Below are 144,179 nucleotides of genomic sequence, written 5' to 3' on the forward strand. Positions count from 1 at the left end.
ATTACCCAGTGGGGTCAGAAGCCAAGGCCGGCTTCCATATCCTGAATCGCCTATAAGAGAGTTAAATCACATGAATGTTAATATATGTAACAATATTCCAAACATTGCCTATTGTCATTTCCTAGTACATGAGAGTGAATAATATACAACACATGACCTAACAATAAAATCCTCCTTGTCTAAGATGACGCTGCATGACATGGATTAGATATACACCTTCACAAATGTTAAGTATTTGTGGTTACTTACAATATTAGCAACACATAATGAAACATTAAACTGTACATTAAATGTACTTGTAAGTGCAGTTTCTGTAACATTGACTGACCCAATAGCCAACCGTCCTCGAATTCCCCCGCTTCAAATTTACGGAAGACGAATGAGTTCTTCAGAATATGGGAATGGTGGCAGGCACCTGGGAATTGGGCTACCACACTCAGAATTTTCATCTATGCGTCACATACGACCTGCACATTGAGCAAGTGGTAATGTTTCCTGTTCCGGAAATCCCTCTCCTCTTCACGTAGCGGGGTCACCGCAACATGTGTGCAATCTATAGCACCCATCACATTTGGTAGCCCAGCTACATTTTAAAATGCAGTCTTCAGTGCCTGCCACTCTATCTGCTCGCTTGGAAAATGTATATAATCACTAGCGCGTCGAGTCAGTGCACATAGAAACTGGCTAAAGGCCCACGAGAATGCCGACTCCGAGACCCCACCTACTATGCCCACAGTTGTCTGAAATGACCCAGAAGCAAGAAAATGTAATGAGCTCAGCATTTTAACAAGGCCAGGCACTGCATGACTCCTGTCTGTTGTTGACTTTAAATCTTCTCTTAACACTTCATGCAGTTCCAAGATAGCTGCTGAGCTCAATCGGTTGCGGCTGATAATCTCTGCCTCACTCAAGCCCTCTAGGGAGCTTCTTTCCCTAAAATTGCGGGGGGGCTATGTGCCTCACAACATGGATCTCCCTCTCTCTCCACTCTCTCTCCACTCTCTCTCCACTCTCTCTCCACTCTCTCTCCTCTCTCTCCTCTCTCTCCTCTCTCTCCTCTCTCTCCTCTCTCTCCACTGCAACATAATCTCCCTCCTTGCAAAAAGCAGCACAAAAGCATAATCTGTTGCTGCATCCATTTCACCCTGGAAGGTAAGTGGCTCCTTATATCGTTTAAATAGACAGACTAATAAGTCACATGATTGTAAATGATGACACGTGTGTTGGATAGTATTGTGAGCAAATGATTTGTAGTCAGTCAAAAATTCATTTTACTTTAATTCAAATGTGTTATACACATAATTATATGTGATGTAATCATCAATTAGACACCATTCGTGAATCCACAGTGAAACCGATGCTGCGGCCCAATATGATTAATTGCGAGAAAATAATAACTCAATCATGACATTTGTATATAACATGTTGAGTCATGAAGGTGTTACATCACAAGAATTAATGATTTGTTTATATAAAGGTGTGTCAGAAGGTTGAATTATTGTCACGATGGTTGTTTTCTGATCACGAGAGTATTGCCTTTACATTAACCCCCTGCTAATGTTTGCTGGTACACTATCAAGTTAGGAAGATACAGTAAATGTAATTCAATTGATATTCAATTAAAATCAATCATGTGTTCAGCTTTAATGTCAATTATTGATTATCAGCTCCGGGGGACACAGATATATTCACGCCAACATCCGTGGACCCCCAGACAGCTTCGAGGACCACCCCTGGACGCCTCTGAGTGCTAAATAAATGTACTATCTGTATACAGCTTAATTTATGTTAAAAGATGAAATGCAGTATTATCATATATGCAGAATATAAATGTTGCACAATACTGTACTGTATGTGTAATGGGATTGTATTAATTTGTAAGGATAGTTGTATTTGGGGGTGGCACACGATTGCTACCGCATGCATGCGGGGAAACCCGAACACCGACGGGACCCTGAACACCCACGGGACCCCCGAACACCCACGGGACTTCTGAACACCCACAGGACCCCCGAACACCCACGGGACCCCCGGCCACCCTCAGGGACTCCCGCTTGCTGAGCCGGGGACCCCCGGACCCCCGCGGGTTCAGCCGGGGAAACACGCGTGACCCTCAGCCTCCCTCGGGGACATCCGCCGGCCTGTTGTATGGGTTTTGCACACGCAAAAATGTAAACAATTTTTTTTTTCAAAGTCCAGCTTTTTTTTCACCTGCCTTGAGCTGGTGATCTTTTTTGAACGCAACTTTCGCGTACAATAACTTTGCGTAGCTTAGTGAATCCCGGAGAAGGGCAGAATTGAACGCAAACAGGTTATCGTACAAACAAAGTTGGACTTTGAAAAATTTCCAGGAAAAAGTCAGTTTAAGAACGCAAAGTCTATAGAATGAGGGGAATGAACCCCATAATGTCCGGTGCTCTACAAGGTATAAAGATGGGTATATGCGGGTATGTATGCAACCTCAAACGCATGTAGAAAAAATGAAACGTTCCCACTGCTATTGAGGTGTATAAATATGCATGGAGGTGTATAAGCGAAGGAGCGTGGAGACAGACTGACAGCCTAGGAGGGGGCCCGTTGTGCAGGAAATAGTATAGAGACAAGGAGTGAAGCCGTGATAGACTCCCGTCCTGTACTCACAGAATGACCAAAACCTGCTGCCCTTACCCGCCTGGCGTCTGTGCTGCTCCTTCGATAGCGTCCCGGTCTTAGCTCCACAGTGGCTGCGCTCCGGAATGACGTCACCGCTGTTGCCGACCTGCTTGCTCCGGGATGAACTTCCAAGGATATGTCACGGATGCCGGTGATCCTTACGGCTGCAGAGGGAGGCGGCTCCGTGGCTTGGGTCTTCTAAAGCAGGGGATCGTTGGCGTGCTCCAGCCAAAAGGTAAGATAGCAGTAAAAGGTAAGTTTGTAGGCGGTCACTGCATAAATAGGATCTCAGCCAGAGATGAAGGTTAAAATTAGCTTTATTTGAACATGGTGCTGGACATCACAGAGACTCTCTGACGCGTTTCGTCCCTTGTAGGAACTTTATCAAAAAGTACATGGAGTCTCTCCAAACAGATCTTAAATAGGCAGGTCTCCCTCCACCATTGGCTGAAAAATTTGTTAACACAGTTGAAATCCCTTATTCAATTACTGATTGAAATTAAAGCCTCATGTGTGGAAGAACCTTACCTCTTTATAAGATGTGTTGTAAATACACAAAAAGACACGTAATGACATTAGACAATCTACAAAAACTTTTAAAAAAAAATATATTAAAAACAACTTCGTGTGATGTGCAGCAACCTGAATATAAAATTATATATTATAATCAATGGCACTGGATGATACATTATCATGAAAGGAGTAAGTGGAAAGAAACCTTATATATTAGAAGTCATAAGTACATCATATACATTCCATAACCGAAAGCATATATATTATTGAGATAAAAAAAATATATAATGCATAGACACAGATGATGGAAATATGAGTCTAAACAATAAAAATTATATCAAAACTCTAGATGATTATTGTATTTATATACTGATAAACGAATAAGCATATATATGCATATAGATGCATAGTCTCAGTGTCAGCTTTATTGCAAGACACAAAACATGAAATCATATAAAAATAATACAAATTATAATCTTCAAAGAAAATGTATTGAGATGCATGGATACACACTCCCAAGACTCCCCCAAACCTTAACCCTGAAGGAAGTGTTTAAGCTCCCAATCAAGGTTAATGCCACATGGATGGAGAGTGTTGAGAGTGTATATCCAATACATCTCTTGTTTGTTCAAAATGTTTTCCCTATTGCCACCCCTAGGATGGCACGGTATATGTTCTATTGCAGAGAAAGAAAAGTTATTGATGCCCCCCTTAGGACATTGAGCAAAGTGTCTTGGTACTGGATGGTTTAAATCTCTTTTTTTAATTAACCATACATGCTCAGCTATTCTCGTCCTGAGTGGTCTAGTAGTGCGACCTACATATTTTTTCCCGCACCCGCAAAAAAGAACATAGAAAACGAATGCAATGTTGCAATTAAGAAAATGCTTGATATGATATTTCCTCTGATTGTCACTATCTGTGACAATGCAATTCCTGCATTTTAAAAAACCCTTCTTTTTGGAGATAGACAGAAAGGTTTCATTGATGCTAGGGACAAAGTGGCTGTTCACCAATTTGTCTTTGAGATTAGGGGACTTACGACTAGTCATGATAATCTTATCACCTAATACTCTCTTAAAATCAGGGTCTGTCATAAGGATATTCCAGTGGCTCTGTAGTGTGTTACTGTACGTAATACTGGCCACTGTTTGTTGTGTGTTCCTATGAACCTTATCTTTTGTTCAGAGGCAGGTTTGATTTTGGGACATAGCAGAGAATCTCTGCCTCACTCAAGCCCTCTAGGGAGCTTCTTTCCCTAAAATTGCCGGGGGGGCTATGTGCCTCACAACATGGATCTCCCTCTCTCTCCTCTCTATCCTCTCTATCCTCTCTATCCACTCTCTCAACTCTCTCCACTCTCTCCACTCTCTCCACTCTCTCCTCTCTCTCCACTCTCTCCACTCTCTCCACTCTCTCCACTCTCTCCACTCTCTCCACTCTCTCCACTCTCTCCACTCTCTCCACTCTCTCCACTCTCTCCACTCTCTCCTCTCTCTCCACTCTCTCCACTGCAACATAATCTCCCTCCTCCTCCTCGCAAAAAGCAACACAAAAGCGTAATCTGTTGCTGCATCCATTTCACCCTGGAAGGTAAGTGGCTCCTTATATCGTTTAAATAGACAGACTAATAAGTCACATGATTGTAAATGATTACACGTGTGTTGGATAGTATTGTGAGCAAATGATTTGTAGTCAGTCAAAAATTCATTCTACTTTAATTCAAATGTGTTATACACATAATTATATGTGATGTAATCATCAATTAGACACCATTCGTGAATCCACAGTGAAACCGATGCTGCGACCGAATATGATTAATTGCGATAAAATAATAACTCAATCATGACGTGTATGTAACATGTTGGGTCATGAAGGTGTTACATCACAAGAATTAATGATTTGTTTGTATAAAGGTGTGTCAGAAGGTTGAATTATTGTCACGATGGTTGTTTTCTGATCACGAGAGTATTGCCTTTATATTAACCCCCTGCTAATGTTTGCTGGTACACTATCAAGTTAGGAAGATACAGTACATGTAATTCAATTGATATTCAATTAAAATCAATCATGTGTTCTCCTTTAATGTCAATTATTGATTATCAGCTCCGGGGGACACAGATATATTCACGCCAACATCCGTGGACCCCCAGACAGCTTCGAGGACCACCCCTGGACGCCTCTGAGTGCTAAATAAATGTACTATCTGTATACAGCTTAATTTATGTTAAAAGGTGAAATGCAGTATTATCATATATGCAGAATATAAATGTTGCACAATACTGTACTGTATGTGTTATGGGGTTGTATTAATTTGTAAGGATAGTTGTATTTGGGGGTGGCACACGATTGCTACCGCATGCATGCGGGGAAACCCGAACACCGACGGGACCCTGAACACCCACGGGACCCCATGGGACTTCTGAACTCCCACAGGACCCCCGAACACCCACGGAACCCCCGGCCACCTTGGGGACCCCCGCTTGCTGAGCCAGGGACCCCCGCGGGTTCAGCCGGGGACACACGCGTGACCCTCAGCCTCCCTCGGGGACCCCCGCGGGGCCAGCCGGGGACACCCGCTGGCCTGTTGTATGGGTTTTGCGCACGCAAAAATGAAAACAACATTTTTTGCACAGTCCAGCTTTTTTATCACCTGCCTTGAGCTGGCGATCTTTTTTGAACGCAACTTTCGCGTACGATAACTTTGCGTAGCTTAGTGAATCCCGGAGAAGGGCAGAAATGAACGCAAACAGGTTATCGTACGAGCAAAGTTGGACTTTGAAAAATTTCCAGGAAAAAGTAAGTTTAAGAACGCAAAGTGCCTACATGTAGAAGCACATATATAAGGCCAATTTTTTCACCAGCAGCATGCTCCCTACATGTAGAAGCGCAGTGAATATATATATATCTATATATATATATATAGATATAGATATATATATCTATATATATATATAGATATATATTTGTTTTACATTTTCTTTTGGGTCGCATCAAATCCCTAGCAGCACGCTCCTAGAGGGCACCACTATTAGGGTGTGAATAATGTATTTAGCCAATCCACCTGTAACTGCTTTTTGAGCAACTTGTGGGAGGTTTAGTCCTTCCCTTCAAGATATACAATCTCCCAGTAAGGTCCCTGTAAATTCACTTTCCACTTTACAAGTAGTGAGTGTCTTAAGACTTGCCTACATGTATTGTATCTTTACGGGTATATAACAGTTTTTAGCTGCACTAAGTCACATAAGCATATGAACATAAACTAAACAAGAAAAAGGAACATATTTTGGGCACTCAGCCGCCTCCCGGATGTTTAATCAATCATTTTAAAGAAGCTTTATTTAGCATCCAATTAAAATAATTGGTGTTCAAACAATAATGTGCCGCGTAGGTGATCCTAATGTATGAACATTATGGTTAATATTCTGGATCAGTAATAATCTACTAAAATAAGATATCATAAATGTATTAACTTTAAGTAGCATTAATGTGGGTCAAAATAACAACTGCCCTTAAATAAGAGCAAGAACTGTAGAGTTTAGCTAGATCACTGTTGTTGGAGTGGTACCATATGTGAGCACCCTCCCAGATCCTCGATTACTGTGCTAGCTAGTTATGATACGCTACCCTAGCTTGGTCTGCCTCATAGATCTAAGTTGCCATGTACCTGCCCTGATGCATAAATAGTTCAGAAACCTGTATTCTATAGCCATGTACCCTGTCTGCTTCTGTGTAGTAGCCACATGCATTCTTTGCATCCATGCTTTTTGATTTGTTTTTCTAATTTCTGTTTATTGCTGTTCAGGGTCTGAGTATTTTCTATCATTTTCTCCCCTGTGCCTCCCCCTTGGTTTAAGTAATTATTTTTTCTTATGTACTCTATTATGTATATACTGTAGGCTTATGCATAAATAGTTCAGAAAAAGGAGCACCACCATGTAATAGTAGGACACAGGTATGAGTGTGAAAAAAAGTATGTGATTCAGCGCTAGAAAATGCTTATAATAATGTAGCGTGTAGTAAACTCTACCGGTGTAATACCAAATGTGCCTAAAAATAATAGGAAGGCTGCATGGAACAATTAAATGGCTACAAATCAGTTACAAGAATGTCAAAATAAATAAATAATAATAATTAAAAAAAAAAAAAAACGGTGCCTACAAAGTCAATGTCCATCAACATTGTGCCTAAATGTGCCTAAAAATAATAGGAAGGCTGCATGGAACAATTAAATGGCTACAAATCAGTTACAAGAATATCAAAATAAATAAATAATAATAATTTAAAAAAAAAAAAAACCGGTGCCTACAAAGTCAATGTCCATCAACAACCTGACCATACAGCAAAGTCCAGTCCTGTTAAACTAGGAATCCTCTATTGGATCTTGATAGATGTTTCAAACCACGTGGAAAGAAAACCAGAGACCAATCATAGGGCATAACTATAGGATATTAGCAGAGCTATATGATCTATATGTCTTGTGAGTGCACGATACATCAATAATATAGAATACCACGCTTTAAGCTCTAACCTAGTCTGTGTTTCTGTTTCCAATATAAAAATAAATTACCGTAATGCAAAAATAATACAAATGAGAAAAAATTAAATAATAAAAGAGTAAAATTAAATTAAAACAATCACCATACTAAAAATAAAAACTAAACAACTGTACAACTATAAAAGTGTAACTTACGAAAGAAACTAATTTAACTTAAGAAATAACTAATTAATACTAGAACTATAACTGCCACACAGCTACAAGAAATAGAATTATAAGAGCTATAACTTAACTATCAAACCGATAGACTATCCTTTTGCGTATCTCTAGCAGATAAAAAGCAGGTTGCTGTGAATCCTCAGTTTATATTCCAAAGTTTCTAGGTGATATTTAAATAGCTCCATCCCCATGACCATCTTGATCCTCCTCCTCTGCCCTGATCAACTTATCTGCAATTAGGGCTGTCACACTCACTGTGATATCTGAACGTTAACCGATCCACACCTGCATAGTGAGCCAGAGGTAAGTGACTGCAACTAATATTCTACATGTCTATAAATATTTGGGTTGTGATCCCAGTAGGTTGGTACTAGGGGGTAGCACTACTATTTATTTCCCTTTATACATTTCAACAGATCGATGTTTCGGTTCTAGTGAGAACCTTTTTCAAGTCTTATACAGTATGTGCGTATATACAGTATACATACAGTATGCATACAGTATATACACATAGACCCTGTAAGCTCAAACCCATCCCATATTTTAGGTCAAAAGGAGTGCTACTCGGTATGTGACTATATGTGTGTGTATATATATAGGGTTAGGGTTATATATATATGTATTTATATATACACAAAAAACAGAGAACCTAAATATCTTTTGTGGGGTTTTTTTATATGTAAAACTTGAAGAAAATACCATAATGGTCTAATTATCTGCACTAGACAAAATTAATGCAAAACAGAAGGAGAGGGGGAGAGATGGAGAAAAGGAGAGAGGGAGAGAGGGAGAGAGGGAGAGAGGGAGAGAGGGAGAGAGGGAGAGAGGGAGAGAGGGAGAGAGGGAGAGAGGGAGAGAGGGAGAGAGGGAGAGAGGGAGAGAGGGAGAGAGGGAGAGAGGGAGAGAGACCCATAACACGAGAGAGAGATATTTTAGTTCATATATAAATATATTTTTATTTATATATTTGTTATTTATATTGTGTGCGTGATTAAAAAGAAAGGGTGGTCAGCATGCACAACTACTAATACTCTAAGCAATAAGTGCTAAAATACAGAAAATAACTAATACATAATTCTAATAATAAAGGTCAATTTGATAACAGATCAAATGCATAAAAAGTCGAAAAAATGTCCCCAATAAAGAGGGGAGTAATTACTGTGATAAACAATGATAAATCACCAATATCGATGTATAAATACAATTTGAAAGTGGGGTGCACAAATATTAAACAACTAGAACATGCATGAACAGGAAAACATTATATGTAAATCAAAAGGAGCAAAGTCAGGAAATGTTCCTTAAAAATAGGAAGAGTCTGTAGGAATAAAAAAATGACGTGTGTTCTGGAGTCAAGGGCTGCTTCTCTACAGAATGAACCACATCCATAAGTATGAGACGTGCACGCTCCAAGGTAAAAATAATAACAGAAAACTGCTCATGTATTCCATAAAATGCAAATGCTCACTGACAAAACAGAATAAAAAAACTCTCATAGTTATTGCAAGTAATAGTCACAGGTGCCAGGTATTAAGATGTTAACCACGGTGTCCAATTATCAAGCAAATCCTAGGAGGTCTTCAGCTACTGTACTTAGAGAACAATATACAAAGTAGAAGAAATGACCTGTTAGTAAATAGTCCCCACATGGAAAGTCCTCATGTATATATACTGTAACAGCTGATGGTAGTGCTTCAGCTGCTAAGGATTCAACCAGTGGCATAGTTAGTAATACACCACTACAGTGGAAATGGGATCCAATGATGCAAGCTTTTGTTGGTGCTCCATTCACAAAAAGGCAGCCCAATGAATTAGCTGAAACTCCTCGCTCAGAGGATATCGGGCAGTTCGCCAGCTGATAATTACCTGTTGGGAGTGGTACTATCAAGTGCTGGCAGGCAAAATATTAAATGAAAAACCTCCTTCACAGATCTTTTAGCCAGCTCACCAGCTGATCTATAACCACTGTCAGGGTTTTCGCAGGCCAGTCGTTAGTGGTGATACTGTGGCACTTCTGACTCTGAAACAAAGGGGTCCGCCTTAAACGTCCTGGCTGAATAAAGAGCTGATAGTTGATCCTGTAGCTCTTAGACTCTCCTTACAATGAAACAGTGACTCTCTCCATCTCTCCGTCAGTAACGTGATGACATCAACTGGTAACTCCAACAGGATTCTCCCTACGCGTTTCACAAAGGGTACCGAGTATCTAATATACCCTCTCAATTAAGAATATCGGCTTAACCCAATCAAACAATTAATCAAAGTTGAAAATGTAAAATGCACAAAGCAAGTATCAATATTGCCCATAGACACACAGACTAATATATATATTTCTCAAGGATCGAGAAAGTCACTGTTCGTGAGGAAACGCGTTGGCGTGTCACGTCAGCATGCGGTGACGCGCATACAGCAGGCAGAGCCAGGCCAGGCTTGACCTTTTCTTGTGTTGCTATTTGAAGGCTTTGCATGTTCACAGCTACCTCATATCTTATTCCTCTTGGTGCCGCCATTGCTGTGAAGCAACCTGATCCACAGCAGCTTTCCCATCTGGCTATTGCTATTGGGAGCCCAGCGTGGACAATCTTTTGTCACCACAGGAGGACACTGCACTACACACTCCACAAGCTGGTGGGAGTCACATTATGGTGCATTCATTACCATCATATTAAGAGGTATACTGTGGACTGTCCACCCCCACTGATTATCTACTTCAATCAATACCTGTTGGTTCTGGCTACCTGTCTGCTACATCCATCTGCGCTGACCCGATGCTGCCTTTAGTGTGTTTATGTTTTTAATGTTAGTGTGTCTTATTGCTCGTTATTAAAATCAATTCCTTTTCTACTTTGACTTTGTATCCAAGTCTTTTTTCTATATTTGATTAGTTATTTTGTGGTATATTTAGAGAGCTATTTTTGGGGATTGTCTTAGTCTTTTGTGTGTTTTATATCTATATCTACTGTATATAATTAAAAATCTTGTTTGTGAGTGTCTGGAGACCATTTGCTTGGTCCGTCGGCCGCCCGCCCTCCCATGGCTCTCATTGGCCGGTGTGTCTGCCCCCCCCCCTGTGTCCCGCCCCCCACGGCTCTCATTGGCCCCCCAGACCACGCTCTCTCCTGCTCTCCCCCTCCCACAGGCCGCTCCCTTCCCCGGCGCTCTCACCTCCCACAGGCTGCTCCCACCCTTCCACAGGCTGCTCCATTCCCCGGCGCTCTCACCCTCCCACAGGCCGCTCCCTTCCCCCGGCTCTCAACCTCACCCGGCGCTCTCAACCTCACCCGGCGCTCTCAACCTCACCCGGCGCTCTCAACCTCACCCGGCGCTCTCAACCTCACCCGGCGCTCTCAACCTCACCCAGCACTCTCCCTCACCCAGCGCTCTCCCTCACCCAGTGCTCTCAACCTCACCCGGTGCTCTCAACCTCACTCGGCGCTCTCAACATCACCTGGCGCTCTTCCTAACCCGGCGCTCTCACCTCCCCGGTGCTCTCCCTCACCCGGTGCTCTCACTCACCCGGCGCTCTCCCTCACCCGGCGCTCTCCCTTACCCGGCGCTCTCACCTCCCCGGCGCTCTCCCTCACCTGGCGCTCTCCCACTCGTCGCTCTCCCTCACCCGGCGCTCTCACCTCCCACACGCTCTCACCTCCTGCCGCTCCCTTCCCCGGTCCCTGGCGCTCTCACCTTCCCCGGTGCTCTCCCCCTTCCCCGGGGCTCTCCCCCTTCCCTGGCTCTCACCTCACACACACACCTCCCCCCCCACAGGCCGCTCACCCAGCTCCCCATCCCCGAGAGCGCTCCTCCAGCTCTCTCCGCCTCTCCCGTGAAGGGCGGGGCACAGCACCTCCTCACCGGAGCGTCTCAGCCTCACCGGGGGGCACGGACACCGCTGAGGAGCCCGAGGTGGAGGAGGAGGGCGGCCGGTACCCGGAGGAAGAGGAGTGCAGCCGGGTGCAAGGTGAGGAAACGCAGGGGAATGAGTTCTTTCACGCGTCCCTGACTCCCCCCTACCCTTTGCCCCCCCCTGCCCTTTGCCCCACTGCCCTTTGCCCACCCCCCCTGCTCTTTGCCCCCCCACACCCCCCTGCCCTTTGCCCCCCTGCCCTTTACCCCCCTGACCTTTGCCCTGCCCTTTGCCCCCTGCCCTTTGCCCCCTGCCCTTTGCCCCCCCTGCACTTTGCCCCCCCCCTGCCCTTTGCCCTCCCATGCCCTTTGCCCCCCCTGCCCTTTGCCCCCTGTCCATTGCCCCCCGCCCTGTCCTTTGCCCCCCTGTCCTTTGCCCCCCACCCTGCCCTTTGCTACCCTGCCCTTTGCCGCCCCTCCCTGCCCTTTTCCCCCTGCCCCTCCCTGCCCTTTGCCCCCCCGCCCCTCCCTGCCCTTTGCCCCACCCCTGCCCTTTTCTCCATCCTTCCCTGCCCTTTGCCCCACCCCTTCCCTTCCCTTTGCCCTCCCCTTCCCTGCCCTTTGCCCCCCTCTTCCCTCCCTCCCCACCCTTTGCCCTCCTCTTCCCTCCCTCCTCGCCCTTTGCCCTCCCTTCCATGCCCCCCCGCCCTTCCATGCCCCTTGCCCCCACCTGACCTTCCACTCCATGCTCCCTGCCCTCCCACGCCCAGGCAACGCCGGGTATATCAGCTAATATATATATATATATATATTATATATATAAAGGAAAAACAAACAGAAAACAGGCACATTCATAGTGTAGTAATGTTAACAATTTTATATGGGACTGGAATAAAATATGAACTGTGCACTCACAAACAGATGAATAAAAATTGCATGTATGAGATATTGTCTCAATCACCAACAACTGTAGCAGGAACTCAGCTGAATCTCCAAAGTAGGTACTGTCCCGTCACTGTGCAGGAGGGACCAGATGATCGAGGTAAACGCTCTGTGTATCGGAAACAGGATGCATACACCTCTCTGTTGTTCAAATGTTCCTCTCACCATAGAGAACTTCTCGGTCAGCTTCGTCACTCACACCACAGTGAGCGTTGTAATGCTAGTCAGTCCCAATTGCACAGGGACAGGCGCTCCCTTTGTAAGCAAATATTGCAAGTTCAATACAATGAATAAAATGAATAAATATACTCCAAATGATATGCCCTGGGACAAAATACTTAAATAATAATAATAAATACTTGGTTATTTAGTTAACCCTTTGGCCAAAGCGTCATAAGCCTGCATATCAACGCCAAGGTATAAACAAATTAATGCAGGTCCTACACTACACTGTGAACACTTCCTTTTACATCTGTAAGAGGTTAAGAACCATCATACAGTAGGTCCTGTTCCTGCAGCAAATGAAAGGACCTCCCAAGTTAAAAAGGTGAAGGAGGAGGAGTGAGCTCTGGGGGGAGGTGCCACCAGCCTCCAAACAACTGCTACCAGTCAGAAATTGATTAACACACATTCCCATATATATATATATATATATATATATGTGTATATATATATATATATATATATATAAAAATAAACAGATGGCACACACATATGTGGTAAAAAGGTGCTTGTCCCATACAGGTAATGTATAGATAGGTACCTTACCGAGTAGATCCAGGATCCCAAGATCACGAGGCAAGAAGGAGACAGCACACTCAAAGGTACAAAAAGCAGCGTGTATTCAGTAGAAAAACCAGCACATAAACCCGACGTTTCGGTCCTTGACACAGGACCGAAACGTCGGGTTATGTGCCGGTTTTTCTACTGAATACACGCTGCTTTTTGTACCTTTGAGTGTGCTGTCTCCTTCTTGCCTCGTGATCTTGGGATCCTGGATCTACTCGGTAAGGAACCTATATATATATATATATATATATATATATATATATATATATATATATATATATATATATATATATATATAGATAGGTTCCTTACCGAGTAGATCCAGGATCCCAAGATCACGAGGCATATATATATATATGTAAGGATGTGTTAGGAAACGTACGAATATATGTGTGGTTTCCGCGCTGTTATTGGTGCAGGGCGCCGCCATACTGTTTTGAAAGTAAGGTCACTGTGTCAAAAGCAAGGTTGCGCATGCGCGAGAGAAGCGCGCGAACGCAAACCAATAAGGAGGGACTTTGGGGTTGAACCTTAACCCTGTAAACCTTGGAGAAGTCAGCTGAGGCTGGGAACAAATGGGGTGTTCGTCTCAGGAGAGGAGAGAGACAGGAAGCGTGGGGGAGGACACACGCTGGAGAGAGGTGAAGGAGAAGGTGGCGGAACCTCGAGTGTGAGAGCGGAGGGTCAGTGACCTTTCCGCTTAGGACAGAGACATTCCCCAGCCCCGAGGAGTGTTCCCCGTCACCGTAGGGTGCTGCTTTTGTAGGGACGGCCGTAGTACTTAGGGAACGTCCCGTTAGTGCTGGTTCAGCGCCAGGAGTTAAAGACGCCATCTTGGTCTGGGAGCAGACTGTGGAGCAGCGTATCGGCGAAAGGTCTGGAACGACACTACGGACCCTTTTTGAAGAGGTGTGGTCACCGCAGTGACTGGGAGGTATTTGTTATTCGTCAAGTGCACCTACACCGGTCACCAGGCGCTGATCCCGCCTTGCATTAACTTAATGGGGCACTAGTGTGCTAGCAGACAGTTAACCGTAAATACTGGTAACAAGGACATACTCCCTTGGAGCGTGGCAGAGCCACCTGTGTACAGGACAATATCCCTTTTAAGGTGTGGCCGAGCCACTGTATGAGAAACTATGATTATAGAGTATAAGAGTCAAATGCATGCTGTGTATATTCTGCTTTATCTTATCAGTTAGAGAAATAGTAAAAGGTTGCTTGTTGCACAAATATGGTTTGGTATGTTTTCTTACTCAGGGTAGATCTTCTAAAATGGGGATCCTGGGTAAGTGGAGGTGCTGCATCACGTTAAGAGCAGGTAAGACCCCAGGCTCCCCACCAGCGAAGGCTTAGAGCTCCTGGAGCCACAGGTAATATACAGCATCAGTAGTTCCTTTAGTCAGGGGTTCAGAAAAAGGGCTACATTTGGAGGCGCTGCTGAGAGGACTTAGACCTGGGGTTCCCCAACAATTTTTTTCTCCATTTGTGCAACCAACCCACATCATGTCGGTGCCCTCGGCGCTCGAGGTGATCAAGTGGGCCCAGCGGCGCGGGATTCCCCTGAATCGTGTTTTCGCGCTGGGCCATGTTCCCGCCAAGATCTCGTTAGGTACTGTGACCGAACAGGTCTGGAAGCTTCCACTCCTGGACACTGCCCAGGTGCAAGACCATTTTTACGACCGCGACCAGGCCTGGCGCCGGGTCTTGTATGCCACTGAACAAGAAATATGCCCCGAGGCATTGCCCCGTATACTGCTGCTACCAGAGGCCCTGGGAATACGCTGTCCCCTAGTCCAAGTGGACACCACCGAACCGTTAGCCACTTCCACCCCACAGAGACAGTACACCCCCGTATTAGGCGCTACGGCCGGGGGCCCCGACCACTCCCCTGACTGTGGCCTGCAACCTCGCTGGCCGGCAGTCCTGAGCCTAGGCTCCTCGTCCACCCCGTCCGGCCTGCGGCCCGCACTAAACAGACTTAGCCTATCGAGACTGGACACCTATCCCTCGGTCGGGGATAGCTTACAGGGAGACACCTCTATCCCCGCGGTGGCAACCGCCATCCACCACTCCACACAGTCGCTTCAATATAGGAAGTTAAAGGCCTTCTCCAGTGAGAAACCCACGCCCCAAGGAGAAGTAGGGATAGAGGACTGGCTAGACCATACAGAACAGGTGCTACCCGAGTGGACCTGCACGGACGCGGTCCGAAGACAGCGCATCGTTGAGTGCTTACGACCCCCTGCGTCCCACATGGTGCACTATTACAGGGATGACAACCCGGATGCTGACGCGGCGGATCTCATCTACTGCTTAACGCAGGCGTATGGAGCCCCTATAGATACCTATGCGCTGATGGCCAAATTCCATGCGCTAGCCCAGAAGGAAGGGGAGATGGTGTCCGACTTTCTCCGACGATTACATCTGGACTTATGGACCATGGTGAGGAAGGGCGTGGTGCCGAGGGTGGAGGCCAATGGACTGCGCGCCACCCAGCTGTTGAGGGGGCTCCTACCCTTGCACCCTGTGTCGGTACGTGTCAGTGGCTGCCTCACGCCGGGACAAGCATTATCCTTCCATGACCTAATGGACAGGGTCCAAGCGCACGAGACGGTGTTGCTGGGGCGTGACCTAGCCCTGGGGAAGAAGGCCCGCCAGGAAGTAAGGAGGTCAAGAAAGGGGAAACCAAAACCGACGTACCCGAGCCTGGGGATCCCGACTCCGAGGACGGCGGAGTGCACGTGACTCCACGCTCCCGTCCCCCGACCGGGCGAAGCCCACCACCCGGCAGAAGCGAGAACCACCTCAGCCAAACCCAGTGCTATGCGTGTGGAAAGATGGGACATCTGCGAGCCCGTTGCCCCACTCTACGGAAAACGGCGTCCCGGCCGGCGCAGTCAATGCCGTGCAAGACCCAAGGAGGTGGGGAGGCGTCGCCGCCCCCCCCAAGCAACCGAATTGGCCCCGCCGCGATTGTTCGGGTAGTCATTGAGGGCATCTACGCAGCCGCATTACTGGACACGGGATCCCAGGTGACCATAGTGTATAGGCCCTTCTACGAGCAACACCTACATCGGTTACCGTTGCTATCTGCGGATGCCTTGCGACTAAGGGGGTTGAGCCATGACGATTACCCCATCGATGGAGTCGTGAAGGTGCAGTTAGACATTCCTCAACTGAGCACCGGCAAGCACCACCCCATGGAAGTGGAGGCCTTAGTCTGCCCCGAACCTCAGGATCACCCCAGCGCCCCAATCATCTTAGGGACCAATACTGACATTGTGCGCGCGGTGTTCCGCATGTATTTGCAAGAAGCGGGAGAAGCCCCGCTGCTGGCCCTGGCAGCATGTCCCGCCCTCCAAGAGGTCTGCGGTAAGATTGCGACTGAAGAGGAGCATGGAGTACTCTATAGTCAGGAATGGGGACTGACTCAAATTCCCCCGGGGGAAGGAAGAATGATGGTCGCTGCTTGCCACTACCCAAAACGACGGCCGGAGGATCAGCTCTTCTCCTTGGAGAGCGTGGCTCAAGACGAACAACGGTTGGGCTACGAAGTACTGGCCTCCGTCAATAAATGGCCCGGGAAGATTCCGAATCGCACCTGGGCATACGTGCAGAATATCTCCCCTTATCCCATGAGTATTGATCGGCGTCAGCTGCTGGGTAGGATATACCCCGTGACCCCCGAAGAGAAGGCCTCGATGAAACGACCCAATTACTCCCCTCCTATCCCTGATCCGCTGTTGGAATTCGACTTCGGAGATTCTCCGCTCCCGGACGAATGGAGGAAGAGACTGCAGGTCGAGCTACAAAACCGAAGAAGCGTGTTCTCCACTAGTGATATGGATGTGGGGTGCAGTCGCAGTGCCCGCCATACCATCCGAATGAACAACGCTACCCCCTTCCGGGAGCGCTCCCGTCGGCTCGCACCCCGGGACGTAGAAGAGGTGAGGAGATTACTCGCCGAGATGGAGGGGGCTGGAATCGTGCAAGGATCCCGTAGCCCTTACGCTTCACCCATTGTGGTAGTCCGCAAGAAGAATGGGACGCTCCGTCTCTGCGTGATTACAGAACCCTGAACAACCGCACCATCTCCGATCAGTATACATTGCCCCGGATCGAGGACCTCCTGAACGCTTTGACGGGGAGTAAATGGTTCAGTGTGCTTGACCTCAGGTCCGGGTATTATCAAGTACCAATGGGCCAGGAAGACCAAGAAAAGACGGCCTTCATCTGCCCATTAGGGTTTTATCAATTTACCCGCATGCCGCAAGGGATCTGCGGGGCCCCGGCCACCTTTCAGAGGTTAATGGAAAAGACTCTCGGAGACCTAAACCCGCAAGAATGCTTAGTGTACTTGGATGACATTATAGTGTTCGGGCGAACTCTAGAGGAACACTGCGAGAGGCTGATGAAGGTGCTGGATAGACTGCAGGAGGAGGGCCTCAAACTGTCTCTGGATAAATGCAAGTTCTGTCGGCCCTCCGTGACGTATGTGGGCCACATCGTGTCGGCTGAAGGGGTGTCCACCGATCCAGGGAAGATAGAGGCTGTGGTGAATTGGCCTAGGCCCAATAATGTCCAAGAGTTGCGGTCATTCTTGGGATTTTGTGGCTATTACCGGCGGTTCGTGGAGGCCTATTCCAGCAAAGCCAAGCTGTTGAACAATCTTTTAAAGATCTATCCGGGAGAGACAGAACCAAAAGGGGTCACGGCGCAAACACCCTTTGGGGAAAAATGGACCCCGGAATGTGAACAGGCGTTCCTGAACTTAAAGGCCAGCCTCACCCAGGCCCCAGTCTTGGCCTATGCAGATCCGGAACGTGAATACGTCCTGCATGTGGATGCCAGACTTAGCGGGCTAGGAGCTGTCCTGCATCAGAAGTATGAGACGGGACTTCGCCCCGTGGTGTACGCGAGCCGAAGCTTGACACCCAGTGAGCAGAACAACCCGGTTCATAAACTGGAATTCTTGGCCCTAAAATGGGCAGTGGTGGACAAGCTGCACGACTATTTGTATGGGGTACAGTTTGAAGTACACACGGACAATAACCCCATGACCTACATCAATACGTCCGCCAAATTGGACGCCACGGGACACCGTTGGTTAGCTGCCCTGGCCAACTATAGTTTCAATCTTAAGTACAAACCAGGACCCACCAACGTAGGGGCCGACGCCCTGTCCCGCCGACCGGGTCTCCAATCCACCCCTGATGAAGAAGTATGGGAAGAGATCCCGGGTCCGGGAATCCGTGCTCTATGCTCTGTAGCCGCAGTAGTCAATGATCAGGTGGTATTCTCGGAGCTACGGGTTGCTGATTCTCTGGGATGCCACTCGCGAGCCATTCCCCGGGCCTATCAGAGTCGAGAAGGAATGAACATTACGGAGGATAACATCATCTCTTGGAAGGATTTAGTGCATTACCAAACTCAAGACCCAGTAGTAGAGCTGGCCCGTCAAGCGGTACAACAAGAAAATCCCTCTATACTTAAGCAAGCCCCCAAAAACTTGGTGAAATTACTGTTGAATGAGTTCGGGAAGTTTGAAATGGACAATTGTTTATTATATCGGGTGATTCCATATCATAACCATCCCGACCGACGCCAGCTGTTCCTGCCGGAGCGCTTAAGGAGTATGGTTCTTCGGGCCCTTCACGATGACCATGGCCATCTGGGCATTGACAAGACATTTGGGCTACTACAGGATAGATTTTACTGGCCAAGGATGAGAGATTCCGTAGAACAGCATTGTCGAAGGTGTACCCGATGCTTACAAAGGAAAACACTGCCCACCAGGGCGGCGCCCATGGCTCATTTGAAAAGTTCGGGCCCTATGGATCTGGTGTGCATGGACTTTCTCTGTATTGAGCCCGACAGCCGGGGCATTAGCAACGTACTAGTGATTACCGACCACTACACTAGGTATGCCCAAGCGTTCCCTACGAAAGATCAGAAGGCAGTAACGGTGGCCAGAGTTCTGTGGGAAAAATATTTTATTCATTATGGATTACCAAATCGCCTCCACTCTGATCAGGGCCAGGACTTTGAGAGTACGGTCATCAAGGAATTACTAACACTACTGAACATTGCTAAGTCACGCACCACCCCGTACCACCCCGAAGGGGATGCTCTGCCCGAACGGTTCAACCGCACCTTGCTGGATATGTTAGGGTCCCTAACAGGCTCACAGAAAACTGAATGGAGCAAGCATGTGGAGACATTGGTACATGCTTATAATTGTACACGGCATGAGTCCACAGGGTACACCCCGTACTTTCTGATGTTCGGGAGAGAAGCCCGATTACCGGTGGATGTGCGGCTGCGGATATCTACCGATGGGGTATCCAACAGAACGCACTTCCGTTACGTACAGCGGTTACGGGATAGTCTGCAGCAGGCCTATAAATTGGCTGAAAGAACGACAGCACAATTGAATGCAGGAAACAAAAGGCGCTACGATCACAAAGTGCGTCACAAGGAAATTCGCCCAGGGGATGCTGTTCTTCTACGCAACTTAGGTGTCCCCGGGAAACATAAACTGGCTGACCGTTGGTGAGAAGGGGTGTACGAGGTGGAGTCACAGATGCCTGGCCTTCCCGTGTATCGGATCAAGGATTCAGAAGGCCGTGTAAAAGTGTGGCATAGGAATCACCTGCTTCCCATACCTCAAGTAGGGAACAACGAGTTGGAAGTACCCACTACATCAATAGATGGAGAAGTTGGAAACCCAGAGGATGGCCTAGAGACTGTAACACATGCCACCTCTGAGAATCCGATGGAAGGAACCTCTCAAAGGGGCCTTTCGGCCGCGGGGGCATCTCCCGAAGGAGCTACGGGTAAAGAGCCCCTTGGCCCAAAAACTGACAATCTGACTCCAATGAGTCGGTCATTAGATCCACAGAGCCCGTGTTTCACACCACAGAGAGACTTTGCAAATGCTGGAAACCCCTCAAGGGTAGAGATGGAAACACCAGTTGAGGCTGGATACTCTGCGGAGGAAGCCGAGGAGGATCAACCTCGGAGAAGTCAAAGAACCAGTCAGCCTCCCATGAGAATGGTTTACGATCAATTCGGGGCACCCATTATGAGGCTCAGCAGTGGGCTCGGCATAGAATGCATTCAGTGGTGGTACTGTTCAATGAAATGTGTAACCTAATTTAGGAGGAAGGGGCTGTGAACACATGTTCGATATATATATGTTAGGTAGTGTAGTCCAGCGGGGACGTTGGATTCTGGGGAGGGGAGAATGTAAGGATGTGTTAGGAAACGTACGAATATATGTGTGGTTTCCGCGCTGTTATTGGTGCAGGGCGCCGCCATACTGTTTTGAAAGTAAGGTCACTGTGTCAAAAGCAAGGTTGCGCATGCGCGAGAGAAGCGCGTGAACGCAAACCAATAAGGAGGGACTTTGGGGTTGAACCTTAACCCTGTAAACCTTGGAGAAGTCAGCTGAGGCTGGGAACCAATGGGGTGTTCGTCTGAGGAGAGGAGAGAGACAGGAAGCGTGGGGGAGGACACACGCTGGAGAGAGGTGAAGGAGAAGGTGGCGGAACCTCGAGTGTGAGAGCGGAGGGTCAGTGACCTTTCCGCTTAGGACATTGACATTCCCCAGCCCCGAGGAGTGTTCCCCGTCACCGTAGGGTGCTGCTTTTGTAGGGACGGCCGTAGTACTTAGGGAACGTCCCGTTAGTGCTGGTTCAGTGCCAGGAGTTAAAGACGCCATCTTGGTCTGGGAGCAGACTGTGGAGCAGCATATCGGCGAAAGGTCTGGAACGACACTACGGACCCTTTTTGAAGAGGTGTGGTCACCGCAGTGACCGGGAGGTATTTGTTATTCGTCAAGTGCACCTACACCGGTCACCAGGCGCTGATCCCGCCTTGCATTAACTTAATGGGGCACTAGTGTGCTAGCAGACAGTTAACCGTAAATACTGGTAACAAGGACATACTCCCTTGGAGCGTGGCAGAGCCACCTGTGTACAGGACAATATCCCTTTTAAGGTGTGGCCGAGCTACTGTATGAGAGACTATGATTATAGAGTATAAGAGTCAAATGCATGCTGTGTATATTCTGCTTTATCTTATCAGTTAGAGAAATAGTAAAAGGTTGCTTGTTGCACAAATATGGTTTGGTATGTTTTCTTACTCAGGGTAGATCTTCTAAAATGGGGATCCTGGGTAAGTGGAGGTGCTGCATCACGTTAAGAGCAGGTAAGACCCCAGGCTCCCCACCAGCGAAGGCTTAGAGCTCCTGGAGCCACAGGTAATATACAGCATCAGTAGTTCCTTTAGTCAGGGGTTCAGAAAAAGGGCTACATTTGGAGGCGCTGCTGAGAGGACTTAGACCTGGGGTTCCCCAACAATTTTTTTCTCCATTTGTGCAACCAACCCACATCATGTCGGTGCCCTCGGCGCTCGAGGTGATCAAGTGGGCCCAGCGGCGCGGGATTCCCCTGAATCGTGTTTTCGCGCTGGGCCATGTTCCCGCCAAGATCTCGTTAGGTACTGTGACCGAACAGGTCTGGAAGCTTCCACTCCTGGACACTGCCCAGGTGCAAGACCATTTTTACGACCGCGACCAGGCCTGGCGCCGGGTCTTGTATGCCACTGAACAAGAAATATGCCCCGAGGCATTGCCCCGTATACTGCTGCTACCAGAGGCCCTGGGAATACGCTGTCCCCTAGTCCAAGTGGACACCACCGAACCGTTAGCCACTTCCACCCCACAGAGAGAGTACACCCCCGTATTAGGCGCTGCGGCCGGGGGCCCCGACCACTCCCCTGACCGTGGCCTGCAACCTCGCTGGCCGGCAGTCCTGAGCCTAGGCTCCTCGTCCACCCCGTCCGGCCTGCGGCCCGCACTAAACAGACTTAGCCTATCGAGACTGGACACCTATCCCTCGGTCGGGGATAGCTTACAGGGAGACACCTCTATCCCCGCGGTAGCAACCGCCATCCACCACTCCACACAGTCGCTTCAATATAGGAAGTTAAAGGCCTTCTCCAGTGAGAAACCCACGCCCCAAGGAGAAGTAGGGATAGAGGACTGGCTAGACCATACAGAACAGGTGCTACCCGAGTGGACCTGCACGGACACGGTCCGAAGACAGCGCATCGTTGAGTGCTTACGACCCCCTGCGTCCCACATGGTGCACTATTACAGGGATGACAACCCGGATGCTGACGCGGCGGATCTCATCTACTGCTTAACGCAGGCGTATGGAGCCCCTATAGATACCTATGCGCTGATGGCCAAATTCCATGCGCTAGCCCAGAAGGAAGGGGAGATGGTGTCCGACTTTCTCCGACGATTACATCTGGACTTATGGACCATGGTGAGGAAGGGCGTGGTGCCGAGGGTGGAGGCCAATGGACTGCGCGCCACCCAGCTGTTGAGGGGGCTCCTACCCTTGCACCCTGTGTCGGTACGTGTCAGTGGCTGCCTCACGCCGGGACAAGCATTATCCTTCCATGACCTAATGGACAGGGTCCAAGCGCACGAGACGGTGTTGCTGGGGCGTGACCTAGCCCTGGGGAAGAAGGCCCGCCAGGAAGTAAGGAGGTCAAGAAAGGGGAAACCAAATCCGACGTACCCGAGCCTGGGGATCCCGACTCCGAGGACGGCGGAGTGCACGTGACTCCACGCTCCCGTCCCCCGACCGGGCGAAGCCCACCACCCGGCAGAAGCGAGAACCACCTCAGCCAAACCCAGTGCTATGCGTGTGGAAAGATGGGACATCTGCGAGCCCGTTGCCCCACTCTACGGAAACGGCGTCCCGGCCGGCGCAGTCAATGCCGTGCAAGACCCAAGGAGGTGGGGAGGCGTCGCCGCCCCCCCCAAGCAACCGAATTGGCCCTGCCGCGATTGTTCGGGTAGTCATTGAGGGCATCTACGCAGCCGCATTACTGGACACGGGATCCCAGGTGACCATAGTGTATAGGCCCTTCTACGAGCAACACCTACATCGGTTACCGTTGCTATCTGCGGATGCCTTGCGACTAAGGGGGTTGAGCCATGACGATTACCCCATCGATGGAGTCGTGAAGGTGCAGTTAGACATTCCTCAACTGAACACCGGCAAGCACCACCCCATGGAAGTGGAGGCCTTAGTCTGCCCCGAACCTCAGGATCACCCCAGCGCCCCAATCATCTTAGGGACCAATACTGACATTGTGCGCGCGGTGTTCCGCATGTATTTGCAAGAAGCGGGAGAAGCCCCGCTGCTGGCCCTGGCAGCATGTCCCGCCCTCCAAGAGGTCTGCGGTAAGATTGCGACTGAAGAGGAGCATGGAGTACTCTATAGTCAGGAATGGGGACTGACTCAAATTCCCCCGGGGGAAGGAAGAATGATGGTCGCTGCTTGCCACTACCCAAAACGACGGCCGGAGGATCAGCTCTTCTCCTTGGAGAGCGTGGCTCAAGACGAACAACGGTTGGGCTACGAAGTACTGGCCTCCGTCAATAAATGGCCCGGGAAGATTCCGAATCGCACCTGGGCATACGTGCAGAATATCTCCCCTTATCCCATGAGTATTGATCGGCGTCAGCTGCTGGGTAGGATATACCCCGTGACCCCCGAAGAGAAGGCCTCGATGAAACGACCCAATTACTCCCCTCCTATCCCTGATCCGCTGTTGGAATTCGACTTCGGAGATTCTCCGCTCCCGGACGAATGGAGGAAGAGACTGCAGGTCGAGCTACAAAACCGAAGAAGCGTGTTCTCCACTAGTGATATGGATGTGGGGTGCAGTCGCAGTGCCCGCCATACCATCCGAATGAACGACGCTACCCCCTTCCGGGAGCGCTCCCGTCAGCTCGCACCCCGGGACGTAGAAGAGGTGAGGAGATTACTCGCCGAGATGGAGGGGGCTGGAATCGTGCAAGGATCCCGTAGCCCTTACGCTTCACCCATCGTGGTAGTCCGCAAGAAGAATGGGACGCTCCGTCTCTGCGTGATTACAGAACCCTGAACAACCGCACCATCTCCGATCAGTATACATTGCCCCGGATCGAGGACCTCCTGAACGCTTTGACGGGGAGTAAATGGTTCAGTGTGCTTGACCTCAGGTCCGGGTATTATCAAGTACCAATGGGCCAGGAAGACCAAGAAAAGACGGCCTTCATCTGCCCATTAGGGTTTTATCAATTTACCCGCATGCCGCAAGGGATCTGCGGGGCCCCGGCCACCTTTCAGAGGTTAATGGAAAAGACTCTCGGAGACCTAAACCCGCAAGAATGCTTAGTGTACTTGGATGACATTATAGTGTTCGGGCGAACTCTAGAGGAACACTCCGAGAGGCTGATGAAGGTGCTGGATAGACTGCAGGAGGAGGGCCTCAAACTGTCTCTGGATAAATGCAAGTTCTGTCGGCCCTCCGTGACGTATGTGGGCCACATCGTGTCGGCTGAAGGGGTGTCCACCGATCCAGGGAAGATAGAGGCTGTGGTGAATTGGCCTAGGCCCAATAATGTCCAAGAGTTGCGGTCATTCTTGGGATTTTGTGGCTATTACCGGCGGTTCGTGGAGGCCTATTCCAGCAAAGCCAAGCTGTTGAACAATCTTTTAAAGATCTATCCGGGAGAGACAGAACCAAAAGGGGTCACGGCGCAAACACCCTTTGGGGAAAAATGGACCCCGGAATGTGAACAGGCGTTCCTGAACTTAAAGGCCAGCCTCACCCAGGCCCCAGTCTTGGCCTATGCAGATCCGGAACGTGAATACGTCCTGCATGTGGACGCCAGACTTAGCGGGCTAGGAGCTGTCCTGCATCAGAAGTATGAGACGGGACTTCGCCCCGTGGTGTACGCGAGCCGAAGCTTGACACCCAGTGAGCAGAACTACCCGGTTCATAAACTGGAATTCTTGGCCCTAAAATGGGCAGTGGTGGACAAGCTGCACGACTATTTGTATGGGGTACAGTTTGAAGTACACACGGACAATAACCCCATGACCTACATCAATACGTCCGCCAAATTGGACGCCACGGGACACCGTTGGTTAGCTGCCCTGGCCAACTATAGTTTCAAGTTTAAGTACAAACCAGGACCCACCAACGTAGGGGCCGACGCCCTGTCCCGCCGACCGGGTCTCCAATCCACCCCTGATGAAGAAGTATGGGAAGAGATCCCGGGTCCGGGAATCCGTGCTCTATGCTCTGTAGCCGCAGTAGTCAATGATCAGGTGGCATTCTCGGAGCTACGGGTTGCTGATTCTCTGGGATGCCACTCGCGAGCCATTCCCCGGGCCTATCAGAGTCGAGAAGGAATGAACATTACGGAGGATAACATCATCTCTTGGAAGGATTTAGTGCATTACCAAACTCAAGACCCAGTAGTAGAGCTGGCCCGTCAAGCGGTACAACAAGAAAATCCCTCTATACTTAAGCAAGCCCCCAAAAACTTGGTGAAATTACTGTTGAATGAGTTCAGGAAGTTTGAAATGGACAATTGTTTATTATATCGGGTGATTCCATATCATAACCATCCCGACCGACGCCAGCTGTTCCTGCCGGAGCGCTTAAGGAGTATGGTTCTTTGGGCCCTTCACGATGACCATGGCCATCTGGGCATTGACAAGACATTTGGGCTACTACAGGATAGATTTTACTGGCCAAGGATGAGAGATTCCGTAGAACAGCATTGTCGAAGGTGTACCCGATGCTTACAAAGGAAAACACTGCCCACCAGGGCGGCGCCCATGGCTCATTTGAAAAGTTCGGGCCCTATGGATCTGGTGTGCATGGACTTTCTCTGTATTGAGCCCGACAGCCGGGGCATTAGCAACGTACTAGTGATTACCGACCACTACACTAGGTATGCCCAAGCGTTCCCTACGAAAGATCAGAAGGCAGTAACGGTGGCCAGAGTTCTGTGGGAAAAATATTTTATTCATTATGGATTACCAAATCGCCTCCACTCTGATCAGGGCCAGGACTTTGAGAGTACGGTCATCAAGGAATTACTAACACTACTGAACATTGCTAAGTCACGCACCACCCCGTACCACCCCGAAGGGGATGCTCTGCCCGAACGGTTCAACCGCACCTTGCTGGATATGTTAGGGTCCCTAACAGGCTCACAGAAAACTGAATGGAGCAAGCATGTGGAGACATTGGTACATGCTTATAATTGTACACGGCATGAGTCCACAGGGTACACCCCGTACTTTCTGATGTTCGGGAGAGAAGCCCGATTACCGGTGGATGTGCGGCTGCGGATATCTACCGATGGGGTATCCAACAGAACGCACTTCCGTTACGTACAGCGGTTACGGGATAGTCTGCAGCAGGCCTATAAATTGGCTGAAAGAACGACAGCACAATTGAATGCAGGAAACAAAAGGCGCTACGATCACAAAGTGCGTCACAAGGAAATTCGCCCAGGGGATGCTGTTCTTCTACGCAACTTAGGTGTCCCCGGGAAACATAAACTGGCTGACCGTTGGTGAGAAGGGGTGTACGAGGTGGAGTCACAGATGCCTGGCCTTCCCGTGTATCGGATCAAGGATTCAGAAGGCCGTGTAAAAGTGTGGCATAGGAATCACCTGCTTCCCATACCTCAAGTATGGAACAACGAGTTGGAAGTACCCACTACATCAATAGATGGAGAAGTTGGAAACCCAGAGGATGGCCTAGAGACCGTAACACATGCCACCTCTGAGAATCCGATGGAAGGAACCTCTCAAAGGGGCCTTTCGGCCGCGGGGGCATCTCCCGAAGGAGCTACGGGTAAAGAGCCCCTTGGCCCAAAAACTGACAATCTGACTCCAATGAGTCGGTCATTAGATCCACAGAGCCCGTGTTTCACACCACAGAGAGACTTTGCAAATGCTGGAAACCCCTCAAGGGTAGAGATGGAAACACCAGTTGAGGCTGGATACTCTGCGGAGGAAGCCGAGGAGGATCAACCTCGGAGAAGTCAAAGAACCAGTCAGCCTCCCATGAGAATGGTTTACGATCAATTCGGGGCACCCCATTATGAGGCTCAGCAGTGGGCTCGGCATAGAATGCATTCAGTGGTGGTACTGTTCAATGAAATGTGTAACCTAATTTAGGAGGAAGGGGCTGTGAACACATGTTCGATATATATATGTTAGGTAGTGTAGTCCAGCGGGGACGTTGGATTCTGGGGAGGGGAGAATGTAAGGATGTGTTAGGAAACGTACGAATATATGTGTGGTTTCCGCGCTGTTATTGGTGCAGGGCGCTGCCATACTGTTTTGAAAGTAAGGTCTGTGTCAAAAGCAAGGTTGCGCATGCGCGAGAGAAGTGCGTGAACGCAAACCAATAAGGAGGGACTTTGGGGTTGAACCTTAACCCTGTAAACCTTGGAGAAGTCAGCTGAGGCTGGGAACCAATGGGGTGTTCGTCTGAGGAGAGGAGAGAGACAGGAAGCGTGGGGGAGGACACACGCTGGAGAGAGGTGAAGGAGAAGGTGGCGGAACCTCGAGTGTGAGAGCGGAGGGTCAGTGACCTTTCCGCTTAGGACAGAGACATTCCCCAGCCCTGAGGAGTGTTCCCCGTCACCGTAGGGTGCTGCTTTTGTAGGGACGGCCGTAGTACTTAGGGAACGTCCCGTTAGTGCTGGTTCAGCGCCAGGAGTTAAAGACGCCATCTTGGTCTGGGAGCAGACTGTGGAGCAGCATATCGGCGAAAGGTCTGGAACGACACTACGGACCCTTTTTGAAGAGGTGTGGTCACCGCAGTGACCGGGAGGTATTTGTTATTCGTCAAGTGCACCTACACCGGTCACCAGGCGCTGATCCCGCCTTGCATTAACTTAATGGGGCACTAGTGTGCTAGCAGACAGTTAACCGTAAATACTGGTAACAAGGACATACTCCCTTGGAGCGTGGCAGAGCCACCTGTGTACAGGACAATATCCCTTTTAAGGTGTGGCCGAGCTACTGTATGAGAGACTATGATTATAGAGTATAAGAGTCAAATGCATGCTGTGTATATTCTGCTTTATCTTATCAGTTAGAGAAATAGTAAAAGGTTGCTTGTTGCACAAATATGGTTTGGTATGTTTTCTTACTCAGGGTAGATCTTCTAAAATGGGGATCCTGGGTAAGTGGAGGTGCTGCATCACGTTAAGAGCAGGTAAGACCCCAGGCTCCCCACCAGCGAAGGCTTAGAGCTCCTGGAGCCACAGGTAATATACAGCATCAGTAGTTCCTTTAGTCAGGGGTTCAGAAAAAGGGCTACATATATATATATGCGCTCCAAAATTATATAGCGCTCAGGTGGAAATAAGTTATTATAAAAATTACTAATACAAATAATTAATTAATAATTAATATTAATCTAAACTATACATTACAACAAACCATAATGTGATCAGTGATTAAAGCATAAGTCCCAAAGAAGATCCAGGGAGGATATTTCAGCTTCAGATATAAGTGGTATAGCCAACCACTAGGAATCTAAGAAAAAAACACAAACAGAAGCGCAAGCTCCATAGCATGTAACTGTTTAAACAAATGAGTGAATTTATTATAATCTGTAGCCCATAGGAAATGCATTTACAGGATTATAAAAAGCAACCATATGTGGGAGAGAAATCTCTATATGAAGACATCAACAGGGGTGTTGGGCATTTTGTGGGAGGTGGTGGAGGTTTACACGAGTCGCAGTGCAATTTTATTCTCTTCCTTGTCGGGTTTATACTTGGTCGCAACTACTTTCTGTTCAGGGAGAGCTTCAATCTCCAGACCTGTGGTATGGCTATGAGCACCACGTTTGCCCCCAGCTATGCGAATCTCTTTATGGAGTATTGGGAATCCAGAATTATCTGGACCAATGCACGGCTGGGGGCGGGCTTGGTGTTCTATGGCCGGTACATTGATGACATCATGATCATATGGGATGGGGATGGGGGCGATTTCGAGCAGATATTAACTGACTTCAACTACAATGACATGGGCCTCAGATTCACCCACCAGTCAGCTCATCCAATATAGTTTTCTTGGATTTGGAATTGTCGATAGGTTTGAATTTGACCATCAACACACAGGTGCACTTCAAGGACGTGGCAGTTAACAGTTATTTGCATGCAAAGAGCAGCCACCATTCAAAGTGCAAAAAACAAAAACTACTCTTAGCTCCAAAAATAACAGAGGTTGGAACTCACAGGGCATAGCAAGGGGTCCCAAACAAAACATGTCCAAATATTATTATCGTAAAAAGTTTGAGTTGGACTATCCCTAGCTTGTAGCAGGTAGAGAAACTAATGAGAAATTGGTATCGCAGTAATGATCGAGAGAGGAAAACTGGAAGGGGAAGGACAGGCACTATGTGAGAACAGGTGGGGAGTGTGAGGCAGTCAGTGCATATCACCTCTATGTCCCCGATCCACATACAGTTCTCGTCCCACCTTTGCTGTTCCCCGAGTGTCCAGAGGTACTGAGTTGAGTACCTGGTATCCTGTAGCTGGAGCAATAGAGATCCCGAGTGCTGAGGCCAGTAGCGGTAGTTGCAGGCTTAAGTCCATCCAGGAAAACTCAGGTGGTATCTCCGATCACTCGATACACATGGAGGTGCCCGTCATCGATCAGCGTTCTCCCGTGATGCTTGGCGCCAGTCCAAGAACGGAACCTGCGCTACAGATGTGCGTCACTCCAATCAGCCAGACAAAATGAATTAAAAAAAATTGGTAGAACAGCGAAGTCCGGTGAAAAGCACCATTCAACTCACCAAGTGGTATGAAAAATAAAAAAAGTTTATTAATTTACATATTAAAAACAAAAAAAACACTAAGGACAGAACAGGACAATTCTTCCACGCGTTTCAGGCTATGCAGCCCTTTGTCAAGGAGTGTAATAGGGTCAGAGTGGTGGAAAACTTAAATAGCCCCTCCTCTGAACCCTAACACACCTGAAAACATACAGGTGATTGTAACATGTGGTGGTACCAATTAGATGTGCATGTATCTCCATGGTAATGGCAACTATAACATTTAATTGGACTTAGTGGATACTTTATATGTACCTATATGGGTGTTAATATTATACAACTGATACAGAACTGATACTTAAGTAATAATCCCTGAAGAACAGGGCATACTTGCCAATAATGCCCTGGCTGGAAGAGTTGAAGGCCCGAGGCGAAGCCGAGGGACTTTAACTAAGCCAGGCCATTATTGGCCAGTAATGCCCTGTTCTGAGGGGATTATTACTATTATAGGCTAAATGTAGGCTTATTTAATAAATAATAGACACTTTTGTATAGTTAACAATAGATTTTGTATTAAACTAAAATGGTAAATACATAAAACCAATTCTATATACTCTTACACTGCATATATCTATATCCACACTCTGCCACCCCCTCTGTGTACACACACACACACAGCACCTCTACAGACACACACAGCAGCTCAACACACACAAACTGCTGCTACACACACACAACAGCACACCACACACAACACAGCACTTCTACACACACAACAGCTCTACACACACACACACACACACACACACACACACACACACACACACACACACACACACACACACACACACACACACACACACACACACACACACACACACACACACACACACCACAGCACCTCCTCTACACTCACAACACAGCACCTCTACACACACAACACAGCACCTCTACACACACAACACAGCAGCTCTACACTAACACAACAGCTCTACACACACACAACACACAAACTCTGCTGCTACACACATGCTACACCCATAAACACTGCTGCTGACACTGACACACACACACACACTGGAGCTCTATACACACACACACGCACACACACACACACACACACACACACAGTAGCTCTATACACACACAAACTGCTGCTACACATACAACAGCACAACACACACACACACACTGCAGCCACAATAAAAAATGCAGCCACTTACTAAACTTTGCACTTTCCCCCCACCTCTACACACAACACAACACCTCTACACACACCCCCACCCCCCACACACACAACACTGTACCTCTATACATAACACAGCACCTCTACACACACAACATACAACATGCACCTCTTTACACAGAACCTCTACAAACAGCACAGCACCTCTACACACACACACACACACACACACACACACACACACACACACACACACACACACACACACACACACACACACACACACACACACACTGCTGCTATACACACATGCTACACCCATAAACACTGCTGCTGACACTGACACACAGCACCTCTACACAGATATACAACACAACAGCACAGCACACACACACACTGCTACTGACACACACACACAAACTGCAGCCACAAAGAAACTGCAGACAGCCACTTACTTCTTGGCAGACTCCCCCCCCCCCCCCCCCCCACCTTATAGGTGAGAGGACCAAATGCGATATATTTAGAGAAAATGTTTCAAATCCCATTGGGTGTTGAGTCCATTTGGGATTAGGGTATCTAAAGAAAAAATCCAAAAAGCTTCTCTCTTGTATAAAGCATTGGTCCTGTCACCCCCACGATAATGAATTGGAACATGCTCAATAGCAATGCATTTAAAATTAGCAAGAGAACCATTCTGACATTCATCAAAGTGTTTGGATACGGGATGCACATGATCACATTTGAGAATACAGTACGTCTCATGTGCTCCATTATCCGAATTTTAAACATGCGTGTTGTTAGACCGATATATCTCTTTTTGCAACCGCATATAAGCATGTAAATGACAAATTGTGTGTTGCAATTAATAAAAGTAGTGATATTGTGTGACCTGATACTGTCCATACTTGAAAAAGTTTTGGTCTTAAGTATGTATGGACATATTTTACAGTGACCACAGGGGTAGCAACCTGTTAGTTTTGGAAAAAACTCATTTTTGTTGAGAGTTTTATCATTCCTGTTTACACTGGGAGATATTATATTGCCCAAAGTTTGTGATTTTTTAAAAACAAACTTTGGCCTTGTTGCTGTAATATCTCTTAAAAGAGGGTCAATATTGAGAATAGACCAGTGCTTATTTATGATCTGTTTGATTGCATATGCCTGATTGCTGAAAGTTGTTATAAAGTATGGAGGGTCCAAGTTAGACTTGTATACATCTTGTTCAGCTCTCATCATTGTCCCGGGACCTCGCCCCCCATTAATCAACTCTTCTCTATTTTGATTAAGAGCATTTTGGTTAGCTTCAAGCAATATTTGTTTATTGTATCCTCTAGCAAGGAAACGATCAGTGAGCTCTGTAGCTCTGTGATGATAATCCTCTAGGTTGGAACAATTATGGCGTAAGCGTATGTATTGGCCATATGGTATTCCTCTGAATAAACTATGACTATGTGTACTGCTGGCGTGAAGAAGTGTATATATCCCTGATTGGCTACATTTAATTATCTCTTACGAATCATCTGACATCCTATTCAATTATACACCTAGAGAACATTAGTATCTCTATCCCCTTTTTGATTACTTCGTTTGATCACCTTAGATCTACACGGAACAACTCACTGATTTACCAGTATTGGTAATCAATGTCCAGTTTCATTTACCATTCTATATACTTTAACAACGAGTATCAGTTCCGTATCAGTTGTATAATATTAATACCCATATAGGTACATATAAAGTATCCACTAAGTCCAATTAAATGTTACAGTTGCCATTAACATGGAGATACATGCACATCTATTGGTACCACCACATGTTACAACAACCTGTATGTTTTTCAGGTGTGTTAGAGTTCAGAGGAGGGGCTATTTAAGTTTTCCACCACCCTGCCCATATTACACTCCTTGAGAAAGGGCTGCATAGCCTGAAACGCGTGGGAGAATTGTCCTGTTCTGTCCTTAGTGTTTTTTTGTTTTTAATATGTAATTAATAAACTTTTTTTTATTTTTCCTACCACTTGGTGAGTTGAATGGTGCTTTTCACCGGACTTCGCTGTTCTACCAATTTTTTTTATTCACCATTCAAAGTGGCTACGTAACATTCCCCTTAGTCAATTCAATAGGCTAAGGAGGAATTGCTCGTCTGACAAGGTCTTTGAGGTGCAATCCTGTCGTCTTATCGACAATTTCAAGCAGAAGGGTTACAATACAACCTTAGTGCAAGAGGCATTTGATAAAGTCAGGGCTGTGGAGCGTGTGGATCTTTTAGCTAAGTCTAAGCTTAATCAATCTGCTCAACTTATGGCTGTAGAAAGCAAAAATAAAAACACCCACGGTGTTAAATTCATTACTAAATTCAATAGCTATTCTAACAAAATTTAAACTATTATCAATCGCCATTGGAAAATTTTGCTTTCAGATCCACACCTCAAGGGTCATCTGTCTGCTACAGCACCATTGGTCTTCCATAGGGGTCTTAATATTAAGAACATCTTGGACAGAGTAAACTGAGTGTTAACACACTGGGTACTGGAGGACAACATTTAGTGCCTGGAATGTCAAATGTGGTAGATGTAGATGTACTATGTGTAAACATCTTCAGGTTTCGGATATCTTCTCTTCATCTACAGAAGTAATCACTCAGTCCATACACTCAAGAGTCCAATCAGCTGTCTTTCTACGTATATAGTTTATATACTACCATGTTCGTGCGATTTACAGTATGTGGGTCGCACGAAAAGAGCACTGTGCGTCAGATTTCTTGAGCATAGACGTGCGATTGTCAAGGGAGTCTTGTCGCAAAGTGTTCCCCGTCATTTTGCTCAAGTACATTCCAAAGACCCTGGTGGGCTTAGAATTATGGGTATTAAGAGTATCCCCATTACTAAATTAGGTGGGGATAGGTTTAAGTCATTATGTATGAGAGAATCTTTCTGGATCTATTCTCTTGATACACTCTCGCCCAAAGGTCTAAATGAGTGTTTGGACACAAGCACACTGGTTTAGTTCTGTTTCTTCTTTGCTGTTTTGCCTAACTGCTCAGGTTTCGACATTGATCTCTCCACTTATCTTAGAGTTTGAGAACCAAATAGGAAGGGTTCTGTTGTCTTTGGAGAGTTTTCCTTCAATATTTTAAATTCTCTATCTTTATCTCTCATACGGTAATGGGAGCTTATATGTTTGACTAGAGTTAATATCAGTTCCATTTTCATTGATTTTTATTATACTTTTTTATCTTAGATAAATATATATATATGTTTAATTGTATTAAAATTAATATTATTATTAAAAGTTTATAATTTTATTAGTAAATGTTTTTTTTATAAATATAATGGCCATTCCCTATACAGGATTTTTTATGAATTTAAATATTCCTTGATATGATTATGTTATTACGTTAAAATGATTTATTTACAGTGATTGTTGGTGTTATATTGTTCACAATAATTGTACAATTATCAGTTATAATTATTATTAGTTATAGGTTCTTTATATAATTGGTCTAACATCCGTATTTGATGAATGTAGGTTTGGGTTTAGTAGGATACTTTTTGTGCATTTCATCTACAGTATTTGAAGTTATTTTATTTAAAATGAAATAATTAGTTGTTGTATTCTCAGGGTTTAGTGTGAACAATTTTATTGATTATTGTGATTTATAGTAAGGTGGTATTGTTTATTAATGTCTTAATTACTGTACATTGCAAACTATCGAACTTTGTTGAATCAGCAACCAAGGAGTAATAATAGCTCTACATTAGTCAGCCTATTTCATTGGCTGCTACTGACCAATCAGACACCCCTGACGAAGTCACGCAAACGTGAAGAAACGCGTAGGGCCTGTGACATCATCACGTGTGGGTGCGTGCACGTGGAGTCCTGAGCGTTCTAGTGTTCCAGTCAGCCGAATCCAAGTGCTGGAATTTGATTCATACAGGAGCAGAGGACGCGGAGGCACTGAGGGTTACAGCGATCTGGCGCCAGCTTGTGACTGGTTGTGGCTACGCACTGATCAGGTGCACCCTCTGGACTCTGGACTCCCCCGCCCCTCTTGATGTCTTCACATAGAGATTTCTCTCCCACATATGGTTGCTTTTTATAATCCTGTAAGTGCATTTCCTATTGGCTACAGATTTTAATAAATACACACATTTGTTTAAAAAGTTACATGCTATGGAGCTTGCGCTTCTGTTTGTGTTTTATATATATATATATATATATATATTTCAAAAACCTTCAAAAGAGAAACTCAATCAACCATCATGTGCACACTTGCTGCTGCTGATCTGGAAGCACACACCCTGACTGCCCTGTGAGAGACTGCAGAGAGAACTGCGGTCTGCCTGCAGGTACAGGGTCCTTAGTGGGGAAAGATATAAGTTCTCCCACTGTTAGTAAGTGACTCAGGCTAAGGCCCCGCTCCCAGAGTCAGCGCACCCACGCTGCATACAGGCGGTGCGCTGACATACACAGACCGCAATATGCGGTCTGTAGGGAGCGGGAGCCGGAGCGGGAGGTGGGCGGGAGTGGGAGGTTTGACAGGGAGGGGGGGCGTAGCTTGAACGGAGGGACCCGCTACTCTCCCCCCCCCCTCCCTCCCTCCCTCCACGGACTCGGGCTGGAGCTGGAGCTGCTGATGGTAAGTATTAAACACACACACGCAGGCACTCATACACACACACACGCAGGCACACACACACACACACACAGGCAGGCACTCACGCACTCATACACACACACGCGCGCACACACAGGCAGGCACTCACGCACTCATACACACACACATACACAGACAGGCACTAACGCTTTCACTCCACACTCCTCCCCGCTCCCCGAAGCCTCTCCTCCTCCCGAAGCCTCCCCTCCCCATTGGCTCACAGCCACACCATGTGACGCGTCAACGCTAGGAAACACCATTCTCTTGTGTCTCCTAGCGGCTGACGCGCCACAGCGTGTAGTGCATTGTGCCGCCAGGGGGGACCGGGACCAGCTCGGTGGGGATTCCCCTGCTGGTGGGGAACTCGCGACATGGCCGCCCGCGCCAACGAGCGCAGCGGGACCGAGGCCTCAGATGTATTAGTCAGAACTCCAAAGTGGAGTTAGGTCCTTTGTCTGTTTTGTGTGCTGATTTGACACTGTAAATAAACCCTGTTCAACGAACTCTAAAGTTTCCTGCCTTTAATATGAGACAAAAGACCCTGCAGCGTGACTGAGACATCACAGTATGTAGATAAGAAACCATACAGAGAAGTAATTGGTTACATACAAAGAGAAAAGGAAACATAATAACACCAGCAGATGTGCAACAATTACACAATAAAGAACTAAATGTCAATGTGCAACTCTAAAAATGATACTGGTGTATATGTTATTCCTCCAATCCAGGCTCATTATGCACTGCGACGCATCAGCCAGCAGGGGATGCAAGATGATTGTGATCCCGAGCGGTGATGCGTCATGTGGTGCGCTGGTGAGCCTATCAGCGCCGGGGGCTGTACCTTCCTGGAGCTGTCACAGCTTCCCCCACCTCCAAAAGGTAGGGTGGGGGGAAGTGTGGGTATGAATGTGTGTATATATATATATATATATATATATATATATATATATATATTTTGTGAGAGAAAGAAATGACCCCGCATCCGTATGACAAATAAAGGCAACTACAAAACCGACAAGAAAATAAAGATGTAATCATCATCGGTGGTGCTAAAAGGGCGTATAATATTGTAAAAAGAACAAAAGAGCCCCCCAAAAAAGCACTCAAGTATGCCTCACATTACAAAACCACATTGTTTATTTGGAAAATGTCACAGAACATAAAGTAAAATTAAAAGCACAGAAAATAAAATACGGCATGGATCCCCTGAAACGTGCAAACTTGATAGAAACCTCTAATCAGGGAGTAACCCTGAAAAACAATTCAGAAGTCTAATAGACGGATAGATACTGACAAAGTACCTGACAAGGTATATACCACGTAGCTTTTAACAGACACAACTCAATAGTTAAGTAAGGTGGCTGATACTGTGGGTAACAGAATAATGCTATCTCCCTGGTTCTGGGGACAAGTGTGTAGCATAGCAATGTCAGCAAGTTAACAATGAGCAGGTCCAGTAGGCAGGATCCCCTGTTTTGTCCCCCCCTTGGGACATCCTCATGTGCTTTGAGCTTGGCTCCTTGATTCCTCTATACACTCTGCTGAGTGCCTGACATAAGGTGAAGTATCTTTTTATTGCTGTAACAGACTAAGGTGTGCTTTTCTGTGAGTATCTATGTGTTTTCATTGTTAACTTGCTGCCATTGCTATGCTACACACTTGTCCCCAGAACCAGGGAGATAGCATTATTCTGTTACCCACAGTATCAGCCACCTTACTTAACTATTGAGTTGTGTCTGTTAAAAGCTACGTGGTATATACCTTGTCAGGTACTTTGTCAGTATCTATCCGTCTATTAGACTTCTGAATTGTTTTTCAGGGTTACTCCCTGATTAGAGGTTTCTATCAAGTTTGCACCTTTCAGGGGATCCATGCCGTATTTTATTTTCTGTGCTTTTAATTTTACTTTATGTTCTGTGACATTTTCCAAATAAACAATGTGGTTTTGTAATGTGAGGCATACTTGAGTGCTTTTTTTGGGGGCTCTTTTGTTCTTTTTACAATATATATATATATTTTTATATATATATATATATATATATATATATATATATATATATATATATATATGTATATATATGTGTGTTGTGTGTGTGTTTCGCACAGCTCCGGTGTATCTTCCCCTCCTCTCTCACACTTGTATCACCTCCCCCCCCCCCCTTCCTCTTCTCCCGGACCAACAACCTCCTCCACCACTCTCCCCGGGCTCAATGGCCGCGCCTCACGACCCATTTTGGCCACACCCCCCACGGATTGCAGATAGCGGTGAAGTGCCGCTCCACGCGCCGCCTGTATGCAGTGCGAGCACGCTGTCTGATGCAGCGGTCCTCCACCTAAGATGTAAATATAAAATGAAGGAGACACTTTGTATTAAACTACGTTACCAGTGTCAATATTCTCATTGAGATCATTAGGGAAAAGACTTCAATTTAAAAATCCATTAGGTTTCTTGTTGCCAAAGAGTGCAGAGCCTATCACCCCTTAGGACCGATGGGGGTATATGCTCAACTCCCATTATTTTCATACCATTCTGACAAATGGCAAAATGCTTGGGTAAATTATGGGATATAACTCAATTTTTAATGTTACGCCTGTGCTCTTAAAATCTAATGCATAGCGGACGAGTTGTCCTCCCAATATACTGATGTCCTGTAAACTACAAATATGTTCAAACAATTAATGAAACCTTTGACCCTAAACAAATCTTCATGCGAAAAAGATTTAAAGTCCTTCTTAGTGTCCAAGAAATTGCAGGTGATGGATCTAGTTCTATTACACCTGAAATTTCCTGTAGGTTTCACTTGGAATAATGAAACAGGATCCTGTATTTTCTTCAACCAAGTAGGAGACAAAATGTTCTTGACACTACTGGCTTTCCTATATACAACAGTGACTGCACCCACAATATGTTTGCCCAAGATCGGATCAGTTTCCAGCAATGTCCAATGTCTACCTAAAATGATTGCGATCTTTTTAGCTGACTAATTGAATTTTGTAACAAAGATGGTACGATCATTAGTATATGTAAACCTATGTTTGATCAGATCCTCTCTATTTATTTTAGATTTTTATAAGACAGTATACCAAACAAGGCATGCTTTCTGATAACACTTATCAATCAGACCAGACTCATACCCTACAGAAGGGGGAACCCCGCTCAGCCTCCTCGTATCAGTAATATAGGGGGATGCAGGGTGCACTCGGGGAAATATAGTAGCAAATGTAGAGAACAGCTCTAGAACCACCAAGAGAGGGGTGGGCCAGGGAGTGAGCCCCCTGGTCACATGCACTCAAACTGCAGCTAAATATAAGATAGTAAATGGCATGTAGTATAAGGGTAAATTACCCAAGGCAATTAGCCTAAATGTAGTGGTAAGAACGTCCCTGACAATGAGTGATAATACCTGTGGTAAATGTATTGTAATTAAAACAAGTGTATTAAGTCTGTGAACTAATCTAAAAATGATGGGACACATGCAAAAGACACAAAGAATACAAAAAATATTGGCAGTGATAGAATATACCCAACTATATAAAGGGAAATCCCAGGTAAGTGAATTACCTGTCCGTAATTACAGCTATAGTGAATAGCTTTCCCAATGGAACAATCACTGTACTAGGTTGAAAGTCAACTTAATGTCCTTGGTAAAAGCCGAGTAATACTGTAGGTAATGTGCAGCGATGGTACAGTGAACAACACGGTATTGTTGCATTCAGCATGTAACCTGAGTGAACTCTAATATTGGTAGTTGCAGGGCCGCCAACAGAAATCATGGAGCCCAGGTCAAATGAAAGGAGCAGGGTCCCCCGCCCCCCAACCCATAGCGCACCTACCACAGAATTTAATTTTTTTAGCACACAACTTTTACTTAACTGTTTTCTTATTGTAATACGGAAAAAAAAACATTACAATGCAAACTTTTTATTACACCCCCAAACCCCAATACATATAAAAATACACCCCCACCCCCAATACATATAAAAACACACCCCCAATACATATAAAAATACACCACACCCACCACAATACATATAAAAATACCCCCACTCCCTCCCCAATACATATAAAAATACACCACCACCACCCCACCCCCCATACATATAAAAATACACCCACCCCCAATACATAGAAAAATACACCCCACCCCCAATACATATAAAATACACCACCACCCCCCCATACATATAAAAATACACCCCACCCCAATACATATAAAAATACACCCCACACCCAATACATATAAAAATACACCCCACACCCAATACATATAAAAATACACCCCACCCCCAATACATATAAAAATACACCCCACCCCCAATACATATAAAAATACACCCCACCCCCAATACATATAAAAATACACCCCACACATAAAAATACACCCCACCCCAATACATATAAAAATACACCCCACAGATATAAAAATACACCCCACCCCCCAATACATAGACAAATACACCTCACCCCCCCAATACACAGACATATACATCCCCATCCCCCAAATACATAGAAAAATACACCCCCATCCCCAAATACATAGAAAAATACACCCCCACCCCCCAAATACTGTACATAGAAAAATACAACCCCACCCCCAATACATATAAAAATACACCACACCCACCACAATACATATAAAAATACCCCCACTCCCTCCCCAATACATATAAAAATACACCACCACCCCCCCACTCCCCCATACATAGAAAAATACACCCCACCCCCAATACATAGAAAAATACACCCCACACATAAAAATATACCCCACCCCCAATACATAGAAAAATACACCCGCCCCCAATACATAGAAAAATACACCCCACCCCCAATACATATAAAAATACATCCCACCCCCAATACATATAAAAATACACACCACACATATAAAAATACACCCCACCCCCAAAACATAGAAAAATACACCTCACCCCCTCAATACACAGAAATATACACCCCCATCCCCCCAATACATATAAAAATACACCACCACCACCCCGCCAATACATACAAAAATACACTCCTATCCCCAATACATAGAAAAATACACTCCCACCCTCCAATACATAGAAAAATACACCCCACACATATAAAAATACACTCCACCCCCAATACATAGAAAAATACACCCCCACACCCCACAATACATAGAAAAATACACCCCACCCCCAAAACATAGAAAAATACACCTCACCCCCCAATACATAGAAAAATACACCCCCACCCCCATACATATTAAAATACACCCCACCGCCAATACATAGATAAATACACCCCCACACCCCACAATACTTAGAAAAATACACCCCCACACCCCACAATACATAGAAAAATACACCCGACCCCCAAAACATAGAAAAAAATACACCTCACCCCCCCAATACATTGAAAAATACACCTCACCCCCCAATACATAGAAAAATACACCCCCACCCCCATACATATAAAAATACACCCCACCACCAATACATAGAAAAATACACCCCCACACCCCACAATACATAGAAAAATACACCCCACACCCCACAATACATAGAAAAATACACCCGACCCCCAAAACATAGAAAAAAAACCACCTCACCCACCCAATACATTGAAAAATACACCCCCATCCCCCAAAACATAGAAAAATACACCCCAGCCCCCCAATACATATAAAAATACACCCCAACCCCACCAATACATAGAAAAATATACCCCCAACCCCCCAATAAATATAAAAATACACCCCCACCCCCAATACATAAAAAAATATACCCCCCCAATACATATAAAAATACACCCCACCCACCCCCCCAACCATAGAAAAAGACACCCTCACCCCCCCCCCAATACATATAAAAATATACCCCCAGCCCCCAAAACATATAAAAATACACCCCCCAATACATATAAAAATACACCCCCATCCCCCAATACATATAAAAATACACCCCAACCCCCCAATACATATAAAAATATACCCCCAACCCCACAATACATATAAAAATACACCCCCAATACAAATAAAAATCAGACTTACTTTGTGGATGGTCTCAGGTCAGGCCCGGTGGCTGCGGGATGGGGGTTGGAGGGTGTGGCCAGGAGATGGTGAACGGCGGGCTCGGAGGATGGTGCTGTTCTGTTGCATTGGGGAGAGGGGAAGGTGGATACCAGGCCCGGAAGGATGTCATTATGGGAGGGGGGAAAGTGTATGCCGGTAGGTGTGGGGGAGATGTGGATGCCGATTGAGGGTGGGGGAGGGGAGAGGTGGATGCTGGCAGGGGGTCGGCGGGGAGAGGTGGATGCCAGTATGGGGTGGGGGGAGGGGAAAGGTGGATGCCAGTATGGGGTGGGGGGAGGGGAAAGTTGGATGCTGGCATGGGGTGAGTGGGGAGGGGAGAAGTGAATGCTAGTATAGGGTGGGTGGAGGGGGCAGTGGGATGGATTGGGGCCCGAGAAGATGCCACGTGTGCGGAGGAGGGATGCCGGTAGGAGGGACTCAGGAGGGGCGAAAGATGACAGCGGGATGGATTGGGGCCTTAGGAGATGCAGAGTGCGCAGAGGATGGATGTCGGTCTGGTAGGGGAGACTCAGGAGGGGAAGGTGGATGCCGTTGGGGGGTGGGGGAGAGGGAAAAGGTGGATGCTGGTATGGGGGGTGGGGGAGGGGAAAGCGGGCTGGATTGGGTCCCGAGGAGATGCCGCACAACTGGCCTTCTGCTGGTGTGGGTCTCATGGGGGGGTCTGAACAGGAGCCGTCTGGGCCCTGGCTGGGAGTTTAAGGCCGAGGATGGATGCTGGCAGGGGGGGGGGGGGGAGAGGAAGTTAGGACGCGACGGACAGTCAGACGGACACATGAGTGACACAATACTACACAAACTACACAAACTTAGACAAAAAACAGACTAGAGTATAGAGTACACAGACACACACACACACAACAGTGAGGGTCAGACAATCACAGTACAGATAACAGCATGTACTTACCATGTGTATTTGAATAAGCAGCTGCACAGCCTGGAACATTCAAACACGCTTCTCCTGCCTGTGCAGTTGCTTTGATTAGCTACTAGTCCGTCTCACTCCCCGCCCATGAGTAAGGCCCTGATTGGATCCCCTCTCAATTTTTTTTTGTTTTTGTTTTTGTTTTGACATGGGCTTATTTATTTATTTTTTTCAGACACTTTTTCTTTCTGACACACGGCCCGGAGGCGGCCGGCCCCCTGACTCACCAGGCCCGGGTCGCCAACTCCGGCAGACCCCCCCCTGTTGGTGGCACTGGATAGTTGACTCCCCATAGTGGTGGAGAGATCCTACACAGGCGACACGTTTAATTTGAGTAGGGCTAGTACCGCAAGCCGGGACATGTCCCGGCTTGCTAGCCCCACACCCTCGGCGTGCCGCGTGTCACCGACGCGCGGTCACGCGTCATCGGGAGCCTGCGCCCCCTGCACGCGCGTCCAGGGCTCCCCGAGGGAGCACTGGTGTCCCGCGATGTGGGGGACGGCGGCAGGGGGTTCCGGGGGACCCGGCGGACCCGGCGAGCGGAGGGAGAAAGCCCCGATCGGAGGGCGCTCCTCCGCGGCTTCGGCGCGCGCCCGGCATCCTCCGGTGCGCCAGGTTACTGCTGCGGCCGAGACCGGGCAAATGCTCGAATAAACTCGGCCGCAGCAGTAGAGTCATTTGTACAGCATGAAACAAGCTGATAGTAACAGCAATATACTATTAGACTGACTACATTGAAGCCAAAGCTGCAAACAAATGAGTGAACAATGGGGGCAAGGAACACAACAATAATAGCAATGCTGTGTACCAAAATGGGAATAAATAAAAAGAGTTTTCTTGCAGACTCGTCTCAGGAAAATGTTACAACTGTGTACAAAAAGAAAAAGTGTGGTGGAGCACTGCTGAAAAAAGTAAAGGGCTGGAGGCTGATAGCAAGTAAAAATGCTTTAATTTAATGCATGAGTAGACCGGGCTACAAACAAAGAAGGTATCTCTAACGTGTTTCGCGCTGTCAAAGCGCTTAGTCAAAGAGCTCTTTGACTAAGCGCTTTGACAGCGCGAAACGCGTTAGAGATACCTTCTTTGCTTGTAGCCCGGTCTACTCATGCATTAAATTAAGGAATTTTTACTTGCTATCAGCCTCCAGCCCTTTACTTTTTTCAGCAATGCTCCACCACTCTTTTTCTACTTGGACTTCACTATACCGGAAGGAGGCACGCTGCATCTATCCAGGACTTGATGATTCGTGAGTTTATTCAATATATTTTTATTGCAGTTATATTGTATATGGCTATACATTGACTCATGCCTAGGGATTGAGGTGTGCTGTCCCATTAGTGGGTGTGGGGTGTGCTCTCTTCAGTGAGTGCACATTTCACACACCCACTGTGGTGCCTTCATACCATTATACATATATCCCACACTATGGCTATCAAGTGAGCATCTAAGCCTTTTACTGCATATTACTGTAAGTTAACTCTTTCCTGGATTTCAATGCTATACTGCACAATATCACTAAGACACTAGTAGCACCTATTGGGGATTCATCTCCCATATCCACACAACTGTGTACAAAAGACTGACCCGTCATAAAAATAAAAGATGGGAAATGCGTGTGGACCCTATAACATAAACAACAGAGCACACACCTAAATACAACCCGATTATAAGGCTATACTGTGATAGGACAGGCAGGTAGGTTGAAATCCCTGCAAAATCTGTGAGGCCGAGTTGTGATTGCCTCCAGTCACCCTAATCACCATACTCATAGGGATAATCAGTGTAACAACAGGTAGGTGGGTGGGTATCCCTATGCAATCTCTACCAATAATGGAGTATGCGCTGTATACTGTCTAAACACAGGTGTTAAAACCTAACAATATAGGTCATAAAATGGTGAATCATCCTATGGTAAGGTACCCCAATGAAATAAGTTTAAGCGCTAAAGAGGAAATGTATACTTAGCTTCCTTGTTCGTGGTGTCACGGTATGGACTCGGCACTGACGGCGGTGAGCGCGTACCCAATGTACATTTCACTTAGGCGGTGGAGTCGCTTTCTCAAGGGTAAGTTCCTCCTTCCTGCAATGTGAATAAAACAGATAATGCGCTCATTAGTGGTAAATATAGGTTAAGTGATATTGTGAACAGATTAATATACAACCTTAATAGGGAGGTTTTATGCTGCAGTTTCTGGGGGATGGCTCAGCTGTCCAACTAATACAGAAAAAAGAGAAAAACAGCGCAAAAAAACCTCATGGTGTAGTATTTAAAGAATATTTATAGAATAAAAAAGGTGATTATTGCACGTACATCAGGATAAAGCATATAACAACAGGACATGTTTTGGACATGTTACCACTCTAGGAAACTGCTCCGTGTAGGCTCACTGTCTCTCTGGATGGTCCTCTTATCTTCAATAACCGTCCCAGCAAGGGGTGCGCACCTCATTAGGAATTCACCTCACAGTGTGAGTCTCTGGTCTCCAGCGGGTCACTCGGCGAGAAGTTCAAACCTCTGTGAGGGATCTCCCGTCAGCTGTGATTGCAAAAAGCGCTGTGTTCACACAGGCCGTTCCGGGTTGAGCCGCAGTCGTCCTGACGTCATCAGACGGCGTCCTGGTATCACTCCCGCCTGCTCGCGGATGGTGTAAGCGATGTAAGCGGTGAAAGTCCAAAAGCATGTGCAGGAAATATGCTCTATGTATAAACCTCAGTGGGTATTGATAGGAATAAAGATGGAACGCGCCCTCTCCTACGCGTTTCGTAATCGATACTTCTTCATATCGATTATGAAACGCGTAGGAGAGGGCGCGTTCCATCTTTATTCCTATCAATACCCACTGAGGTTTATACATAGAGCATATTTCCTGCACATGCTTTTGGACTTTCACCGCTTACATCGCTTACACCATCCGCGAGCAGGCGGGAGTGATACCAGGACGCCGTCTGATGACGTCAGGACGACTGCGGCTCAACCCGGAACGGCCTGTGTGAACACAGCGCTTGTTGCAATCACAGCTGACGGGAGATCCCTCACAGAGGTTTGAACTTCCCGCCGAATGACCCGTTGGAGACCAGAGACTCACACTGTGAGGTGAATTCCTAATGAGGTGCGCACCCCTTGCTGGGACGGTTATTGAAGATAAGAGGACCATCCAGAGAGACAGTGAGCCTACACGGAGCAGTTTCCTAGAGTGGTAACATGTCCAAAACATGTCCTGTTGTTATATGCTTTATCCTGATGTACGTGCAATAATCACCTTTTTTATTCTATAAATATTCTTTAAATACTACACCATGAGGTTTTTTTGCGCTGTTTTTCTCTTTTTTCCTTCCTGCAATGATTGGTTTAAATAGCTGCACAGGTAGGGAAAGGTCCAATAGGAATTACCTGTGTATTCAGCACATTCACTCAAGAGCGGCTGTGTAAATTACATACTGTAGGAGCGCCCTGTGGCTACAGTGAAAAACACTGTGTGTTGTCATAGCATATGTGAGCAGGAAATGCTTCAAAATTAAAACCTGGAGGATGTACTCATAAAAAAATAGATTACTATGTCATTAGTTGGGCTATTACTGTGTGAACATTGAGAAATGCGAGTCACCAATGAAAGATAGTAAGCAACCAAATAGAGGTATAGAAAATACAATATGCAGACACGTGATTGAAATCACTAGATGTTAATTGTAAATGGTAATAAAGTCAAGACAGTGACTAATACAAGTGAGGAATATAGAAAGCCCTCATTGACACCAGAGGGTTGTAGGGTATGTAAATCATATATCCACCTGCACTCGCGTTGTAATAATTGTCTGTCCTAGTCCCCCTTCCACTGACCAATGATGATGCAATCAGTGCCTTGACACCTCCGATCTCTCCTGTCACCATTGTGTGCCAGGGTGACATTTTTCGCTAGCGGTTTTGCTAGCGGTGTGTCCCACATGTTCAAGAACCCGGTGTCTGAGTTGGCGCAGAGTTTTGCCCACATATTTAATCCCACAGCCACAGGTGACCAAATAAATGACCCCCCGGGTCAAGCAGTTTATAAAATGCTGGATATCCTATTCCTTGGTGTTATTCCAGTTGCTGAATTTTTTCGTGGGGTGCATATAGTTGCCGGCTTTGCAGCGACCACACCTGTAACTACCCAGGGGTTTGGGGGAAAGCCAGGTTTGCAGTTTCATACCCTTTAAGAATAAATGTATTGTTTAAAAGTGTTGCTTGTGTGTGAAAATCAATATCAGAAGAACAATTCCGCCTTCGGCGATTGAACTGGTCATGACAGGTTGAGAAGGCTTTATACATTTTGTCCACCAGATTTTATGATTACTGTGTGCATGTAGATACTGAACCGACACACTTTATTCGAGCAAATACCCGGTATGTACCTGGCAGATACCTGGAATGCGCCGCTCCTCACCTCTGACAAGCCCCGTTGCATTTGCCTTCCCAGCCTGGGTTCATGCCTGGCTGATGGGCGGCTGATCTGTTAAATGATAATGATTAGGATTTAATAGGCTGCAATGCTTCGCGTGTCTACCAGATGGCATAAATTCATGAATTGTAATGCAGTATATATATATATACTGTGCAGTATTGCAGCCAGCGGGAATAAAATGCTTCAATCCCTGCTTGGAAAATAACTCAATGCACTCGGGCAGAAAACAGTCACAAACCTCAATACACCCGGGTATACCCGAATTCGTGGGACTAGCCCCGCTCGAATAAAGTGTGTCGCCAGTGTAACAGTTTGTAGCAACAGATTTAATATGAGCATTGGTGGTACAATTACATACATTTATATCAATTAAAACAAAGCTAGTGAAGGTTTTAAACATTTTTTCTAACAATTGCAATTAACCAATGATCAGAAGTTCTGCCATATAAAGTGCTGGCAGAAGCACGGTATCACTTAGGCCGCACATATAGCGCCGTCGCCGGCAATCCCGACATCACGCTGCGGTCGCTGGAAAAATCAAATTGGAGTGACTTCCAGCGATTGCGACCAAGCTATCGCATCGCGCCTACTATAAGGGCACGCGAAGGCGTCAATACATTTGTTTTGATGCGACGTTGCGTCGCGTTCGCTGGCACTATAAGCGCGGCCTTACCCTTGATTAAGTAGATATCGCCACGAAACACGTAGGAGTGTTGCTGTGCTGCGTTTCTCCCAACCGTGAGACGTGCTGGATGGGACTCTCGAGTCCGCCCAATAACTTTGTGTAAATCCATCACTTCAACTTCTGCCACCGTGACGACAGCTACCGGGTGATCTGCAGATGTGGAGGCTGCATGAGCACAGGGCATGAGTGACAATGACAGAGACAGTTTGGAGAACATGGAGACTGATCCTATCCGCAGTTCCCGATAAGCTCTTTTTTATATTCCCTAGGTAAGGGTACATCTGTTGTTTTTAGTGACCATAAACAATTTATATATCTCACAATTATTAAGGTTATGGTGGGTAAAAAAAAGTGACAAAAACCCTCCACAGTAAAGCATATAGCAACTGTAAATATTACTGTATGCTCATTTACATGTCATAGACAGGTCTGCAACCCTGTCTTTCCCCATTATCGCCCAGCACACAGCGTTTTCACTGCAGCAAGGGATTCTGCTAAATGACATGCAAATGAGCACACAGTGCCACCTTTTGTCTCAAGCTCATATTACACAAGCAAATCCTCAAGCCAATGCATGCTGGTTTAAACACAGCTTTTAGACAGAGGCTGGGATGAGATGCAAAGCCAGTAAACCCATTCACAGACATGTTTCAACCTTGATGGGTATCATCAGTGAGAGGTTAGTTGTGCAGGCTAAGCTGGTTTGAGACTAGACTAGGTATTCACCACAATTATTAAGGTTCTGGTGGGTAAAAAAAAAAGTGACAAAAACCCTCCACAGTAAAGCATATAGCAACTGTAAATATTACTGTATGCTCATTTACATGTCTTACACAGGTCTGCAACCCTGTCTTTCCCCATTATCGCCCAGCACACAGCGTTTTCACTGCAGCAAGGGATTCTTGGAAACGATATGCAAATGAGCACACAGTATATATATATATATATATTATATGTATGAATAGTAGGAAAAAAGAGCGCAGAATCCCTTTAGCCTAAGTGATACACATTTTAATAACAATCAGACATATATAGACCATAATCAATAGTAGCAAACTCAATAGATATGAGTATAAATAAAAAAATTAAAAGGGTAGGTGGATGCTGTAGCCAATAGAAATGAGGAATGTCCCTAGAGGGTTAATACAGTCTGTTCATCAAATGTTTATATCCTTAGAGGTCCTCCTGGGGTGGCAATAATATGCAGTAAACGATCAGTAGCTGACCCACACACAGAATGAATCCTGATAAAAATTATGTATAAAGCTCCTCACAGGACTTGCTTTACATTTGCTGACTAAGGGAAACGCTATAGCGGTAGCTGACAGGACTGGCTGGACACGGGGGTGTGATGCGGGGGGCCCCACCGGCAGGTTACAGCAGTTGCCGCCGGCCCTGTCCCGCTGCAGGCACCTGTTTGGCTCACATGAGCGCCGGTCCTCCCTTTCACGCCAGCGCGCCGGAAACTTAGCCCAGCTGACTTCCGGTGCTGCTGTCAGAAAGACCGGCACCGGGTGCAGCCACACTTTTTTTTTTAAACGGCCAAGCAGGGGCCCGTGTGGCCGGGCCCCCAGACCCATGGGGCCCGGGACACCAACACCAGCTGCCCCCCACCCCCCCGTTGGCGGTCCTGTTGAATGGTTTTACCAGTCACTATGTGTCAAAACACTTTCTCCAGTGCCATGACAAAAAGACTGAAGGTCTCAAAATGATGGGACTTGAAGTCATTCCATCATCCCCATCAGCAGGTGACAGGTTTAAAATTCTTTCACGTAGAGAAACCTACTGGATATTTAAGCTTCTTAGCTTAATTCCAGGGGGTCTCAATGAAATCCTGGATACCAGCACTATTGTTTAGAATTTTGTTTTTTTCATCAGTTTGGCCATTGTTCTTGTTAGTTTGTTTCACACGCCCGAGTGTGGTTTCTGCTTATATCCCCTAATACATTTTTTGTGTATATTTTTGGACATTTATAAATTGAATGTCCAAGATTTTTTATATATAAAATACATATAATTTATCTACACCTTTATTGGTGTTACATTTTAATTATTTTTGTCTTCATCTTTTCATCTTTTCTCAATTAACTCCATCACGCGTGTACTTATTTAGCACACATTATTATATGTATATACATGCACTTCACATAATTAGTTTCGATTTACATATCAAGTAAAAAATATATTATTAGTTCTTTAAATAATTAGGCACAAATGTATATATTTATCTGTGTATTTATTTAGTATGCACATATGTTAGTATATGCACTTTATGTACTGTAGGTTGTTCACTTATCACACAATAGGTTAATTATATATATGTATTATTTTTTGATTTTTAAAAACACATATGTTCACCAACTGTCTTTTTTTATTATATAAATTCATGTTTGCGCTTTTTGTTTTGTTTAGCAGAAGTGTAGCATATTTATGTATCATTGATTATGGCCCCTGCTCCCTGGCTTTTCCCCTGATGATGTTAGCGTACTAGCCAACGAAATGACGTTAGGAGTGTCATCGTGCTAATGGGTGGTGGACCAGCTGTGAGGAATCCCTGAGGAACAACACCAGGGCAGTGTCGGTACACAGAGACACTGCTTGCTGTTCACGTGGGAGAAAAGCTGAACGAGCTGTTGTGAAGTGTCCTCCACTTTTATTGCGGTAACTGGATCTGTTTCCATCTGCAGACTCTACACTTTCGCCATTGAAGTCTGTACGTGTTGTAGCCCTCTTTCTCTCTGACTAGACGGGTCAACTGGTGCTATCTTTACCTGCTGGCTCACAGTGATCTGAGCCTCCGCTACTGGGAGCCCGGGGCAACAATATAAGAATGGGCAGCGCCTCCACTTGCCCAGTATCCCTAATATGTGAGATTCCCCTGAACAAGAACAACAATAACAGCTGATTATATATATATACTGTATATATACACCGTAATATTTACTATAGAGATACATGCACACATATGAATAACCTTTGCTGTATAGAGCATATACCGGTGGCCCCTGCCATATATACCGTAATATTTACTATAGAGATACATGCACACATATGAATAACCTTTGCTGTATAGAGCATATACCAGTGGCCCCTGCCACACGTCACTGTGAAGTAGTGTCCCCCCACCACCGTGTATATCCCACACCGTGTCCGGTATAACCGACCAGACCTTTGGTCACTTAACCTCCCAAGTGTCTCCAAAGAACTCACCACCCCCCAAGGTGGGATCAGCGCCCGTAAGGTACCGGTTTGTTGGTGCACGTGTATAATACCTGCCGGGCGTTCCAACACCCAGTCGCAGATTCTTCACAAAGGATCCGCAGATCCAGCGTCGTCTCTCACGAGAAGTCCCACACTGCAAGAGATGCTTCCACGGGTCGCGACTTCCAACAGCCCAGGCTTATGATGACAGGCTCCTCACTGCAGCGCTGAGTCACTGACTAGCTCTACACACTAATCAGGCAATGTCCCTGTCAAATGGCTGTCCCTGCAGCAACCACAAACTAGGGACCGGCCACAACCCTCCCGACCGCCAAGGAGGTAAGCGCATGTAGAGGGGGTAAACAAAGCCCAGAGGGGGCACCTGGCTACAGTGTCATATTTGGGGTCGGCATACCGTCACGGCTTGTGCCCACAGAGCGGTGTGATATCATCTTGGCGGAGGGACGCCACCTCCGAAGTTTAGTACAACACATCAGGTACTCCTCCCTTTGACTACCTACTGTATACAGACAGTCTCTCTTTCCCCGGGACAGTCAGCCCTATCTGACGGGTGCGCACTGTAGCGTTTCCCTTAGTCAGCACATGTGAGGCGAGTCCTGTGAGGAGCTTTATACATCATTTTTATCAGGATTCATTCTGTGTGTGGGCGGAAGTTTGGAGTCAGCTACTGATCATTTACTGCATATTATTGCCACCTCAGAAGGACCTCCAGGGATATAAACGTTTGATGAACAGACTGTATTAACCCTCTAGGGACATTTCTCATTTCTATTGGCTACAGCATCCACCTAACCTTTTTTATTTTTTAATTATACTCATATCTATTGAGTTTTCTACTATTGATCAAGGTCTATATATGTCTGATTTTTATTAAAATTTGTATCAGTTAGGCTAAAGGGATTGTGCGCTCTTTTTTCCTTCTATTCACATTACATTGGGATTGGTTTATCCCTATTAAAGCTGCCGATTCCCTCTGCCTAATTACTTTTATCCACACTTCTGACCTAGCCCCCCATATATACCAACACCTATCTTTATTATTACTAATTTTATTTTGTGCACTTATTAATTTATCGTATAATCTGTTGTGTGCTGGTTTTATTTGTTGTTAAATATATATATATATATATATATATATATATATATATATATTTATATATAAAGGCAGGGGTGTTCCTCACAGCAGTGGTGCAGCCGCAGCAACGCAGTAGGAACGAGACCGCACTCAGAGGTAATTTTCAAAAAGATTGTATTAGAGTAGGTGGCACAAATGCAAACGTTTCGGTCCTCACAGGACCTTGGAGATGTGCCTAGAAGATCAGAAGCATTGTTGTGCTCTTATCCTCTATACTGTATTAACGAACAATTGATTAACTGAGAAAGAAGCTCATAGGTGGCTTGATAGAATTAAAGCAAATAAGTCACCTGGCCCCGATGGCATACATCCAAGAGTTCTCAAGGAGTTAAGCTCAGTAATAGCAAAACCATTATATTTAATATTCAAGGACTCCATTTCCACAGGCTCAGTACCACAACATTGGCGTAAAGCAGATGTGGTGCCTATATTTAAAAAGGGCGCTAAATCACAACCGGGCAATTACAGACCTGTAAGCCTGACTTCAATAGTGGGAAAGTTCTTGGAGGTTTAGTATAGGATAATATTCAGGAATACCTAATGGAAAACAAAATTATTAGTAATAGTCAGCATAGATTTATGAAGGATAGGTCATGCCAAACTAAACTTATTTGTTTCTTTGAGGAGGTAAGTAGGAATTTAGACCGCGATAGAACTTGGATAGACTGGAAACTTGGGCAGGTACTTGAAACTAGAGAAAGTGCAGAGAAGAGCCACCAAATGAATAAAGGGGGTGGATAATCTGATTTATGGAGAGAGGCTAGATCAATTAGATTTGTTGACATTAGAAAAGAGGTGTCTAAGAGGGGATATGATAACTATATACAAATATATTCGGGGGCAATACAACGAGTTTTCAAAAGAACTATTCATCCCAAGGGCAATACAAACAACATGGGGTCATCCCTTAAGTTTGGAGGAAAGGAGATTTCACCAGCAACAAAGGAAAGGGTTGATTACAGTATGTGCAGTTAAAATGTGGAATTCATTACCCATGGAGACTGTGATGGCAGATACAATAGATATGTTTAAAAATTAAGAAATAAATTTTTTATGAAAAAAGGATAATTGCCTGAGAACAGTGTTCAGTCTCACTCCTTCTGTGTATCTGCTGCTGGCTGGAAACTGTGAGGGCAGCACTTTCTCCTGAGGTGTCCGCCGGACTGCTCAGCTGTTTGGCTATTTCGGGCAGATGTCCGTTTGAAGACCTGTTACCTCCGTTGATTGATGGGGGCTGCTGATCTTCTCATGGGGGTCATCTGTTTGCCATGCCTGTGAGCTTGTTTTTCCCCGATTCCTCCCTGCTGTGACGTCAGCAGGCTGGGTGTCTTGTGTCCTCGTCTGTGTTCCAGCCGATAGTGCAGCTCACTGAGTCACTTCACTCAGTTCAAATGCACTGGGAGTTGTAGTTCCCCATGGGCCTCTTTAGCATTAGGACCGCATGCGCTATGGGTACTGCGCATGCGCAACAATGTAATGGCCACTGCCGCTTGCAACTGTGCATGCGCAACCATGTAATGGCCGCTGCTAATTCTCCTGCGCACACGCAAGCTCGAGAAGGCCCTGCACTGTGACTCGTCACTTCTGCGCATGCGCAAACCACGCGCCAACCGCAACATGGCCGCCGGACACCTTCTGCACATGTGAATTAGGTTTTCAAAATAAAGTGGTCTGAATGTTAAGTGCAGTATCGATGTATAAACATAAGTCTAAATAATGTATGTGATAAGTGTAAGTGAAAGAAAGATTAAAGTCATTGTGATTGAGTGAAGAAATAAATTCTAAAAGTGTATTGATGTCACCCTCCCAAATGAGTAACAAATCATCAATGTACCATCTGTAAAATAAAATGTGCTCCCTATACATGTTCATTTCTCCAAACACGTGGAACGACTCCCACCATCCCATGAAGAGATTGGCGTAGGACGGGGCAAAGCTCGTCCCCATTGCCGTTCCATGTGTTTGGAGATAATGAACCCCATCGAATAAAAAGAATTTGTGCGTAAGAAGAAAGTGAATGGAATCTAAACTAAATGTGATATGTGCTTGTGCTAAATCAAACCGAGTGAGGAAATGACGAGGAAATCTCCTGTTCATGGGAGATAACGGTGAACAAAGAAGTGACATCAAGTGTCACCCATACAAGGTTGCGTTTCCACTTGAAACACTCAATGGTTGTGAGTAAATCCCCACTATCACGAAGGTAGGATGACAACTGCTGCACGAGTGGCTGAAGGAAAAAATCTACATACCGTGTACATACACACCATCTCACAAAGACACAATGCTGGAAACAATAGGCCTCCCTGGAGAGGAGAACAATGTTTTATGGATCTTCCGGAGATGGTGTTGAATTATATAAGAAATTGGTGTCATCATCATTTAGTACTCCTAACATGGAGCCCATATCTAATAAATCTCTGAGTTCTTTCTGGAATTTCAGGGTAGGGTCGGTGGGTAGAACAGCATAGGAACAAGTATCACCATGTTGGCATGAAATGCGCGATTTTTTTTTAACACATTTCTGCAGTGCGCATCTTTCCAATTCTAACTCGCCACACGCATTAATGCCAAACATTGCAGAATTCGCACATTTCTGCATATGGAGAATAAAACTCTCCAAAAAAGCTACTTTTTATTAAACTCTCCAATTTTTAAATTCGCTGCTCTCTGCATGAGGCCCTTAAACTGGTGGTGGATGTGAGAGTCTCCAGTAAATTGTTCCAGATTTGGGGTGCACGGTAAGAGAAGAAGGAGCGGCAGGATACTTTGCTGAAACTTGGGACAATGAACAGTCTTTTGGAGTCAGATCTCAGATGATAATTGCTGCATGTGGTAGGGGTGAGGTGCTTGTTCAGATAGATGAATTAACTATGATCTAATGAACAGGAGAAAGAAAAATAAAAGCGCAGGACTTCTCATAGCGTAATATTTTGATATAAATGTATTGATGTAGTTAGATGGTAAGATATACACGAACAAAAATGCAGATGTTATAGAGCATTGAGGTATATTAACCAGGACTCCAGATGGCACACGAAACTCCTCTCGGCTGCTGATCCTACTGGACGTTTTCTCAGGTGGTATAGGTGTCTGTTTCCACGACCCTCCAACCACCGGTTTAAGCGTATATGAGCGGCCGCTGTCTTTGGTGTCTTCCGCCGCTCACCGTCTTGGCAAGGGAATCCCGGACAGCTGATCTGTTCCGTGACGTCACCCCCACTTGGAGCGTCAGAGTCCTCGCGTCCTCAGCTGTTTTAGACTATGGCCCCAGTCCTACCTAATGCAGTCGTGCCTGGCGGCATGGTGGCGCATGCAAAGACTACAGCCGCAAACGGCAGTCTGTTGGGGAGAGGTAAGGGAGGGCCACTGGCTGCACTTGCCGCCACGTGACCGCATCGTGGCTCGGGAACACAAAAAAATTGTCTTCCCTGCCAGCGTCACAGCGCTTTGTGCGCCCACACACACACAGTCACTGGGGCCTGCCCCATAGAGGACTGTGCTGTGGTATGTGACGAGCATGCAGCCGCACGTGCCACCGTGACCACCAAGGACTCAGACTTAGGTAGTTCAAAATCCCTGATGAAGTGACCTACAGTAGCGTCACGAAACACATTGGATTTTGTTTACAGTACTACAGTTCAATTGATACTTTCAGCTCCTAGAGATGCATTTATCCCATAAGAAATGGTGTATGCAGAGACATTTTTGCAAGTTTCTATGTCCAAGCCGGCACACGAATATCAGCGTGCCTCTCACTGCATCTAGAGCCGGGATCGCATCTGCTTCTACCTGAAACAACTGAAGACACGAGGACGCTAAAGCTCCAAGTGGAGGTGACATCACAGAGCAGATCAGCTGTTCGGGATTCCCTTCATTCAGGTGGATGCCCCCCTTGCCACAACGGTGAGTGGCGTGAAGACACCAAAGACATCAGGTGCTCATCAATGTTTAAACCGGTGGTTGGAGGGTCGTGAAAACAGACTATACCACCCAAGAGAAGGTCCGGTAGGATCAGCAGACGAGACGAGTTGCATGTGCCATCTGGAGTCCTGGTTATATACCTCAATGCTTTATAACAGCTGCATTTTTGTACGTGCATATCTTACCCTCTTACTATATCAATACATTTATATCAAAATACTACGCTATGAGAGGTCCTGCACTTTCTTTTTTCTTTCTCCTGATCAATAACCCAGATCTGACCTCTTAAACGTCATTGCCATACTGTACTTTGGTCCTATGAGGAACTGCCTCTGTAAGTTGTTGGTCTTGCATATATACATCATCAGAGTTGAGCTTTAGTCTCACATATTTGTCCTGTTTATACTCATAACCATGTACTTAAAAAAATGTTGTAATTTCCTCCAAAATAATTTTTTTTTTAATCTTATAGCGTCTGCATCTGGAAAACTGAGCAGATATCACGTTGAGTGATAAAGAAAGAAAGAAACTTATGTGCCTTATTTCGACTTGATGGAACCTATTATTATCTAAACCCAATATAATGCTATAGACGAGGTTCATGCTTGTCTTCACCATGGAGTCCAGAGGACAGTCATCCTTCGTGAGAAAGATCTATTATTTCTTCATCCTGCAAGTAACACTCTCATGTGTTTTGTTTTCTTTCTTTCGAGGCAGCAAGAACCTTGTTCAGGAAACTGATCGATCGATTGATTCCCTTTTGAAACCAGACGACCCTCTGCTGCTTATTCTCCTATGGACATTCAGTGGGCAGTTTCCCCAAAACCAATGTCCACATCCCTTTGATACTCATGGTTGCACCTTCACAAACAATCGCAGCTTGTATTCCTTAGCGGATGCTGTTATTATCCACCACGATGAGGTTTGCAACTCTAGAAACAATTTACCCCAGATCAAAAGGCCAGCTAAACAGTATTGGATATGGTTTGACCTGGAGTCCCCAACCCATAGCGCAAACCTTAACTTTATGGACAAACTCTTCAACCTCACCATGTCTTACCGGGTTGACTCCGATATCTTTCTTCCTTATGGCTGGCTGGAGAAGCATAATGGATCCCAGAACTTCAGCATCCCTGTGAAGACCAAGCTTGTGGCCTGGGCAGTCAGTCACTGGAATCCAAATTTCCGCAGGGTCCAATATTATGAGGAGCTGAAGAAACACATCAACATTGATAGATACGGGCATAATCAGATGTCTCTACCCAGGGAAAAACACAATGAAATTCTCTCTACATACAAGTTCTACCTGGCTTTTGAAAACTCTATTCATGAAGACTACATCACTGAGAAGCTTTGGGACAATTCACTCATCTCAGGGACTGTGCCGGTCGTAATGGGTCCTCCCCGTGAAAACTATGAGCGTTTTATACCTCCAGATTCATTTATCCATGTAGATGATTTCTCCACTGCCCAAAAACTGGCTGCTTATCTTATGGAGCTGGACAAGGATGATAAGAGATACCAGCAATATTTCAACTGGAGGTCCAGATATCGTCCAGTGGTCAACGTTTATTGGATGCTCCAGTACTGCCAAGCATGCCAAGCACTAAAAGAGGCACCTTCCTATAGGGCTATTTCAAGTATTGCCAAGTGGTTCAAATAATTCTACCATCAATGAAACCCTGAAATATATTATATGTACTCATGCATGTTCATTGCATGCTGTAATACTTCATATCAATGGGGGGAAAAGGGAATAGCCTGACGCTATCAATTATATATATCAAGAGAAGGGGGAAAATAACAAAAAAGTGAAAAATATCAACCAAAAAAAGAAAGAAACAATGATACAGACGAGCCATCGAGTATTCTAAAACTTGCCTTAAACTAGCCAGGTACATGCTGGGGACATTTCAGTGACATTTCTGAAGAGACTAATGGCCCATCGGATTAACACAGCAGGGGCTCCTTGCAGTCCCACTCTGTTTGAATGGGACTGCCAGGGACCCCGCTGTTAATCCGTTGGGCCATTAGTCTGTCTGCAGAAATGTGTGAAATGTTGCAGCATGTACCCAGCATGTACCTGGGTCTTTTTGGAGATTGCCCCAGGTTTATTTTAGAATAATCGTCGGCACTACAGTATATGTGATTTCATATACAAAAAATATTCTGTGATATATATATATATATATACATACTAAACATACACGTGCAATCTTGTGGAAGAAAAAAGAGCCAGGAGCACCGTTCTTTTAAGAACAGCTGAAGCCTGGTTAATCCTGAGTCCCAAAGTCTTAATTAACAAATATGAGAGAAGAATGCTCCAAGCTTATGGATTGTTGTTACCAGGGTACAAAAAAATATATATAAATTGACAGGTGTCTAGAGCAACAGCTGGTAAGGAAATTGCTCTGATTAAAAATTATTGAGCACAGTCCCACATTGAAATGTAAAAGGGTATTGGTAAAAGTCACAATAAATGCCAGCCAATAAGGCTTGGCCTCCACTTGACTCCACTAGGGGTCAAATGAGATGTGATCTGTAGGGTATTTAAACCTAATTGGCTTGACATTGCACCAATCAGAAGTGAGTGGAAAGAATAAAAAAAAAATCCCGAATGAATGCACTCAGTGCTGTGAAATGTTATATTTAAATTAAAATAATTATATTAATAGATGAAAAATAGGATAAATTGGTATGTTGAATCTATGGCCAATTAATTGTTATACATACAGAGAAACAGATTGAAATAAATAATGTATATACCGAGTCTGCCAGGCTACTATGTATTGGGTTGTTTAGTTGAATACAGATAGTAATATATTGCACATTAGTAGCTATCATACATAAACCCCACACACACACTAACTGAGAGTGGAGCACAGAAATCCCCATTACAGTAGTTGATTTATATCAAATGCAACAGTGGGGATATAAAGTAACATAAACCCCACACTCACTATTTGAGAGTGGAACACAAAAATACCCTTTCAAGTGGTCATTTAATGATAAAGGATATCACAGTGGGGATACAGACTGGCAGATAATACATAACTTATTTACATATTCACATTAAAGCACTTATATAAGTTTAAAAAACTGCACTTTAATGTCTCAAGTTGCAAAGCCAGTACAAACAACCTGACACTGAAGAGAACCCACAAGGTCGAAACAGTCTGTCTGAGTGGGTTTATTGGCTTTACATCTCATCCCAGGCTACTGTATGTTTAAAAGCTGTGTTTAAAGCAGCATGCATTGGCTTAAGGGTTTAACCATGTAATGTGGTATTGAGACAAAGGGTGGCACTGTGTGCTCAATTGCATTTCCCAGAATCCCTTGCTGCTTTGAAAGCGCTGTATGCTAGGTGATAATTTTGAAAAGCAGGGTTGCAGACCTGTCTAAGACATGTGAATGTGATCACAAGTAATATTTTTATATGCTATATGCTATACGGTGGAGGGTTTTTCGTCACCTTTTCACCAACCATAACTTAAATATATATATATAGTTAAAATCAAGGACAGAACATAGAACAAAGACAGAGTCCAATGTTTCTTCCAATGACACAGATACACAGTAAAGTACATATATATATATATATATATGTGTGTGTGTGTGTGTATATCTAAACTTAAAACATATGGTCATTTAGTTTGATTCTTTGGCCAAAGTATCTTAAGCCTGCACAGCAAACACCAAGGTAGACCAAATCTGTGCAGGTCCTAACACTAATCAAATTCTTAATAACCTGTATAATACCAGGAAGAAAACTTTATAATAAAGCTGTTGTGATTAGCTGCATAGTTCTTCGTTTGATTGAAGCTCTTATTTACCTGTATAATACCAGGAAAAGCTCTCTGAATTAGATTTGTCACAACCAAACTGCATGCATGGACCTTCGTGTGTGGAATATGAATGATCCTTAACCATTTCGAAGCATAGTGGGATGGGGGTGAGCTTGGAACCTGGGAAGGAGGAGCCACCCTCACTTAAACAGCTGTGATCAGCTGGACAAGATTGCAAAACAGAGAAAACCAGTAAGCTCCTAATTTATATACCCCCAAAGTAACCACAATATATATATATATATATATATAGGCATATGAGTGTCAAAACGGAGTGCTACTGGGCATGGCAATATATAGTTAAAATCAAGGACAGAACATAGAACACAGACAGAGCCCAATGCTACTTCCAATGACACAGATACACAGTAAAGTACCCATATATATATATATTTATATCTTAATATATAAAATCGAACGGTTAGTGCTATCTACGGTGAATCTGATTGTTCCTCAGCCTCTGGCCAATCAGATTGGTGGGTCTGACGTCACCCAACTGCCACTCTCTTCCCCCTCGGCCACACAAACACACACACACACACTCTCTCCCTTCCCCCCCCATCCCACTCAGCTCCCTCGTGCTCACTCATCTCCCTCCCCGGCGCTCACTCACCTCCCTCCCCGGTGCTCACTCATCTCCCTCACCGGCGCTCACTTCACTCCCTCCCCGGCGCTCACTTCACTCCCTCCCCGGCGGGGGGACAGGCAGTGGGCTGCCAGCTTGCAGCTGCCTCGCATCACCGAGTACCTAAGATGGTGGTGCCCGGATGGACCCCCTTCCTCCCTCGCGGCGCCGAGTGCCTAAGATGACGGCGCCCGGAAGGACCCCCTTCCTCCTGCAGCTGCCTCATGGCGGTGCCGCTGGGAGGTGGGAAACAGAGAGGTAGATGTGTGTGTGTGTGTGTGTGACATTGTGTGTCATGGTGTGTGTGTGTATGTCACTGTTTGTGTGTGTCAGTGTGTGTGTGTGTGTGTGTGTGTGTGTGTGTGTGTGTGCGTGCGTGCGTGCGTGTGTGTGTGTGACACTGTGTGTGTGTGTCACACACTGTAGGGTGCGGACCGGAGCTGCGCATGGGAGGGGGGAGAAGCGGAGAGAGAGGGGGGAGCGGAGAAACATACAGGGGGAGTGGAGAGGAGGGACCCGGAAATTTTAAGCACCACCCCCTCCTGTCCACTGTCCCGCCCCCCCCCTCCTGTCCACTGTCCCCCCTCCTGTCCACTGCCCCCGCTCCAGTCCACTGTTCCCCCCCCTGTCCACTGTCCCCCCACCCCCTCCTGTCCACTGTCCCCCCACCCCCTCCTGTCCACTGTCCCCCTTCCCCCTCCTGTCCACTGTCCCCCCCACCCCCTCCTGTCCACTTTCCCCCCACCCCCTCCAGACCACTGTCCCCCCACCCTCTCCTATCCACTGTCCCCCCACACCCTCCTGTCCACTGTCCCCCCACCCCCTCCTGTCCACTGCCCCCCCCTCCTGTCCACTGTCCCCACTCCTGTCAACTGCCCCCCCCTCCTGTCCACTGTCCCCCCCTCCTGTCCACTGTGTGTCCCCCCTCCTGTTCAGTGTGTCCCCCCCACCTGTCCACTGTGTCCCGTCCCCCCCATCCTAGTGGGGAATTTAACTTACGGGAAACGCCGGGTCTCTCAGCCATTCTAAACTAAAAAACATATGGTCATTTAGTTTGACACCCTTAAACAGCTCTGACCAGCTGGACAAGATTGCAAAACACAGATAACCATTAAGCTCCTAATTTATATACCCCCAAAGTAACCACAATATATATATTTGCATATGAGTGTCAAAACGGAGTGCTACTGGGCATGGCAATATATAGTTAAAATCAAGGACAAAACATAGAACAGAGGCAGAGCCCAATGCTACTTTCAATGACACAGATACACAGTAAAGTATATATATATATATATATATATATATATATATATATATATATATATATATACAGTGGTCAACAAATCCCCCAAAAATCTACTCGCTGAACAAAAAAATCTACTCGCCACCTAGTTCCACACGTGTGCTGCTTGGGCCAATAGGAGCTTGCCACGATGTTAAATCCACTCGCCCGGGGCGTGCAAATGTATAGGTTTGTCGAACACTGTATATATATATATATATATATATATATATATATATATGTCAAAACTAAAAAAACATATGGTCATTTAGTTTGATTCTTTGGCCAAAGTATCTTAAGCCTGCACACCAAATGCCAAGGTAGACCAAAGCTGTGCAGGTCGTAACACTAATCAAATTCTTAATAACCTGTATAATACCAGGAAGAAAACTTTATTATAAAACTGTTGTGATTAGCTGCATAGTTCTTAGTTTGATTGAAGCTCTTATTTACCTGTATAATACCAGGAAACGCACTCTGAATTAGATTTGTCACAACCAAACTGCATGCATGGACCTGCGTGTGTCACTGATGACACTGATGAGACCCACAAGGTCAAAACAGTCTGTCTGAGTGGATTTATTGGCTTTGCATCTCATCCCAGGCTATGTTTAAAAGCTGTTTTTAAAGCAGCATGCATTGGCTTAAGGGTTTACCATGTAATGTGGTATTGAGACAAAAGGTGGCACTGTGTGCACAATTGCATTTCCCAGAATCCCTTGCTGCTGTGGAAGCGCTGTATGCTAGGTGATAATTTTGAAAAGCAGGGTTGCAGACCTGTCTAAGACATGTGAATGTGAACACAAGTAATATTTTTATATGCTATATGCTATACGGTGGAGGGTTTTTAGTCGCCTTTTCACCCACCATAACTTAAATATACATATGTATATAAACTCAGATACCCAGCAAGCTCTCAGAAAACCCCCAAAATTACCACAAAAATGTATATATGTGTGTGTGTATAAGTGTCATAGGAGTGCTACTGGGCGTGGCTAATTATATAAAGCAAGAAACAAAGAAGTCCAGAGCAACATCCAATGAGACAAAAATACAAGGTGAAATACCTATATATCTCTTGAAAAAAGGTTCATTTAGTTAACCCTTTGGCCAAAGCATATAAGCCTGCGAGTCACTTTCAACGCATGACCATAATATCGCAGGTCCTAACACTAACTGGTTAAAATCCTTATTTACCTCTATAATTAGAGGAAGGATGGTCCTGGCATTGAACCTGTTATTGGTCTGCACTAGTGGTTCTCTCCATTGTTTCTCTTCTCCCCGAGATTTACCACGATCGAATTATCCACCAGAGAAGCTATTGTCTAGCCTCCTGTGACCGCTGGTTTATATACTACGTCCTGTAAGTAGGTTCTTCATACGAGCCAAGACTTGTTCCTATTTCATTCATCAACTGTGTGGCAGAAGTGCACTAGATATTTTTCTTTCTTTTTTTGGGGTGTTCCTGACATATGCTCCCTCCTAATCCTGGACGTGTTTTATTGAACCTGTCGCAACCAGCTGCATGAAAAGAAAACCTGCTTACCTGGACAGTTGGGAGGGGTGAGCTTTAAACCCTGGGTGGGAGGAGCCACTAACCTCCAAAACAGCTGGACAAAGTTAACAAAAACACACAGATACCCAGACGACAGAGAAGCCCAATGCTACATCCAACATGACAAAAATACACAGTAAAATACTTATATATTGTCTTGAAAAAGGGTCATTTAGTTTAACCCTTTGGCCAAAGCATTGTAAGCTTGCGAACCACGACACGGCAAACACCTGTTCGCAAGTCCTAACACTACCAGATAAAATACTAATATACCTCTATTAGGATTAAAATTCTCATTTACCTCTATTAGGAGGGAGAAAGACCACATTGGTTCTATATCCAGTAGAATGAAAGGACCTACTAACCTGGGAAGTGGGGAGGGGCAGGCTTAAAACCTGGGAAGGAGGAGCCACTAACCTCCAACAACTGAGAAAGCTGAGAATAGGTTAACAAAACACACAAAACCCCAGCAATCTCTTTTTGGGAACCCCTGAGCCCCCACAATATATATATATATGTATATAAGTGTCAAAAGGGAGAGCTATTGAGCGTGGGATATGTACACAACAGACGACAGAGAAGCCCAATGAAATATCCAACATGACAAAAATACACAGTAAAATACTTATATATTCTCTTGAAAAAGGGTAATTTAGTTTAACCTTTTGGCCAATGCATTGTAAGCGTGTGAGCCCCGACAAGGCAGACAAGTGTTTTGTTAACCCGCCTACGCGTCCGGATGCTGGGCTGGCGTCACGTCTGCTTGCTCCTACGGTGGCCGCGCTGGGACTAAAAGAGCTACGCGTTTTGCCTCTCTACAGGCTTTGACAGGCTCGTGGATCCACGACGGGTTTCCATCTTTAGCAGTCACGAAAACTGACTCCTTGGGTGCTGCATGACGCCATTTGTATATGTAAGTTTGGTTATAATTGTTTAAATAAAGCATTATACTTTAATTTGACTTGAAGATTATCTACCACTCCACTGAGGGAAAACGAGATACCAGAGGTGAGGATTGGAAGGGCACATCTCAACCAGGTGTATATCTCTCAAGAAGGAGCAAAGAGAACCATGATGTGTATTCGCTCACACAGGGCTGTGTGAGTGTAATTCCTTTTTAGCCTATTTTGTGCCTCTTCACCTCCCCCTCCTCTTCACTAACCAGGACTGGAGTTTGGTTTAATTACACCTTAGGATCTTCTGAGAATCACCTTTAAAGATACCTTTACCACCCGAGTGCTCACACAAGCCCGTATGTGTGTTATTATTATCAATTGTTATTAAAACCTGTTCATTATTCCTTCACCTTACACGTCACCTCAACCCATTGTTATTGAGCCCATTGCTACTGAATCTGTCATTATAGCACCTGATTTGCAGTTTTACAATACCTAGGTAGCTAATGAGTGTCTATAACAAGAGACAGGGGGTGCCCAATGCTACATCCCATTGACAAAACATATATGGTAAAAAGTATAAAGTAAAATACTTCAATAATAATATTAAATACTTGGTTATTTAGTTAACCCTTTGGCCAATGCGTCATAAGCCTGCATACCAACGCCAAGGTATAACCAAATTAATGCACGTCCTACACTACACTGTGAACCCTTCGTCTTACCTTTGTAAGAGGGGAATAACCAAAATAGGTCTTGTTCCTGCAGCAAATGAAAGGACCTCCCAAGTTAAAAAGGTGAAGGAGGAGGAGTGAGCTCTGGGGGGAGGTGCCACCAGCCTCCAAACAACTGCTTCCAGTCAGAAATTGATTAACACACATTCCCAGCTAGCTCAAACTCCCACACCCACCACATCATGAATATATATTTATGTCAACAAGAAAGCTACTGAGCGTGGCAATTGTATATAACAAGAGACAGGGGTGCCCAATCCTACATCCCATTGGCAGCAGGCGTGCGGAGGCATAGCTCTTAAAATGTATTTCGTTTAAGCGCTCACGGGAGCGCAAGGCTGGTCACGTGAGCGGTTCGCCCAATGAGGGCGAACCAGCTACGTGACATCACTGGCCCGCCCCCCGACATGTCCCCTGATGGCGCGCGAACTAAGGCCAGGGAAAGCACCCGCTTTCCCTTAGCCTCTGCGCGCCTCCACACGGCTGCAGTCTCTATGTACTCAGCCTTAGGCTAGATCCCCGCTGGTGACGGACGCACTCGCGCCACTCACACCAAATCCCTTATCTCCTCTCTAGCAGGCCCCAGTGTCTCCTCGCTTCCTGGCCCTCTTGTGCTGTGGCGCCAGCAGGGGATACAACTGGATTGCGTTCCCGTGTGGTGACTGGGTCACATGGTGCACCGGGAGCCAATCAGAGGCAGAGAGGATGCATAATTTGTGAAGGGACATGAAAATCCAAATCCTGAAACATTGAAGGTACTTTATTAATGTATACACATTGATATAGATGCAAGCAAGAAGGTTCAATTAGAATATGTTCATTTAAGATAGAGGCTTACATTTGGATATTTTTACCTCTGGCAGTACTTGTACAGTATAACTGGTAATATAAATCACAGAAGATTACTTATTTTACCCTGCAGGGCTGGGATAGGTGTGTTTGCATTCTAATTTTAGAGTTTCATAAATATAGAGCAGTCTATGAACCGCAATAAAATTACAACATATTATACAAGGTTGCCTGTATTTTACCGACAGGACTTTAAATAACAGCCATGGTATCTGGGCCGCCAACAGGGGGGGACAAAAAGCACTGGCATCCCGGGCCCCAGCGCGGCCGGGTGCCAGATAATGAAATAAATGAAAATAAATAAATGGCGGCGATTCCCCGCACGCATGCGCAGGGCCACTCCCCCCCGCTCTCCCCCCACTCCGCTCCCAATGTGGGATGGAGGGGGAAGTAACAGCCAGCTCCTCCTTGGCCCCCCCCCCCCGCTCCCAACGTGGGACGGAGGGGGAAGAACAGCCAGCTCCTCCTGCGGCCTGCATCCCATCCCCCCCCCCCTCTCCCAATGTGGAATGGAGAGAGGAAGTAACAGCTCTTTCTGCGGCCCTCTCCCCACCCCGCTACCAATGTGGGATGGAGGGGGAATTAACAGCCAGCTTCTCCTGCGGCCCGCTTTCCCTTGCGGCCAGCTTCCCATGCGCCCCCCGAGCCCACCTCCCATGTACCCCCCCCCCGAGCCCACCTCCCATGCCCCACCCCCGAGCCCACCTCCCGCGCCCCCTCCCCAAGCCCACCTCCCGTCCCGGGCAACTGCCGCGGGGATTTCGGGGGCAGGAGGGGGAAGCGTCCGGCGGCAAGCTGCACCCACCCTGACAAGGTAAGTCACCCCACTCAGTCACTGTCACCCAGTGTCACATACCCAGTCACTGTCACCCACCCAGTCACTCTCACCCACCCAGTCACTGTCTCCCACCCACCCACTATCTCCCACCCAGTCACTCTCACCCATCCAGTCACTGTCTCCCACCCACCCAGCCACTGTCTCCCAGTCACTGTCTCCCACCCACCAAGTCACTGTCTCCCATCCAGTCACTGTCACCCAGTCACTGTCATTCACCCATCCAGTCACTGTCATTCACCCACCCAGTCACTGTCTCCCAGTCACTGTCTCCCACCCACCGTCATTCATCCACCCACTGTCATTCAACCACCCACCATCATTCAACATTCACCCATCCACCGTCATTCATCCACCCACGCACTGTCATTCGCCCACCCACCCACTGTCATTCGCCCACCCACCCACTGTCATTCAAACTGTCATTCACCCACCCACCCACTGTCATTCACCCACCCACTGTCATTCACCCACCCACCCACTGTCATTCAAACTGTCATTCAGTCACCCACCCACCCACTGTCATTCACCAAACTGTCATTCACCTACCCACCCACTGTCATTCACCTACCCACCCACTGTCATTCAACCGTCATTCACCCACCCACCATCACCCATCCACCCACCGTCATTCATCCACTCACTGTCATTCACCCACCCACTGTCATTCACCCACCTAGTCAGTGTCATTCACCTACCCACTCACCCAGTGGGGGGGGGTGGGCAAAGAGAAAAAATTAAATCGGGGAGGGATGGGGAAAACTGGGGGGGAAAAAGAGTGCGCATGGATGTGTCTTCGGAGAGACAGTTCTAATGCTCACCTGCCCTTGGAAATAAAATCTGTGATGGGGGGGGGGGGGGGGAACAAAAAAGAACAAGGGCAACTTTGTCTTCAGTGATACAGATATGGTTGGGGGTAGTAGCCAATACTCAGATAGTCCAGCTATCCAAGCTCTAACCCTGGGCCTATTGTAAAGACTAACCAATGCTCCTAATCAACCCTGGTGCGCGCGCCCCCCCTATCTTGCTTTCCGGTATGCGGGGGTCATGTGACGTCACGCCACGACCCCACGGTGTCATTTGACACCGAGTTGCCATGGCGACGAGTCACACAGCTGGCTGAATCAAGGTAAGTGGAGTGTTGCAGAGGCCACACGCGATCCCCCTAGCATTAAATGCCTTGGGGAAGAGCGCAGGGCCTCTGTAACCACCCACGACCCCCTCCGAGAAAAATCTTATGCCCCCCAGTTTGCGCACCGCTGGCGTAGACTACACTAATGAACCATTAATAATCTATTATTGACTAGCCGATATACACGGCGTTGCCCGGGATATACCCCCCTTCAAAGATGGGTCCCCCCCTCCTTTACAGCTGCGGTCTCCCCTCCCTGCACCCCACATGACTGTCAATCCCCCTGCACCCTACAAAACTGCCCCCCCCTGCACCCCACATCACTCTCCCCCCCTGCATCCCACATCACTCTCCCCCCCCTGCACACCACATCACTCTCCACCCCTACACCCCACATCACTCTCAACCCCACATCACTCTCCACTCCCCTGCACCCCACATCACCCCACATGACTCTCCACCCCCCTACACCCCTCATCACTGTCCACCCCACATCACTGTCCACCCCACATCACTGTCCCCCCCCGCACCCCACATCACTTCCCACCCCCTGCACCCCACTTCACTCGTCACCCCCCTGCACCCCACATCTGTCTTTCCCCCCTGCACCTCACATTATTCCCCCCCCCCTGAACCACACATCATTGCCCCCCCCCCATGCATGACCCCCCGGTCCTCGCTAGCAGCGGTTTCGGATGTCCCTCTCCTCGAAATGTAAGGTAAGGGATTCAGGGAGGAGAGGGACTCCGTGGTGTGGTCTGGCCGGCCCCGTCCTCCATCTGCGGCCGTAGTGCAGCATGGAGCGATCGGTGGCCGGGCAGGAACGAGAGAGGGGCAGGACTCCAGTTGGTCTCCTGCGTGGCGCCGCCTCCCACCCCCCACACCGCTGGCTGCAAGCGGGGAAACCAGGGGTGGAGTGTGCTCGGTAGGAGCGGCTGTTAGTGTTGTGACAGGGGGAGGGGGGTTTGTGCCAGGGGGAGGTGTGTGGGGGGAGAGGTGAGGAGTGTGGGTTCGCTAAGTTGTTCTCGTAGCAAGTAAGGTTCCAACTGCAACTGCAAGTGAGATGGTCCTGAGATGGTCCTGAGGTTCCAAATCCAAGTGAGGGCAAGAGGTGCAATGTGAGGGGTGGGGTGAGGGGGGCAGGGGGTTGTGGGGGGTGCGTCCGTGGCCAATGACACAGGGGGAACACAGGGCCAATCACACACAAATATTATTTCAGTCTTATAGATATATATTTGAACCTGAAAACATAAAAACATAATACAATAATTATTCCATATCGGAATGTGGACCTGAAACTCAGTTTAGGGTTTTATCCCAGCTTCGGGTGTCTGTTTCGCCAGGGAGCCCGGGTGAGAGGATCTTCTCATAGGAATCGTGGACCAAGATGTTTCCAGGTTCGGAGGACTCCTGTCTCCCGACACAAGACCGGAGGAAGGGGTCCTAAATATTCGAGGAAGGCTTCACCGTCATCCTGGTTCCTAAGTCTCTGAGGTCTCCCATTTTTAATTACTGTCCAAAGGGAAATGACCATCTGTATTTGATATTGATATTTCTTCATTTCACCGCCACTTCACGGAGATTTCTTCTTTTGGCGATTGTGGAAGGGGCCAGATCTGCGTATACCTGTAGGGTTATATTTTGGAAATTGATGTTTCTGGAGCCTCTTGTCACCGTGTTGAAAGCTTCCTTTGTTTTAAAGTAGTGGAATCTCAACACCACATTCATTGGTCTGTCTCCTGGTTGGGGTCTCGATCTTAAGGCTCTGTGGCATCTGTCCAGAATGAGAGACTCCTTTGTGGAGTCAGGAAGGGCGATGCCAGCCATTTGTCCATACACCCCACGACATCTGTTACAGATTCCGGGATCCACCGGATCCGGAGATTATTGCTGTGGTCTCTGTTCTTCGCATCTTCCTGTCTATCCTTGAAATCTTAGAGCTGAGAACTCACCTCTTTGAGCTCAGCACCCATCAGAGATTGTCGAGTGTCTGTAGCATCAACGCTGGATTTCAAAGAGCTACTGCATTCCCCAAGGGTGGATATCTCTTTTTTAAGGTCTTTCACTGTTGTTTGCATTAGAGATTCAATTTTATTAAAGAAGATAAGTCATTCTTTGTGGAAAGATTTTCGATCTCCACCCCTGGTTCAGGGTTTGGTTGTTCCACGGAGGGGGCCACTTCCAAGTCCACCTGTTGCAGTGCTGGCCGACCATAGTTTTTAAAGTATTCACGGAACTCACTCTGGTTCTTTTTCTTTTTCATGGTTCTAACTGCTTTTGAAGCCATGGTAAAAGGGACTTGCATAAGATAAGATTTATTTTTAGGAGGTTAGACAGAGCCGATTTGTTTTCATGAGCTTGAAATGAAGCCCAGGGTATTGCGGAGCCTGAGTGTCAGGACGCCATCCTAGCCAGCTTGACAGTATTAGTTTTTGCTGATTTGTGTGGGGCTGAAGGTGCGAGGATGTGGGGCTTGTCAGCCTAAAATTAGTACTTCTATATGTTTGTGGCTGCAATGTATTGCAGGTACTCACAGCGCTCTATGGTAGTTGCTCAGGTACGCATGGCGCCCATCTTGGGATGTGGGATTGTCCCGTGTGGAGTTGTGCCTTGTCCTGTTGTGTAAGCCTGTGTTCGTCTGCTTGGGGGGTCACCACGGGGTCCCCTCCACCATGCGGGGGCTGTTGATTTTATTATTTTATTATGCAGAGGGGGAGGTGGGCTCTCGCTCTTCAGCAGTGCCGCTCTGGAGCTCCTACATAAGATGGCCGCCCTTTCTTTGTTGACATTCCACTCGCTGCGTACTCACCAGCTGGCGGGTCCCCGCTCTCAACGACCGTTCAGTCAGGCGGCTCCCCCGCCACCAGCCCCTCACCTCTTCTGTGGATTTGCGTCCTGGACTATCCAGGTGACTCAACGGCATGACGTCACTCTGCGGGACCGGTGGATACACTCACTCCCCGCACCGAAGTCGGAGCTGTACCTTGTAACATGCAGGAAGTTAAACCAGACGATGCCGACACACAGATGAGTTGACTGAGCCAATGTATCCCCTTCTTAATACAATTGTTTCACCATATTTATGTGCGGACCAATAGGGGGACCTTGGTTATTTGAAACATATGTCATTAGTAACAGTCACGAACACTGTTGCAGCTTCTCAACTACTAGTATCATTACCACGATAAGTTCAGACCCAGGATTATCAGACATATTGTGGGTAATATTAATTTACTGAACTTACTCGATACTTGTATTTGGGTTAGCAGCATTCTTTGGTTAACTACTTCTATTAGACAACATTAAACCAAAGTGTTTTATATTTACTTTTTTGCCAGCCTGTGTGTCTGGCTGTATGACTCTTGAGCTGCAGCTCACTACAGTTTACCTACTTTGAAGCTACCTCTCGTTGCCATACAGACTGCACAGCATTTCTGTTTGTTTTTTTGGTATATATCCATGGTGATCCATGTTTATTGTCAATTATATATTGTTCACAATAGACAGGAGGCTATAACTGGATACGGTCACTGAACCGTGCCTCGGGGCTTTCTCTCTGCATATTTTATGTTAGCCATTTATAGGATCCCTTCCTTTTAGGATGTTTTTCACCTTTTCATCAGTTCTGATATTATATGTGTAGCTGATTATTTCTCACCAGTCTGAGTTTGCTTAGTGACCATACGTCGTACTACATTAGCACCTTTACGACACAATAGTCTTGAATTACAACTTGAAGTTAACAGTTCAAATTGATAAACAAAGAATTGAATTCTTGGATATTTGTATCTCCAAGTTAGTAGAGGGGAATGTTGAAACCACCATTTTCAGGAAATCAACAGCCACCAATACGTTGTTGATAGCAAATAGCCATCATCCGAAACACATCACTAATAACATACCAATTGGACAGTTCCTAAGACTACGTCGAAATTGCTCAACCACGTCTCAGTTCACCAAACAATCTAAGGAAATGTCACTAAGGTTCAAAATGAGAGGTTATAGCAACAAGCTGATTAAGAAGGCATACTACAGGGCCTTGACATCACCCAGATCTAGTCTACTAGTGAACAACAAAAGGGAACCAAATGATGAAACTATAAGATTAATTTCTACCTACAATAACCAATGGCAAGATGTGAGGAACATTCTCCGAAAACATTGGCATGTTCTATTGGAAGACATAGATTTACACAAGATCTTGAAAGACAATCCAACGTGCAGACGTAACACCAACATTAAAGACAGATTAGTACAGTCATTTTACTCAAACACAACAGAAAACATGGTTGGGTACGAAACCGCATGGATCATTTCCATGTTCTAGATGTAAAGCCTGTCGTTTTATGCATGCCACCAAGCAGTTCTCCAACTCAGCCAATACTGCTACTTTCCAAATTAAAGACTTTATTAACTGTCTGACGTATGGTACAATTTATTTAATGACCTGTGATTGCGGCCTAAAATATGTTGGTAAGACTCACAGACAATTAAAAACGAGAGTCTTAGAGCATATAGGGAATGTACGGAACACCACGGATACACCTGTAGCTAGACATACAGTATCATTCAACATCACAAAGGAGATTCAAGGGCTATGCATTTCTGTGGTATCGAACATGTCCCTAGAGATCCGAGAGGGGGTCACTGGGATAAACGGCTCCTACAAAAAGAGTGCCGTTGGCTTTTTCAACTACAAACCCTTTCCCCCCTGGGACTCAATGAGGGATTCATTTATTCCTCTTTTCTGTAATCTGGGAGTATATAATTTGTAGTATAACATCATCAATTTAAATTGGATTGATAGGGGCAACACAATGTATATGTACATCTACACTTGGATAATTATTAAGGGATTGTCAATGGGGATCCAGGTATATAGTTATTAATCACAAATAGATCTGTATTGACCATTAGGGGCAGATCTCTTAAGTGTTTATTCACTCCTACACCATACACACACCCTTTAATGTTTATATTTCATCACTTATTGATCTATCTGTTTAAGTGTAGGTCATCTTATTGTTTAGAAGCTCACAATGAATTAATTTATTTTTATATATTTATTTATTTTCACCCACCAAGTGTATTTGTACATAGACTGATAATAACACTTACAGGTATTATATTATATTATGTATAGGAGAAAACCTTTTTGATTGTGCACTACAAATTTGAAGATGTATAATAACAAAAACCACACAAAATAAATCCAGACGCATACCTATATATATTTATTGATTTATTAAGGGTTTGGAAAGTGAGTGAATTATGATATAATGCAATATAGTACACTAGGCATCAATATATTTACCAACTAATTTAGTTCAAATCGTAATTATCTTCTCTCATATTGAAATGGCTTCCACAGAGATATTGTAAATTTGTAAAATCAGACAGCCATACATGTTCACATTATATTTACCATACTGTTAATAAAGTTCTTGCAACGCAGATATACGATTTACATCCAGTGACACACGATATTGGAGTAAATGACTGTATACCATGAACCCGATTGGATCACGGGCATAGACTCCGCCTCCATGAGTCATAGGAGGCGGGACTTTGACATGTTAAAGAATATAAATACCTACCGGCCAGGTCAGGGAACAGACTCCTCCTCCTGAAGCGTGTAGCCCACGCGAAACGATCGTCGGGACTTGTGACGTAATTCGTGACGTCATCACAAGTGGTGGCGTCTTTTGATTCAGGCAGCAGATAGACACCTCTACAGTCAGGCTTGTATCAGTGACGGAGCCCTCCGTGTTACCGCTGACCCGCTGTGGTCCTATCTATCATTGTTTTGTGACGGTTGTGCCCTGATTTTCTTATGTGAGAAAACTGATAAGATCCACGTAGGGAATCCTACCCTGTAGCATGTATACATATGCATTTAATAACGGTGGTTGTCCCAACTTATGATATGGTATTATTAGAACTATTTTTCCCCCAAATGACTTACTGTATTACGGAACATACAGACATATGTATGGTTATAATACAGGAGTATTTTATGCATTAAGAGCAGATATCTAGTACACATATCTGGTACTTATATGTGGTACTATACTGAGATAATACTGCTATATACCATTACAATTATACATGTGATACAGGGAGGACAGTACCTAAGAATCTTGACATACTATCTGTATTGATGGATTAGATTGGTCCTATTCTGAGATACATCTTCACTGCATATAGCCTTATTACGCTATTACTATTCTGCTGACCTGTATGATATTTGGATCAATTTAAAATAGACGCTTAGACAGCAGTCTGAACCTACGAATGGAAAAGAATACTTACCTTTATAGACTGCATGTTTAGCCACTTCATCATGGGGTTATTTTAATGTATGAATGTTATATATGTGTTTTATAACCAATATTTGAATAAAACTTTATAATTTTTTCCTGATCTTTCCGGTTCCTATAGGTCAATAGACCTAATCACAGTAATTATCTGTTGGACCAATGCAGTCCGCCTATTGAACTCCAACATAGAGTGCTACTAATAGAGGGAGCCTTTTTTGATCCTTCTGGGATCAACACTGTTAATATGTCATATATGTACTGACAGATAAGGTTTTCCTATTTGCACCCTGACTATCAGAATGTCAAGATACGTGCTTTGTGAAGGTGAAAAAAACGGCGCTAGCTCTATTAGTGTTTCACTAAAAAACTATACAGTGAATGTTGTTAACAAAATCAATTGATTATAGCAGGTATTCAAAACGTGCTCAAATAACGTGCAAATAGTGATATTTAAAAGGTTCAAACCCCCTGCTCAAACCCAGCTGGTAGGGACTGGTTTCGCTAGTCCCGCAAATCGTCACTCCTGTTGTTTTCCAGGGGGAGCATGGAGGAAAATAGAACAGAAAAAAACAATCTAAGTGTAAACAGTATTTAAAGTGCAAAATTCAATATCTTGTCTTTGTCACATCCGCAGCTACTCCAGTCACGGACCGCCTCGCTGACGCGTCACACGACGTTCCTATGCGCACACGCACGGCTAGGGCAGTACACGCACGCTCAGTGAGAAGCTGCCAACACCTCCCACTGGGAGGGAACTCGGCCGTACACCCGCGTGACATCAGCGCTCCGCGACGCGCATCGCGCACGCGCGCGGGTTGCTCGGCAACCAAGGCAATCACCAGGAAAGCATGACCTGCAGGCTGTTTCTAATTACTGCTGCTCGGACACCATTGGAGGACCGGACCACACCCTTGCTAGGTAATTGGATCCTCCCTGCATATATACCTGCTCCTGTCTGGCATTCCTTGCTGAGCATAAACTCCTGTTTATGCATTGTGCTCACCGCTGCTGTCTAGTTTTGTCTTGAACTTTGTCTGTCCTGTTTGACCCTGCCTGTTACTTGGATTTCTACACTCTCCAGCACTTTGACCCCGGCTTCGTTACTCGACTACTCTACCTTCTATTACCCAGGACCTTGGCTACGGAACTCTACCTACCCGGACTCTCCAACCCTGGAACACGGCAAGTACCCTGACTACCCTGACCTCTCCAACCCTACGACGCGGTACGACTTGGACTACGCATTCCGGACAGGACTGCGTGGTTGTGGGTCGGTGCCTTTCTATCCCCACCTCAGCCCCGCGGTCTTCCGTCCTTTTTGTGGTGAGCGCAGCATGACAGTCTTGGCTCGTATGTTGTGCCTACTTACAAGATGTAAGTTGTTTTCAAGCGTTTTAGACACACAATGGTCTCTGCTATGGATGTTGTTCTCCACTTAATGAAGCGGTCTCCAATAGTCAGCTCAGCAACCCAGTGCATGTAAAGAAAAATGATACCATAGTGCAGACCAGTATAATGATAAAATTAGACTTTATATATTTAAAATTGAACACTTACAATAAAAATGAATATATTAAGCATTGTTCACAATATTAGTGAGGAGAGAAGAGTGTGTTAGCTTCCGGCTCACCCGCCTCCTCCGATGGGACCCGGTACAGTTAGCCTCTTTCCGCGACTCCGCGTCTTTGGCGGTGGACTGTGTGATTTGGGCTGTATTCTCCCGTGGGCTGTTTGAACTCCCCTTCAGCTATTCAAGCCTGGAGCTGCCTCTCGGGTGGGTGATCCCGCCTCTCTCACCGCCGGAGCGTCACTTCCGCTTAGTTCCGTCGCGTCACTTCCGGGTGCGGCTGGTAGAATTTCTAAATGGCAATCACGCCTCTCTCCTCTCTCCCGTCTGGACGGCTCCCACTCTACGCGTTTCGCCAGAAAAGGGTGTGTGGCTTCCTCAGGATTTGCACTTTAAATACTGTTTACACTTAGATTGTTTTTTTCTGTTCTATTTTCCTCCATGCTCCCCCTGGAATACAACAGGAGTATCAGAATGTCAATACATATGTTCAATTATTGATTTAAGTATTAGGTAGAGCGACTGGATCACCACATTTGCCTATATATTTCAAGTTAATAACATTATTGTTGATACTATTCGTGTTTTATGTAACCAGCATGTAACTCGTTTATGTTTTTTGTATTTAATTGCTTTTATACTCTAATTACTGAGTCCCAGGTCCCCAAAAGGGTTAAATCAGACATTGGGCTATATAATGGTGCCTCTGGGGTCCCAGTAGATCCAAACCCCTGATGAAGTGGCCCACATAGAGTCACGAAACCCATAGGGTGTTCCGTTAGTGCTGTGAAGGGTAGGAGTTGGACTTGACTCGAGGGAGCTCTGGATGTGATGTCATCAGTCCGGCACCGGCAAGGGATCGCTCCACACACACACTTGTAGAGATCAGCTGTGTGTGTGTGAGAGCTACAGCAAACCCACCAGAGTTTCTGCCCTCCTAGGAACCTGAGCACCAGCACATAAATACGGACTGGTTTTATTCCTTTTGAGACACTTAGTCCCAGCAATTTGTAGTTTTGTTTATACATTTTTTCTATTGTTTATATTAAAGGATCCATTGTTATCACAACGTCTTCAGTATAATGTATTGCTCCTTCAATCCCCCTAGGGGTGCTCTAGTGAGGAAATGACCCATTAGGAATCCCTCTTACGGGAGATTGGTCGGCCATTTTGACATTTTCTACATTGCCAGATATTTCTTCGTACTCACATGGAGGGTACTCGATGCAGGGAGAAAGCCCAAAAACCTGCAAAAGGAAAATAAATTAATGCTAAACTTTGATCTATGTACTGTATATGCTGAAAATGTATTTATTAAATATTTTATCAGGAAGTAATACATTGCATAGAGTTAAGATGACAAATAATACATGTTTACAAATACATAGTTACATAAGTGAACAGGGTATACATTATATACAAGATAATATATATTATTGGCATATGTTACAGTTACAGACCAGGTTAAAATGTGAGACAGCTTTAGTTTTAAAAAAACTTAAACTGGCGGTGGCTGTGTGAGTCTCCGGTAGGTTGTTCCAGTTTTGGGGTGCACGGTAAGAGACGGAGGAGCAGCAGCCGGCTTCTTTGTTGAGCCATGGGACCATGAACAGTCTTTTGGAGTCAGATCTCAGATAAGTGTTGCATGTGGTAGGGGTGAGGAGCTTGTACAGATAGATAGGTAGCTTGCCCAGAAAGTATTTGAAGGCAAGAAAGGAAAGATGAACTTTGCGCCTAGACTCTAGTTCTTTGAGCATTTCGCATATTGAATTGTAGACCTGCTATATAGGGGTTCAACACAGGCTACGATGTTCTATCACTAAGAACATGTAGGCCTGGCAATATCCAGTTTATCTGCCTCATACAAACAGGTTATAAGGTTCAATACAATAGAACCCATATATCTGGATATATGTGCTCAAGGTGTTTTGGAGCCCATAATATTATTTTACTTTAGGTCAGAAGTTGCTACACTATACAATCTGGATACATCCAACACGGTTGTTCTTAGTTTATGTACCTATAGCTGCCACAACAGAGCAATACTACAAACATATACACCATTCCTACATCAATACGTGTATTTAGCTGAGTCACCCAGATCATAGCCAATTCAATAGTATGACTATGATTAACAATTAATGAATAGGTGCTTCTAATAGCTTTACCTTAGCATTCTAATTAAGCAGCCTAGCCTCTCCTAACTTTTAATTGTTTTTATAATTTCGGTCCACTATATTGCGTCTACGCCAACACTTATAATTTGATTAATTAAGTTTAAATAAAGGATATTTTAAGCCCGATGAGGGGTGTTTTTCCCAGTGCAGCAACTAAAGAAGTCTTTCTGTCCTCTCATTTTCCATAATACTTACTTGCTGCTAGCACCACCTCTCAGCGATTTTAAGTGTTTGGAGTTTCGACACATTGCACTCAATGCAGCACCCCACCTCCCCCCCCAGGGAATCTCTATTGCAAAAGGAAAAATAAAACTACTCACGCTTTGATTTAACACAGTGGAAATGTGAGTATCCATTCATTCTATAGGCTCTATTTCTCATTGTGGAAAGACAGACTGCCTGCATGAGTAATAAACCAGAAGTAAAGACAAGGCTAAGTGACCATTTATTCTGCAAGAGTAATGTTCCATGCAAAAAGCTCAAGATAGCCAAAATTTGAGTGTAAATGCTGTAGATCACAAAAGGAAATTGTGCCATCCATGGTAACACATATTACTTATGTTTCCACTTACCATCTCGACCCACTACCTGCACGCAAGAGAACCTACATCTAGCAATTTCCACATGGGTTTTTTTTTTTTTTTTAGAGAAACCCAGGTTTCTAAGGCTGAAGGACATTTTATCAATTAAGAGACTCGTTTATGATTGGTCACTTAATCACGTGTTTATTTATTGTTACCACTTAGTTATTTATCACCATTTACTTTTACAGGTGTAATAGTGTTAGTGCTTGTGTATGCAAATTTTTCCAAGTATTACTTTAATGTGTCATATATTTTACTGTATGTATTTGAATGGGCAAAATGCTAGTAGCCATATTTGAGTCTCGAGTCTAGGCGCAAAGTTCACCTTTCCTGTCTTGCCTTCAAATACTTTCTGGGCAAGCTAGCCGTCTACCTGAACAAGCTCCTCACCCCTACCACATGCAGAACTTATCTGAGATCAGACTCCAATAGACTGTTCATCTGGTCCTGCCACATACTAATCTCTGTGAGGAGAGTATCTATTTTGGCATTAGTAGTGTCAAGGCGTTTGGTTTCAAACTCAATGAATAATTTCATGAGGTTTTTAGAACATGATAGTAATATGTTTTCCCACGACTTGATAAAGACTTCATCACTGATTTGATGAGAAGGAGATAAATGGACACGTAGGCCTCTAGGGACCAGCTCAGAAGAGAAATAATTTTCTAAGCTGGCTATTTCCCACCAGATCTTAGTTCTGAGACTGTGTCCTATTCAAATCGTTGAATTTTTTAATATACGGAACCAGTGTTATTAACCCATGGCAAGACGAGGCCAAGAGTGTTTTTTGTCGACAAAAAATACAATGTAGAGGTAGATTCTAACAATATTTCTGTCTTTTTCAAAAAATATGTCTGAATTGTTTAGGTCACAAATTCAAACATGGTGGGAGGTCGCTAGCCTCCAAAACTATCACGAAAATACAGTAACATGATACCAAGAGGCCCCAGCCTATCATACAATATCACATCAATAGAATTTGTGGAAAGATGGGAGCCGACTAACTGTTCTAAAGAGCTTATATTATTACTCTCAGAAAAAACACCTTCAGTCAATTGATAAAGATCTTAATGCTCAGTTAAAAAGATCTTGAGCAGTACAACAAATTACCAAAATTTGATGAATTATAAATCAAATGACAAAAAGATATTGTTAAGTTTAAAAATGAAATACAAGAAAGGGAACATTGGAAATTTGTAAGGCATAGTAATGGCTCTAGCCAAGGATAAGTTTATAGCTATAGATCAGCTCGTAAAATAAGACAAAATCTGATTAGCTATTCCTCTTCAGAGACTGACAACTCTGAGATTGAAACATCAGAGATTGCTCATCCAAGCCAGAGACTCCCTACAAATGTACCATCCAATAGTCTACAAATGATGTCAGACAGAGAGACTTTTTTAGATCGCACACTCATTCAAGAAGCACAGGGCGAGGTAAAAAGAAAACGCAGAGACAGGAGAGGACGCGGTCATCCGAGGTATTAACTGATACATCTCTACCCTCCGACAAATTACAGATTTTCAATCTACTGTATCTAAAATAGAGCTCAACAGAAATCACATAGCAGTAGGGCAAAAGGGACTTTTTCTGAGACACAGTTCTGAGACTGTGTCCTATTCAAATCGTTGAATTTTTTAATATACGGAACCAGTGTTATTAACCCATGGCAAGACGAGGCCAAGAGTGTTTTTTGTCGACAAAAAATACAATGTAGAGGTAGATTCTAACAATATTTCTGTCTTTTTCAAAAAATATGTCTGAATTGTTTAGGTCACAAATTCAAACATGGTGGGAGGTCGCTAGCCTCCAAAACTATCACGAAAATACAGTAACATGATACCAAGAGGCCCCAGCCTATCATACAATATCACATCAATAGAATTTGTGGAAAGATGGGAGCCGACTAACTGTTCTAAAGAGCTTATATTATTACTCTCAGAAAAAACACCTTCAGTCAATTGATAAAGATCTTAATGCTCAGTTAAAAAGATCTTGAGCAGTACAACAAATTACCAAAATTTGATGAATTATAAATCAAATGACAAAAAGATATTGTTAAGTTTAAAAATGAAATACAAGAAAGGGAACATTGGAAATTTGTAAGGCATAGTAATGGCTCTAGCCAAGGATAAGTTTATAGCTATAGATCAGCTCGTAAAATAAGACAAAATCTGATTAGCTATTCCTCTTCAGAGACTGACAACTCTGAGATTGAAACATCAGAGATTGCTCATCCAAGCCAGAGACTCCCTACAAATGTACCATCCAATAGTCTACAAATTATGTCAGACAGAGAGACTTTTTTAGATCGCACACTCATTCAAGAAGCACAGGGCGAGGTAAAAAGAAAACGCAGAGACAGGAGAGGACGCGGTCATCCGAGGTATTAACTGATACATCTCTACCCTCCGACAAATTACAGATTTTCAATCTACTGTATCTAAAATAGAGCTCAACAGAAATCACATAGCAGTAGGGCAAAAGGGACTTTTTTTTTCCACCCACCATTGACTTCAATCTCTTTGAGTAGGTGAAAGAGCTCAATTTATTCTCACCTAAAATATTATTGGACAAATGACACAAGTATTTTGTCAAAGGAGGGCACCTTCACTCACCTTAAACTGAAGAGCAGGTTTACCCCACTCATGGCCATGTGCCGTCTGGCAGGACTTTACTGAACTGGTTACACATGACCTAAAAAAGCTGCGACCCATTCAATCATCTCAAAATAATATCACACAAGGGGAAAGGGCTGCTTTGAAAAAATTTATGTCGAACAATGACATAACTGTCAAAATCTGACAAGGGGGGCAATGTCGTAATCCAGAACACTGATGACTACCTGCTTAATAAAAAGGAGAATTCATGGCCACCAAGACACCCACTATAGACACTTTTTACACCCTGCCAAATACATAAAAATCTGGAAAAACCACCGGCGCCTGCCTATAGTGTCGGGTAATAATAGTCTTACCAAAAACCTTAGCATTTATTTGGACAAAATTTGTTGACCCTTTGTGACAACACTTACATCTTACATCAAAGATACAAAAGACACCCTATTAGGATCAAATGGTATCATTATAAATTAAGATACACTCCTTGCAATACATGATGTGGAAGAACTTTATTCTAGTGTAACCCTGCTTCCTATAACTAGCAAGCTGTTCCTATGTGCTGTATTACCTGCTGGCTCACAGGGCCTAAGTCTCTGCCACGGAGAGTCTGGGGTGCGCGCAATATTTATAACTGGTGCAGCGCCTCCACCTGCGACAGCTCCCGCCAAAGGGGGAGTGGGTCTTCGCAGGACGTATATGCAAGAATTACACTTAACAGCCAAGCTCTAAAACCAATCTCTTTTACTTGCAGATCAAACTCACAGTACATTACATGCCATAACATTCCTATATACGGATATACAGTATATAACACGCCACGGTGGACGTCCACATTTCCTAGCATCACGGCAGACGCCCCACAACCTGCGCCACGGTGGACGCCAACAATAATACCCCACACCCGCCACCGGGTGAGCCCACTCCGTGTCTGATCCTTACGGGTTAGTCCTCCCGCTCACAGCAGGCCCTAGGTGTGTGTATGGGTGACTGCGCAGCCACTACTGCACCGACACACTTTATTCGAGCAAATACCCAGTATGTACCTGGCAGATACCTGGAATGCGCCGCTCCTCACCTCTGACAAGCCCCGTTGCGTTTGCCTTCCCAGCCTGGGTTCATGCCTGGCTGACGGGCGGCTGATCTGTTAAATGATAATGATTAGGATTTAATAGGCTGCAATGCTTCGCGTGTCTACCAGATGGCATAAATTCATGAATTGTAATGCAGTATATATATATATATATACTGTGCAGTATTGCAGCCAGCGGGAATAAAATGCTTCAATCCCTGCTTGGAAAATACCTCAATGCACTCGGGCAGAAAACAGTCACACACCTCAATACACCCGGGTATACCCGAATTCGTGGGACTAGCCGAGCTCGAATAAAGTGTGTCGCCAGTGTATGTCTCGGGTGAATGAATGATACGGTTGGTGCACTTAATGAAATACCTGCCGAGCACTCCGGTGCTCGGAACTGCCACGATCTTCAAAAAGAGTCTCTGTACATTGACACCGCTCTATCTCTCTCTCTAGGGTCCGGGGCGCTCCCACCTGGACTCCGGCAACTCCAAGGTGGGGGGGTCTGAGCCCAGACCTCCCTCTCGACAGTATAGTCCCGGTCAAAACTTACAGTGCTAGGGGAACAGGAACCTTACTAAGGCGATCCCTAGCTCAGCTTGTCTCTAAGGTGACTCAGGGCTAGCTGGGCCTGGAGGCACCTAGCCTACGCCAGGGCGGTTCAACCTCCCCTCACAGACTCTCCGTCTCTTCTCCTCTACAATCAGCTCTGGCTCCACGTGCGCGCAACCACTGCCTATATCTCTGGCACCTCCTCTGCCCATTGGCTAGCCTCTCGCACCTGACCCTCCACGCAGGGCTGCTGGGTCAAGGGACAGGCTCTCTCCCGCCAAATGCACTCTCCTCTTTCGCGGGCTTTTACAACTACTATTTGCAAGCGCAACCTCCCGCTAAATGGAGTGAATCCGGGGTCACGGCTACATCCTCCCCCCTGTGGATTCCAACGACCCCGCTTGGACAATGATAACAACACAACCAGTATATAATGAAAAATACTAATACATTGGGTTCTCTATCAACTTGTACATTTCACTGAACATGATAATCACTGATTGAACCTGGCTGCGAGCCCACTGCTGAGCCTCATAATGGGGTGCCCGAACTGATCATTAGCCAACCTCGTGGGAGGTTGGCCAGCTCTTTGGCTTCTGCGCATTGGCTCTTCCGCTACCTCTTTGGGAGAGTAGCACTTCTCATCGGGTATTTCCAACTCGGCCCTTGAGGGGCTGTGCATATCTGTAAAGTCTCTTTGTGGCACAAAGCACGGGCTCTGGGGATCTAGCGGCAGACTCACTGGAGTCAGTGTCTCTGTCATGGGGCCAAGGGGCTCTTTGCAAGTAGCTCCTCCGGGAGATGCCCCCGCGGCCGGAAGGCCCCTTTGAGAGGTTCCTTCCTTTGGATCTTCCAGACTTTCTTGTTCTGATGACAGTTCCCCACTCAGGGGAGATGTAGGCCACTCTAAGTCTCCTTCTTCTAATTGGGGAATAGGAGCAGATGATTGCGATGCCACGTCTTTATCCGACCCTCCGCGTCTTTGATCCGGTAGACTGGAAGGCCAGGCATTTGAGAAATTACTTTGTACACCCCTTCCCACCAGCGGTCAGCCAACTTATGTTTTCCCGGTACTCCCAGGTGTTGGAGCAGTACGGCATTGCCAGGTTTAATGTGTCTATGTTTTACTTTGTGATCATAGCGCCTTTTGTTCCCGGCATTCAGATTTTTGGTGGATCTCTCGGCTTGCCCATAGGCTTTCTGTAGATTCTCTTGCAATCTTTGTACGTAGCGAAAATGGGTGGAATTGTGCACCCCATCGGTGGAGACTCTTAACTGGATGTCCACTGGCAGACGAGCTTCGCGGCCAAACATAAGAAAGTAGGGCGAGAACCCGGTAGATTCGTGTCGGGTGAAATTATAAGCATGGACTAGAGTTTCCACATGGCGACTCCACTTAGTCTTCTCTCCACCCGTTAGCGTGCCCAGCATGTCCAGCAGAGTGCGATTGAACCGTTCGGGTAGAGCATCCCCTTCTGGGTGGCAAGGGGTAGTACGGGACTTTTTAATGTGTAAGAGGTTCAGCAATTCTTTTATTAGTTTACTTTCAAAGTCCCGTCCCTGGTCGGAGTGCAGATGTTGAGGTAGCCCATAATGCATGAAATACTTCTCCCAGAGCACCTTAGCCACCGTAATAGCTTTTTGATCTATAGTCGGAAAGGCCTGGGCGTAGCGGGTATAATGATCAATGATGACCAGCACGTTCCCTATACCATGGGTGTTGGGTTCAATGCACAAGAAGTCCATGCAGACTAAATCCATAGGTCCCGTACTCCTTAGATGACCCATGGGGGCCGCTCTAGTGGGTAGAGTCTTGCGTTGGATACACCGCACACACCTTGAACAGTGATGCTCCACGGATTCTCTCATTTTTGGCCAAAAAAATCTAACTCTCACTAGTCCGAAAGTCTTGTCTACCCCCAGATGTCCGTGTTCATCATGGAGGGCTTTCAACACTAAGTATTGTAGTCGTTTTGGTAACACTAGTTGACGGCGATCCGGATGGTCATGATACTTCACCACTCGGTACAACAGTCGATCTTGTATTTCAAATTTGTCCGCCTCCCGCATTAGTATACCTCCGACATCCCCCGGAGTCTGGCGAAGCAGGCCCCGTCGCTTTTGTCAAATGGCATCACGGATAGTCCCTGCGACTGGGTCTTGTTCTTGGTAACGTACCATGTCCTTCCAAGCAATGATTTGATCGGGGGTAAAGTGCATCCCACTCGGGTCCCGACAGGCTTCAGGTATAGCGGTAGAGGTGCACACTAGGGAGTCAGCCACCCGTAATTCCGAAAAGGCTACTTGCTCATCTATGATGGCTGCCGTGCAACAGAGTGCTCTCATCCCGGGCCCAGGAATCTCTTCCCACTGATCTTCGTCGGTGGTAGGGATCAACCCCGGTCGCCTCGACAGGGCGTCAGCTCCAATGTTCAAAGGCCCAGGTTTGTATTTCAAGGTGAAGTTGTAATAGAAGAGCGTGTCCAACCAGCGATGCCCGGTCGCATCAAGTTTGGCTGAGGTCATGATGTAGGTGAGAGGATTATTGTCGGTGCGTACTTCGAACGACACCCCGTACAGATAGTCCCGAAGTTTGTCCACTATGGCCCACTTAAGGGCCAAGAACTCGAGCTTGTGTACCGGATAGTTCTGTTCACTGACGTTGAGACTACGGCTGATATATGCTACGGGTCGCAACCCCTCGGGATATTTTTGATGCAACATGGCTCCTAGGCCACTCAGGCTGGCGTCCACGTGTAGGATGTAGGGTTGGTCGGGATTGGCGTAGGCCAAGACCGGAGCAGACGTCAGGCTCTGCTTCAAGTCATGGAAGGCTTGGTCGCACTCGGGGGTCCATTTATCCCCGAAGGGCTGTTTGGCAGAGTGGTTCTTCTGGCCCGTTTCAGACGGGTATATGCGGAGCAGGCTGTTGAGGGTTTTGGCCCTACGTGAGTACCCTTCCACGAATCGCCGATAGTAGCCGCAGAAACCCAGCAATGAGCGCAGCTCCCCCACATTCTCTGGGCGAGGCCAGTTAACGACAGCTTCTATTTTAGCGGGATCAGTGGCGATTCCGGCTCCGGACACTATGTGTCCTACATACGTTACTGAGGACCGGCAGAACCGACATTTGTCCAGGGAGAGTTTGAGACCTTCTTGGGACAATCTATCCAGTACCTTCAAGAGACGGTTCTCATGTTCTTCCAGGGTTTTCCCGAAGACTATGATGTCATCTAGGTACACCAGACATTCTCGGGGGTTGAGGTCACCCAACGTCTTCTCCATTAATCGCTGGAAGGTGGCGGGTGCTCTGCATATGCCTTGGGGCATGCGGGTGAACTGATAAAACCCCAAGGGGCAGACGAAGGCTGTCTTTTCTTGATCCTCTGGGCTCATAGGGACTTGATAGTACCCAGACCGTAGATCCAGTACGCTGAACCACTGGCTCCCGTGTAGTGTATCGAGGATCTCTTCTATGCGAGGGAGGTTATACTGATCCGGCACCGTCCGATTGTTCAGCGTCCGATAATCTACACACAGTCTCACAGTTCCATTTTTCTTTCTAACCACCACTATAGGAGAGGCGTAGGGGCTTCAGGATTCTGTGACAATCCCGGCGGCTTCCATGTCATTGATGGCGGCCCTCACGTCCTCCACATCCCTGGGAGCGAGTCGGCGAGAACTCTCTCTGAAGGGTTTTTCATCCATCATGCCAATGATGTGCTGGGCGTTGCGACTACACCCCGCATCCATCTCCCCGGTAGAGAATACGGATCGTCTCTGTTCCAGTTGCACCCGTAATCGTTCCTTCCAGGCTCCAGGCAATTCGGACGACCCAAAATCGAAGTCCAGGGCTGCCCCTGTTGCTTCCACTCGGGTCGTGTTTACTTGTATGACTTCTTCCACTGAACTAACAGGATAGATCCTTCCTATCCGCTGCCCCACATCGATGGCCAGGGGGAAGGGCGATAGATTCTGCACCATTACATCAATTCGTCTAGGGATGGTGCCCCGCCAATGGCGGAATTCGGGTATGAGCCGATACCCTCGCCTCACATCCTCCCCGGGGGTACTTTCTAGCGAGAATTGCTGGTCTTCGGCTAGGCGCTCCGCATAAGCGCACCAAGCGGAAATTCTTTGCGTTTCTCCGGGGAAAAGCTTCGTCCACCCCTTCCTTCCACAGAACAGCAGCCCGTAGTCATCTGAAGGAGGGGAAGGCTGGGCGGGGTCGGCTTGAACCAACTGCAGCTGTAGGCTCGACATGGGGAGCTCTTTAGTCTCGTGTAGATAGGCCCGGATGACCGCCTGTACAATATCAGCATTGGTACCGAGGATAATAGGGTACATGGGGGTGTCTCGGGGTTCCGGACACACCAAGGCGTCCACCTTCATAGGGTGAGATTTTCCCGTGTTGAGCTGTTGTATTTCCAGATCCAAGGTCACTAACCCATCGATGGGGTAGTCGTCGTTGCTTAGCCCGCGTACCTTGATGTGGTCCGCCGGTCGCAGCGGACGCTTTTGCAGATGACGATCATAGAACCCTCGGTATATGATGGTGACCTGGGATCCGGTGTCTAGTAGTGCAGAAGAGTAGATTCCATCCACCAAAACTCGGATCAATGCTACCGGTCCTACCCTACTACCATCTTCTACCGGCTCGGCCCCTCCGGACAGGGTCCCGTCTGTGTCGGCATCTGTCGCATACACCCCGCAGACCATAGCCTGGGATGGGAACTTCTGGGGTGAGGGGCTCCAGGGTCGAGAAGCACCCAGGCGGCAATCGTAGGATAGATGCCCCCGCTTCCCGCACTTGTAGCAGGACATATCTCTGGGGGTAGCCTGGCGATCAGGCGGAGGGGACGACCGTCCCACAAAAGGAGGTCTTTCAGAGCCAGGCTGGTCCGGTGGTTCCTCTTTCTTTTCCATACTTCCTTTGGATTTAGTGCTACTGCTAGCTTTCGGCCTCTGAGGGGAGTGTAGCATTAGATGCGTCTCGTGTTCCTTCACCTGTTGCAGTAGTTGGATGAACGAAGGGGGGGGGGGCCCGGGTGAGGTGATCACGAATCATGCTGGCTATGGGGTGAGAAGGGCTGGATCCGCGGAGGTACTGCTTCCAAAGATACTCATTCATCTGGGAGGGTAGCACATATTTATAATGCAGCAGCGGCCCGAGCGATATTTGCACACGGTGGATATAGGCGGACAGCTCTTCCCCCTCCTTCTGGTTTATGGCATAGTACTTTGCCCACAACGCCCCGTCATCCTCTTTCGCGCTATAGGCTTCGGCCAGGAATTCTATCATCAAGCGAGAGGTTAGCTCGGGGTGCTGTTCGCGGTGTATACTGATCAAAGTGGCCAATGGGGGCCGCAGGCACTCCATGAGTCTCTGTCTTTTTACTACATCGGTTCACGACCACTCTTCCATCACTCTCCGCGTGTGCTCTTTCCGCGTTTCTACCCCATCTTCCCCGGTAGGTACAGGGAGGGTCCCCGAGAAGGCTTTTAGCTTCTGGTAGTTCTAGGCGTGGGTGGCCAAGGTAAGCGCTTCGACAAGCGGCGGCAAACTGGGGGGCTAGATAACTGGTCTATCTTGTCATTTAGTTTTTGCAGCATATTACTACTCACTCCAGCCTCAACGGAGGCGCTGGATCCCGGGTCACTGGACACGGAGCGGCAACTACCAACCTCACTCTCGGCATAGTGAATCAAAGGGAGGGTGGGGTCATCCTCATCCAACGGACGTACGAGGGGATCTCGGAGGGGGTAAATGAAAGGACTGCCGCCTGGCAGTCCATCAGGCAAGACCAGGGATTGCGGAACGGCAGGTTCGAGCGCTAACAGGTTACGCCGACAGTCCACAAGTAAGGTATTCCACTTGGAGTCATGGTCTACCATTGCATCTACCAGGCGAGCTTTGGCAAAACCCGGGAGTTGCCGCAAGGCCATCTGTAAAGTCTCTAAGGGTAAGGCCATGGGTACTCGGGCCAGCGCTACGGCGCGACGAGTAGGCGTGCGTACTTGACAGGCCCAGTCTCGTATCTCGTGACAGGTGGGTAAAGCCATGGTGATCACAATTTAGGTTCGAGGGGCACCCCAGGTCTGAAATCTCAGCAGCGCCTCCAAATGTAACCCTGCTTCCTACCACTAGCAAGCTGTTACTATGTGCTGTATTACCTGCTGGCTCACAGGGCCTACGTCTCTGCCACGGAGAGCCTGGGGTGCGCGCAATATTTATAACTGGTGCAGCGCCTCCACCTGCGACAGCTCCCGCCAAAGGGGGAGTGGGTCTTCACTGGACATATATGTAAGAATTACACTTACACAGCCAAGCTCTAAAACCAATCTCTTTTACTTGCAGATCAAACTCACAGTACATTACATGCCATAACATTCCTATATACGGATATACAGTATATAACACGCCACGGCGGACGTCCACATTTCCTAGCGCCACGGCGGACGCCCCACAACCTGCGCCACGGCGGACGCCAACAATAATACCCCACACACGCCACCGGGTGAGCCCACCCCGTGTCCGATCCTTAAGGATTACTCCTCCCGCTCACAGCAGGCCCTAGGTGTGTGTATGGGTGACTGCGCAGCCACTATGTCTCGGGTAAATGAATGGTACAGTTGGTGCACTTGATGAAATACCTGCCGAGCACTCCGGTGCTCGGAACTGCCACGATCTTCAAAAAGAGTCTCTGTACGTTGACACCGCTCTATCTCTCTCTCTAGGGTCCGGTGCGCTCCCACCCGGACTCCGGCAACTCCAAGGTGGGGGGGTCTGAACCCAGACCTCCCTCTCGACAGTATAGTCCCGGTCAAAACTTACAGTGCTAGGGGAACAGGAACCTCACTAAGGCGATCCCTAGCTCAGCTTGTCTCTGAGGTGACTCAGGGCTAGCTGGGCCTCGGGGCACCTGGCCTGCGCCGGGGCGGTTCAACCTCCCCTCACAGACTCTCCGTCTCCTCTCCAATCAGCTCTGGCTCCACGTGCACGCAACCACTGCCTATATCTCTGGCACCTCCTCAGCCCATTTGCTAGCCTCTCGCACCTGACCCTCCCCGCAGGGCTGCTGGGTCAAGGGACAGGCTCTCTCCCGCCAAATGCACAGTCCTCCTTCGCGGGCTTTTACAACTACTATTTGCAAGCGCAACCTCCCGCTAAATGGGGTGAATCCGGGGTCACGGCTACACTAGCATCATACATGTCAATGGTCTTAAAGCGTAAGATTATAATCTGCCATTGCGACACTGGGGCTATCTTGCACACAATAAATTCAGTGATGAACAAAGAAAAGAAAGAAAGCTCCCTATAGTGTCGCACTAGAGAGCACCCTACACTTAAATTAAAAGTACTATTTATTAATGAATTAATTAAAATATATTTATTGCAGCAAAATATACAATGAACCAAATGATTAAAACAAATTAAAAATGAGTGAGGTGTCTGTACAATGTTTTTTCACATATATAAGGCCAATTTTTTCGCCAGCAGCATTCTCCCTACATGTAGAAGCGCAGTGAATATATATATATATATATATATTTGTTTTACATTTTCTGTTGGGTCGCATCAAATCCCTAGCAGCACGCTCCTAGAGGGCACCACTATTAGGGTGTGAATAATGTATTTAGCCAATCCATCTGTAACTGCTTTTTGAGCAACTTGTGGAAGGTTTAGTCCTTCCCTTCAAGGTATACAATCTCCCAGTAAGGTCCCTGTAAATTCACTTTCCACTTTACAAGTAGTCAGTGTCTTAAGACTTGCCTACATGTAAGTATCTTTACGGGTATATAACAGTTTTTAACTGCACTAAGTCACATAAGCATATGAACATAAACTAAACAAGAAAAAGGAACATATTTTGGGCACTCAGCCGCCTCACGGATGTTTAATCAATCATTTTAAAGAAGCTTTATTTAATATCCAATTAAAATAATTGGTGTTCAAACAATAATTAGCCGCGTAGGTGATCCTAATGTATGAACATTATGGTAAATATTCTGGATCAGTAATAATCTACTAATATAAGATATCATAAATGTATTAACTTTAAGTAGCATTAATGTGGGTCAAAATAACAACAGCCCTTAAATAAGAGCAAGAACTGTAGAGTTTAGCTAGATCACTGTTGTTGGAGTGGTACCATATGTGAGCACCTTCGCAGATCCTCAAATAGTGTGCTAGCTAGTTATGATACGCTACCCTAGCCTGGTCTGCCTCATAGATCTAAGTTGCCATGTACAGAACCCTGATGCATAAATAGTTCAGCAAAAGGAGCTCCACCATGTAATAGTAGCACACAGGTATGAGTGTGCAAAAAAAGTGTGTGTGCTTCAGCGCTAGAAAATGCTTATAATAATGTAGCGTGTAGTAAACTCTACCGGTGTAATACCAAATGTGCCTAAAAATAATAGGAAGACTGCATGGAACAATGAAATGGCTACAAATCACATACAAGAATAACAAAATAAATAAATAAAAATAATTAAAAAAAAAAAAACGCGCCTACAAAGTCAATGTCCATGAACAACCTGACCATACAGCAAAGTCCAGTCCTGTTAAACTAGGAATCCTCTATTGGATCTTGATAGATGTCTCAAACCATGGGGAAAGAAAACTAGAGACCAATCATAGAGCATAACTATAGGATATTAGCAGAGCTATATGATCTATATGTCTTGTGAGTGCACCGATACATCAATAATATAGAATACCACGCTTTAAGGTCTAACCTAGTCTGTGTTTCTGTTTCCAATATAAAAATAAAGTACCGTAATGCAAAAGTAATACAAATGAGAAAAAATTAAATAATAAAAGAGTAAAATTAAATTAAAACAATCACCATACTAAAAATAAAAATTAAACAACTGTACAACTATAAAAGTTTAACTTACGAAATAAACTAATTTAACTTCAAGCAGCATAAGTGTATAGAGTAACAGTGGTCATGATACATAGGCCGTTGAGAGCATAATATACAGTACTGGTGTTGCAAAAAACTTATGCTGGAGAGTAATGCAAACACACAGAGTAGCAAACACACTGAGCTGCAGGAATCACGCCAGAAAAATCACATCACGCTGCCAAGAGAAGACACTCTACCTGGCGTGATTCCTGCAGCTCAGTAATAATGGACTTCCTTTGATTCTTTCATGAGCCGGTTTTTGAGCTTTACCACAGAGGACTGAACCCGTTTGCTATTTGGAGACAGCTGAGTATAATCTCCTTTGCTGTTTGATGTTACTGCTCCTCGTGGTTACTGCTATTCTGTGTGTTTGCATAAGTTTTTTGCAACACCAGTATATTATGCTCTCAACGGCCTATGTATCATGACCACTGTTACTCTATACACTTATGCTGCTTGACTATTTATTCATTTTTGTACATGCTGATCAGGGTATGAGTTTGGTTATTTTCTTTTTTCTCCCGTGTGTTTTTCCCTTGGCTTTAAGGTATATTTTTGTCTATTTACATTTTTTATGTATATAGAATTATTGATTTCACACTTTTCCTTGTGCCTTTAGTTTAATTTTACTTTGTATAGTATTAGGGTTTATTTATATATTTTTTTTACCTTTTGTCCCATTTAGGCTTCTTGTGTGTTTAATTATATTATAACTATCATTATTTAGACGCATTATTAGTTTTTCTGGTTCAATCATCAGAATCTACTTTTAGAGAGTCACTGCCTATATATTTTCAGCTGCCATTTGTATGTGTATGTTTTTAAGTTAGTGTGTCTTGCTGCTTTAATAAAATCTTGTTCGTTTTCTGCCGCAATAGAGCATTCAGGTCTTTTTTCTACACTCTATTTTGTTTATTTTGGTAGTATATTTTAGAGTGCTATTTTAGGGGATTGTCTTTGTTTCTTTCTATTGTGTGTGTTATATATATATATATATATATAAATAAATAAATGTAAATACAATTGTATGCTCATCTGCATGTCTTAGGCAGGTCTGCAACCCCGCCTTTCCCCATTATCACCCAGCACACAGCAATTCCACTGCAGCAAGGGATTCTGGGAAATGACATGCAAATGAGCACACAGTGCCACTTTTTGCTTCAAAAACTATTTTTAACATGGTTCCCTATAGGCTTAAGCTTGCTGCATGGTCACAGCTTTGAGCACAGCCAGGGTTAAGGTGCATACCCAGAAAACCATAAATATATATATTTGTTTTACATTTTCTGTTGGGTCGCATCAAATCCCTAGCAGCACGCTCCTAGAGGGCACCACTATTAGGGTGTGAATAATGTATTTAGCCAATCCACCTGTAACTGCTTTTTGAGCAACTTGTGGGAGGTTTAGTCCTTCCCTTCAAGGTATACAATCTCCCAGTAAGGTCCCTGTAAATTCACTTTCCACTTTACAAGTAGTGAGTGTCTTAAGACTTGCCTACATGTATTGTATCTTTACGGGTATATAACAGTTTTTAACTGCACTAAGTCACATAAGCATATGAACATAAACTAAACAAGAAAAAGGAACATATTTGGGCACTCAGCCGCCTGCCGGATGTTTAATTAATCATTTAAAAGAAGCTTTATTTAGCATCCAATTAAAGTAATTGGTGTTCAAACAATATTTAGCCACGTAGGTGATAATAATGTATGAACATTATGGTAAATATTCTGGATCAGTAATAATCTATTAAAATAAGATATCATAAATGTATTAACTTTAAGTAGTATTAATGTGGGTCAAAATAACAACTGCCCTTAAATAAGAGCAAGAACTGTAGAGTTTAGCTAGATCACTGTTGTTGGAGTGGTACCATATATGAGCACCCTCCCAGATCCTCAAGTAGTGTGCTAGCTAGTTATGATACGCTACCCTAGCTTGGTCTGCCTCATAGATCTAAGTTGCCATGTACAGAACCCTGATGCATAAATAGTTCAGCAAAAGGAGCACCACCATGTAATAGTAGCACACAGGTATGAGTGTGCAAAAAAAGTGTGTGTGCTTCAGCGCTAGAAAATGCTTATAATAATGTAGCGTGTAGTAAACTCTACCGGTGTAATACCAAATGTGCCTAAAAATAATAGGAAGGCTACATGGAACAATGAAATGGCTACAAATCAGTTACAAGAATAACAAAATAAATAAATAATAATAATTAAAAAAAAAAAAAAACGGTGCCTACAAAGTCAATGTCCATGAACAACCTGACCATACAGAAAAGTCCAGTCCTGTTAAACTAGGAATCCTCTATTGGATCTTGATAGATGTCTCAAACCATGTGGAAAGAATACTAGAGACCAATCATAGAGCATAACTATAGGATATTAGCAGAGCTATATGATCTATATGTCTTGTGAGTGCACAGATACATCAATAATATAGAATACCACGCTTTAAAGTCTAACCTAGTCTGTGTTTCTGTTTCCAATATAAAAATAAATTACCGTAATGCAAAAATAATACAAATGAGAAAAAATTAAATTATAAAAGAGTAAAATTAAATTAAAACAATCACCATACTAACAATAAAAACTAAACAACTGTACAACTATAAAAGTTTAACTTACGAAATAAACTAATTTAACTTAAGAAATAACTAATTAATACTAGAACTATAACTACCACACAGCTATAAGAAATACAATTATAAGAGCTATAACTTAACTATCAAACCGATAGACTATCCTTTTGCGTATCTCTAGCAGATAAAAAGCAGGTTGCTGTGAATCCTCAGTTTATATTCCAAAGTTTCTAGGTGATATTTAAATAGCTCCATCCCCATGACCATCTTGATCCTCCTCCTCTGCCCTGATCAACTTATCTGCAATTAGGGCTGTCACACTCACTGTGATATCTGAACCTTAACCGATCCACACCTGCATAGTGAGCCAGAGGTAAGTGACTGCAACTAATATTCTACAGGTCTATAAATATTTGGGTTGTGATCCCAGTAGGTTGGTACTAGGGGGTAGCACTACTTTTTATTTCCCTTTATACATTTCAACAGATCGATGTTTCTGCACTCGGTTCAGTAGTAATGAAAATCTGTATTGGGCATCATTTCTATTCAGATGCCCAATACAGATTTTCATTATTACTGAACCGAGTGCAGTCTTTCTTTACCGGACGAGAGAATGGTAATGTTGTTTTTCTATTATTTGAGACTAGCACCTGTCTATATGAACAAGTACATTGAGTGCAAGCTGTGATGTTTGTATATATATATATATAAATAAAGCAGAAAATAGCCGTGTTAGTCCAGTTGCGATAGTGCAGAATAAATGAGTTCTCCAGTATTCGGTGATACCTTTTTTATTGGACTAACAATTATATATTATATATATATATATATATATATATACACAAAAGACAGAGAACCCAAATATCTTTTGTGGGTTTTTTTTATATGTAAAACTTGAAGAAAATACCATAATGGTCTAATTATCTGCACTAGACAAAATGAATGCAAAACAGAGGGAGAGAGGGAGAGATGGAGAAAGGGAGAAAGGGAGAGAGGGAGAGAGGGAGAGAGGGAGAGAGGGAGGGAGAGAGGGAGAGAGGGAGAGAGGGAGAGAGGGAGAGAGACCCATAACATGAGAGAGAGATATTTTAGTTCATATATAAATATATTTTTATTTATATATTTGTTATTTATATTGTGTGCGTGATTAAAAAGAAAGAGTGGTCAGCGCGCACAACTACTAATAAACTAAGCAATAAGTGCTAAAATACAGAAAATAACTAATACATAATTCTAATATTAAAGGTCAATTTGATAACAGATCAAATGCATAAAAAGTCGAAAAAATGTCCCCAATAAAGAGGGGAGTAATTACTGTGATAAACAATGATAAATCACCAATATCGATGTATAAATACAATTTGAAAGTGGGGTGCACAAATATTAAACAACTAGAACATGCATGAACAGGAAAAAATTATATGTAAATCAAAAGGAGCAAAGTGAGGAAATGTTCCTTAAAAATAGGAAGAGTCTGTAGGAATAAAAAAATGACGTGTGTTCTGGAGTCAAGGGCTGCTTCTCTACAGAATGAACCACATCCATAAGTATGAGACGTGCACGCTCCAAGGTAAAAATAATAACAGGAAACTGCTCATGTATTCCATAAAATGCAAATGCTCACTGACAAAACAGGATAATAACAGTCACAGGTGCCAGGTATTAAGATGTTAACCAAAGAGGTGTCCAATTATCAAGCAAATCCTAGGAGGTCTTCAGCTACTGTACTTAGAGAACAATATACAAAGTAGAAGAAATGACCTGTTAGTAAATAGTCCCCACATGGAAAGTCCTCATGTATATAACAGCTGATGGTAGTGCTTCAGCTGCTAAGGATTCAACCAGTGGCATAGTTAGTAATACACCACTACAGTGTAAATGGGATCCAATGATGCAAGCTATAGTTGGTGCTCCATTCACAAAAAGGCAGCCCAATGAATTAGCTGAAACTCCTCGCTCAGAAGATATCAGGCAGTTCGCCAGCTGATAATTACCTGTAGGGAGTGGTTACTGTACTATCAAGTGCTGGCAGGCAGAATATTAAATGAAAAACCTCCTTCACAGACCTTTTAGCCAGCTCACCAGCTGATGTATAACCACTGTCAGGGTCTTCGCAGGCCAGTCGTTGGTGGTGATACTGTGGCACTTCTGCCTGTGAAACAAAGTGGTCCACCTTAAACGTCTTGGCTGAATAAAGAGCTGATAGAGCTGATAGATGTTCCTGTAGCTCTTAGACTCTCCTTACAATGAAACAGTGACTCTCTCAATCTCTCCGTCAGTAACTTGATGACATCAACTGGTAACTCCAACAGGATTGTCCCTATGCGTTTCATCAAGGGTACCGAGTACCTAATATACCCTCTCAATTAAGAGTATCGGCTTAACCCAATCAAAAAATTAATCAAAGTTGAAAATGTAAAATGCACAAAGGAAGTATCAATATTGCCCATAGACACACACACTAATATATATATTTCTCAAGGATCGAGAAAGTCACTGTTCGCGAGGAAACGCGTTGGCGTGTGACGTCAGCACGTGGTGACGCGCATACGGCAGGCGGAGCCAGGCCAGGCTTGACGTTTTCTTGTGTTGCTATTTGGAGGCTTTGCATGTTCACAGCTACCTCATATCTTATTCCTCGTGGTGCCGCCATTGCTGTGAAGCAACCTGATCAACAGCAGCTTTCCCATCTGGCTATTGCTATTGGGAGCCCAGCGTGGACAATCTTTTGTCACCACAGGAGGACACTGCACTACCCACTCCACAAGCTGGTAGGAGTCACGTTGGACTATCGTTCCCCACAGTACTATGGACTGTCCTTCCCCACTGATTATCTACTTCAATCAATACCTCTTGGTTCTGGCTACCTGTCTGCTACATCCATCTGTGCTGACCCGATGCTGTTTACAGATTGTCTCAATTGATTGTGTTTTTACCCACTATGTGAGAATAGGTCCTGATGACCACTCTCAGTTTGAATAAAGATTCCTCCTATTTTTACTTTATTATGCTATGGAGCTGGCGCTTCTTTCTTGTGTATATAGGCTTATTCATGTTATACTTTTCCTTGTGCCCTGAGTCCAGCTATATGTTCTGTAGCTAAGGTCTTTTAGGGTTTTTTTTGTACCATTTAGCTTATTTGTGTCGCCTTACTGTATATAGTTGTTAGGCTTATTATTATGATACATTGTTTGTTATTGGTTCATTTTTCAGCATTATTTATTTTTTCACATTATTAATTAGTCACAGCTTTTATGTATTTTTGCTGCCTTTAGTGTGTTTATGTTTTTAATGTTAGTGTGTCTTATTGCTCGTTATTAAAATCAATTCCTTTTCTACTTTGACTTTGTATCCGTCTTTTTTCTATATTTGATTAGTTATTTTGTGGTATATTTAGAGTGCTATTTTTGGGGATTGTCTTAGTCTTTTGTGTGTTTTATATCTATATCTATATAATCGAAAATCTTGTTTGTGAGTTTCTGGAGACTATTTGCTTGGTCCGTCGGTCCGCCCGCCCTCCCACGGCTCTCATTGGCCGGTGTGTCTGCCCCCCCCCCTGTGTCCCACCCCCCACGGCTCTCATTGGCCCCCCAGACCACGCTCTCTCCTGCTCTCACCCTCCCACAGGCCTCTCCCTTCCCGGTGCTCTCACCTCCCACAGGCCGCTCCCACCCTTCCACAGGCCGCTCTGTTCCCCGGCGCTCTCACCCTCCCACAGGCCGCTCCCTTCCCCTGGCTCTCAACCTCACCCGGCGCTCTCAACCTCACCCAGCGCTCTCAACCTCACCCGGTGCTATCAACCTCACCCGGTGCTCTCAACCTCACCCGGCGCTCTCCCTTACCCGGAGCTCTCAACCTCACCCGGCGCTCTCAACCTCACCCGGTGCTCTCACCTCCCCCTCACCCAGCGCTCTCCCTCACCCGGCGCTCTCACCTCCCGCACGCTCTCACCTCCCGCCGCTCCCTTCCCCGGGTCCCCGGCGCTCTCACCTTCCCCGGCGCTCTCCCCCTTCCCCGGCTTTCACCTCACACACCTCGCCCCCCCCTCACAGGCCGCTCACCCAGCTCCCCATCCCCGAGAGTGCTCCTCCGGCTCTCTCCGCCTCTACCGTGAAGGGCGGGGCACAGCACCTCCTCACCGGAGCGTCTCAGCCTCGCCGGGGGGCACGGACACCACTGAGGAGCCCGAGGTGGAGGAGGAGGGCGGCCGGTACCCGGAGGAAGAGGAGCGTGGCTGGGTGCAAGGTGAGGAAATGCAGGGGAATGGGTTCTTTCATGCATCCCTGACTCCCCCCCTGCCCTTTGCCACCCCCCCTGCCATTTGCCCCACTGCCCTTTGCCCACCCCCCCTGCCCTTTGCCCCCCACTGCCCCCCTGCCCTTTGCCCACCCCCCCTGCCCTTTGCCCCCCCACTGCCCCCCTGCCCTTTGCCCACCCCCCCTGCCCTTTGCCCCCCCACTGCCCCCCTGCCCTTTGCCCCCCACTGCCCCCTGCCCTTTGCTCCCCCCTGCCCTTTGCCCCCCCTGCCCTTTGCCCCCCTGCCCTTTGCCCCCCCCCCCTGCCCATTGCCCTGCCCTTTGCACCCTGCCCCCTGCCCTTTGCCCCCCCCCTGCCCCCTGCCCTTTGCCCCCCCCTGCCCCCTGCCCTTTGCCCCCCTGCCCTTTGCCCCCCCTTGCTTTTTGCCCTCCCCTCTTTGCCCCCTCGCCCTGCCCTTTGCCCTCCTGTCCTTTGCCCCCCTGCCCCCTGCCCCTCCCTGCCCTTTGCCCCCCTGCCCCTCCCTGCACTTTGTCTCACCCATGCCCTTTGCCCCACCCCTGTCCTTTGCCCCACCCCTTGCCTGCCCTTTGCCCCACCCCTTCCGTGCCCTTTTCCCCACCCCTTCCCTGCCCTTTGCCCCCACCTTTCCTGCCCTTTGCCCCCACCTTCCTTGCCCTTTGCCCCCCTCTTCCCTCCCTCCCCGCCCTTTGCCCTTCTCTTCCCTCCCTCCTCACCCTTTGCCCTCCCTTCCACGCCCCTTGCCCCCCCGCCCTTCCATGCCCCTTGCCCCCCCCCCCGCCCTTCCACTCCATGCCCCCTGCCCTTCCACGCCCAGGCAACGCCGGGTATATCAGCTAGTATATATATATATATATATATATATAAAGGAAAAACAAACAGAAAACAGGCCCATTCATAGTGTAGTAAGGTTAACAATTTTATATGGGACTGGAATAAAATATGAACTGTGCACTCACAAACGGATGAATAAAAATCGCATGTATGAGATATTGTCTCAAACGCCAACAACTGTAGCAGGAACTCAGCTGAATCTCCAAAGTAGGTACTGTACCGTCACTATGCAGGAGGGACCAGATGATCGTGGTAAACGCTCTGTGTATCGGAAACAGGATGCATACACCTCTCTGTTGTTCAAATGTTCCTCTCACCATAGAGAACTTCCGGGTCAGCTTCGTCACTCACACCACAGTGAGCGTTGTAATGCTAGTCAGTCCCGATTGCACAGGGATAGCGCTCCGTTTGTACACTAAGCAAATATTGCAAGTTCAATACAATGAATAAATACTCCAAATGATATGTCCTGGGGCATATAAAGTAAAATACTTAAATAATAAAAATAAATACTTGGTTATTTAGTTAACCCTTTGGCCAAAGCGTCATAAGCCTGCATATCAACGCCAAGGTATAACCAAATTAATGCAGGTCCTACACTACACTGTGAACACTTCCTTTTACATCTGTAAGAGGGGAAGACCCATAATAGGTCTTGTTCCTGCAGCAAATGAAAAGACCTCCCAAGTTAAAAAGGTGAAGGAGGAGGAGGAGTGAGCTCTGGGGGGAGGTGCCACCAGCCTCCGAACAACTGCTACCAGTCAGAAATTGATTAACACACATTCCTATATATATATATATATATATAACAAAAAGAACAACACAAAATTATGTAGCGCTCAGGTGGAAATAAGTGATTACAGGCGGTCCTCGGTTATCCGACGCAATGCGTTACTCAAAATGGCGTCGGATAGCGAAGCGTCGTAAAGCGAAACACGTTTTCCCATAGGAACACTGTTTAAATCAAACGTTCCGTTCCTGAAGGCATTTTTAATGCTAAAATACACAGAAAATGTTACTCAAGCAATTAGATATGCAGCACACACATAGATTATGATGGAACCATTATATTTATTGATTCCAGAACTGTAAAATAAAACTATAAAAATAAAACTATGCTGTATTCTGTACAGAAATGTACATGAGCAAAAAAAAAACACATCAATTATTGGAGGAAGATGATTGGGGGGGGGGATCTTCAACAGACAACGGACTTTTTGGAGGTGATGTAGGTGGAGTTGAAGGTTTCGGCCTCTTGAAGAATCTCTTCATTGAAGTCTGGACAGATCCTTTCATTTTCTGCGTGTAGATCTCTCTATAGCAGCTGATTTGGTTAGACACCCCATGACTGACTGTTGAACTCCGTTCAATGTTAGGGTCATTGTCCTCAAATATGGCCAGTGCGCTATCAATGTGCTTGAATGCCGCAGCCAACATTTTGCTTGACAATGATTTACGTGGCTGTGGCTGTGCCACATCAGCAGATTGGTGGGCCTCCTCTTCAGCAATTTTTTGCTCTTCTAATTGCATGAGGTCTTCATTGCTCAACTCGTTAGAATGTGAGGTGAGCAACTCCTCAATATCCTCGGTTTCTACCTCCAAGTTGAGATCTCTGGCCATTTGCACAACAGTTTCTGTAACTTCTGCAACAGTCTCTGTAAGGCCTTGGACATCAGACACAAAATCAGGGCACAAATTACGCCAAACTCCATTTAAATTGGATTGTTTCACCTCATTCCATGCCTCTCCGACGTTTCTCACTGCATGGAGAATGTTGTAACCCTTCCAAAATTCTTTTAAGGTTGGACCACCTTCCACATCGGTTGCTCTGATGGCCTGGGCAAATGTTCGCCTAAGATAGTAGGCCTTGAAGGAAGCGATAACCCCCTGGTCCATCGGCTGTATCAATGAGGTGGTGTTGGGGGGCATGAACACCACCATGACGTTTGGATGATGGTCATCCAGGTACACGGGATGGCCAGGAGCATTGTCCAGGAGCAGCAATGCTTTGAAATCGAGGTTCTGGTTCATGCAATATAATTGCACAGCTGGAATAAATTGATGCTGGAACCAGTCCTCTAAAAGGCTCCCTGTTACCCATGCCTTACGGTTGGACTTCCAAATCATTGGAAGTGTGCTCTTTGCATAACCCTTGAATGCCCTAGGGTTTTCTGCATGATAAACAAGCAAAGGTTTTAGCTTGAAATCACCTGCAGCATTTGATCCAAGCAGAAGAGTCAGCCTGTACTTTAGCAACTTTAAACCCGGGCATAGATTTTTCCTCTTTTGCAATGTAGCTTCTACTGGGCATTTTCTTCCAGTAGAGCCCAGTCTCATCAACATTGAACACTTGACGTGCGCAATAGCCACCGTCCTCTATAATTTTGGCCAATGTAACCGGGAAGGTTTTAGTTGCCTCCTCATCCGCACTAGCAGCTTCCCCGGTCACTTTAATGTTATGCAAGTTTGCCCTCTCTTTAAACCGCATAAACCAGCCCTTACTTGCAGTGAACGTTTCCTCAGTGGTCCCTTCTCCATGCTGTTGCTTAATGTCCTCATACAGACTCAAAGCCTTGGCCTGAATTAAGGCTAAACTAATGGGCACATGACGCTGGGATTGATCTTCCAGCCATATGATGAGGAGTTTTTCTACCTCAGCAATATGCCCAACACGTTGCCTTATTGTTGTACCTTGCATAGGTGCTGAGCCCTTGATCTGTTCCAAGATTCTTGCCTTGTCTTTGATTATTGTCACAATAGTTGTGCGAGGTATATCCAAGGCACGTACAATTTCTGTGTTCGTCTCTCCTTTCTCAGAGCGCTTTATTATGTTTTGCTTGGTCTCCAAAGTTATAGATTTTCTATTCCTTTTTGGAGTAACAGTACTTTGCTTTTTGCTTTGATCAGCCATGGTTTAGGGCCTAAAATACACCACCAAACCTTCACACAGACTGTTCAGAATGATTTCCCTAGCCTGCAGCCGTCTGGTTGTTCATTTGTAGCAATTTTTGAAAGCGTCGTTAGAGCGTCGGATAAGCCGTTCGGGCGTCGTAAAACGGGCCATAGGGATGCATTGACAAGCGTCGGATAAGCCGTTCATCGTAAAACGAAACGTCGTAAAACGAGGACCGCCTGTATAAAAATTACTAATAAAAATAATTAATTAATAATTAATATTAATCTAAACTATACATTACAACAAACCATAATGTGATCAGTGATTAAAGCATAAGTCAAAAAGAAGATCAAGGGAGGATATTTCAGCTTCAGATATAAGTGGTATAGCCAACCACTAGGAATCTAAGAAAAAAACACAAAGAGAAGCGCAAGCTCCATAGCATGTAACTGTTTAAACAAATGAGTACATTTATTATAATCTGTAGCCCATAGGAAATGCATTTACAGGATTATAAAAAGCAACCATATGTGGGAGAGAAATCTCTATGTGAAGACATCAACAAGGGTGTTGGGCATTTTTTGGGAGGTGATGGAGGTTTAACGAGTCGGTGGTGGAGGTTTACACAATTTTATTCTCTCCCTTGTCGGGTTTATACTTGGTCACAACTACTTTCTGTTCGGGGAGAGCTTCCATCTCCAGACCTGTGGTACGGCCATGGGCACCACGTTTTAGAGTTGCACATTGACATTTAGTTCTTTATTGTGTAATTGTTGCAGTTTTGCGCTATCTGCTGGTGTTATTATGTTTCCTTTTCTCTTTGTATGTAACAATGACTTCTCTGTATGGTTTCTTATCTACATACTGTGATATCTCAGTCACGCTGCAGGGTATTTTGTCTCATATTAAAGGCAGGAAACATTATAGTTCGTTGAACAGGGTTTATTTACAGTGTCAAATCAGCATGCAAAACAGACAAAGGACCTAACTCCACTTTGGAGTTCTGACCAATACATCTTAGTCACTTACTAACAGTGGGAGAACTAACATCTTTCCCCACTCACTACTCTGTACCTGCAGGCAGACCGCAGTTCTCTCTGCAGTCTCTCACAGGGCTGTCAGTGTGTGTGCTCCCAGATCAGCAGCAGCAAGTGTGCACATGATGGTTGATTGAGTTTCTCTTTTGAAGGTTTTTGAAATATATATATATATATATATATATATATATAAACACAAACAGAAGCGCAAGTTCCATAGCATGTAACTGTTTAAACAAATGAGTGTATTTATTAAAATCTGTAGCCCATAGGAAATGCACTTACAGGACTATAAAAAGCAACCATATGTGGGAGAGAAATCTCTATGTGAAGACATCAAGAGAGGTGAGGGAGTCCAGAGTCTACAGGGTGCACCTGATCAGTTCGTAGCCACAACCAGTCACAAGCTGGCGCCAGATCGCTGTAACCCTCAGTGTCTCCGCGTCCTCTGCTCCTGTATGAATCAAATGCCAGCACTTGGATTTGGCTGACTGGAACACTAGAACGCTCAGGACTCCACGTGCACGCACCCACACGTGATGATGTCACAGGCCCTACGCGTTTCTTCACGTTTGCGTGACTTCGTCAGGGGTGTCTGATTGGTCAGTAGCAGCCAATGAAATAGGCTGACTAATGTAGAGCTATTATTACTCCTTGGTTGCTGATTCAACAAAGTTCGATAGTTTGCAATGTACAGTAATTAAGACATTAATAAACAATACCACCTTACTATAAATCACAATAATCAATAAAATTGTTCACACTAAACCCTGAGAATATAACAACTAATTATTTCATTTTAAATAAAATAACTCCCAATACATGAAATGCACAAAAAGTATCCTACTAAACCCAAACCTACATTCATCAAATACGGATGTTAGACCAATTATATAAAGAACCTATAATTAATAATAATTATAACTGATAATTACTATATCAACTAATAAAAATATAACTCCCTAAGTGTAGTGTGAACAATATAACACCAACAATCACTGTAAATAAATCATTTTAACTTAATAACATAATCATATCAAGGAATATTTAAATTCATAAAAAATCCTGTATAGGGAATGGCCATTATATTTATAAAAAAAAAACATTTACTAATAATATTATAAACATTTAATAATAATATTAATTTGAATACAATTAAACATAAATTTATATATATATATTAGATAAAAAAAAGTATAATAAAAATCAATGAAAATGGAACTGATATTAACTCTAGTCAAACATATAAGCTCCCATTACCGTATGAGAGATAAAGATAGAGAATGTAAAATATTGAAGGAAAACTCTCCAAAGACAACAGAACCCTTCCTATTTGGTTCTGAAACTCTAAGATAAGTGGAGAGATCAATGTTGAAACCTGAGCAGTTAGGCAAAACAGCAAAGAAGAAACAGAAGTAAACCAGTGTGCTTGTGTCCAAACACTCATTTAGACCTTTGGGCGAGAGTGTATCGAGAGAATAGATCCAGAAAGATTCTCTCATACATAATGACTTAAACCTATCCCCACCTAATTTAGTAATGGGGATACTCTCAATACCCATAATTCTAAGCACACCAGGGTCTTTGGAATGTACTTGAGCAAAATGACGGGGAACACTTTGCGCCAAGACTCCCTTGACAATCGCACGTCTATGCTCAAGAAATCTGACGCACAGTGCTCTTTTCGTGCGACCCACATACTGCAAATCGCACGAACATGGTAGTATATAAACTATATACGTAGAAAGACAGCTGATTGGACTCTTGAGTGTATGGACTGAGGGATTACTAGATGAAGAGAAGATATCCGAAACCTGAAGATGTTTACACATAGTACATCTACATCTACCACATTTGACATTCCAGGCACTAAATGTTGTCCCCCAGTACCCAGTGTGTTAACACTCAGTTTACTCTGGCCAAGATGTTCTTAATATTAAGACCCCTACGGAAGACCAATGGTGCTGTAGTAGACAGATGACCCTTGAGGTGTGTATCTGAAAGCAAAATTTTCCAATGGCGATTGATAATAGTTTTAATTTTGTTAAAATAGCCATTGAATTTAGTAATGAATTTAACACCGTGGGTGTTTTTATTTTTGCTTTCTACAGCCATAAGTTGAGCAGATTGATTAAGCTTAGACTTAGCTAAAAGATCCACACGCTCCACAGCCCTGACTTTATCGAATGCCTCTTGCACTAAGGTTGTATTGTAACCCTTCTGCTTGAAATTGTCGATAAGATGACAGGATTGCACCTCAAAGACCTTGTCAGACGAGCAATTCCTCCTTAGCCTATTGAATTGACTAAGGGGAATGTTACGTAGCCACTTTGAATGGTGAATAAAAAAAATTGGTAAAACAGCGAAGTCCGGTGAAAAGCACCATTCAACTCACCAAGTGGTAGGAAAAATAAAAAAAAGTTTATTAATTACATATTAAAAACAAAAAAACACTAAGGACAGAACAGGACAATTCTCCCACGCGTTTCAGGCTATGCAGCCCTTTCTCAAGGAGTGTAATATGGGCAGGGTAAAAAAAAACTTCTTTTTTTTTTGCACACTGCACACACTCTCACTGCACACACTCACTGCACACACTCTCACTGCACACACTCACTGCACACACTGCACAGTGCACACTGCACACAGCACACACACAGCTCACTGCACACACACAGTTCACTGCACACACTGCTCACTGCACACACTGCAGACACTCTCACTGCACACACTCTCACTGCACACACTCTCACTGCACCCACTTTCACTGCACACACTCTCACTGCACACACTCTCACTGCACACACTCTCACTGCACACACTCTCACTGCACACAGCAGACACTGCTCATTGCACACACTCTCACTGCACACAGCACACACTGCTCACTGCACACACTGCACAGTGCACACTGCACACACTCACTGCACACTGTTCACTGCACACTGCACATACTCTCACTGCACACACTCCCTGCACACACTGCTCACTGCACACACTGCTCACTGCACACACTGCTCACTGCACACATTCTCACTCATACACATCCATATACACACACAGACACACACCCACACCCACACCCATATATACACACACACACACACACACACACACACACACACATACACATACACACACATACCCATATACACATATACACACACACACACACACACACACCCACACCCACATACACACACACAGTTTCTCTCCCATATATACATACAGACACACACTCTCACTCTACGCAGACGGGGGGGGGGTCGGAACAGAGGAAAGGCCGCGACCAGCACCACCACCCGCTACCCCCCCTCCTCCCACGCAGGCAGCGGGAGCGCCTGGGACAGCGGTGGGGAGAAGAAACCCCCCGCTACCACATCCATGCAGGCAGCGGGAGCACCGGGCACGTGGGGGGGATCAAGGTAAGCGGGAACCCGAGGGACATCCCCGCTCCCATCTCCTGCCCCGCGGGGTGAAGGGTGCTGCGGGAGGGGGGGGAGGGTGATGATGCGGCGGCCATTTTGTTTTTGCGCGACCCCGTAACTAACGCGGTGGTCTCGAGGTGGACTGCGTTATAATGGGGTTCACCTGTATAAGCATATAAGTTTCACAGAGGAGTGCTACTGAGAATGGCAATATATATATTTAAAACCAGAGACATAACATAAAACACAGACAAAGCTCAGTGCACATCCAGAAAAACTTATATACCATACAGTGCCTAAATATGCATGTATAAATAACTAATAAATAAAATAGTCTTTTAGTTTAACAATTTGGCCAAATTGTTATAAGCCCTTGAGCCAACTGGTTTTAAATATATATATTGCCATGCTCAGTAGCACTCCTCTGTGAAACTTATATGCTTATATATATGTTGTGGGTATTTTGGGGGTTCAATATGAGCTTGTACAGTAGGTGTTCTGTATGTTTTGTAATTCTTGTTCAGCTAGTCCTAGCTGATTAGAGGGTGGCAACCTCCTACCTAATTGAAGCTCACTCCCTCCCACATTTTAATGGTTAAAAGCTTACTCCATGGCATCTCCGACTCTCAGGAAAACTTGCCTGCTTACAGTGTGATTGTGACAAAGCTATTACAGAGTGCTTTTCCTGGTAATGTACAGGTTAATAAAAGCTTCAATCAGACTTAGAACTTTTGCAACTAATATTGACAGATTTATTATTAATCATTCTTCCTGGCAATGCACAGGTTATTAAGAATCTATATTAGTATTAGGGACCCTTGAAACGTGGTCTGCCGTGCACTTGGCTCAAGGGCTTACAACAATTTGGCCAAAATGTTTATCTAAAAGACCATTTTATTTATTTATTAGTTATTTATACATGCATATTTAGGCACTGTACCGTATATAAGTTTTTCTGGATGTGCACTGAGCTTTGTCTGTGTTTTATGTTATGTCTCTGGTTTTAAGTATACCAAACAAGGCATTCTTTCTGATAAGATTTATCAATCAGACCAGACTCATACCCTACAGAAGGGGGAACCCTGCTCAGCCTCCTCGTATCAGTAATATAGGGGGATGCAGGGTGCACTCGGGGAAATATAGTAGCAAATATAGAGAACAGCTCTAGAACCACCAAGAGAGGGGTGGGCCAGGGAGTGAGCCCCCTGGTCACATGCACTCAAACTGCAGCTAAATATAAGATAGTAAATGGCATGTAGTATAAGGGTAAATTACCCAAGGCAATTAGCCTAAATGTAGTGGTAAGAACGTCCCTGACAATGAGTGATAATACCTGTGGTAAATGTATTGTAATTAAAACAAGTGTATTAAGTCTGTGAACTAATCTAAAAATGATGGGACACATGCAAAAGACACAAAGAATACAAAAAATATTGGCAGTGATAGAATATAACCAACTATATAAAGGGAAATCCCAGGTAAGTGAATTACCTGTCCGTAATTACAGCTATAGTGATTAGCTTTCCCAATGGAACAATCACTGTACTAGGTTGAAAGTCAACTTAATGTCCTTGGTAAAAGCTGAGTAAAACTGTAGGTAATGTGCAGCGATGGTACAGTGAACAACACGGTATTGTTGCATTCAGCATGTAACCTGAGTGAGCTCTAATATTGGTAGTTACAGGGCCGCCAACAGAAATCATGGGGCCCAGGTCAAATGAAAGGAGCAGGGTCCCCCGCCCCCCAACCCATAGCGCACCTAGCACAGAATGTTATTTTTTTAGCACACAACTTTTACTTAACTGTTTTCTTATTGTAATACGGAAAAAAAACATTACAATGCAAACTTTTTATTACACCCCCAAACCCCAATACATATAAAAATACACCCCCACCCCCAATACATATAAAAATACACCCCCAATACATATAAAAATACACCACACCCCCAATACATATCAAAATACACCCCACCCCCAATACATATCAAAATACACCCCACACATATAAAAATACACCCCACCCCCAATACATATCAAAATACACCCCACCCCCAATACATATCAAAATACACCCCACACATAAAAATACACCCCACCCCCAATACATATAAAAATACACCCCACATATATAAAAATACACCCCCCAATACATAGACAAATACACCTCACCCCCCCAATACACAGACATATACACCCCCCTCCCCCAAATACATAGAAAAATACACCCCCACCCCAAATACATAGAAAAATACACCCCCACCCCCCAAATACTGTACATATAAAAATACACCCCCACCCCCAATACATATAAAAATACACCACACCCACCACAATACATATAAAAATACCCCCACTCCCTCCCCAATACATATACAAATACACCACCACCCCCCCACCCCCCCATACATATAAAAATACACCCCACACATATAAAACTCCCCCCCCCACTACATCCCCAATACATATAAAAATACACCACCACCCCCCCGCCAATACATAGAAAAATACACTCCTATCCCTAATACATAAAAAAATACACCCCCACCCTCCCCAATACATAGAAAAATACACCCACACACATATAAAAATACACCCCACCCCCAATACATAGAAAAATACACCCCCTCACCCCACAATACATAGAAAAATACACCCCGCCCCCAAAACATAGAAAAATACACCTCACGCCCCAATACATAGAAAAATACACCCCCACCCCCATACATATAAAAATACACCCCACCGCCAATACATAGAAAAATACACCCCCACACCCCACAATACATAGAAAAATACACCCCCACACCCCACAATACATAGAAAAATACACCCCACCCCCAAAACATAGAAAAAAATACACCTCACACCCCCAATACATAGAAATATACACCCCCAACCCCACAAATACATAGAAAAATATACCCCCAACCCCCCCAATAAAAATAAAAATACACCCCCACCCACCCCCCCAACCATAGAAAAAGACACCCTCACCCCCCCCCCCCAATACATATAAAAATATACCCCCAGCCCCCAAAACATATAAAAATACACCCCCCCAATACATATAAAAATACACCCCCATCCCCCAATACATATAAAAATACACCCCAACCCCCCAATACATATAAAAATATACCCCCAACCCCACAATACATATAAAAATACACCCCCAATACAAATAAAAATCAGACTTACCTTGTGGATGGTCTCAGGTCAGGCCCGGTGGCTGCGAGATGGGGGTTGGAGGGTGTGGCCAGGAGATGGTGAACGGCAGGCTCGGAGGATGGTGCTGTTCTGTTGCATTGGGGGGGGGAGGGGAAGGTGGATACCGGGCCCGGAAGGATGTCGTTATGGGTGGGGGGAAGGTGTATGCCGGTAGGTGTGGGGGAGAGGTGGATGCCGATTGGGGGTGGGGGGGAGAGGTGGATGCTGGCAGGGGGTCGGCGGGGAGAGGTGGATGCCGGTATGGGGTGGGGGGAGGGGAAAGGTGGATGCTGGCAGGGGGTGAGTGGGAGGGGAGAAGTGGATGCTAGTATAGGGTGGGTGGAGGGGACAGTGGGATGGATTGGGGCCCGAGAAGATGCCACGTGTGCGGAGGAGGGATGCCGGTAGGAGGGACTCAGGAGGGGCGAAAGATGACAGTGGGATGGATTGTGGCCTTAGGAGATGCAGAGTGCGCGGATAATGGATGTCGGTCTGGTAGGGGGGACTCAGGAGGGGAAGGTGGATGCCGTTGGGGGGTGGGGGAGAGGGAAAGGTGGATGCTGGTATGGGGGGTGGGGGAGGGGACAGCGGGATGGATTGGGTCCCGAGGAGATGCCGCCCAGCTGGCCTTCTGCTGGTGTGGGTCTCATGGTGGGGTCTGAACAGGAGCCGTCTGGGCCCTGGCTGGGAGTTTAAGGTCGAGGATGGATGCTGGCAGGGGGGGGGAGAGGAAGTTAGGACGCGACGGACAGTCAGACGGACACATGAGTGACACAATACTACACAAACTACACAAACTTAGACAAAAAACAGACTAGAGTATACAGTTCACAGACACACACACACAACAGTGAGGGTCAGACAATCACAGTACAGATAACAGCATGTACTTACCATGTGTATTTGAATAAGCAGCTGCACAGCCTGGAACATTCAAACACGCTTCTCCCGCCTGTGCAGTTGCTTTGATTAGCTACTAGTCCATCTCACTCCCCGCCCATGAGGAAGGTCCTGATTGGATCCCCTCTCCTCATTTTTTTTTTGTTTTTATTTTTGTTTTGACGTGGGCTTATTTATTTATTTTTTTCAGACACTTTTTCTTTCTGACACACGGGCCCGGGAGCGGCCTTGGGTGGCCGGCCCCCTGACTCACCAGGCCCGGGTCGCCAACTCCGGCAGACCCCCCCCTGTTGGTGGCCCTGGATAGTTGACTCCCCCTAGTGGTGGAGAGATCCTAGAGTCATTTGTACAGCATGAAACCAGCTGATAGTAACAGCAATATATTAGACTGACTGCATTGAAGCCAAAGCTGCAAACAAATGAGTGAACAATGGGGGCAGGGAACACAGCAATAATAGCAATGCTGTGTACCAAAATGGGAATAAATAAAAAGAGTTTTCTTGCAGACTCGTCTCAGGAAAATGTTACAACTGTGTACAAAAAGAAAAAGAGTGGTGGAGCACTGCTGAAAAAAGTAAAGGGCTGGAGGCTGATAGCAAGTAAAAATGCTTTAATTTAATGCATGAGTAGACCGGGCTACAAGCAAAGAAGGTATGTCTAACGCGTTTCGCGCTGTCAAAGCGCTTAGTCAAAGAGCGTTAGAGATACCTTCTTTGTTTGTAGCCCGGTCTACTCATGCATTAAATTAAAGCATTTTTACTTGCTATCAGCCTCCAGCCCTTTACTTTTTTCAGTAGTGCTCCACCACTCTTTTTCTACTTGGACTTCACTATACCGGAAGGAGGCACGCTGCATCTATCCAGGACTTGATGATTCGTGAGTTTATTCAATATATTTTTATTGCAGTTATATTGTATATGGCTATACATTGACTCATGCCTAGGGATTGAGGTGTGCTGTCCCATTAGTGGGTGTGGGGTGTGCTCTCTTCAGTGAGTGCACATTTCACACACCCACTGTGGTGCCTTCATACCATTATACATATATCCCACACTATGGCTATCAAGTGAGCATCTAAGCCTTTTACTGCATATTAAGTTAATTCTTTCCTGGATTTCAATGCTATACTGCACAATATCACTAAGACATTAGTAGCACCTATTGGGGATTCATTTCCCATATCCACACAACTGTGTACAAAAGACTGACCCGTCATAAAAATAAAAGATGGGAAATGCGTGTGGACCCTATAACATAAACAACAGAGAAAACACCTAAATACAACCCGATTATAAGGCTATACTGTGATAGGACAGGCAGGTAGGTGGAAATCCCTGCAAAATCTGTGAGGCCGAGTTGTGATTGCCTCCAGTCACCCTAATCACCATACTCATAGGGATAATCAGTGTAACAACAGGTAGGTGGGTGGGTATCCCTATGCAATCTCTACCAATAATGGAGTATGCGCTGTATACTGTCTAAACACAGTTGTTAAAACCTAACAATATAGGTCATAAAATGGTGAATCATCCTATGGTAAGGTACCCCAATGAAATTAGTTTAAGCGCTAAAGAGGAAATGTATACTTAGCTTCCTTGTTCGTGGTGTCACGGTATGGACTCGGCACTGACGGCGGTGAGCGCGTACCCAATGTACATTTCGCTTAGGCGGTGGAGTCGCTTTCTCAAGGGTAAGTTCCTCCTTCCTGCAATGATTGGTTTAAATAGCTGCACAGGTAGGGAAAGGTCCAATAGGAATTACCTGTGTATTCAGCACATTCACTCAAGAGCGGCTGTGTAAATTACATACTGTAGGAGCCCCCTGTGGCTACAGTGAAAAACACTGTGTGTTGTCATAGCATATGTGAGCAGGAAATGCTTCAAAATTAACACCTGGAGGATGAACTCATAAAAAAATAGATTACTATGTCATTAGTTGGGCTATTACTGTGTGAACATTGAGAAATGAGAGTCACCAATGAAAGATAATAAGCAACCAAATAGAGGTATAGAAAATACAATATGCAGACACGTGATTGAAATCACTAGATGTTAATTGTAAATGGTAATAAAGTCAAGACAGTGACTAATACAAGTGAGGAATATAGAAAGACCTCATTGACACCAGAGGGTTGCAGGGTATGTAAATCATATATCCACCTGCACTCGCGTTGTAATAATAGTCTGTCCTACAGTAGTCCCCCTTCCACTGACCAATGATGATGCAATCAGTGCCTTGACACCTCAGATCTCTAATGTCACCATTGTGTGCCAGGGTGACATTTTTCGCTAGCGGTTTTGCTAGCAGTGTGTCCCACATGTTCAAGAACCAGGTGTCTGAGTTGGCGCAGAGTTTTGCCCACATATTTAATCCCACAGCCACAGGTGACCAAATAAATGACCCCCCGGGTCAAGCAGTTTATAAAATGCTGGATATCCTATTCCTTGGTGTTATTCCAGTTGCTGAATTTTTTCGTGGGGTGCATATAGTTGCCGGCTTTGCAGCGACCACACCTGTAACTACCCAGGGGTTTGGGGGAAAGCCAGGTTTGCAGTTTCATACCCTTTAAGAATAAATGTATTGTTTAAAAGTGTTGCTTGTGTGTGAAAATCAATATCAGAAGAACAATTCCGCCTTCGGCGATTGAACTGGTCATGACAGGTTGAGAAGGCTTTATACATTTTGTCCACCAGATTTTATGATTACTGTGTGCATGTAGATAACAGTTTGTAGCAACAGATTTAATATGAGCATTGGTGGTACAATTACATACATTTATATCAATGAAAACAAAGCTAGTGAAGGTTTTAAACATTTTTTCTAACAATTGCAATTAACCAATGGTCAGAAGTTCTGCCATATAAAGTGCTGGCTGAAGCACGGTATCACTTAGGCCGCACATATAGCGCCGTCGCCGGCAATCCCGACATCACGCTGCGGTCGCTGGAAAAATCAAATTGGAGTGACTTCCAGCGATCGCCACCAAGCTATCGCATCGCGCCTACTATAAGGGCACGCAACGGCGTCAATACATTTGTTTTGATGCGACGTTGCGTCGCGTTCACCGGCACTATAAGCGCGGCCTTACCCTTGATTAAGTAGATATCGCCACGAAACACGTAGGAGTGTTGCTGTGCTGCGTTTCTCCCAACCGTGAGACGTGCTGGATGGGACTCTCGAGTCCGCCCAATAACTTTGTGTAAATCCATCACTTCAACTTCTGCCACCGTGACGACAGCTACCGGGTGATCTGCAGATGTGGAGGCTGCATGAGCACAGGGCATGAGTGACAATGACAGAGACAGTTTGGAGAACATGGAGACTGATCCTATCCGCAGTTCCCGATAAGCTCTTTTTTATATTCCCTAGGTAAGGGTACATCTGTTGTTTTTAGTGACCATAAACAATTTATATATCTCACAATTATTAAGGTTATGGTGGGTAAAAAAAAGTGACAAAAACCCTCCACAGTAAAGCATATAGCAACTGTAAATATTACTGTATGCTCATTTACATGTCTTACACAGGTCTGCAACCCTGTCTTTTCCCATTATCGCCCAGCACACAGCATTTTCACTGCAGCAAGGGATTCTGCTAAATGACATGCAAATGAGCACACAGTGCCACCTTTTGTCTCAAGCTCATATTACACAAGCAAATCCTCAAGCCAATGCATGCTGTTATAAACACAGCTTTTAGACAGAGGCTGGGATGAGATGCAAAGCCAGTAAACCCATTCACAGACATGTTTCAACCTTGATGGGTATCATCAGTGCGAGGTTAGTTGTGCAGGCTAAGCTGGTTTGAGACTAGACTAGGTATTCACCACAATTATTAAGGTTATGGTGGGTAAAAAAAAGTGACAAAAACCCTCCACAGTAAAGCATATAGCAACTGTAAATATTACTGTATGCTCATTTACATGTCTTACACAGGTCTGCAACCCTGTCTTTCCCCATTATCGCCCAGCACACAGCGTTTTCACTGCAGCAAGAGGTTCTTGGAAACGATATGCAAATGAGCACACAGTATATATATATATATATATATATTATATGTATGAATAGTAGGAAAAAAGAGCGCACAATCCCTTTAGCCTAAGTGATACACATTTTAATAACCATCAGACATATATAGACCATAATCAATAGTAGAAAACTCAATAGATATGAGTATAAATAAAAAAAATTAAAAGGGTAGGTGGATGCTGTAGCCAATAGAAATGAGGAATGTCCCTAGAGGGTTAATACAGTCTGTTCATCAAATGTTTATATCCTTAGAGGTCCTCCTGGGGTGGCAATAATATGCAGTAAACGATCAGTAGCTGACCCACACACAGAATGAATCCTGATAAAAATGATGTATAAAGCTCCTCACAGGACTTGCTTTACATTTGCTGACTAAGGGAAACGCTATAGCGGTAGCTGACAGGACTGGCTGGACACGGGGGTGTGATGCGGGGGGCCCCACCGCCAGGTTACAGCAGTTGCCGCCAGCCCTGTCCCGCTGCAGGCACCTGTTTGGCTCACACGAGCGCCGGTCCTCCCTTTCACGCCAGCGCGCCGGAAACTTAGCCCAGCTGACTTCCGGTGCTGCTGTCAGAAAGACCGGCACCGGGTGCAGCCACACTTTTTTTTTTAAACGGCCAAGCAGGGGCCCGTGTGGCCGGGCCCCCAGACCCATGGGGCCCGGGACACCAACACCAGCTGCCCCCCCCCCCCCCGTTGGCGGTCCTGTTGAATGGTATTACCAGTCATTATGTGTCAAAACACTTTCTCCAGTGCCATGACAAAAAGACTGAAGGTCTCAAAATGATGGGACTTGAAGTCATTCCATCATCCCCATCAGCAGGTGACAGGTTTAAAATTATTTCACGTAGAGAAACCTACTGGATATTTAAGCTTCTTAGCTTAATTCCAGGGGGTCTCAATAAAATCCTGGATACCAGCACTATTGTTTAGAATTTTCTGTTTTTTTCATCAGTTTGGCCATTGTTCTTGTTAGTTTGTTTCACACGCCCGAGTGTGGTTTCTGCTTATATCCCCTAATACATTTTTTGTGTATATTTTTGGACATTTATATATTGAATGTCCAAGATTTTTTATATATAAAATACATATAATTTATCTACACCTTTATTCGTGTTACATTTTAATTATTTTTGTCTTCATCTTTTCATCTTTTCTCAATTAACTCCATCACCGGTGTACTTATTTAGCACACATTATTATATGTATATACATGCACTTCACATAATTAGTTTCGATTTACATATCAAGTAAAGAATATATTATTAGTTCTTTAAATAATTAGGCACAAATGTATATATTTATCTGTGTATTTATTTAGTATGCACATATGTTAGTATATGCACTTTATGTACTGTAGGTTGTTCACTTATCACACAATAGGTTAATTATATATATGTATTATTTTTTGATTTTTAAAAACACATATGTTCACCAACTGTCTTTTTTTATTATATAAATTCATGTTTGCGCTTTTTGTTTTGTTTAGCAGAAGTGTAGCATATTTATGTACAGTATCATTGATTATGGCCCCTGCTCCCTGGCATTTCCCCTGATGATGTTAGCGTACTAGCCAACGAAATGACGTTAGGAGTGTCATCGTGCTAATGGGTGGTGGACCAGCTGTGAGGAATCCCTGAGGAACAACACCAGTGCAGTGTCGGTACACAGAGACACTGCTTGCTGTTCACGTGGGAGAAAAGCTGAACGAGCTGTTGTGAAGTGTCCTCCACTTTTATTGCGGTAACTGGATCTGTTTCCATCTGCAGACTCTACACTTTCGCCATTGAAGGTCTGTACGTGTTGTAGCCCTCTTTCTCTCTGACTAGACGGGTCAACTGGTGCTATCTTTACCTGCTGGCTCACAGTGATCTGAGCCTCCGCTACTGGGAGCCCGGGGCAACAATATAAGAATGGGCAGCGCCTCCACTTGCCCAGTATCCCTAATATGTGAGATTCCCCTGAACAAGAACAACAATAACAGCTGATTATATATATATATATATATATATATATATATATATATATACACCGTAATATTTACTATAGAGATACATGCACACATATGAATAACCTTTGCTGTATAGAGCATATACCAGTGGCCCCTGCCACACGTCACTGTGAAGTAGTGTCCCCACACCATCGTGTATATCCCACACCGTGTCCGGTATAACCGACCAGACCTTTGGTCACTTAACCTCCCAAGTGTCTCCAAAGAACTCACCACCCCCCAAGGTGGGATCAGCGCCTGTAAGGTACCGGTTTGTTGGTGCACGTGTATAATACCTGCCGGGCGTTCCAACACCCAGTCGCAGATTCTTCACAAAGGATCCGCAGATCTAGCGTCGTCTATCACGAGAAGTCCCACACTGCAAGAGATGCTTCCACGGGTCGCGACTTCCAACAGCCCAGACTTATGATGACAGGCTCCTCACTGCAGCGCTGGGTCACTGACTAGCTCTACACACTAATCAGGCAATGTCCCTGTCAAATGGCTGTCCATGCAGCAACCACAAACTAGGGACCGGCCACAACCCTCCCGACCGCCAAGGAGGTAAGCGCATGTAGAGGGGGTAAACAAAGCCCAGAGGGGGCACCTGGCTACAGTGTCATATTTGGGGTCGGCATACCGTCACGGCTTGTGCCCACAGAGCGGTGTGATATCATCTTGGCGGAGGGACGCCACCTCCGAAGTTTAGTACAACACATCAGGTACTCCTCCCTTTGACTACCTATACAGACAGTCTCTCTTTCCCCGGGACAGTCAGCCCTATCTGACGGGTGCGCACTATAGCGTTTCCCTTAGGCAGCACATGTGAGGCGAGTCCTGTGAGGATCTTTATACATCATTTTTATCAGGATTCATTCTGTGTGTGGGCGGAAGTTTGGAGTCAGCTACTGATCATTTACTGCATATTATTGCCACCTCAGAAGGACCTCCAGGGATATAAACGTTGGATGAACAGACTGTATTAACCCTCTAGGGACATTCCTCATTTCTATTGGCTACAGCATCCACCTAACCTTTTTTATTTTTTAATTATACTCATATCTATTGAGTTTTCTACTATTGATCATGGTCTATATATGTCTGATTTTTATTAAAATTTGTATCAGTTAGGCGAAAGGGATTGTGCGCTCTTTTTTCCTTCTATTCACATTACATTGGGATTGGTTTATCCCTATTAAAGCTGCCGATTCCCTCTGCCTAATTACTTTTATCCACACTTCTGACCTAGCCCCCCATATATACCAACACCTATCTTTATTATTACTAATTTTATTTTGTGCACTTATTAATTTATGGTATAATCTGTTGTGTGCTGGTTTTATTTGTTTATATATATATATTTTTTTTTTCAGCGCGAGCAGGGAAATTTAAAAAAACAAACACGTGTGCTGCTTGGGCCAATATTTACTCGCCCGGGGGTTAAATCCCCTCGCCCCGGGCGTGTAAATGTATATGATTGTCGAACACTGTATATATATATATATATATATATATATATATATATATATATATATATAATCACATTATATATATATATATATATATATATATATATATATATATATATATATATATATATATATATATATACCATAATACTGAGTTAAGTTATGGTGAGTAAAAAAGTGACAAAAACCCTCCACAGGAAAGCAAATATGCATACAGTTGTATTTGCATATATATATATATATATATATATATATATATATATATATAATGTGATTATATATATATATATATACAGTGTTCGACAATCATATACATTTACACGCCCGGGGCGAGGGGATTTAACCCCCGGGCGAGTAAATATTGGCCCAAGCAGCACACGTGTTTGTTTTTTTAAATTTCCCTGCTCGCGCTGAAAAAAAAAAAAAACTCCCCCTACCTGACAGCTGATTGGCGCGCGCTCCCAGGCTTTGTGGGCGCGAGGCCAGGCTCCATATGAGCCCGCCCCCAACGAGCAGCCATTCTTTCCCCATGGAGGACAAAGTAAGTACTATCTGTGACTTCCCCCTGTCCCCGGCGCTCCCGCTGCCCGCAGTTATGGAGGTGGTAGCGGGGGTGTTCTCCTGTCCCCGGCGCTCCCCCCCGTGACAGTCCCTCAGGTCCCCACTTCACCCCGATTCCCGTGTCAGCCCGCGGGGCCGGGAGATTGGAGCGGGGATGCCACTCAGGTCCCCGCTTCACGCCGATCCCCGTGTCAGCCCGCGGGGCCGGGAGATTGGAGCGGGGATGCCCCTCAGGTCCCCGCTTCACCCCGATCCCCGTGTCAGCCCGCGGGGCCAGGAGATTGGGCAGGGATGCCCCTTAGGTCCCCGCTTCACCCAGATCACCATGTCAGCCCGCGGGGCCGGGAGAATGGAGTGGGGATGTCCCTCAGGTCCCCCAGGTCCCTCAGGGGATGTCCCCCAGGTCTCACCCACACTCTCTCCTGTCTCTCACCCACACTCTCTCCTGTCTCTCACCCACACTCTCTCCTGTCTCTCACCCACACTCTCTCCTGTCTCTCACCCACACTCTCTCCTGTCTCTCACCCACACTCTCTCCTGTCTCTCACCCACACTCTCTCCGTCTCTCACCCACACTCTCCCCATCTCTCACCCACACTCGCTCCGTCTCTCACCCACACTCTCTGTCTCTCACCCAAACTCTCTCTGTCTCACACTCTGGATCTGGATATCTTATTTACCCTGTATATCTTAACTGCCCTATACAACACTGAAATAACTTATACTGCTTTCTTCCAGATCAGACTCAAGCTTCACACAGGAAAAATCAGAACCCCCCCTAACCCAGAAGACAGGTAAGGAACACATCCCCTCCAATGTATTACATTGCGGGAATGAGGGTACGTGGACATTGAGGGACTGCGGATCAGGTAAGATCCCAGGTGGGATTGCTGCTTTAGATATTGTAAAGCGGGACGTCCAGACACTGGTTAAGGGGTTCAGGAAACTAGTCAATCACATCTGGCTTTCATTTCTAGATCCAACATTTACACACACACACACATGTAACAAGGACTAATTGTAGTATAATGTAATACAATAAATACATTTATGTAAAAAACGAATGTTGTTCTGACTAGGAATTTATTAAATGTATTTTATTTATATATTTTATTTTAAAGCGGGGTTGGGGGCGGGGTTGGGGGCGGGGTTGGGGGCGGGACTAGGGGCGGGGTTGGGGGTGGGATTAGGTGGCGAGTAGATTTTTTGGTTGGGCGAGTAGATTTTTGGGTGATTTGTCGAACACTGTATATATATATAAAGGCAGGGGTGTTCCTCACAGCAGTGGTGCACCCGCAGCAACGCAGTAGGAATGAGACAGCACTCAGAGGTAATTTTCAAAAAGATTGTATTAGAGTAGGTGGCACAAATGCAAACGTTTCGGTCCAAGGACTTTGGAGATGTGCCTAGAAGATCAGAAGCATTTTTGTGCTCTTATCCTCTATACTGTATTAACGAACAATTGATTAACAGAGAAAGAAGCTCATAGGTGGCTTGATAGAATTAAAGTAAATAAGTCACCTGGCCCCGATGGCATACATCCAAGAGTTCTCAAGGAGTTAAGCTCAGTAATAGCCAAACCATTATATTTAATTTTCAAGGACTCCATCTCCACAGGCTCAGTACCACAACATTGGCGTAAAGCAGATGTGGTGCCTATATTTAAAAAGGGAGCTAAATCACAACCGGGCAATTACAGACCTGTAAGCCTGACTTCAATAGTGGGAAACTACTTGGAGTTTTAGTATAGGATAATATTCAGGAATACCTAATGGAAAACAAAATTATTAGTAATAGTCAGCATAGATTTATGAAGGATAGGTCATGCCAAACTAAACTTATTTGTTTCTTTGAGGAGGTAAGTAGGAATTTAGACCACGATAGGACTTGGATAGACTGGAAACTTGGGCAGGTACTTGAAACTAGAGAAAGTACAGAGAAGAGCCACAAAATGAATAAAGGGGATGGATAATCTGATTTATGGGGAGAGGCTAGATCAATTAGATTTGTTGACATTAGAAAAGAGGTGTCTAAGAGGGGATATGATAACTATATACAAATATATTCGGGGGCAATACAACGAGTTTTCAAAAGAACTATTCATCCCAAGGACAATACAAACAACATGGGGTCATCCCTTAAGTTTGGAGGAAAGGAGATTTCACCAGCAACAAAGGAAAGGGTTGATTACAGTATGTGCAGTTAAAATGTGGAATTCATTACCCATGGAGACTGTAATGGCAGATACAATAGATATGTTTAAAAAAATGGTTTGACATCTTTTTGGAAAGGAAAGGTATACATGGATATACCAAATAAGTAAACATGATCCAGGGAGTAATCTGAATGCCAATATTTAGAGTCAGGAAGGATTTTATTTTTCCCCTTATGAGATATCATAGGATGATATTTCACTGGGGTTTTTTGCTTGCCTTCCTCTAGATCAATACACTATTAGTACAAATGTAGGATAAAGCATCTGTTGTCTAAATTTAGCATAGGTTTAACTTGATGAGCATATGGCTTTTTTCAACTTCATCTACTATGTAACTACTATGTAACTATGTAATTTGAAGCTGGGTTGAAATCCACCCCAGTTTCAAATTGCATATTCTATAACCAGCCTCACACTGTTATACTGACTAAACAATGAGCCAAATCTGCCTAATAGGACTGTAAGAGATGTGTGCAGAGGTATGCAATGGAGACCGTTTTTAAGGTGAAATTAAAATAAGGCTTTATTGCGCCCTTTTAACAAAGCAAAACATATGAAAACAACAAATGCCTAGACCTGTTTAAGGGCTAACTTACTTCCCCGGTCCATTTCTCCAGGGCTGGAGGGATAATCCCATTACCACCTTATTCCCCAAAGTCTCAAGGGATACCTTAAAGCAGATGGCCCTTCATGTCAGTCTCTGGCAGGTTCCTGTGTCCCCTGTGTCCAGGAATATAGGTCTTTGGGTGTCTTGATCTCAGCAGAGCCTTTCTGCTCAAGACCTCTTTCCTCTTGTCAGCACCCTTGTGTTCTGAGGAAAATCTCCCTCCTGCTCTGGGAACAGGCTTTTTCTAACAAACCTCTAATCAGCCAGGTGAAGTTGGTTAACTGCTGGATCCAATTAACCAACACACTGCTGGATTAGTGGCATATTCTGAACAGGGATATGTTCCCTGATACAAGGACTTTTACCAATTGAAAAGCATAAACATATATATAAAATAAAATAGACATTACAATACATCATAACATCATAACATCATAAATACATAAATAAATAAATCCATTAATTCCATTGATTGTCACTGTAGCTACCTACGCCAATGGGGACCTAGAAAGTCACATTGCCAATCAATGAACACCTTAAATAAATAAAAGTGGTTTTTACCCCGACAGGATGAAGGCAATGCTCCTCATCCTCAGGGGCACCCACAGATGTATACAATAAAGGGAGAATGTCCAACCATAAAAATTAAACCAATAACCCCAGCCTGATGGCCTATAAAAATAATACAGAAACCATACAAAATAATCCTTGTTATATTCACCAGAAAATCTCCAGCAACAAATCAGAAAACTCGCCAAAGTAAGTAAAAAGATAAAGAAAAGAATTGTGAAGGGCGCAATTAAAATGTTTATAAACTTTATATATCACCTTAAGTGACCATAGACAATAAAATACAATGTTATGTACTCACAGAAAAAAATACTTTTAAAAGAAAAAAATTAAGAAATAAAGTTTTTATGAAAAAAGGATAATTGCCTGAGAACAGTGTTCAGTCTCACTCCTTCTGTGTATCTGCTGCTGGCTGGAAACTGTGAGGGCAGCACTTTCTCCTGAGGTGTCCGCCGGACTGTTCAGCTGTTTGGCTATTTCGGGCAGATGTCCGTTTGAAGACCTGTTACCTCCGTTGATTGATGGGGGCTGCTGATCTTCTCATGGGGGTCATCTGTTTGCCATGCCTGTGAGCTTGTTTTTCCCCGATTCCTCCCTGCTGTGACGTCAGCAGGCTGGGTGTCTTGTGTCCTCGTCTGTGTTCCAGCCGATAGTGCAGCTCACTGAGTCACTTCACTCAGTTCAAATGCACTGGGAGTTGTAGTTCCCCATGGGCCTCTTTAGCATTAGGACCGCATGCGCTATGGGTACTGCGCATGCGCAACAATGTAATGGCCGCTGCTAATTCTCCTGCGCACACGCAAGTTTGAGAAGGCCCTGCACTGTGACTCGTCACTTCTGCGCATGCGCAAACCACGCGCCAACCGCAACATGGCCGCCGGACACCTTCTGCACATGTGAATTAGGTTTTCAAAATAAAGTGGTCTGAATGTTAAGTGCAGTATCGATGTATAAACATAAGTCTAAATAATGTATGTGATAAGTGTAAGTGAAAGAAAGATTAAAGTCATTGTGATAGAGTGAAGAAATAAATTCTAAAAGTGTATTGATGTCACCCTCCCAAATGAGTAACAGATCATCAATGTACCATCCGTAAAATAAAATGTGCTCCCTATACATGTTCATTTCTCCAAACACGTGGAACGACTCCCACCATCCCATGAAGAGATTGGCGTAGGATGGGGCAAAGCTCGTCCCCATTGCCGTTCCATGTGTTTGGAGATAATGAACCCCATCGAATAAAAAGAATTTGTGCGTAAGAAGAAAGTGAATGGAATCTAAACTAAATGTGATATGTGCTTGTGCTAAATCAAACCGAGTGAGGAAATGACGAGGAAATCTCCTGTTGATGGGAGATAATGGTGAACAAAGAAGTGACATCAAGTGTCACCCATACAAGGTTGCGTTTCCACTTGAAACACTCAATGGTTGTGAGTAAATCCCCACTATCACGAAGGTAGGATGGCAACTGCTGCACGAGTGGCTGAAGGAAATAATCTACATACCGTGTACATACACACCATCTCACAAAGACACAATGCTGGAAACAATAGGCCTCCCTGGAGAGGAGACCAATGTTTTATGGATCTTCCGGAGATGGTGTTGAATTATATAAGAAATTGGTGTCATCATTATTTAGTACTCCTAACATAGAGCCCATATCTAATAAACCTCTTCGTTCTTTCTGGAATTTCAGGGTAGGGTCGGTGGGTAGAACAGCATAGGAACAAGTATCACCAAGTTGACGTAGGGCTTCCTTGTAATAGTCGTTCCTATGCTGCACCACCACCGTGAAAAAACTGAGCAGCCAGAGGAAATGAAATCCCTTCCAATTCTTAACTCACCATGTTTACAAACTAACTTATAATATTCTTACAAGAGTTAGATTTTAGTGAGGAAGGCATCAATAACCCAGGTATACAGCAAAAGCTGTCCTGAAGCGCACAAAACGTGTATATTAAATAAAAAAGTGGAAACACTCTGTGATTGGTCAATTGTTAACCCAATGTGTATACATATGTAAACAACATATAAAATAATTTGTTAATAGTGCAGTATTAATCTCGACAAGCACATACTGAACCACAATGTGCAATAGTGCTAAAAATGTGATTAGCCAATTTAGGTGTGAGAAAATACAAACTTCCCTGTGGGAATCTGAGGTTCCGTTGCTGGTTCTTAAAGAGTTACCTCTCGTTTTCAAGTATGTCCTGAGCATAGAGTTAAGACAAATAATACATGATTACAAATACAGTTACATACAGTAAGTGAACAGGGTATTCATTATACACAAGGCATAGCATGCGCAGTTAGAGATAATATATATTATAGGAGTATGTAACAGTTACAGACCAGATTAAAATGAGAGACAGCTTTAGTTTTGAAAGAACTTAAACTGGTGGTGGCTGTGAGTCTCCAGTAAATTGTTCCAGATTTTGGGTGCACGGTAAGAGAAGGAGGAGCGGACGGATACTTTGCTGAACCTTGGGACCATGAACAGTCTTTTGGAGTCAGATCTCAGATGATAATTGCTGCATGTGGTAGGGGTCAGGAGCGTGTTCAGATACAGTAGCGACATACTTTATCGCACTAAATGCCGGCGGCATGCCGGGATCTACCCCAGCTGCCGCCAGTAATAACCGCGCGCCGCCGCGTTTCCCACATGCACACCCCCTCCACCTCGCGCGCAATTTACTCTCCTTCCGGACCCCGAGCCCGGCTTCTGCTCTGCCCCTCTGCTTCCCCGCAACCCCGCTTACCTTAATTTCATCTCCAGGGGTGTCGGGGAAGCCTGCGGAAGCCGGGGAAGACGGGGAAGCCGGGCGCGCGTGTGACTGTGACGTCACAGTGCGCCGCCACGCGCCGCGGCTACCCGCTTCCCAGCCGCATACAGCCAGCGGCTTTTGCTCGAATAAGAGCTGCCGCTGCTGTAGATGAATTAACTATGATCTAATGAACAGGAGAAAGAAAAATAAAAGCGCAGGACTTCTCATAGCGTAGTATTTTTATATAAATGTATTGATGTAGTTAGATGGTAAGATATACACGTACAAAAATGCAGATGTTATAAAGCATTGAGGTATATTAACCAGGACTCCAGATGGCACACAAAACTCCTCTCGGCTGCTGACCCTACTGGATGTTTTCTCAGGTGGTATAGGTGTCTGTTTCCACGACCCTCCAACCACCGGTTTAAGCGTATATGAGCGGCCGCTGTCTTTGGTGTCTTCCGCCGCTCACCGTCTTGGCAAGGGAATCCCGAACAGCTGATCTGTTCCGTGACGTCACCCCCACTTGGAGCGTCAGAGTCCTCGCGTCCTCAGCTGTTTTAGACTATGGCCCCAGTCCTACCTAATGCAGTCGTGCCTAGTGGCATGGCGGCGCATGCAAAGACTACAGCCGCAAACGGCAGTCTGTTGGGGAGAGGTAAGGGAGTGCCACTGGCTGCACTTGCCGCCACGTGACTGCATCGTGGCTCGGGAACACAAAATTATTGTCTTCCCTGCCAGCGTCACAGCGCTTTGCGCGCCCACACACACACAGTCACTGGGGCCTGCCCCATAGAGGACTGTGCTGTGGTATGTGACGAGCATGCAGCCGCACGTGCCACCGTGACCACCAAGGACTCAGACTTAGGTAGTTCAAAAACCCTGATGAAGTGACCTAGCATCACGAAACGCATTGGATTTTGTTTACAGTACTACAGTTCAATTGATACTTTCAGCTCCTAGAGATGCATTTATCCCATAAGAAATGGTGTATGCAGAGACATTTTTGCAAGTTTCTATGTCCAAGCCAGCACACGAATATCAGAGTGCCTCTCACTGCATCTAGAGCCGGGATCGCATCTGCTTCTACCTAAAACAACTGAAGACACGAGGACGCTAAAGCTCCAAGTGGAGGTGACATCACAGAGCAGATCAGCTGTTCGGGATTCCCTTCATTCAGGTGGATGCCCCCCTTGCCACAACGGTGAGTGGCGTGAAGACACCAAAGACATCAGGTGCTCATCAATGCTTAAACCGGTGGTTGGAGGGTCGTGAAAACTGACTTTACCACCCGAGAGAAGGTCCGGTAGGATCAGCAGACGAGACGAGTTGCATGTGCCATCTGGAGTCCTGGTTAATATACCTCAATGTATAGCTGCCTTTTTGTACGTGCATATCTTACCCTCTTACTATATCAATACATTTATATCAAAATACTACGCTATGAGAGGTCCTGCACTTTCTTTTTTCTTTCTCCTGATCAATAACCCAGATCTGACCTCTTAAACGTCATTGCCATACTGTACTTTGGTCCTATGAGGAACTGCCTCTGTAAGTTGTTGGTCTTGCATATATACATCATCAGAGTTGAGCTTTAGTCTCACATATTTGTCCTGTTTATACTCATAACCATGTACTTAAAAAAATGTTGTAATTTCCTCCAAAATAAAAATTTTTTTTTAATCTTATAGTGTCTGCATCTGGAAAACTGAGCAGATATCACGTTGAGTGATAAAGAAAGAAAGAAACTTATGTGCCTTATTTCGACTTGATGGAACCTATTATTATCTAAACCCAATATAATGCTATAGACGAGGTTCATGTTTGTCTTCACCATGGAGTCCAGAGGACAGTCATCCTTCGTGAGAAAGATCTATTATTTCTTCATCCTGCAAGTAACACTCTCATGTGTTTTGTTTTCTTTCTTTCGAGGCAGCAAGAACCTTGTTCAGGAAACTGATCGATCGATTGATTCCCTTTTGAAACCAGACGACCCTCTGCTGCTTATTCTCCTATGGACATTCAGTGGGCAGTTTCCCCAAAACCAATGTCCACATCCCTTTGATACTCATGGTTGCACCTTCACAAACAATCGCAGCTTGTATTCCTTAGCGGATGCTGTTATTATCCACCACGATGAGGTTTGCAACTCTAGAAACAATTTACCCCAGATCAAAAGGCCAGCTAAACAGTATTGGATATGGTTTGACCTGGAGTCCCCAACCCATAGCGCAAACCTTAACTTTATGGACAAACTCTTCAACCTCACCATGTCTTACCGGGTTGACTCCGATATCTTTCTTCCTTATGGCTGGCTGGAGAAGCATAATGGATCCCAGAACTTCAGCATCCCTGTGAAGACCAAGCTTGTGGCCTGGGCAGTCAGTCACTGGAATCCAAATTTCCGCAGGGTCCAATATTATGAGGAGCTGAAGAAACACATCAACATTGATAGATACGGGCGTAATCAGATGTCTCTACCCAGGGAAAAACACAATGAAATTCTCTCTACATACAAGTTCTACCTGGCTTTTGAAAACTCTATTCATGAAGACTACATCACTGAGAAGCTTTGGGACAATTCACTCATCTCAGGGACTGTGCCGGTCGTAATGGGTCCTCCCCGTGAAAACTATGAGCGTTTTATACCTCCAGATTCATTTATCCATGTAGATGATTTCTCCACTGCCCAAAAACTGGCTGCTTATCTTATGGAGCTGGACAAGGATGATAAGAGATACCAGCAATATTTCAACTGGAGGTCCAGATATCGTCCAGTGGTCAACGTTTATTGGATGCTCCAGTACTGCCAAGCATGCCAAGCACTAAAAGAGGCACCTTCCTATAGGGCTATTTCAAGTATTGCCAAGTGGTTCAAATAATTCTACCATCAATGAAACCCTGAAATATATTATATGTACTCATGCATGTTCATTGCATGCTGTAATACTTCATATCAATGGGGGGAAAAGGGAATAGCCTGACGCTATCAATTATATATATCAAGAGAAGGGGGAAAATAACAAAAAAGTGAAAAATATCAACCAAAAAAAGAAAGAAACAATGATACAGACGAGCCATCGAGTATTCTAAAACTTGCCTTAAACTAGCCAGGTACATGCTGGGGACATTTCAGTGACATTTCTGCAGAGACTAATGGCCCATCGGATTAACACAGCAGGGGCTCCTGGCAGTCCCACTCAGTTTGAATGGGACTGCCAGGGACCCCGCTGTTAATCCGTTGGGCCATTAGTCTGTCTGCAGAAATGTCTGAAATGTTGCAGCATGTACCCAGCATGTACCTGGGTCTTTTTGGAGATTGCCCCAGGTTTGTTTTAGAATAATCGTCGGCACTACAGTATATGTGATTTCATATACAAAAAATATTCTGTGATATATATATATATACATACATACTAAACATACACGTGCAATCTTGTGGAAGAAAAAAGAACCAGGAGCACCGTTCTTTTAAGAACAGCTGAAGCCTGGTTAATCCTGAGTCCCAAAGTCTTAATTAACAAATATGAGAGAAGAATGGCTCCAAGCTTATGGATTGTTGTTACCAGAGTACAAAAATATATTTATAAATTGACAGGTGTCTAGAGCAACAGCTGGTAAGGAAATTGCTCTGATTAAAAATTATTGAGCACAGTCCCACATTGAAATGTAAAAGGGTATTGGTAAAAGTCACAATAAATGCCAGCCAATAAGGCTTGGCCTCCACTTAAAATCAATCTCTCTCTCTCTCTTTCTCTCTCTCTCTCTCTCTCTCTCATGTAATTGATACAAAATGCCGTCAAATTTTAAATAAACCCAACAGGGCAGGGAGTATAAGTTCAGTAGTAGTTCATTACTCTCCACACGGCGAAAACACAATAAATCAAGATACTTTTCCGGATCCTGAGTAAATCACAAGTCCAGAGGCAATCACCATAATGAAAGTAAGCTTCAATAGCTCCCAGCCAAATTCAAGTGTAGCTGTATGCATGCAGCAGACACTGAAAAAATGGGAGGAGAGCATCCCAGGGAGCACGGAACAGGACATTCAGGTGGAGGGCACCTCAGCAAACTAAAGAACTACCCCGACATACGTTTCTCAGAGTACGTGGCTTTTCCTTAGGGGTCAAATGAGATGTGATCTGTCAGGTATTTAAACCTAATTGGCTTGACATTGCACCAATCAGGAGTGAGTGGAAAGAATAAAAACAAGGAGAAAAGAAATCATGAATGAATGCACTCAGTGCTGTGAAATGTTATATTTAAATTAAAATAATTATATTAATAGATGAAAAATAGGATAAATTGGTATGTTGTATCTATGGCCAATTAATTGTTATACATACAGAGAAACAGATTGAAATAAATAATGTATATACCGAGTCTGCCAGGCTACTATGTATTGGGTTGTTTAGTTTAATACAGATAGTAATATATTGCACATTAGTAGCTATCATACATAAACCCCACACACACACTAACTGAGAGTGGAGCACAGAAATCCCCATTACAGTAGTTGATTGATATCAAATGCAACAGTGGGGATATAAAGTAACATAAACCCCACACTCACTATTTGAGAGTGGAACACAAAAATACCCTTTCAAGTGGTCATTTAATGATAAAGGATATCACAGTGGGGATACAGACTGGCAGATAATACATAACTTATTTACATATTCACATTAAAGCACCTATATAAGTTTAAAAAACTGCACTTTAATGTCTCAAGTTGCAAAGCCAGTACAAACAACCTGACACTGAAGAGAACCCACAAGGTCGAAACAGTCTGTCTGAGTGGGTTTATTGGCTTTACATCTCATCCCAGGCTACTGTATGTTTAAAAGCTGTGTTTAAAGCAGCATGCATTGGCTTAAGGGTTTAACCATGTAATGTGGTATTGAGACAAAGGGTGGCACTGTGTGCTCAATTGCATTTCCCAGAATCCCTTGCTGCTTTGAAAGCGCTGTATGCTAGGTGATAATTTTGAAAAGCAGGGTTGCAGACCTGTCTAAGACATGTGAATGTGATCACAAGTAATATTTTTATATGCTATATGCTATACGGTGGAGGGTTTTTAGTCACCTTTTCACCAACCATAACTTAAATATATATATAGTTAAAATCAAGGACAGAACATAGAACAAAGACAGAGTCCAATGTTTCTTCCAATGACACAGATACACAGTAAAGTACACACATATATATATATATATATATATATATATATATATATATATATATATATATATATATATATATATATGTGTGTGTGTGTGTATATCTAAACTAAAAACATATGGTCATTTAGTTTGATTCTTTGGCCAAAGTATCTTAAGCCTGCACACCAAACACCAAGGTAGACCAAATCTGTGCAGGTCCTAACACTAATCAAATTCTTAATAACCTGTATAATACCAGGAAGAAAACTTTATAATAAAGCTGTTGTGATTAGCTGCATAGTTCTTAGTTTGATTGAAGCTCTTATTTACCTGTATAATACCAGGAAAAGCTCTCTGAATTAGATTTGTCACAACCAAACTGCATGCATGGACCTTCGTGTGTGGAATATGAATGATCCTTAACCATTTCGAAGCATAGTGGGATGGGGGTGAGCTTGGAACCTGGGAATGAGGAGCCACCCTCACTTAAACAGCTGTGATCAGCTGGACAAGATTGCAAAACAGAGAAAACCAGTAAGCTCCTAATTTATATACCCCCAAAGTAACCACAATATGTATATATAGGCATATGAGTGTCAAAACGGAGTGCTACTGGGCATGGCAATATATACAGTATAGTTAAAATCAAGGACAGAACATAGAACACAGACAGAGCCCAATGCTACTTCCAATGACACAGATATACAGTAAAGTACCCATATATATATATATTTATATCTTAATATATAAAATCGAAAGGTTAGTGCTATCTACGGTGAATCTGATTGGTCCTCAGCCTCTGGCCAATCAGATTGGTGGGTCTGACGTCACCCAACTGCCACTCTCTTCCCCCTCGGCCACACAAACACACACACACACACTCTCTCCCTTCCCCCCCATCACACTCACCTCCCTCGTGCTCACTCATCTCCCTCCCCGGCACTCACTCACCTCCCTCCCCGGTGCTCACTCATCTCCCTCACCGGCGCTCACTTCACTCCCTCCCCGGCGCTCACTTCACTCCCTCCCCGGCGGGGGGACAGGGAGTGGGCAGCCAGCTTGCAGCTGCCTCGCGTCACCGAGTACCTAAGATGGCGGTGCCCGGAAGGACCCCCTTCCTCCCTCGCGGCGCCGAGTGCCTAAGATGGCGGCGCCCGGAAGGACCCCCTTCCTCCTGCAGCTGCCTCGTGGCGGTGCCGCTGGGAGGTGGGAAACAGAGAGGTAGATGTGTGTGTGTGTGTGTGACATTGTGTGTCACGGTGTGTGTGTGTATGTCACTGTTTGTGTGTGTGTGTGTCAGTGTGTGTGTGTGTGTGTATGTGTGCGTGCGTGCGTGTGTGTGTGTGTGTGTGACACTGTGTGTGTGTGTCACACACTGTAGGGTGGGGACCGGAGCTGCGCATGGGAGGGGGGAGGAGCGGAGAGAGGGGGGAGCGGAGAAACATACAGGGGGAGTGGAGAGGAGGGACCCGGAAATTTTAAGCACCACCCCCTCCTGTCCACTGTCCCGCCCCCCCCCCTCCTGTCCACTGTCCCCCCCTCCTGTCCACTGCCCCCGCTCCAGTCCACTGTCCCCCCACCCCCTCCTGTCCACTGTCCCCCTACCCCCTCCTGTCCACTGTACCCCCACCCCCTCCTGTCCACTTTCCCCCCACCCCCTCCAGTCTACTGTCCCCCCACCCTCTCCTGTCCACTGTCCCCCCACACCCTCCTGTCCACTGTCCCCCCACCCCCTCCTGTCCACTGCCCCCCCTCTCCAGTCCACTGTCACCCCCTCCTGTCAACTGCCCCCCCCCTCCAGTCCACTGTCCCCCCCTCCTGTCCACTGTCCCCCCCCTCCTGTCCACTGTGTGTCCCCCCTCCTGTTCAGTGTGTCCCCCCCCACCTGTCCACTGTGTCCCATCCCCCCATCCTAGTGGGGAATTTAACTCATGGGAAACGCCGGGTCTCTCAGCCAGTCTAAACTAAAAAACATATGGTCATTTAGTTTGACACCCTTAAACAGCTCTGACCAGCTGGACAAGATTGCAAAACACAGATAACCATTAAGCTCCTAATTTATATACCCCCAAAGTAACCACAATATATATATATTTGCATATGAGTGTCAAAACGGAGTGCTACTGGGCATGGCAATATATAGTTAAAATCAAGGACAAAACATAGAACACAGGCAGAGCCCAATGCTACTTTCAATGACACAGATACACAGTAAAGTATCTATATATATATATATATATATATATATATATATATATATATATATATATATTCACACACAGTGGTCAACAAATCCCCAAAAAATCTACTCGCTGAACAAAAAAATCTACTCGCCACCTAGTATCACACGTGTGCTGCTTGGGCCAATAGGAGCTCGCCACGATGTTAAATCCACTCGCCCGGGGCGTGCAAATGTATAGGTTTGTCGAACACTGTATATATATATATATATACAGTATATATATATATATATATATATATATATATATATATATATATATATATATATATATATAATGTGGAAAGCGTAAATAAAAAACACAGTCTGAGGTAATTTTGAAACAGAATAACACGTGAATTTATTCAAGTCAAGTGCACAACGGAGACAGCTTCAAAACAAAAGCTCTCTAAATAATAACACGATATGCCATATATTTTTACCCTAAATCCTAAAGCTCCACCCCTTTATGGGGGGCTTGCACGTCACTAAACATTACCTCATTTTGTAATACATAACAATACTAAAGCTGATGTCATTTTGTAATACATAACAATATTGTATAACTACCTGTCAGCTAGAAACCATTCTGGGGTTAAATGGGATGTGCCTATTCTGTCGCCTAGCAATATGTTATGAGAATAAATTCTACTGCAAGAATCTAAGCTTATCTCATGGGTTCTCATAACTTTTAGCCTGTTTACACTTTCAATTTGAAGCTGATTGGATGAGGAAGAGTCAATAAATTTAGCTAGGAGCAAAAATTCCATTCCTCTGCTTCACACATTTGTTTATACAGAAATGAAACACAGAAATTAGACTCACAAAGACAAGACAAGATGGCGGATTGAAATATTCACACAAAATGGCTTCATCCTAAATGCTGTTATGTTGTTATGCCAGACCCCCTAATGTCTCAACTTCATCAGTCCCTTCTCTGATTCTTTAAAACATTGTTTTTTGAGAATTATTGGTATGATTTTAGTCCAGAAACACGTTGGGAGGCACAAGGGTGCTCCATCATTTCATAATGCTGCTTGAGGGTATAGGACAGTGCACGAGGGTGCCTGCCAAATGTAGTCATAGGGCCTCATGCAGTAAGCGTCGATTATGTGAAATCGGCAAGCTTACCGATTAGTCATGTTATTGGCGATTTTTCCTCTCCGTATGCAGTAAGTGCCGAATACATTCAAAATCAACCCGAAAACAAATCCGCCCACTCTCACGATGATTAGCCGATCACACACAGGTGTATCGGCGTGCGTGGCGGGGTGCTGTTAGGTTGCCCAATCACAAATCTTGCTGAATCAGGCGAAACAAGCATGTATTGGATAGCGCGCCATATTTAAAGGCAACGTGTACTGCTAATCATTCTCTGTGTTGTTGGGAGTGAGAGAGAGAGAGACGCACAGAGCTGGCTGATTGAAGATTTGCATATTGACTGAGAGACTTGTTGTGTATTGGGTGAGCTTTGTCCATTGTTGTTTTGTTTACATCTTTGTCTTGTTTTATATGTGGAAGTGTTTCGTGTGATTGGCTGTACATTTCTTGTCTGTTTTTTGTGAGTGCTGGAAGTATGCCTGCAAAGCGTGGGAAGAGTGATGCTGTTGGGAGTGGGAGTGCTACTCGTGCGAGTATGCGTCAGAGTGAACGTACTGTTCAGGGGAGTGATGTTGCTGGGAGTGCGAGTGGTGTTGCTGGGAGTGGGAGTGCTGGTGCTGCGAGTGGTGTTGCTGGGAGTGTGAGTGCTGTTGCTGGGAGTGTGAGTGCTGTTGCTGGGAGTGGGAGTGCTGTTGCTGGGAGTGGGAGTGCTGTTGCTGGGAGTGGGAGTGCTGTTGCTAGGAGTGGGAGTGCTGGTGCTAGGAGTGGGAGTGCTGGTGCTGGGAGTGGGAGTGCTGGTGTTAGGAGTGGGAGTGCTGGTGCTGGGAGTGCTGCTGGTGGTGCAGTTGCTGATGGGGTGTCTGGTGGTGGCGTGCTTGCTGGTGGCCAGCTTTTGGAGGCTCTTCCATTAGAAGAAGGAGAGTCCAGTCAGCACCAGCCAAGCTCTGACCCTAAACCTGCTCGGAAGAAACGTGTGGAGAAGCCACGTAATCCTCGCTTCAATGACCAGGAAAATACAGCTCTTGTCACTGGCATTCTGGAGCACTATGACAGTATATATGGACATTTACTAGGTAAGTGTACCTTTACATTTATTATTCAAATACATGTGATCCTAGGTCATCTGAGTTTTGTTCATATGCAAATATGGGTTCAGAATATCTTTCTATGTTAATTAGTCTGGAAACACAGCTTTTTATCATGCCTTACAAGGACAACTAAACACAGGCGGTCAATTTGCCATAACTGCATACAATATGAATGCAACCTTGCTTAAATGTATAGGTTTAGTAGTGAATGCTCATGTGCTTCACATATTATACATAAAACAGCATGTTTGCTATCTCTTGGAACAGCTAGCAGTGTAGGAAACTGGTGCTTCTATTATTATTAAGTTACCTCATATATTTTATATGTTTTTCAAGGGCGGACAAGTTCATCAAGCAGAAAAGAAATGTGGGACACAATAGTCATTGGTGTTAATGCGTGTGGGAATCATGTGAGGGACAAGCGGAATTGTCACAAGAGATTTGATGATATTAGGTCCAAATTGAAAAAGAAAATACAACAGCAACGCGTGCATGCTACTGGCACTGGAGGTGGGCCGACACCACAACGTCTGATATTAACTCCATTGGAGGAGCTGCTTCAGGCAAAATTACTTCCCGTCGTCGTGGAAGGCTTACCTGGTGACCGTGACATTGGAATTTATCCCTCACAATTTCCACCAGGTGAGAAATATTACTGTACTAGGCGTGTCGTTGCTTACAGTTATTTTGCATATTTACACTGCTTTTTATACTGTCTTCACAATATAAGCATACCTGCATCTATATATGTATATGTCTGATTCTGTATATATATATATATCTCAAAATATACATATATGTTGTAGTCCTACTAAAAGCAGTAACTAATATAGCACGTGCCATTGCGTGCTCATTTACATGTGAATTCCCAAAATGCATTGCTGCAGTGGAAGCAATTGATGGTGGGCGAAGATGGGGAACAACAGGGTAGTACACATGTGTAACACATGCTAATGAGAAATTATTACTAGCTACAGGTACAGAACATAAATATGTATAATATTATTGTGTATTTTATTTATTTTACTCCGACAAACATGACATTACTGCCTATTTTAAGCATGCATCAAATATATTGCATGCAACTGCCTACAAACATCACTTGCACTAACACATCTATAGTTGTTTATGAAAAGGTCCATTTTTGCTTTAACTCATATACAGACAGCATAATGAGGCACACGTATCATATGTTATGTCATTGTTTTCATAACTTTAAAACTGCACACGACTATTTAGCTCATCTACCATTGTGTTAAAGCAGCTGCAATTAATATCTCATCACAGCATACACTTCAACAGAGGGGGTGGGGTTCAGCACACACACAAATTACAGGCTCATTTTAGGGTCAACTTAGTTCACACCATTTTCACCTGTTTCAAGTAATTGAAAGGTGTGGCTGATTAGGCTTTTTGGGGAAGGGAATACCGTTATTACAACCTGACTAGCACAACTGAAGTTAATCACACTCATTTGAAAGCTACACTTTAGCTACTAAATGCCCCAACAACTCATTACTTATCAAAGCGTACGTCACACATTAGTTCACTCATATCTATAGTTGAACTACTATCAACAACACATTATCACACACTGCATGTGTTGTCTTGTTGAGTGACAGCCACATTCAGGTGTGCCACATCTTCTATTAATGTACCACACATATCCTCTACCAAAAACAACACTTTTTGCAATATGACCACCTTCATGATAACCATTGTGAATGGTCATCTCATGATAGTTATGTACATTATGATACTGATATCACTAAACAACATATGATTTTTATGTACAAATTTAATCTATTTATCCTCACGCATTACTGCAGAAACATAGTATGTTTTATGTTAGGGAACTCAAAAGTTCTAAGTACACAGGCATGTACATTGTTATTACAACTATTTATGTTCACTTTCACACACACATTTTGGGTTAAGGAAATGATGCTGTTAGGTACTCATAAATACAGAACATACAATAACTGTTTGTTCAATATTTACACATGTAAATGTAAAACTTATGTTATTGTTATATATAGTTGCCCCTGAAGGACATGTGTCACCTGAGACGGAACAAGTGTCTTCACCTGGGTCAGCCAGCTCAACACACCTAGAAGGTGAGTGTATCAGTTGGTGGCCATATAATATGTGCTCTTCTATATGTTATGTTGTCATGTTCATTATTTGTTTTGCACATCTTCTTTAAATAGGATTACTTAGTGTCAGTGAAAATGAAGTGTAAGGCAACATGTATTGTGTTAGTGATGTTAACTATCATGTAGGAGTTGTGAGTTTACAGCAAGTTTTCATTCACTCATATTTCATACTGAGTCCAAACATTATTCTTAAGTCAAGGTAGTTTTTAATGTGAGGTTATAAAACGTATGGAAACATGTTAGTTGTTACTTATGACACAGTAGAATTACATAGTAACACAGCAGAGATTAACATGCCATTTAATAATGTGTACATTTATTTGTAGAACATGATGATGAGGATTATGATGATGATGATGATGATGATGCCGCCATAGACACACAAATACAAGCAAGTGACCATGAAGAGGTTCCAATTGAAACTGTTTTACCGCCAAATCGTCCAGCAAATACCACATACGATGCAATTGAAGCTTCTGAGGGAAAAATTGTGGAAGCAGAAAATCGTCGCCATTCTGACTTGATGACAGTGCTGGAAAGGATGATTGCACTGCAGGAAGAAACAGTTTCACAATTGGCACATCTCCACAGAGTCTTCATTGAAGTGCCTAAACAGTTGCAAAAAATCAACACCTCATTCGAAGCATTAGTTGTTCAGCAAACACAAGCTAATTACTTGAGAATGACTAATGTACCACAATTCAACTTGAACACCTCACAGGCAGGATCTGTTCATGCTGGTCAGTTTTCACCACATGCTTCTGATCTTCATTCACCAGGTCCGAATGTTACCGGTCAAGTAGCAGACATTGCTGTGCAGGTTCCTGACGACATGCTACCGCTGCCATCGGTACAAAATCAGCAGCTGACACCTACAAAGGAGGCGACACAAACAAAACACAAGCAGTTACTACTGACCAGTTTTTGGTCAAAAACAAAAAAAGACACACATGAAACAGACCAACCATCACTTGTGCAGTGTCTACCAACTTGCTCACATGTGTCAGTGGGCACAAGCCCTGTCGGTGAGTCACTGGCCACAAGCCCTGTCCGTGAACAGTCACTACCCACAAGCCCTGTAAGTGAGTCACTGCCCAAAAGCCCTGTAGGTGAACAGTCACTGCCCAAAAGCCCTGTAGGTGAGTCACTGCCCAAAAGCCCTGTAGGTGAACAGTCACTGCCCAAAAGCCCTGTAGGTGAGTCACTGCCCAAAAGCCCTGTAGGTGAACAGTCACTGCCCAAAAGCCCTGTAGGTGAGTCACTGGCCACAAGCCCTGCCCGTGAAGTGCCAGAGGCCAGTCAAAGTGGCTCTGTTGTGGCTAAAGTTGTTGCCAAACGAAAAAGGAAAATACAAGAGACAACAAGCAGGCCTGTTACTCGATCTCAAAAGGAACAAAAAAAATAAATGTTATAATTCACTAAATATGTCTTTGGCCTTGTTTTGTTGACTTCAGATTATCTAATTAATATTGTATGTATGCAGAAGACTGTGTTGTTTCCAAACTTTCAAGTATGTTCTTGTACACGTGAAGTTGTGGAAATGTTAACAGTCCTAATTAAAGAATAGTGTTATAAATATTGATGTATTAATCGTCTGTTCAGTAATGGTCCACCAGGAGCCAGTTGCTAAGTTTAGAGAAGCTGCCATTGACTTTGCAGCAAAACATTGCATTTGGGTGTGTTACTTGATGTAATCATTGCATGTGCATATTATTCACATGCAATTAAAAAAAAACCTATTTAACTGCAAACATCTTTCTTGTACGTGTACAGCAGGATTATGTGTAAAATATTACTTACCTTTGCCTTGCTTGGGCATTGTAATGTTGTCCTTTAATCATTTATGTGTTCTTGTTTCAAGAACATCTCTGAATTTATACTAATATATATGTAGTATGTATGCATATATGCACACACACACACACACACAGTGTGTGTGTGTGTGTGTGTGTGTGTGTGTGTGTGTGTGTGTGTGTGTGTGTGTGTGTGTGTGTGTGTGTGTGTGTGTGTGTGTGTGTGTGTGTGTGTGTGTGTGTGTGTGTGTGTGTGTGTGTGTGTGTGTGTGTATATAGTACTATCTAAACTGGTATAGATGTATTTACAAAAAACATACACTTCATGCTTCCTTGTGAAAACACAGTATTTTAATAATACAGGCCTAATGTTTGAAAACTATACTAAGTGTGAGCCTCTAACAGTATTGGGCGCAAACAAATGTTTATTACTTAATTCACTCATGTTTATCACCATTTAAATAGGTTTCATACAAGGCCTACTTACAATATAAAAATAAAAATAAAAGATACATTATATATATATATATATATATATATATATATATATACATATACACACACACACACACACACACACACACACACACACACATATATATATATATATATATATATATATATATATATATATACACACACACACTATATATATATATATATATATATATATATATATATATATATATATATATATATATATATATATATATATACACACAATATATATATATATATATATATATATATATATATATATATATATACACAATAGACATATAGTACAATATACTCTTTCTATATATATATATTTATCAGAGAGATATATGTATATATATATATATATAGATACACACGTATTTAAACTCATGCAGACAGGGAGTTAACCAGACTTTCAAATACACACAGAAATGTATGCGGGAAAGAAACATTTCATTTTGCAGGTGTGTGTATTTACTGATATGGCTGTCTAAGCACTATTTTCACACAGTGCTCTTTGTTATTTTGCAAGAAAACTCAATGTTACTTAATTACAAGTGTAGGAATGTTTTCAGAAACGAGATTAAAAAAAGGATACATGTTTGTCCCACAAGCGGCTATCACAAACCACAAATGTTCAACCAATTAAAACTACAAATCCAATTGGCGTTTGAAATGAGGAGTAAAAGTTTATACTTTTGTTGACCTTGAAAAGGAAACACAGAAATTTGTTAGCCATTGAGCAGTTTCATTTTTATGAGCAAAGGACAGATACCTGCACACATCTTTTGTGCTAATCTGCAATGGCTGAAGAATTCGTTAAAAATCAAAATCCGCAGTTAGGGTATAAATACATGGTATCAGAAGCAATTTTATCAACTTGCGGACACAAAGCAAGCACACGCCAAATCTATGATTTGATTCGAGCAAAATATCCTTATTACCAAGACCGTGGGCATGCGCGCAATTTTAATTCCTCAGTAAGATTCACTTTATCAACTAATGACTGTTTTGAACTTGTGCAGGATAAGCTAGAAGACAAGTATGGTTTCTGGAAGATTGCGAAGGAAAAACATTTCACCGTCAAAGAGGGCACACATATTGTGCTTAAAGGCATATTTATTCCTAATGCCAATAGCAATGGATCCGCTACTACTGTTCCGTGTGAATCGATACCTGCTGCAATATCTGCACCCTCCATTCCTGAAACCCACATTGTACAAGAACAAAACTACTATGATTATGTAGCAAGCCTTTCAGCAGAAAATGCATTGGAATGGGTACCCGAAGAAATGAACCTACCTCCGGACCAATTGTTTGAAGAAAGCAGTGGCGATTCCTATGAGCGCTTCATGGAGGAGATGTGTGACATACTGGATTCAGCGTTTGGGTCAAGCATGGATGAAAATGCCTTGCATTTCTGGAGCGACCAGTTGCAGGCAGACGAAGAGTTAATTCTAGAAGAATGGTAAATATAACAATCGTTATGCGTTGACTCTGCGTTTAAACTTTTTTTTTTTTTTTAACCACCATTTTCACTTTCAATGTGTGGATACAGCGTAACATTGCACACTGCATAACATGTAGCGATCACAAAGAAATTGTTTCCTAATACAATATAGTAGAACGTGAAAGAGTAGTACACATTGCTGACGGAATAAATATACGTACTTTCCTATCCCTTAAAACATATTAGCAACATTTTACCCTAACTCTAACACATACCTGTTTTGTTATCATGCAACATCTACAACATTTAAAACCGGGTCCACCACGTATGACGTGGGACCCTTGTCATGGGCCAAGGCGTCCTTAAAAAGGATTACGGATGTAAGTCCCGCCCCCAAGCGGCGTGCGCGCCTCAAAGCCTATTGGCTGTCATGTTTTGTTATAGTAACGGTAACTGCAGTGTGTCATGTGTGCGGCTCAGTGTTTGTAGGCGTCAACTGGGCGTTAGCCGAATGTTAATTGAGTGGGAGGAGTGTTAGCGTGCGTTTCACGCTGGTTTAACATGACGTCACACGTATTGCATTTGCGCATTGTGTTATCGGCCGTCCTTTCTGTCCAAACACGTCTGTTTAAAAAGAATACAGATGTACTCGTTTAGAACGAATGTAGTTTCGTCTTCATTGTATTTGAAATAAAGATTTTATGTTTACTGGTATTTTCAAGATGTATTGAACGCACAACGTACGCTTTGTTTTGCGCATGCGCTAACAGTTAGTGGAGCCAAGCGTGAAGTGCGTGCGCACACTAAGATGTGCGCGCACATTTTTCAGTATACAGGCAACGTTCACTTCATATACATAGTTATGCCTGCTACAAATTTAAATAAACATTACATACTGATGTACACTTGTACTTCTAACATATAAGTGAGTGACGTGTGTATGTACACAATCATATAGAGCTGTGTAACGCGTTGTCACGGATACATATATAGTAAGGTGCCATATTTGACCATCATGTGTTTGCTGTATTTCAGAGATGTCAGGGAAGATACAATCGGATCAATGTATGATTTCAGAAGAGTCTACCTTTATATGAGATGATTGTGAGGAGGAGCCACCGACTACTATACTACATATGGAACTAATTTTATATTGCTTGCAGCGCTTATTAACAAACAATTAAAAATGTGATACCCTTATGCCTATATTGCATAAGCACTTAATTAACATAATGATGTTGCAAAATAGTGCCTAATGAATTTTTATTGAGTGTTCTTTAATGACTACTATCATTTTATGGCATGGTGTGTTTTATATATAACAACCATTCCCACTCTGCTAACACATTTGTGTATTCTATTGTGTAATGGAACGTATGACTGTCGAAACTATGTAACAATAATAATAAGAATAATAATAATAATTATAATATGAGCATGTTCATGTATAGCGCTGCTAGTTGTACACAGCGCTTTACAGACACATTTTTCAGGCTGAGGTCCCTGGCCCGTGGAACTTACAATTTATTTTTTGCCGCCTGAGGCACAGGGAGATAAAGTGACTTGCCCAAGGTCACAAGGAGCCGACACCGGGAATTGAACCAGACTCCCCTGCTTCAAACTCTCAGTGTCCAGTGTCTCAGGACACTTACAAGCAACTAGCCATTTATTGTTAAAAATTTCTTGTTACATGGGTATGTTGATAAAATGGTTTGGGACTGTAGCAAATAATGTTATTGGCCAGATGTTGGGGTCCCCTACAATGCATGATGTTCTGAATATGACATCAACATCATGTAATGAAGTACGTTTCTGTGTATATTTCATTAACCTAACTAACTATAGTTTACTGTGTTTATTAAACGTTCTAAAAATACATAGTATAGTCAATATGATGATATAAGCTACCATAATAAAGCTGGTGTTATCATTTGTCGGTGTTATACATGGATCCTACACAAATTGATACAGACACAAACAGTTGTCTTAAAAAGTGTGTCTATGCTAATGTGCACGTGATTGACGTTACAATTGTGAGAATACTTGATAATTATCATCATGATAATGATGAAGTGACGTGATTTATATTCCAAAAATATTACCAACATTGTCATATTGGTAAATTAGAAATGCTAAATGACAGTAACATTTGCCACAAAATTGTCTTTTCTGTTAACAGTTTTACACTTGGTACATGTAGGACACATTCACACACGTGTGACTTATACATACACATGTCACAAATTTAAATTAATGTTGACTATTAATTCCTAGCATTAAAAAACACCTACATTGCTAAATATAAGATGTAGTACGCATTGTTGTGATTACAGGCATTCATGCATGGAGTGTTATGATCAGTCAATTTCATCCGTGATGAATGAGCTCCCGTAAGTAAACAAATAAGTACAGTTATCCCCTTTTCTCCAAACACCTCTATATTACATTAATGGAATTTATAAGGAAACATACATAAAATGTGATGAAATGGGAGTAATCATTTTCTAATACAATGCACATGAAAGCTCACGAGTAGCTAAATGCATATACATGATACTGAAAGTACATATATGTTACATTTGTGTTTAAACCAATATGTTGGGTTTTGACTTCAAATAATTATAGGAAGATTGATGTAGGCACATCTTATGAGAGATGTCAGCAAATATACATACCATGATCAGTCATACTGGAGATATACCTATAATGCAAAGGAACAATATATAAATTGCAAACATTGACATGCCATCTTCAGTACCGTAAACAACACAGCAAAGTGTGTATTTGGTGTTGAATGTGCAACACCATGTATATTTAATCACATTCAAAATGTAAATGAGCCTGGTGTACACATCATATGGATGTACATGTTACACTGCACCAATAACATTGTATGTAAGCATACTAGAAGCATGAATGAGTATGGGCATAATATGTGTATTGTGTTAGCATAAGGAACAACACAATGCTAAAATATTAGTGCTTTGTTACCCCAGTTGTATTCACATACACACAACTAAAGTACAATTGAAGAGGGATTATATAACCTGTGCAACAATAACATACCGGTGCCACATCCCTTTGTGCACACAGCAGAGAAAAGAAAGGTGTGCAACCCATATTCATCTGTGTCCTACCAGAAGGGTATATAAAAAAACATTATTGTTAAGATAACATAATGTAACTATAAAAGTAGAACTTGGAACATATATGTTTTTACTTACAAGAAAAAAATGAATTGATGAGATTCTGGCGTGTCTGGCCACCACTGGCTGTTTGTTCATTTTCAGCAGCTACATGGGTGGGATGCTCGTCTACCAAAGGCTCAGCTAGGTCTGATTGTACATTGTGCCTGAGTGCAACATTGTGCAAAATGCAACAGGCAAGGATAATATCAGACACTTTTTGAGGCTTGTATAGAAGAGCCCC

At 44.6% G+C, this 144,179-nt stretch overlaps 2 protein-coding genes across 2 annotated transcripts; both read left to right on the forward strand.

Moving 5' to 3' along the window:
• Positions 1-7,936: 7,936 nt before the first annotated feature.
• Positions 7,937-58,326, forward strand: LOC142463802 (4-galactosyl-N-acetylglucosaminide 3-alpha-L-fucosyltransferase FUT5-like). Its single transcript, XM_075566634.1, has 2 exons — positions 7,937-8,185; positions 56,837-58,326. The coding sequence occupies exon 2, from the start codon at positions 56,966-56,968 to the stop codon at positions 58,025-58,027; it is 1,062 nt and encodes a 353-aa protein (XP_075422749.1). The 5' UTR covers positions 7,937-8,185; positions 56,837-56,965; the 3' UTR covers positions 58,028-58,326.
• A 36,383-nt stretch (positions 58,327-94,709) lies between these two features.
• On the forward strand, positions 94,710-129,493 carry LOC142463803 (4-galactosyl-N-acetylglucosaminide 3-alpha-L-fucosyltransferase FUT5-like). The gene is made up of 2 exons (XM_075566635.1): positions 94,710-94,888; positions 126,994-129,493. The coding sequence occupies exon 2, from the start codon at positions 127,123-127,125 to the stop codon at positions 128,182-128,184; it is 1,062 nt and encodes a 353-aa protein (XP_075422750.1). The 5' UTR covers positions 94,710-94,888; positions 126,994-127,122; the 3' UTR covers positions 128,185-129,493.
• Positions 129,494-144,179: the final 14,686 nt, after the last annotated feature.

Source organism: Ascaphus truei, chromosome 12 (genome assembly GCF_040206685.1).
Source record: "Ascaphus truei isolate aAscTru1 chromosome 12, aAscTru1.hap1, whole genome shotgun sequence".
Classification (NCBI taxonomy): Eukaryota; Metazoa; Chordata; class Amphibia; order Anura; family Ascaphidae; genus Ascaphus; species Ascaphus truei.

What these genes read in the sequence shown, in the direction of transcription:
- LOC142463802 (XM_075566634.1), top strand. Translation starts at nt 56,966, where the DNA reads ATGCTTGTCTTCACCATGGAGTCCAGAGGACAGTCATCCTTCGTGAGA.
- LOC142463803 (XM_075566635.1), top strand. Translation starts at nt 127,123, where the DNA reads ATGTTTGTCTTCACCATGGAGTCCAGAGGACAGTCATCCTTCGTGAGA.